We start from the raw sequence: 144,179 nt of genomic DNA on the forward strand, positions 1-144,179 counted from the left end.
AAAGGAAATAGAGGGCTAAGTTAGTTGTAGCAATTAGGGAGCTGGCCAAGAAACTAGAGTTATGGTTACTTAAGATACATTTCCATGGAAATCTGATCAAAGGAAGCCTTGATACTATTGAGCTGATAGAAGAGATATAGTTTATTAAGGAGTGAGTACGAAGTAGAGCATTTTACTGAAGCGTTGGCATTTTTCTATTAATTATGGATTCAGTACTATCAGGAGAAAATCAATCTCCAAATGCTAATCTGAAACAGAGTTTTTCTTTTTTTATTTTTCATTTTCAATGAATATTTTCTTTTTTATTTTCAGTGAATAAACTGGCAAAATATCCTTGGAATTTAATAGCCTTAGTTTACTCAATTTATCAGCTGTTTACTTGAAAGCCATCAAATATTCTAGAGTAAACAAAAGACTGCTTGAAACAGTGGAGGACTGTATTTGAGGATATTAAATTTTTGTTTCCCCTAACAAATATAAGGTGATTAAAAGTCATACTGAGAAACACGAAGTTATAGGAAAATGTTGGGGAAATTTTTCATTTTCTTGATAAGGTCAAAAAGATTCAATAAATTTTATAAAATAGAGAAGTTTGTCCTGAGAATAGAAAAATTGATGGCAATTTCAGAAATGTCAGCCTTTCAAAGAAGAGGAAAATTGGAAAGATTTGCAAAGCATAAACAAAAATCCTGGAGCAGAAAGATGTTGTTAACAAAGCTCAAGTTCTAAAATTGTATTCCTCAATTCTCAAAGACTGAATCATTTTTCTATCCCTTTTAAGTCAATGACAGCATCACCATGAAAGATTATCTAAAATTGTCAATTATTTCACTATTTTGAAGTAATGTCACATAAGTTTGTATATTTGCTTCTCTGTGTGTGTGTGTGTGTGTGTGCGCTCAGTCATATCTGACTCTTTGTGACCCCCTGGACTGTATAGCCTGCCAGGCTCCTCTGTCCATGGATTTCCAGGCAAGATTACTGGAGTGGGTTCCATTTCCTCCTCCAGGAAATCTTCCTGGCCCAAGGATCGAACCTGCGTCTCCTGCACTGCAGGCAGATTCTTAACCTTTAAGCCATCGGGAAAGCCCTGAAGTGAAAGTCGCTCAGTCTTGTCCGACCCTTTGCAACCCCATGGACTATACAGTCCATGGAATTCTCCAGGCCAGAATACTGGAGTGGGTAGCCTTTCCCTTCTCCAGGGGATCTTCCCAACCCAGGGGTTGAACCCAGGTCTCCTGCATTGCAAGGGATTCCTTACCAGCTGGGCTATCAGTGAAGCCCTGAGGAAGTCCTAGAGCATACTGAGAGAAAGTATTAAGGTATAACCCACTGTGGGTCTTACACACAAGAATTACAAGATAAAATATTTTTTACTTTCATACAATTGTGTGGTGTATATAATGAGATGTGTGTGGTCCAGAAGCTCTATGTTTCATACTCCTTACTTGGTTAATTAAGAGTCAAATAGTAAAGGATGTAACATATATACAGAAAACAGAGAAGAAAAAGCTAGAAATGCCTATAGGGGAGAAATGGTGTTTACGCTGTGACTAGTCAGCAACATATTCTGGTTATTGATACTGCTTATTGTAATATCATCCACATGTAGCCTGTGTACGTTACCAAAACTTGCCTGTTGTGCATAATGTTGAATTTCCTCAAAACTCTGCAAAGCAGGTGCAGATTATATTATTAATCTCACTGTTACAGAGGAATTTTTTTCCTCTCAGAATACTAAATGGCTTTCCCAAGGCTACCCAGCTAATACATGAGCCTCTCTGTCGCTCTCTATTTTTAACTTCTAGCTATTAGGACTCATTAGTTTTTGTCATGTACATAAAAAATAAATGTGCAAAGTTTTGGAAGAAAACTTAGGATGCTATCTTTACAGTGTGTGAGTAGGTAACATTTTTTAGATGGAGTATAAAATGCAATAAACATGTTAATAATCACCAAGAATAAATTAGACCACACGAAAATTAAAATCTTTGGCCCCATCAAAAGATAACTTTAGGAAAATAAATTGGCAAGTCACAGACTGAGAAATTATTCACAATATGCATATTTGAGAAAGGGCTTGTATCCACAATATATAAATAACTCTCACAATTTACAATAAAAAGACAGACAATCCACCAAAAGTAAAAAATACTTGAAGAGTCAGTTTATACTTAAATGAAGCAAATAGCCACAAAATACTTGAGAAGATGTTTCAACTTCATCAGTCAGCCAGGAAATGCAAATTAAAGCCACAACAAGGTACCACTACACACCCATTAGAAGGGGTAAACTTTAAAAAAGTAAAATAAAAAATAAACATAATACAAAGTAAAGATGTGGAGAAACTGGAACTTTCAGGCTGGAGGGAAAGCAAAATGATAAAATTTTGGATAATGGTTTGGTATTCTCTTTTAAAGTTAAACATGCATCAACCATATAAACCAGGGATTCCAATCCTAGGTATTTTACACAGATTAAAAAAATAAAATATACATCTATACAAAGACTGGTATATGAATCTCCATGACAGCTTCATTTATTTTAACCAAAACATGAAAATAACATCCATGTCCATAATGAAGGTGTATAAATAAAAGGATGGCATACACATTAATCAGATCGCCACTATATGTGCTTTGAATATCTTATCATTTGAAATGCCAAAACCAATACAGAATTGTAAAGTAAAAAAAAATAAATTATTAAAAAAAAAAGAAATGTCAATCACACTTCAATAAAGCTGGAAAGTAAATTGGGGTGTGCCCACACCATACGATTCTATTTGCCATAAATAAATGAGCTGCTGATAGATAAACAGTATGCATGAATCTCAAAAAGGTTATGTAGAGCAATGTCACTTACATAAAGTAGTGCGTATTCTATGATGATGTCTACATGAAAATCTAGAAAGTGAGACTCTGTTCTCAGGTGAGAGAATGTAAATCAGCATGGAGTTCAGGATGGCATAGTAATGGGCGTAAGACATGAGTGAAGTGAAAGTCACTCAGTAGTGTCCAACTCTTTGCGACCCCATGGACTGTATAGTCTATGGAATTCTCCAGGCCAGAATACTGGAGTGTATAGCCTTTCCCTTCTCCAGGGGATCTTCGCAACCCCGGGATCAAACTCAGGTCTCCTGCGTTGCAGGCGGATTCTTTACCAGCTGAGCCACAAGGGAAGCCCTGGTAATGGGTACAAGGCATGAGTGATGGGAATGTTCAGGATCTTGATCATGACGACAGTTACCCTGATGTAACCGTTGTCAAAACTCACTGAAACGTGCATTTAAAAAGTGTGTATTTTGTTGTACGTGAATTACACATCAATCAGGTGGATTCACTGAAATGCATAGCATTGCGCTATGACACCCTAATAAGAACAAAACTGGGCATTGTATATTAGATCACGCAGGCAGAAACTGTACTCAGTTCCAGAAAGGTAAATACGGTTTAGCTAGGCTTTCGGCAATCAGTGTAAGCAGAAGACAAACAAATTAAGGAAGATAAGAGTGGGCATTTCTCAGGAGAGCCTGAGCTCCATAACGTGTAGAGAAGGGAGACCCTGAAAGCTGCACAGGTGTACACGAGAGAGGGAAAACCATTGCAGAGTGAGCCTTGCATAGCACGCTCCTCCAAAAAGTACGGCCTGAAAAGGAGAGGCCAGTGATGAAGTTTGTTGTTTAGCCTCTGAGTTCTGTCCGACTCTTTGCAACCCTGTGAACTGTAGCCCACCAGGTTCCTCTGTCCTTGGGATTTCTCAGGCAAGAATGCTGGAGTGGGTTGCCATTTCCTTCTCCAGGGGAATCTTCCTGACTCTGGAATTGAACCTGGGTCTCCTGCATTGGGTGGATTCTTTACCTCTGAGCCATGAGTGAAGTCCAATGAGTAAGTTTAAGGGGGGCAAAACTGACAAACACTGCCTTGGTGTCCACAGTGGTCAAGGTTGACATCATCAGAAAGTTTTTAATTGAGCACAGATGTGTTAGTGGGAGTTGGATGTAAGGTTTAAGAAATATGTACATGAATAAAGAGGAATTTGGGGGGCAGACGTGGCATTCCCAGAGGTTCGAGAGTGAGGAAGGATCTATAGTTGCGAGCTGAGAGCAGGGCAGGGTGGAGGAGCAGAGGCAGTGGGAAACATCAGGATAGGTTTTAGGGCTGAGCAACCCATTACTCTGCCAACAAAGGTCCGTCCAGTCAAGGCTACGGTTTTTCCATAGCCATCTAAGTCATCTAAGAATGTGAGAGTTGGACTCTAAAGAAAGCTGAGTGCTGAAGAATTGATGCTTTTGAACTGTGGTGTTGGAGAACACTCTTGAGAGTCCCTTGGACTGCAAGGAGATCCAACCAGTCCATCCTAAAGGAAATCAGTCCTAAATATTCACTAGAAGGACTGATGTTGAAGCTGAAATCCAATACTTGGGCTACCTGATGAGAAGAACTGACTCATTGGAAAAGACCCTGATGTTGGGAAAGATTGAGGGCAGAAGGAGAAGGGGATGACAAAGGATGAGATTGTAGGATGGCATCACCGACTCAATGGATATGAGTTTGAGTAAACTCTAGGAGTTGGTGATGGACAGGGAGGCCTGGCATGTGCAGTCCATGGGGTCACAAAGTGTCGGACATGACTGAGTGACTGAACTGAACTGAGCTTAAAGCAGAGAGAGCAGCAAAAAAAGCACAGTTTAGTGGTCAAGGGGACTTCGTGATGGGGCATGCATCCTGAGATTTAAGCTCTTGATCGTGAAAATCACAGGTCCCCTATCTCCCTGTCAGAAGCAAACCTTATCACAGGAAGAGACACTTAATTTCCAAAGCATGGATTCACCAAGATGTTTATGACCATTGTGAGTGTAATTCTGCATTGTCACTAGGGAATTTTCCCAGAGATATTATGCTCCCCAGTGTCTTAAAGTTTCCTTGAAACTTCACCTTCTCAGACCCATCAACTTTGCAGTCTGAGATGAAAATTTCTGTCACGGGTACTGGCGCCTAGCATTCCCTCCAGCCACCGCTAGGCAGGAGCCTTGAATCCATCATGATTGTCAGTCTCAGGCAGCCTTTTTCAAAACCCCGATCTAGGCAGCCTCTTCTAAGAGATTCAAGGAACACTGAGAGATAATAAAGATGATGACAAGAAAAATAAGAGCAAAATATTGACAACAAAATGAATAACAACAATGGAGAGACTGTCTGGATATACACCCTGAGGCACTAAATGCATTATCTGATTTAACCCTCCCAAGACCCCTTAGGTTCATCTTGTCATTATCCCCAGTTTTCAAACATGACAACTGAGTGTCACAACAATTTTGATTCCTCAATATTAAACATTCAACAGTTTGGCAGAGTAGAGATGTGAGCTATTCTAACAGTCCATATTTATGCTCTAAAAGATGATAAACATTTGAATTTAATTTTAGATTTCCAGAAAAGTTATATGTTATGATCTCCTCTGATACCCCAAGGTTTTATATATGTCCACATATACACCATTTGTCCTACGGAACTCAGATCTTCCCACCTGAAAGATTTGACAGAGGGCCTACCACTGTGAAACTGCCGGCTACTTCTCCGTGTCAGGTTGCCATTTCTCTCCCCAGATTTTCATCCTGTGCTTTTTAACTTCCTGATGAACCTTAATACCAAGGTGTTCTATCAGCCACTCAACCACATAACTGAAGCTGAATTTATCTTGGTTGCCTCCTTAATCCCCTGCCTTGTTGAATTCATGGAGCTCTCACCACTTTTATTATTCAGGCTCTAATGTCTGTAGACTTCTTTCCACAACCAATCAATAAAATTTCTAATTCAGTTACTAATTTCCTGTACCTCTTAACTAATCTCCAAAATGCTCTCTGCTGCATTCACTTTCCCCTTTGATTAATTAAGCGCACAATCAGCTCACATCGATGATACCAGCAGTGTCGAGAGAAGACCTCGGGAGGAATTAATATCAGCATCAGTTCAGCCACAGACAAATTTTTGCCTTTAGTGGATTATTCAGATTCTAAAGACTTCAGTTCCTCTTTTAGCAAAAGGATAGCAGAACCAAACCGCTTATTTTTATTAACTTTTAAAGTTGGTCCTAGAACCAATCACCCTTGAATACTGAGGGAAGACTCTCTCTCCATAAGTATACGGCTTCCTGGTTTGCACTAGTGATAAAGAACTTGCCTGCCAATACAGGAGATATATGAGATGCGAATTCAATCCCTGGTCAGTAAGATCCCCTGGAGGAGGGCATGGCAACCCACTCCAGTATTCTTGCCTGGAGAATCCCATGGGCAGAGGAGCCTGATGGGCTACAGTCCATAGGGTCACGCAGAGTCAGACGTGACTGAAGCAACTAAGTATGTATATATATACATATATATATATATAAAATACATTATATATATAATATATACAAGTAATATATATATAATAATATATAATATATACAGATCTTGAGGAATACACGTTCCTGGCCTCCTCCAAACAGATTTGGTTCTGATGCCTCTAGTTCACAGAGATGTGAGTGGCAGATGGAAGGCAAATCCATTATTCTCTGATGGCAGCTGTAGGAGGACCCTGGCAGATGGCGGCCTTAGTTTCCCAGGAGCTCCCAGATGTGCTCCTGAGAGTCATCGTGAGGTGTCCAAGCAGCTGCCTTCACTGGGTCCTGCAGTCCACGAATTTCTTCATGGATGAAACAACGAGCCTAGCAGAGGCCTCATTGAACTCTAGCCCTCCAGCTCTTCTCACTATGTATGAAATATCTGACCTCTCAAAAAGCTGGAGCCAGTTGTATTTTTCATTCATCAAACCCAGACTTAGAAAAGTGTGGGTAATCCTATTTCAGCCACACGTCAGTGCGTCCTAAATTACAGACCCAGCTCAGTGGCACGAAGAGCCACTCCAATGTCAACAACGCCCATAGAGAAATTGATATGAGTCATGAGGGCCCCACATTGGCACTTGCTAAAGTAATGTGCATTGCATATTTTACTTGCTGTGTAAATTGTAAATGAACATTTCTAAGTTCTAATTTATTGTGAAAAGTTAATATTGGAAGCTGTGTAACTAGAGGGGGCACTGGTGCACCTTCTCCTCACGTGTGTTTGGGGTAAAGGGAGTTTTGATTCCAGGCTGTAGGTGACCTGGGTCAATAGTTCTCCCAGGGAGAAAGAGGGGTCGAGAGAAGGAAGTCTGTGCTCCTTTGCTCCACCTTCTCCTTGATTTTCCTCCTGGAGGAAGAATGACACCGACTAAGGGAAATTAACTCTTAGTGCTGATGTGTGGCCAGACCCAGGTGTCTCTAAGCTGTCGGTCATCTGTGCTTTTTCTCTCCCAAGGGCACCCTGTGTGCCTGTCCCCTCTCTCCATCTTGCTCTCTTCCTCTCTTGCCATGAAAACCAAGCTCCACCGGCCTGTTTGTCTTTTCAGAGGCTGGGACAGTGACTGACACATAGTGCTCAATACCTGTCTGAAAAATAAAGGGAAATTGGGGTAAATTTTTAGCTTATCAATTTATTAAAATTCAAAATAATGTGAGACCTCATAGAGTCCTCTTTGCAACTCCAGTTGTAGAAGCACTATGATAGAATACACCTTCAGGTCATTCTAAGGTGATAGGAAGGAAATGGGAAGAAAAGGAGCTCTTAGACAATGCTTAGATATTAGACACTGCTCACTTGATAGGGTGATGCTGATTGGAGAGCACTCTTGTTATCAGCACAGAATAACTATTGTCCCTGGGTCTCCCTCATCATAGGTGTCTGGAGGGAGCCCTTAGCCTTCCTCCAGGTTCTCAGCAAGGGTGCTCTATGTCACTGAAATTTCATAGAGAAAATTGTGTATTCCTCCACAGGTTAGCTCTAAGAAGGCAGGAAACTTTTCGGCTTGTCACAAGGAGTCTTGGTTACAACTTGTGCTCCGCAAAATAAACTTATAAAGTTCACTGATATGGATCCCAGCAGCACTTGTCATCAGCCATGCAAACTGTGCAAATTATGAATTTTCTGTACCTCATTTCTTCATTTTCTGCAACAATGTAGTGATCACATTTTCATCACAATATGAGACACAATGAAAATGGTAAGGACCATGTTGAGGGAATTCCTCTCCAGGTGACCTGGGACTGTGTTTCCCTCAGTCACTTCAGCCAAGCCATACTGCTAATGCTTCAATGGCACCAAGTTTTTTTGTTTTGTTTTGCTTTTAATTTTTAAAAAATTTATTTTATTAAAGCATATTTGACATACAATGTTGTGTTAATTTCTACTGTATAGCAAAGTAGTTTATTTATATATATACCTAGATAGCATATTCAAAAGCAGAGACATTAGTTTGCCAACAAAGGTCCATCTAGTCAAGGCTATGTTTTTTCCAGTGGTCATGTATGGATGTGAAAGTTAGACTGTGAAGAAAGCTGAGCACCAAAGAACTGATTCTTTTGAACTGTGGTATTGGAGAAGACTCTTGAGAGTCCCTTGGACTGCAGGTAGATGCAACCAGTCCATCCTAAAGGAGATCAGTCCTGAGTGTTCATTGGGAGGACTGATGCTGAAGCTGAAACTCCAGTACTTTGGACACCTCATGCGAAGAGGTGACTCGTTGGAAAAGACTCTGATGCTGGGAGGGATTGGGGGCAGGAGGAGAAGGGGACGACAGAGGATGAGATGGCTGGATGGCATCACTGACTTGATGGACGTGAGTCTGAGTGAACTCCAGGAGTTGGTGATGGACAGGGAGGCCTGGTGTGCTGCGATTCATGGGGTCGCAAAGAGTTGGACACGACTGAGCGACTGAAATGAACTGAACTGAGAGTTGACTAACATGTCATGTTAATTTCATGTGTACAGTGACATGATTCAGCTACACATATATATGCATCTATTCGTTTCCAAATTTTTAAGTTATTGTAGAGTATTGAGCAGAGTTCCCTGTGCTATACAGTAGGTGCTTGTAGGCTATCTATTTTTAATACAGCAGTGTGTGTATATGTTGATCCCAAACTCCCCAACTCTCCCTCCCTTTATCCTTCCCATCTGGAAACTATAATTTCCTTCTCTATATCTGTGAGTGTGTTTCTGTTTTGTAAATAAGTTTATGTCAGTTTTTTAGATTCTACACATAAGTGATATCAAATGATATTTCTTTTCCTCTGTCAGGCTTCTTTCACTTAGTGTGAGAATCTCCAGGCCTATCCCTGTTGCTGCAACTGGCATTATTCCATTCTTTTTAATGGCTGAGTAATATTCCACTGTGTGTATGTACCTCATCTTTATCCACTCATCTGCTGATGGACATTTAGGTTGCTTCCATGTCCTGGCTGCTGTAAAGAGTGCTGCAATGGACACTGTGTGTGTGTGGCCTGGGCGGGGTTGGGGGACTGGAGGGGGGAGGCATGCATCCTTTCCAGCCATGGTTTTCTCTGGATATATGCCAAGGACTGGAATTGCTGGGTCATATGGTAGCTCTATTTTTAGTTTTTTGAAGAAACCTCCATATTGTTCTCCATAACAGCTGTAGCAGTTTACATGCCCACCAGCAGTGTAGGAGGGCTCCCTTTCCTCCATGCCCTATCCAGCATTATTACTTGTAGACTTTTTGATGATGGGCATTCTGACTCATGAAGGCACTATCTCTTTCTAGTTTTGATTTTCTTTCTCTAATGATTTGCAATGTTGAGCATCTTTTGCTGTGCCTATTGGCCATCTGATGTTTTCTTAGGAGAAATGTCTATTTAGGCCTTCTGTCCACTTTTTCATTGGGTTGTTTATTTTTATTTATTTATTTATTTGATATTGAACTGCATGAGCTGTTTGTAAATTTTGGAGATTAATCCCTTGTCAGTCACATCGTTTGCAAACATTTTCTTCTATTCTGTGGGTTGTCTTTTCCTTTCATTTATGGTTTCCTTTATGTGCAAAAGCTTTGAGTTTGATTAGGTCTAATGGGAGCAGTTTTAAATACACAAGGATGGCTATGGTTGCAGTACTGGGGAAATCTGATACTTCCGTGCCAAACTGAGCATTTCAAAGAATCAAATATTTAATGTATAAGTCACAGTTTGTGAAAACCTTTTATAATAGATGAAGTTAAGCTTGTCTCTCAAGAGTGATGGAGTGATAATGAAGTTACCACGTGACCAGCTTCGCTGACTGTGGGTCTAGATTCATCGACCATTGGTTACTCTATAATCCTTGGATCTCTAGTGAGCCCTGCTTTGGTTTTAACTAAGTGTAAAATAAGGATAAATAATCCTCAACATTCAAAATTTTTAAAAAACTCAAATTCTAAAGCCTAAAGGCTTTGAAAAGGCATTTAAAACAGATTTGAATGGAAGAAATGAATCTCCTGCCTTGTGGCCTCCTGGCAAGGAAGATCATCCTTCAGCCAATTAGCAGAAGAAATGAGCCTGCACTTTAACCTACTTACTTTTGAAATTAATCATCCCAAGTCTACCTGTTTTAATTAAGTGTATTTAAGGTTCACACAAAGGGATTTAATTAGACTTAGATACAGTGCCAAGCTGGGAATCCCAGAAAGGGCACTTACGCCTTGAAAAACAGCACACCATCATTGAAGCAGGCTTGACCTCACGCCCTCTGAAATGCAAGCTCTGTGTTGTCCTTAAAGATGTGGAATTCTGGATCTTTTAAACCCAGACATGTTCTTTTGGTTGATTTTACCATTTAATCATTTTGAAAATGATGTATCTGAATAGATTTAGCCTCGCACTGTGGAGTGCTATAATGAGAAAGATCTTTCATTTTACCTGGTCCAGCTCCCTTGTTTTTCTTACTAATATAAAAATGCAGACATTTTAAGAGAGTAAATATCTTGCCCAAGCAGGAGAGAAATTGTGTAGAGACAGAGCTTGGAACAAAACCCAATTCTCTATACGCTAAGATCAATGCTTCTTTCACCACATAATGTTTCTGTATTTTGATTCTATGTGAGCATTCAACAATTTCCAGCTGTTAAAAATAATCTATTTATCATTATGTGTTAATCACTTATGCTTAATAATACAAACAACATTATTGTCAAAGGAGTTATCTTATTCAAAATAAATAGGGACTTCCCTCGTAGTCCAGAGGTTAAGAATCCTCCTTCCAAGGTAGGCGATGCAGGTTAGATCCCTGGTTGGGGAGCAAAGTCTAATATGCCATGGATATCTAAGACCTAATGCAGCCAAATAATAAATAAATGTTTAAAAAACAAGCAGAACAAAACCTGCCCAGTTTCATGAGTGTTTGGCTCTAACTCATTAAAGTCACTCTTGAGTCTTTTTTTTCACACTTCAAATCTGTGATGCTGCTTAGCTCCTGTTTTGGGGAATGATTTATAAGTAGAGCACCCACCTTCAACAAACAACATTGTTGTGGTTTAAGGCCAAAGCACACAAAGACCACAAAAGCCACTAAACTGGGAAAAGGCATGAAGGTCAAGCATTGTCAAATTTGAAGATTGCACGCAATTGGGGGTTAAAAATTGTTTCTCATAATTCCAGACACTCTTCTGGGTGTAGAAATATAGTACCCATGATACTGCTACTGCTAAGTCACTTCAGTCGTGTCCGACTCTGTGCGACCCCATAGACGGCAGCCCACCAGGCTCCCCTGTCCCTGGGATTCTCCAGGCAAGAACACTGGAGTGGGTTGCCATTTCCTTCTCCAATGCATGGAAGTGAAAAGTGAAAGTGAAGTAGCTCAGTCATGTCCGACTTAGCGACCCCATGGACTGCAGCCTACAAGGCTCCTCCAACCATGGGATTTTCCAGGCAAGAGTACTGGAGTGGATGCCACTGCCTTCTCCCATAGTACCCATGGACCTATAGAAATAACTCAAAGTCCAACTGGATTTCATATTCTAGTCAGGGAGCTTCTTGAAGCACAGTGTGGAAAAGGTTAAGATTATCTGAATGCATTTCCGAAGGAACCACCACAACCAGCTTGTGCAGCACAATAGAGGAGGTTTTCCTGGTCGTTGCTTTTACTATAGGCTAGAGGCTGATTTTGGTTTTTCTAAGGTGTTCATTACACTCATCATCAAATAAGAGTATGTCTTCAATTCACTCATTGATAGATCTAATATTTATTGAGCACATGCCATGCATCAAGCAGCTTTTTTTGTTGGGAGTGTACAGATATGAACAAGTATAACCCCTGCATATTGTAAAGCAAGAGTGAGATAATAATAATAATGATAGCACATGATCTAAGCTCAATAAGCAATCTGTGCCATGAAGAAATATAAAACAGGATAAAGAAGACAGAAAGTGACAAGTAATTATTTTCCTTGAGGAAAATCAAAGGATTCCTTTTGAAGTGCTGTCTGAACAGAGACCTGAATGAAGGCACAGAAGGTGACATGGAGACATCTGAGAAAAAAGATCCAGGCAGAAGGGGCCTCACATACAAAAGCTCTCAGAGGTTTCTGCTCGCTTGGCAAGATTGTACAATGACCATGTCAATAATACATATAAACATACCTTGAGTGGTGACTCTGAGCCAGACACTGAAGTAAGCGTATAATCACAGCAACCCAGTGACATGGTTATTGTCATTATTTTTCTTATTTAATAATAGCTGTTTAAACTGAAGCATAGAGAGTACTGATGATTTTCTCCAGGACAGGTAGAAAATATTTGTTCAGTAGATGAAAGTACAGTCAGAAGAAGCAATACCCAAGATACAATTTTACATAAACAAGGCTTGAATGATCTGAAATATAGAAAATGCAGGGTACAAATTGGAAGAGGATGAAGTTAGAAACAGAGAATCAATCTAAGGAGTCCTGGCAAGAAACAATATGGAATGAACCAAGGAAGTAGCTTTAGAAAATGAAAGGAGATGATGATTTTGAGAAATGCTTAGGAACTTGCAAGAATTGATGACTTGTTGGATATGAGTGATAAGGATTATGATAAAGGAGGAGTTCTTTAAAAGTCTTGGCAGACTAAAACAATGCAATGTCCTTTCCAATTCTTCTCAAACTGTGGAAGCACCAAGTCTGAAATGCTGGACATTTCAGTTAATGTTGAAGTCACTGGATTTTTTTTTTTTCTGTTCAGTTCAGTTCAGTCACTCAGTCGTGTCCGACTCTTTGCGACCCCATGAACCGCAGCACACCAGGCTTCCCTGTCCATCATCAACTCCCAGAGTCCACCCAAACCCATGTCCATTGAGTTGATGATGCCATCCAACCATCTCATCCTCCGTCGTCCCCTTCTCCTCCTGCCCCCAATCCCTCTCAGCCTCAGGGTCTTTTCAAATGAGTCAGCTCTTCACATCAGTTGGCCAAAGTACTGGAGTTTCAGCTTCAACATCAGTCCTTCCAGTGAACACCCAGGACTGATCTCCTTTAGGATGGACTGGTTGGATCTCCCTGCAGTCCAAGGGACTCTCAAGAGTCTTCTCCAACACCACAGTTCAAAAGCATCAATTCTTCAGTGCTCAGCCTTCTTCACAGTCCAACTCTCACATCCATACATGACCACAGGAAAAACCATAGCCTTGACTAGACAGACCTTTGTTGGCAAAGTAATGTCTCTGCTTTTGAATATGCTATCTAGGTTGGTCATAACTTTCCTTCCAAGGAGTAAGTGTCTTTTAATTTCATGGCTGCAGTCACCATCTGCAGTGATTTTGGAGCCCAAGAAAATAAAGTCAGCCACTATTTCCACTGTTTCCCCATCTATTTGCCATGAAGTAATGGGACCAGATGCTATGATCTTTGTTTTCTGAATGTTGAGCTTTAAGCCAACTTTTTCACTCTCCTCTTTCACTGTCATCAAGAGGCTCTTTAGTTCTTATTCATTTTCTGCTATAAGGGTGGTGTCATCTGCATATCTGAGGTTACTGATATTTCTCCCAGAAATCTTGATTCCAGCTTGTGCTTCATCCAGCCCAACATTTCTCATGATGTACCCTGCATATAAGTTAAATAAGCAGGGTGACAATACACAGCCTTGATGTACTCCTTTTCCTATTTGGAACCAGTCTGTTGTTCCATGTCCAGTTCTGTTGTTTCCTGACCTGCATATAGATTTCTCAAGAGGCAGGTCAGGTGGTCTGGTACTCCCATCTCTTTCAGAATTTTCCTCAGTTTATTGTGATCCACACAGTCAAAGGTTTTGGCATAGTCAATAAAGCAGAAATAGATGCTTTGCAGGAAGTCTCTTGCTTTTTCCATGATCCAGCAGATGTTGGCAATTTGATCTCTGGTTCCTCTGCCTTTTCTAAAACCAGCTTTTAGAAACCAGCTTTTTTTTTTTTTCTTTCTGGTTTTCAGCTCAAATTGGACTTTTATTAAAATGTACTGGAGAGAGATGTGTTTTATAATGTGAATTTCAGATTGTGCATGGATAACATAGAAAAGAGTCAAAGAACCACCATATACATGATGGAGAAAGCAGTTGTATTCTAAGAGGCATTATTCCTTACTTTTAATTTTAGAAGAAATAATGCCAATATTGTTCCTATATTTTTATTTAAAGATGAAGAGATAGAGACCCACTTAGGGAGAGCGATTGACCTGAAGTCGCTTAACAGATGAGGAAAGATTCAGTTCTGGAGCCTAGGCCTTCTTTCATGGCCCCTGCATTGTAAGGAAACCTGAGTTGTCGTGCATTCCTGATTTCTTCCTGATGTACGACACCAGATTTTTTTCCGACATCTTTTCCTTCCTTGGTGCTCTGACGTTCATTTGAAAGTCCTGATAAAGTAATACTGAGAAAATTCCTTCACTTATTCTACATGTGACAAGTGTCATGCTGGGTCCTTAGATCATCCCCTATGGCCCTAAATACTATTTTTCAATAAAAGTATAGTTGATTTCGATCTTCCCAGGTGGCGCAGTGGTAAAGAATCTGCCTGCCAATGTCGGAAATGCAAAGAGACACAAGTTCAAGTCCTGGGTGGGCAAGATGCCCTGGAGTAGGAAACGGCAGCTCGCTCCAGTATTCCTGCCTGGAAGATCCCATGGACAGAGGAGCCTGGTGGACTACAGTGCATGGGGTTATAGTCGGACACAGCTGAACAACCATACATGCACATAGTTGATTCCCAATGCTGTGTTAGTTTCAGGTGTCCTAATACTATTGATAAAATTTTCATTGAGTACCTACTGTGTACTAGGCACTGTTCAAATGCCTATCCTTGTAAGGAACATTTTAATATATGAATTCAAATTGAAATCAGTTCCATGCACAAATCCCTGTTCCTTTCACCAGGCAGAGATATTAGGCTGAACACTGTCTTCAGTTTCTTTGTTCAATAATTACTTGCTTCCATGTTTCTTCTGCCTCTTCCATATCTGATGGTTTATAGTTGGCGTTAGGTTATTCTCTACCACCCTTTGTTTCTTTACTTTCTATAAAAGCTGATTTTTTTAAAAATTCATATACCAGTGCAAATAATGAGTTCTTGGAAACACAGCTCCTGGTAGACACTCAAGGAGTGACTAGCATCACAAAATAAAGGCTGCCTTGTCTGTGAGTATCACTGAGGGAGTGATAAGGATGGTGTCTTGTCAGGATCACTACTATTTTTTTTATAGAGGAGAGCCGGCCACCTGACTCTCCACAGAACGGAGGGGTTTCTCAGCAGTTAAGCAGACTTTTGTGGAAATTTCTAGTCTTGTTGGAACTGAGGCATGCCTTCACTGAACAAGCACTCTCTCAGTCTCTCATTCATCACTACCTTTTGATGAGGTCATTTTCTTTTTAAAAAATATTTATATTGGAGTCTAGTTAACAATGTTGTGTTAGGTTCAGGTATCATATCCTTACCATCAATGCAAGCTAACCCTATGCAGGTTTTCCTGGGAAGGAGATAGGCGAAAAATTAAATGCTCCAATTTTCAATAAAGTCTATGCAAAAACCTTTAACTATTTTCATCAGTGGGATCCACAATTATTTTGGAATGGGCCTGTAATGAGGTTGCTAATGTCTATTTTTATAAGATTCTGCATCACCCTAACAACTTTCCCAGTAAACTTGTCAGATGTCAACAATATGGGTGCTGGAATCTAGTTCCCGGGTTTATTAACTGCTGTGCCCTGTGGCATTTTCTCAGAATGACTGTATAACATTGAGCCAGAAGCCGCTTTTACTTCTAACATAAATACAAGAACAACCTTAATAAAGCAGATGAATTACACTGCAGTGTAAATTAGACTGTTCTAATGGACTCTGCCAGTGAATGTAGTGAAATAGTAACCAACGTGATTAGGTTTACTAGGCTGAAGACACTGACTGTAAATCATGAAAGACTGCCAATTTTTATTTTATTTTATTGGTTTTCTCATTCGCATCTCTCACCTCTTGAGGGAGCAATTGATTTGCCCATGGACCACCACTCAGTCTTTCGCAGGCCTGGGTCAGCTTTTTCAGAGTCACAATATAAATACAGAGAAAGTCCATAAGATCCGAAGAGCACATGTGTTCCACAAAAAATCTAAGCTCAGATGGAACTGAATCTCATTTCTTCTGAGGCATCAGAAATAAGGTTTGTGCGTAGTTGATATGTTCCTTAGATTTTAGGAGTTGTCATGTAAACATATGTTTTGAAATTTCTTCTGGTTTTTTGTTAGTTTGTTATTTAGAAACAGGTCAAGCAAAAGGAATTAGAGTGAACCCTCTAAAACAGGGGGGTCAGAAAAGGACAGGAAAAGATGTTTAATGCAGCTAATTAGCAGAGAAATGCAAATTAAAACTACAATGAGGTATCACCTTACACTGGTTATAATGGCCATCATCAAAAAATCTACAAACAATAATTGTTGGAAAGGGTGTGAAAAAAGGGAAGCCCCTATACACTGTTGGTGGAAATGTAAATTAATACAGACACTTTGGAGAACACGTTTTTAGAGGGTTCACTCTAATTCCTTTTGCTTGACCTGTTTCTAAATAACAAACTAACAAAAAAAAACAGAAGAAATTTCAAAATATATGTTTACGTGACAACTCCTAAAATCTAAGGCTTCCCTGGTGGCTCAGAGGTTAAAGCGTCTGCCTCTAATGCGGAAGACCTGGGTTCAATCCCTGGGTGGGGAAGGTCCCCTGGAGAAGGAAATGGCAACCCACTCCAGTATTCTTGCCTGGAGACCTGATGGGCTACAGTCCATGGGGTCGCAAAGAGTCGGACACAACTGAGAGACTTAACTTTCACAGACACTTTGGAGCATGATATAGAGTTTCCTTAAAAACAACAACAACAAAAAAAAAACTAAAAATAGAGTTGTCGTATGACCCAGGAAAATCCCACTCCTGGGCATAGACCCTGAGAAAACCATAATTCAAAAGGATACATGCATCCCTATGGTCAAAGCAGCACTATTTATAATAGCCAGGACATAGAAGCAACTCAGACCCATTCAACAGATGAATAGATAAAGAAGATGTACATGTATACCATGAAATATTACTCTGCCATTTAAGAAAGTGAAATAACACCATTTGAAGCAACATGGATGGGCCTGGAGACTGTCATACTAAGTGAAGTAAGACAGGAAGGGATAAATACTGCAAGTTATGGCTTATATGTGTAATCTTAAAAAAAAAAATGGTGCAAATGAACTTACTTACAAAGCAGAAATAGTCACAGATGTAAAAAACAACCTTGTGGTTACCAGCAGGGGGAAGACATAAGGCGTAAATTGGGAGATTGGGATCAACATATACCCACTACTATATATAAAACAGATAACTGATAAGGACCTACTGTATGGTACAGGTAGCCCAATACTCTGTAATGATCCATATAGAAAAGGAATCTGATAAAGGGTAGATGAATATATGTGCATGACTGATTGACCTTGCTGTACAGAGGAAACTAACCCAACATTGTAAATCAACTCTACTCCAAAAAAATAAAAATAAAACCAAATAAAAATGAAGGGATCCAAGGTGTGTTTGCCCCAAAGGACACCTGTGGGAACCAAAGCAATCTCCTTCAGAAGCGGTGCAGGGGGTGAGGGGTTGACAGGGAGCACCAAGGAAAATCACTCTAGAAATATTATTTGCTTAGAAAATAATTTGTAAGGAGCAGAAAGGTGTGTCCAAAAGATCTGAACTAAGAGACAAAAGGGACAATCCTACTGTGAAGTGGAAGGACACAGGGCAAGAAGAAACTTCAGAGGGAAAGCTAAGTGTGTGCAAACATTCCTCACTGGGGCGGGGATAGGAAAAAGAATTCAACAATTGTTCTGTGAAAGCTGTGGGTCCACCCACGGAGATAGCTTACCCTGTGAGGAAGACTCAGAGGCCACTGCACTCTTGACTGAGTGCACAGCCTGAGGCACAGATGAAGGGATTTGAGCCTAGACCCTCTGGCCTTGTTATCCATTCTGCCTCTGGGGTATTGAAAAGAGAGAGGAGTAAGAATAAAAGTTGTTTTTCTCAAAATACTGTTAAAAAATAAATAAATAAAAATACTGTTCATGGCTTTGGTGACATTTCTTTCCCAACAAAACACAAAAACAAAAGAGGACCTTGGTTGTACCACATCAAGCTGCCAGAGAAATGGCATGTTTGTACGGGGAACATCCATGGAGATGACAATGGCCTATTAATATGGAAATCATCTGCATTTATACGTCTTTCTCCCGGCCGCCACTGGCCTGGATGCCTCTTGATGAAAGTCAAAGAGGAGAGTGAAAAGTTGGCTTAAAGCTCAACACTCAGAAATTAAGGTCATGGCATCTGGTCCCATCACTTCATGGCAAATAGATGGGGAAACAGTAGAAACAGTGTCAGACTTTATTTTTGGGGGCTCCAAAATCACTGCAGATGGTGACTGCAGCCATGAAATTAAAAGACGCTTACTCCTTTGAAGAAAAGTTATGACCAACCTAGATAGCATATTCAAAAGCAGAGACATTACTTTGCCAACAAAGGTTTGTCTCGTCAAGGCTATGGTTTTTCCAGTGGTCATGTATGGATGTGAGAGTTGGACTGTGAAGAAAGCTGAGTGCCGAAGAATTGATGCTTTTGAACTGTGGTGTTGGAGAAGACTCTTGAGAGTCCCTTGGACTGCAAGGAGATCCAACCAGTCCATTCTGAAGGAGATCAACCCTGGGATTTCTTTGGAAGGACTGATGCTAAAGCTGAAGCTCCAGTACTTTGGACACCTCATGCGAAGAGTTGACTCACTGGAAAAGACTGATGCTGGGAGGGATTGGGGGCAGGAGGAGAAGGGGACGACCGAGGATGAGATGGCTGGATGGCATCACGGACTCGATGGACGTGAGTCTGAGTGAACTCCAGGAGATGGTGATGGACAGGGAGGCCTGGTGTGCTGCGATTCATGGGGTCGCAAAGAGTCGGACACGACTGAGCGACTGAACTGAACTGAACTGATACATCTTTCTGGGCTTCCCAAGTGGCACCAGTGGTTAAAGACCCTGCCTGCCAATCCATGAGACATAAGAGACATGGGTTGGATCCCTGGGTTGAGAAGATGCCCTGGAGGAGGGCATGGCAACCCACTCCAGTATTTTGCCTGGAGAATCCCATGGACAAAGGAACCAACTGGGCTACAGTCCATGGAGTCACAAAGAGTCAGACGTGACTGAAGTAACTTCGCACACATGCACATACATCTATCTCATGAGACAACAAACTTCTTTGTTTGTTGAGGAGCCATGCCCAGTTCATCTCTGTATCATACAGAGCATGTGTTCAGGAAACAGGCACTGAGTCCTCTGCTGAGGGAGAGAGACCAGGAGCAGATGTGGATTTGTAAAGCAGCTCAAGCCTTGGCTTCCCAGGAAGTGTTAATTCGACATGCTGGGTACATTCAGAGCAGGACAGAAGGACAGAGGATTGCTTTTGCAGGTTGTCCTTTGCAAAAACGATGGTCTGGCATTTTGACCCGTGCAGCAAGACTGCACGTGTGTGTCTCAGTGGACCCCTGAGGCAGACAGTTTGAGGAGGGCGGCAGATGAGCTTGGAAGGCCTCGTGCTGTGGGCATCTGGCAGTGGGCTGCAGGGACTGAGGAAAGCCTGTGGACACTGAGGACTGTCACACAGAGGATGTTGGGCAGGAAAGGAGGGATGGCTGGGTTCTAGAGGAAATATGGAGTCAAAAGCGTTAGTTGTTCAGTCATATCCAACTCTGCAACCCCATTGTAGCTTGCCAGGCTTCTCTGCCCATGGGGTTTTGCAGGCAAGAATTCTGGAGCAGGTTGCTATTCCCTTCTTCAGGGGATCTTCCCGACCCAGGGATCGAACCCGAGTCTCCTGCACTGCAGATGGATTCTTTACCATCTGAGCTACCAGGGAAGCACAAGTTAGCCACTAAGCAGGATTGTCTGAACCCAAGCAAATAAGCTGCAAATATCTGTGTGATCATCACAGTCCAGCTATGGAAGGCAAAGCTGGTAACATCTGGGATGGTTTTCTTCCAATCTAGGTGGGAAAACTAAGCCAGAGGCCAGGGCTAGACAAAGTTCAGATTAGATCTGGAGTTGCAAATAGGGTTTTCTTTCTTTCTTTCTTTTTTTTTTTTTAGTGTCTACATGTATCAATTCTTTTTCAAATTCTTTCCCCATTTAGGTTGTTACAGAGTTGAGCAGTGTTCCCTGTGCTATATAGGAGGTCCTTTTTAGTTATCTACTTTAAATAAAGCATGTGTACATGTCCATCCCAAACTCGTACTTTATCTCTCCTCTCTGCCTTTCCCCCCTGTAACCATAAGTTGGTTCTCTAAGTCTATGAGTCTGTTTCTGTTTTGTAAATAAGTTTGCTTGTACTTTTTATACATTCCATCTATGTGATATGATATTTTTCTCATATAATTTTTCTCTACGTGACTTACTTGCTGTAATGTGACCTGGAGATTATCATTCTGATTATTTCTTAAAAAAAAAAAAAAAATAATTGGCTGTGCTGGGTCTTAGCTGTGGCCTGTGAAATCTAGTTCCCTAACCGGGGGTCGAACCTCAGGCCGTCTGCACTGGGACCACCAGGGAAGTCCCATCCTGATCATCAATCCATTCGATTCTTCATTTGTTTTTATTCTCATATGAAACTTGAGGGCTACCAAGTGAACTAAGAATGAAAGTCACAGGCTCCGCTGTCTGTCTTATGTTCTGTCAATTGTTCTTAAAGGAGAAAAGAATAAATTCTGCTCAAAATGACTCCTCTGATACATGTTGGTCAAGTTTCAACTTGGATTCAGGCTCTGTGCTTTGTGCCGGGACTACTACTGAGCGCAGCCCTCCCCACCCCCAGTCTACTGAGGGACAGACAACCTTGCTCACGGATTCAGTTAAAAGAGATGTGACATTGTTGTTTGGTTAAAAACACAGGGACAACACAGTTGAAAGGCAATGCTTATGCATAAGCCATCCAAATGGAATAAGAATGTGGAGGAGACTTTTTGGGTGTGCTGATAGAGTAAAAGCTCAAAGGAAGGGCAAAGGCGCTCTGTTTTGTTATTCTTGATGAGATCTTAACCTGCTCTGCAGTTACTTCCTGCTAAGCAGCCTGGTTGAAGGATTTCACCTTCAAGATCAAAAGACAATTGAAAAGTTAGGAGCAGGAATTGTGGGTACCAAGGACGAAGTTGCTGACAAAGACCAAAGTTTAAATAAAACATGTTCGGTGGAGATGAATCAATACTTTATTTGTTAAGGAGAAGTAAAAGTACAAAAAGGCTTGTACAACAGAGCATAAAAAAGTGAGAAATCAATTCTACTTAATTCAGAATGCTTGAAGAGTCACCTATGCCATTATATATGAATAATGCAGAAACAGAAATTTATTGCAGACACATATTGTTTGGTTTGGATTTACTGCTGGCCCTCATTTGACCTAAATCCTATAAAGAATGATATTCAACTAATTGAAATAACATTTTTCAAGTAAGACAATGCCTCCAGGGTATTCCTAATGTGAACTTGAAATAGAATGTAGAAGATGAAGTATCAGATAAAATTTATTTAAAGAGTGCGGTGTGAGAGCACGTTAACTAGGATGGCTGAGGACCCTCTTGTCTGCCGCTTGTCACCGTTGAGGAAGGAACCAGAGGCAAGGGGCCCTGAAAATGTAGACCGGTTTTCTTCCCGCTGGTGTCAGTCACACTTAGTCAAGTCTGTCATTATTTTCTGGTGGGTACTTGCTAATCCAGTGGACACTTGAAGACAGGACGAGTAACCCTAGGAAGGGTACAGTAAGTCAGTGACGAAAGGAGCGCCATTGCTCCCTAAATGGGTGTGAAACACAAGCGTGCTCGGTTCGCTGGCACAAAGTTACAACGGAGGAACAAGAGATTTGAGCGAAAACAATGAACTCAAAGTGTTTCAGCCAGCCAGTGTAGAGTCCAAACCCAGAGGTATGACCCTTCCTGAAGTGTTAGAGTTAGTCGCCCAGCTCTTAGCATTCCCACGGACTATAGCCCGCCAGGTTCCTCTGTCCATGGAATTCTGCAGGCAATTGGAGAATTGCTATGGAGTGGGTTGCTATGCCCTTCTCCAGGGGATCTTCCTGCCCTAGGGATTGAACCTGAGTCTCCCGCACTGCAGGAGATTCTTTTCTGTCTGATTCTTTTCTGTCTGAACCACCAGGAAAGCCCATGGCCTTCCTTCCTCAATGAGAATTCTCTCCCATCTACTGTTACTCTCCTGTTGTGGTGTGGTTGTTACTTCTCATGCTATTAACACTGTGCCAGGAGAAGGCAATGGCACCCCACTCCAGTACTCTTGCCTGGAAAATCCCATGGGCGGAGGAACCTGGTGGGCTGCAGTCCATGGGGTCGCTAAGAGTCGGACACGACTGAGCTACTTCACTTTCACTTTTCACTTTCATGCATTGGAGAAGGAAATGGCAACCCACTCCAGTGTTCTTGCCTGGGGAATCCCAGGGACGGGGGAGCCTGGTGGGCTGCCGTCTATGGGGTTGCACAGAGTCGGACACGACTGAAGCGACTTAACAGCAGCACCAGCAGTTTTCCTTACTCGCTCTCCCCTGTGAAATTTTAATACCACAGATATACTATATCTCAACCCATGCAGTATATGTAGGTCTGCTCTTTATATGTTAAAAGGGAGAGATTTTTGGCCCCCATCCCATGGCCAATATTTGCCTTTGTGGGGGTGTTACTGCTCTGGTTTAGAAGGTGCGATCACAGCATGTACTCCCTGGGTCTGCGGGGAGAGAAGAGGCTGCCCATTGGATCCAGTACCAGCGAGCTATCATGCTGGCCACTAATAGGGGATTCACTGCAGAGTAAGGCAGCCCTTTCCTTCTGGAAACCTGAATTTTATAAAGCTATTTCATTCCTGAAGTATTCAAAGAGAAGAGGGAATAGAGAGGATGCAATTTCTTCCTTGTCTGGATCGTGCAAGGAAGAGATGTCCATTCTACCTCATTCAATGGACATAGAGCCTGTTCTCCAGGAGATTTTTTGGTCACTGAAATCATGTCAGTTAGGATTGGCTGCCTCCACGTGTCTGTCTTCTGCAGTCTGAGTTGTGAAGAGGAGACACCTGTCACTGGCTGTTATTGTGTAACAGTGAGATCTGCTTGGTGACAAGGTTCACAAATATCACTTGGGTTTAGCGAAGGTCTTTCAGGGTAAAGCAGAGTCTGCAGGTGAGGTGGAGCTGCAGGTGGGATGGAGAAGGTCACATTCGAAGGCCAAGGGCACATCGTAGGGTTTAGAAGCTGTGTAACAGAAAGGACCCTGGGGCAAGAGGTCAGAATGGCTGTGAATATCTTTATCCTCAGACCCTGGGAAACCAGTGCAATGGTTAAATCAGCATGAGGATTTGTGACACAATTAAATTCTCTTGTCAGATCATGCAAAACATAAGGAAATAAGGCAAGGGTGAGTAGGAAGTTCAGTTCAGTTGAGTTCAATCACTCAGTCATGTTTGACTATTTGCAACCCCATGGACTGCAGCACATCAGGCTTCCTTGTCTATCACCAACTCCCAGAGCTTGCTCAAACTCCTGTCTATTGAGTTGATGATGCCATCCAACCATCTCATCCTCTGTCATCCCCTTCACCTCCTGCCTTCAAACTTTCCCAGCATCAGGGTCTTTTCCTTCTTTTTTTTTTTTTTTTTTCAGGGTCTTTTCCAGTGAGTTAGTTCTTCAAATCAGGTGGCCAAAGTATTGGAGTTTCAGCTTTAGCATCAGTCTTTCCAATGAACATTCAGGACTGATCTCCTTTAGGATGGACTGGTTTGATCTCCTTGCAGCCCAAGGGACTCTCAAGAGTCTACTCTAACACCACAGTTCAAAAGCATCAATTCTCCAGTGCTCAGCTTTCTTTATAGTCCAACTCTCACATCCATATATGACTACTGGAAAGACCATAGCTTTGACTAGATGGACCTTTGTCGGCAAAGGAATGTCTCTGCTTTTCAATATGAGGTCTAGGTTGATCATAGTTTTTCTTCCAAGAAGCAAGCATCTTTTAATTTCATGGCTGTAGCCACCATCTTCAGTGATTTTGGAGCCCCCCAAAATAAAGTTTCTCACTGTTTCCATTGTTTCCCCATCTATTTCATATGAAGTGATGGAACCAGATGCCATGATCTTAGTTTTTTGAATGTGGAGATTTAAGCCAGCTTTTTCACTCTCCTCTTTCACTTTCATCAAGAAGCTCTTTAGTTCTCCTTAGCTTTCTGCCAGCAGGGTGGTGTCATCTATGTTTCTGAGGTTACTGATATTTCTCCTGGCAATCTTGATTCTAGCTTGTGCTTCATCCAGCTTGGCATTTTGCATGACGTATTCTGCATATAAGTTAAATAAGCAGGATGACAATATGTAGCTTTGGCATACTCCTTTCCCAATTTGGAACCAGTCTGTTGTTCCATGTCCAGTTCTAACTGTTGCTTCCTGACTTGCATACAGATTTCTCAAGAGCAGATCAGGTGGTCTGGTATTCCCATCTCTTCAAGAATTTTCCACAGTTCGTTGTGATCCACACAGTCAAAGGCTTTGGCATCATCAATAAAGCAGAAGTAGATGTTTCCTATAATTCTCTTGCTTCTTCTATGATCCAATGGATGTTGGCAATTGGATCTCTGGTTCCTCTGCCTTTTCTAAAACCAGCCTGAGCATCTGGAAGTTCACAGTTCATGTACTGTTGAAGCCTGTCTTGAGGAATTTTGAGCGTTACTTTGTTAACGTGTGAGATAAGCGCAATTGGACAGTAGTTTGAACATTCTTTGGCATTGCCTTTCTTTGGGATTGGAAAGAAAACTGATCTTTTCCAGTCCTGTGGCCACTGCTGAGTTTTCCAAATTTGCTGGCATGTTGAGTGCAGCATGTTCACAGCATCTTCTTTTAGGATTTAAAATAGCATTTGAATGGCATTTAGAGAAGACCAATTAGGAGAAAATTTCAGGCATCCAGATAAGAGAAAATGATGACTTAGACCAGGGTGCATCCATGATGGAAAAAAATAATGGGATGGATTGAGGAGATAAACTGAACAAAACTCCTTGAGCGATTGGTTGAGAGATGAAAAGGGATGATGACATTGTGTCTGTTTGCCTGACTAGATGGATGGAGGTGGTGTCCTTCCTTAAATACGGAAGAAGGTCAAGTTTAGGAGCAAGGATGTTGAGTGTCCTCTTAAACATCTTGACTTTTAGATGACACTGATACAATTAACAGACATCATGAGGAAATTAGCGACACGTGTGGGAAGTGCAGGAAGGGAAACTTGGCTTGACTTAAAAATGAGACCTTTCCCTGTGGTACAGAAGCTAACTGATGTCACCTTGACAGGGTGGCTTGTAAATGAAAGTATAATTACACCAAACTCTTCTTTTAATGGAAACATATATCATTATCTTCTTTCTAAATTGTTCAGTGGCTTCCCAGGTGGCCTTAGTGGTAAAGAACCCACCTGCCAATGCAGGAAATATAAGAGACATGGGTTCGATCCCTGGGTTGGGAAGATCCCCCAGAGAAGGGCATAGCAACCACTCCAGTATTCTTGCCTGGAGAATCCCATGGACAGAGGAGCCTGGCGAGCTACAGTCCATGTGGTCCCAAAGAGTTGGACATGACTGAAGAGATTTAGCAGTGATCAATCTGCTGGAGCAAGGTGTTGAATTTATTACTTATGCAACAATTTTATAAAGCACTGTACCTTTCCTGGGGTACAGGGGGTCTTCTTAACTTTTCAAGGCTGTATCATGTGGTAGGAGATTGGTTTGGCTCCAGAAAAATCCAGGTTCAAATTTGATGCTATCACTCACTGTCTATACTGTTGTTGTTGTTGCTGCTGCTGCTGCTAAGTTGCTTCAGTCGTGTCTGACTCTGTGCAACCCCAGAGATGGCAGGCTACCAGGCTTCTCCAGTCCTGGGATTCTCCAGGCAAGAACACTGGAGTGGGTTGCCATTTCCTTCTCCAACGCATGAAAATGAAAATTGAAAGTGAAGTTTCTCAATTGTGTCCAACTCTTCATGACCCCATGGACTACAGCCCACCAGGCCCCTCTATCCATGGGATTTTTCCAGGCAAGAGTACTGGAGTGTGTTGCTACTGGAGTGGGTTTCCTTCTCCAGGGCATCTTCCTGCATTGGCAGGCAGATTCTTTTCCACTGAGTGACCAGGGAAGCCCCTATAATATTTGCCCATGATTATATGGGTCCATATAGTCATGACCATATAATCACAGGCAAATATTTAGCCTTTTAAAAAATGTAGATTTCCTTTTAATAAGAAAATTACATCATATATCTGGTGTGGCAGTCAAGGCTTTCCACTTAGATTGTGGCACACTGTAGGTGTTCATTAGAGATAAAGCCATACCAAAAGGTATTTGTTCCTGCTGCTGCAGCTAAGTCGCTTCAGTCGTGTCTGACTCTGTGGGACCCCATAGATGGCAGCCCACCAGGCTCCCCCATCCCTGGGATTCTCCAGGCAAGAACACTGGAGTGAGTTGCCATTTCCTTCTCCAGTGCATCAAAGTGAAAACTGAAAGTGAAGTCGTTCAGTTGCGTCCGACTCTTCTGGACCCCATGGACTGCAGTCCACCAGGCTCCTCCATCCATGGGATTTTCCAGGCAAGAATACTGGAGTGGGGTGCCATCGCCTTCTCTGGGTATTTGTTCCAGAGGCTTGTAATTGCCTGAATAGCTTCTATTCTAGCTTTTTTCTTACTGACAGATTCCTAGTTTTATCCAGGGCTGTAATACTCCTAATTAAAAACCACACTTTCCTACCTTGCTGTTGTGTCTTATGATATATATACGTGAACCACAATGTGGAGAACAACCTCGAAGCCTCCTAAAAGCCTCTGACCTAAGAGGGGATGAGCTCACACCTTTCTGCTCTCTTTTCTCCTTTCTGAAACATGGACTTGATGACTGGATTTCTAACAGTCATTTAGAAACACAAAATCATGCTCGAAAAGGAAAAATAACCTCCATTCTTGAAGACGGCAAAGCTTCCTAGATCCTAACTAAGGTTTATATGGGAGTTAAGTCCCATAATAAATTATTAGACTTTCTGACACAGAACCGAGAATATTACTCCATTTCCATCACTACACCAATCTAAACATGCTTGATTGCTCTGAATTTCTCAGTGTAAACTGAAAAAAATAATTCTTGTTTCCTATCTCTGTAACTTGGACAGGCTGTTTGTTTTTTTTTTTTTTTAAACTGGAGGATAATCACTTTACAATGTTGCATTAATTTCTGTTGTACAACAACATGAATCAGTCATATGTATACGTATATATTCTCGGTGCCAAAATATCCCTTCTTATCTTCTCTACTCTCCACAAAAAGGCAGATTCTTACTTTCAAAATAGAAATCATTGGTACCAACTTTTGGGAAACTCTCACACCCCACCAGAGTACAAGTCACACCCTTTTGGTCTCTCTGTATTTATAGGAGACTTTACTATAATTCAACATCATAAAAGTTAATTCACCTTTAAATGCATTCTAAGCTCAGTGAAAAAAAGTATGCGTGAATATATATTGAGTGTTCGTTCTATTGTGGGCCTTATGGTAAAGCTTACACAGGTACACACACACACATATACAGATATAAATATGCATATATGGTAAAACTACATAATTTGATTTGCATTTATGATCCCAGAGGTATAAGTGTGCATAAATAAAGTATTTATATGTATATGTGTGTATATATACATGCACATGTGTGAAATCTAATTCTTGAACAGAACAGGTGCTTGATTAACATTTGTTAAATAAATGAACACACAATTCTCCTAAGGATATGAAATTATGAAAATGAGAGTTACTATTTTTTCCATCCTCAGTTAGAGAATTTAATTCCAAAATCTATGTAGAGTGTCTGATGGTATAACGTGTAGCAACCATTAAATGACTCAGCTCGGTCCTTGCCTATAAAATACAGACTAGAGAAGTTAATCACCATGACAAGAACCTTGAAGGTACTGTTGTATAGATGCTACCTGTCTAGCAGTGAAAAAAGTATTTTCACATCTGGTGAATAATTGCATTGCTATAATCACCTTATAAAATAAATATGCTTGTCTTCTTTGACCAGAAGATGAAACTCAAGTTCCACGTTCAGTGCTCAGAACACACATGGACTCTGAGTCAGCATGAAGGCCCAGGTGACCTTCCATGACATCAAGATCCAGACCTCGGTGTTGGCTTAAAAGTGCCAACCTGGAGGTCCTTCCTGGCACTCAGGAAGAAGAACCTACACTCCAGAAGCTGCAAAATCTGACATGTTCATCCTCATCAAATCCAATGGTCATATGTCATGGTCCTAAAACCTGAGATGCCTATAAGAATAAGACCGGCCAAACTACGGCAACAGCCCGGTGAGTCTTGTGATAGCTGTGAGCCAGGGGGAGCTCGGGAAATTCACACAGGTGGTCAGTTCCAGCGCAGAGACACAGCCTGCTGATACTCAAAAAACTGCAGGCTTTATACACATCTCTGGGACTGTCCACTGCAAAGTATCCTAGTACACATGAGCATCTGGTTCACAGGGTTTGGAGTTTTCAGAACTTATCTCCTGAATATTATCATGACGACCCAGAGGTGGACCTAGTGCACAGCGGAGGAAAGGAGGAGAGTCCAGCTTCTGTTGATTTGACCTTAAGAGTGCACGTGGGGAAGGAGGGGGTGCTCTCGGGGAGCTTTTAGCAGGTAGCACTCTGCATTTAGGCTGCCGCATTTTCCCAGTAGGTCATCCCTAGGCATCCTTCTGCTGACTTCCTCTCGTACCTCTGAATTTGTCACTGCTTCCTGGATAGCACCTCTTGGGATGCACCCAAGTGCCCACCTTCTTCTATTCCTTAATCTTTCCCAGTGTATTATGGCTTCCCTAGTGGCCCAGACAGTAAAGAACCTGCCTGCAACGCAGGAGATGTGGATTTGATTCCCGGTTCAGGAAAGTCCCCTGGAGAAGGAAATGGCAACTCGCCCCAGTATTCTTGAGTGGAGAACCCCATGGACAGAGGAGCCTGGCAGGCTACAGTCCATGGGGTTACAAAGAGTCGGGCATGATTGAGTGACTAACACACAGTGCATTTGGCTAACTCATCCAGGGGAATCATTAGTGATACAGACCCTTTGAGGACTGATATTCCTTTCCTCTGTACTTCTAATCCACTGTGTTTGTTACTATTAGATAACACAGCAAAGCCTGTGGCTCGAGCATGAGTTCTAAAATCACTCTGATGGTTTTTTTATAATGCTTGGAGCACTATCAGCGCAATGAATAGTAGGCATGCCTGCTAACGCTTACCAAGGATAAACAGTCCTTTGGGAGGTTGACTGGTCTCTGTCACTGAAGGTTGGGTGAGATGATGTTTAGGTCAAAATCCAGCCTGGTTTTTTAAAGACACTTTTGTCTTTGTAGATCTCCAGTTGTTCTTTTATTTTGTGCAATGTGGTATTAATCAATGGTACAAACAGGTATTGAGTTTAGCAATATTTGAAAATGATGCTGTGTTTTTGTGTGCCATTCAACCAGCGAATTCAATGGCTTGGAAATTGCAGAGAATATGGTTTTACAATCCCTTGCACATCCATCTGGTTTAGGTAACATCATTATTCTCATTATTCTTCTTATTGTTATATCCATTTAAAATCGCTACCAGATGTGGGTGAGCACAATTTTGCTTTTCTGTCTCCTAGTAACAACTGTGGTGGAGGACATTTACCTCAGTCAAGGAAGATGGTTGGTGGTGTCTCATGCTTAACAGTGTGCCCTGCAATTCCGGCTCTTCTAACCACTGTAAATTTAGCCTGCATTTACCAACAAAGCCATCATGTAACATTCTCTCTTGAGTCCATGGTATTGTAAGAAAGAACCAGGAATCCTATCTTTAAGACTTTCTCCAGTTACCAGAGGATGTAGTTTTATGTCCTAAAATTAGATCCAGGATCCTATGGCAGAATTAGATAAAACAATTGATTGACTGAACAAGGTCGAGTTTACTGCAGCATTGAGTTAGGGGTACCTGGTTACTAGTTTCCCAGAAAGCAGAAGTATTTGGTAACCATATCTGGTAAACAGGTAACTAAAGCAAGTAACTTCCCATGGGGACAATTATTCGACATTTGCCAGACATGCCGAAGCATCTGTCTTTCAAACACTGCTCTGTTCAGAGGGTACAGAGATGAATAAAATAGAAACAAAAGATTCTATTTGTTCTAAAATGGAACAAAATAGAAACAAAGTAAGTATTTTTTCTCATGGACTTATTCTCTAGTGAGGATGGCAGACTGCATTCAAATAAATGGAAAATATATACAAGTAGGGATCCTTGTCATGTCCTTCTTTTCCCTGCATATTTTACGGTACACATGACCAATGCCTGGATTTGATTTTTCTGCAAACTGATCCTTTGAACAGTGCAATGGGTGAAACATACAAGGTGTTAATTGTATATTTTTGAGGACATGAATGCATGCTATTTCTAGATAGTACCTTAAAAACAGACTTCTCTGTACAGCTGAATAGCTACTTCCTTCCATTTGAGACAGAATCCAGCATCTTTTGTTTGTTTGCTTTTCCCTGAATGGACCATTTATTTAGCAAAACAATAATAGATGTTTTGCAAAATAACTAAACTCTATGCTAGGGAAAAAAAAAAAACAACAAGAAAATGTAAGTAAGTGGGGGCTGGGCCAGGGACACTGTTTATAGGGAGGTCACATGAGCATTCTGGGAGACAGTTTCATTGTACCTCTGCATGTACAGGTTGACTTGTTGGGGCCACGTTGCAGGTTGGTTTGGCAATATTGTTGTCAGTAAGAAACAAGTATTTATCAACTGAAATGGAATACAAAGAACTCAGAATGTCTATAAATTATGAGGAAGAACCAGGTGTAAATCACAGGAACAATTAAAAAACAATAAATACTGTGAATTCCTAACCGAACCAAAAAAGTATGTGATTAAAGACTAAAACTATATAAATATCAGTAAAATAATTCAGGTAGATTTTCATAAGGTTCTGTGTGTAAACTGTAAATATACTTAAGGAAGTTAGAGGCTTGCTCACAAAGGAGCCTTGGGATTTGACAGAAGCATCTGTCCAATCTGAGTGCATGCTAGGTTGCTTCCGTCCTGTCCAACTCTCTGTGACCCCATGAACCGTAGCCCACCAGGTTCCTCTGTCCATAGGCTCCTCCAGGCAAGAATATTGATGTGGGTTACCATGCCATCCTCCAGGGGATCTTCCCGATCCAGGGACTGAACCGCTGTCTCTTGGGTCTCCTGCATTGGCAGGTGGATTCTTTACCACTAGCACTACCTGGGAAGCCTGGAGTCGGACAGCCATTGCTTCTAATACAATTCTTAGTGTTACAACTTTTACCACTATTATTGAGCACTTCATACATGTTGGGTGGTTTTCCTATGTTAATGTATCTGAGAGTTTTCAGACTATCACCTATTTATTATTATTTCCAGTTGAGGGATAAGCAAAATGAGACTCACTACCATAGATGACAGATCAGAATGTGTTGGTCTTGCTTAGGGAGATGCTACCATGAGGGTACGGGTCTGCTTGATACCCTAGCTTATGTCCTTTTGACGAGTTCCATTGGTTTTCACAAGATTCCCGTGAGAGAGACAGATGGGAGGAGTGCGTTGTGGGTGAAGATATTGCAGAAAAAGAGGGGAGCTCTGGAGGGAAGTCATTACATGTGGCTTTTACTCTTTTCATGGAGCAGAAATGTAAATGAAGTCTATTATCTCTAGTCCTAAAGTCAAATTATGAAAAGGCGTAACTCTTATGTCATTCAAAATGCATTGTCTTCATCATGTTACCCCTCTGAGCAGATGTACTGTTTATGAAGAGCACACACACTAAGGTGAAAGGGATGGTAGAAAGGACACTGCTTTGGTAATGATTTCTACAGGTATTTTCTATAGCAGGGCCCGTGATGTAAACGTAGACATCTGGGCCTGTCAACACTAATTTTCAAATGCTGTGACATGGGGCTTTGAACTTTCCGCTTTCGTGAAACATCATTCTCCTCAAAGTCAATATTAGTTAACGGCAAGTTATTCTCTTTGCATTTTTGTTTTCTGGCAGGGCTACAATACATACTCTTAGACTGAAGTCCATGCCTAAACCTGTTTTTTCCTGAAAGCAACTGCACGTTTAATCATTGACAATATTGTTCTCTGTCTGAGTAGGGTATAGTTATTATGCTATTCTGCCTGATGGCTTTATTTAACACTCCATCATACTAGCTGTAAAAGGTAGTCAATGGAGCAGATCAATATTTATGATGTAACTTATAGGATAGATATACACACAGGGCAGAAAATCTTTAAGCTGAGGACTGGGTACTAGGTGCCCAAGAAGGATAGATTTTTACCAAGATGTACATTTGGAATTTGATCTTGTTCTCCAGAAGCAGCACTAAGGTCCCATACCCCTATGCAAATCTAGACCAATTTTCATCTAAATACAACCCTAGGAAATTTTGTATGTGTCTTAGAAATTTGTGGTCTCAAAACGTACAGTTTTTCTCCCTAATCACTCTAGAATTTGGCCTTAAGTTCATTTAATTCCAAAGTTTATGCTATTTCTACTTTATCCTACCATGGGCAGTGTGAAACTAGACATTGCTTACTATCCTATTGAATTTTAAAAGTTGGCTCATTCCTATACTCTTTCTAGGGATAGCTTTGGGCAAAAGTTAATTAACAGCATGCCCGACATCTATGGGCACAGTTCTCTAAAGGTAACCACCTAGGGGAAAGAAAGAAAAGGAAAATAAAGAAAGCTGTGCCAATAAAAGGTCACATTCATTTTTATATTTATTTTTTTCTGAACTATAGTCACAAGCACAGTATTTGGAGACCATGAATAGATTTTCTGGGAAGAAATTGCCACAGGTAAAATGCTTCCTAGAATCAGATAAAGGGGAGCGTTTTTGATTGGCTAGTGGGCCTGAAGAGTGAGTGTAATCTATAGACAAATTTAACAAGCCAAAGCTAATTTAGAGATAAGGAAATGACTGTTTATCAACTATATATATGTGTGTATATATATATGTATATGCTTTAGAAGGCAGAGATGCTTTTTGGAAACTAAAGAGCTACTTAGAAAATGTAGTTGATAAATGTTCAATGACCTTTCCAGTATCAGCAGGTGCTCATTCGAAGGGGTTGGAGAAGGCAGATAAATCCATTCTTTCTCTGCTACAATCTCTTTCCAATCAAAACATCTACCCTCGTGGGTTCAGTGAACACTGTTCACTGCAGCCTTATCAATAGATTTAGGAATACCTTCTTACTTGCCATCACACTTCTTCTAAAAAGATTTTTTAAAAATTAGATAACTTTCTGCAATGAATACAAAACGATCAACCTTTATAACTTAAGGTAAAATATCTGCCGTAAGTTGGCAAACTGCCCTTGAACCCATGGATGATCGAATCAATGCCCACCTCCATTTCCGTATATTGTCTCAAATATCTGTCAGGGGTTCCTCCTGAGATGTATCTGCTGTTTGGGGCTGTTGTGGGGAGAGGTGAAGATGAATGCTTGTGGGGTGCCTGCCATGTATTCAGAAGCAGACAGACAAAAATTTTGTTCTTGTTGTTTAGTTGCTAAGTCATATATGACTGTTCTGTGACCCCATGGACTGTAGCCAGCCAGGCACCTCTGTCCATGGAATTCTCCAGACAAGAATACTGGAGTGGATTCCCATTTCCCTCTCCAGGGGATCTTCCTGACCTCAGGACTGAAACTACGTCTCTTTCATCTCTGGCCTTGAGAGGTGGAATCTTTACCGCTGAGCCAGCAGGGAAGACCCAGCAGAAAGTCATATTACAGGAGCTGATGCCACAGAATTCACATCAGCCTTGAACTTCTCAAGATTGGTTTTTAGAATTGAATTAACAATTGTGTGAACTTGATTAACTTCCTTTTCTTTTTTGTTTTTAATGTTTATTTATTTGGATGTGTTGTGTCTTAGTGGTAGCCTATGAGATCTAGTTCCTTGACCAGGGATCAAACCCAGGTCCCCTGCACTGAGAGCACAGTCTTAGCCACTGAACCACCAGGGAAGTCCCCATTAATTTCTTTCAGCATCAGTTTTTCATCCCTCAGACAATTGTAAATGATACATAACTAATATTGTAGACATGACCACTAAACATATATATATATATATATGATGTCTACTTAGTATCTGTGTAATAGCAAATGCTTGGCATGATTTATTATTATCCTCTGGTATACTTAGCCCTCTAAAACACAGTCTATACCTGCAAAGTGGTGAATAAAAGTGCCTACCTTCAGGGTTCTTATAAGAATTAGGTGAGTATGAGTATGTGTACATTTCTGTCAGTAACTGATGGGCTATCCCTTTGGGAAATGACTGGAGAAAGAATTTCCATGCTGTCCTGGGGAAGACTGTCCGTAAGAATGCCTCAACCTCATTCAGATAGGCAGTTGACGAATGCCGTCTATGGGGTCGCGCAGAGTCGGACACGACTGAAGCGACTTAGCAGCAGCAGCAGCAGCAGAGGAGACGCCAGAGCAAAAGCTGACACCTAATTTAGGCTGTGTCCTTTACAGGTGGAGAGGCTGGGCTTTAGTGCTGAGCCTGTCACTCTGTAGCTACCCTGAGTCTGAATTCACCTTTTCTATAGGTTGCAGCTACTGCTGCTGCTAAGTTGCTTCAGTCGTGTCCGACTCTGTGCGACCCCTTAGATGGCAGCCCACCAGGCTCCCCTATCCCTGGGATTCTCCAGGCAAAATACTGGAGTGTTTCTATAGGTTAACAGCTATCATATCTGCAGTATCAACTGAATTTGTGGATTCAAATGATGATATACAACAACCACAAGGGTCAGTAAATGACAAGTACATTGCAAAGGACGATTTATTATTATTATCTATATTTCTGCCTTTTGTAAACCTTAATGAATTCAATGGCAACAGAGGGTCAGGTGCAGAAATGAACCTCTGGCCAAGCCTCAGACTTCAAAGACTAGTTTTCTAGTTCAGATTCTGCCACATGTGTCTTTATCTCCCTTGTCTTATTTGCTTCTCAAATACAATTTTCCTAATATTTAGAAGGAGTTATTTATTTCCCAAATCCCTTCAGGTTCTCCACTTTGATTTTCTATTGTGCTTAAAATAAGCATAATAGAATCTCATTGGATTATAAGGAATCAAATAGGGTCACATATGAGAAAATATGTTATAAATTGTAAAGGTTATGGGACTTTATCATGAATAATAACAACAGACAGGATGATGATATGATCCTTTAAAAGTTAAATCCCAGGCTTAGTTCAGCAGTAAACACAAATCACACTTTCACCTAAAGACATGATTCTCTCATGGTTTCTCCTGTCACCAACTGACTAGGATAACCATCTCTCTTAGTATTTATACACCAGCCTTTTTTCTCTTGTGTAGAATAGTTAACAGGGTGGGAGAGGATGGAGATTCCAGGCCCATCTCTTACATTGTCGGTGATAAGTATTCACATATAAGTGCATTATCTTTGAAGGTCTCTGTTTTCTATTTGTAAAATGAGAGATTTTTCAGGACTCTTTCCAGCTTTTATTTCATGATAGGATAGATTTAAGTTTTCTCAGGTGGAAAAAATGCATATGTTTATATAATAAAAGATAACTATGTCATCAATTTCACAGTTATTAAAAAAAATCCTGGATAATTCTACTGAAAATTCATATTGTTGCTAAAAGTGTCTGCTATTTATGGTTATTCTATTAACTTGCCTGGCCATATGCTATAGGATTTATATGATGTGAATTTCTTAGGGCTTCCTGCAACCTGCAGGGGTAGGTATGACTTTTTTCTCCCATGAATGGATGAATAATTCAGTTGCAGAAGAATCAACCAGTTTGACTAATTTTATGTAAGTTTGAAATTACAGAGCTAGAAGCTAAATCAAATATTCTAACTTACTAGGTTACTAATTTTCTAAGTCAACAAACTAAATATATATTCATTTGACAATTCAATTAAATTAGACAGAGTATTGTATTGGTCTACATGCATCCCAAGTTCAAATGTCTGCAGATGTCAGACAGGTGACCCACCTAAGTAAAGACTTCCCAGGAGGTCTACCCTTGGACAGGTCAAGGGCAACCGCTGTGCTCCTCACGAAATGGCTGCCAGAGGGGATTTAGGTCCACTTTCCCCGGATCTTCCAATTGTACTGAGAAATCAGAATACTGGATCATTTTAAAAACGAAATCTCCAACTTTAACATGCTGGGAACAATTTTAAAAAATAAACACTGTGTGTCTCCAGACAAAACACAGCCGGAGACCTCACACTGTCAGTTCGCAAACTCTGATGTAAAAATGTGTCCTCACTAATTCAGATGGGGTCACGTTTTCCTTTGTATGAAGCCATGTGGAACATACAAGAAACCATTAAGTGACACAAACACAAGCAGCGGGATACAGTAGTGGAATGACTTTATTATCTGTGGTTCCCAGGATTTCTGTACATGTGTCCAAGGGTGTAGTTTTTCCACTTGCCCCAGGGGACATTTAGGGCAGTTCTATGACTGCTTTATTCACTTTTTTATTAAAAACAAAACAAACTAACAAAAATTTATCCACAAATTTTTACACCCCCCCACCCAAACTCCTAGGTCATTTTAAGGTATACAATTCATAAACTGAATTATCTATGTAATACTCAGTACTCAGAATATATTTTACAATTGGAACTTTCCCTAATAAGTCCTTGCTGCCTCACAGCCCTGCCTCCAGCTGGAGGGAAGCCTGTATTGAGATGGTGAGTAAGTTAGCATCTTCTTATGTCCCTAATTCAGAGCTGCTTCTTCCTCCTTTTGGTAACCACAGCATTTGACCCTGTGGTCAGTAGAATCACAGTTCCTGAAAGATGTCTGCATCCTGATGCCCAGAGCCTGTGAATATATTAGGTGACCTGGGAAAGGAGAAGTAAGCTTGCTGAGCATCAGACCTTAAAGGAAGGAGATGATCTTGAGTAATCTGAGTGAGCCCAGTGTAATCACATGGGTCATTAAAAGTGGAAGAGGGTGGGAGGCAGAACCAGAGAGACAGGAGGCTAAGAAAGATGTGATTTGGCTTTGCTGGCTTTCTGATGGAGGAAGGGACTGAGATAAGGAATGTAGTAGCCTCTATCAGCAGGAAAAGATAAAATTGATTCTCCCCTGAAAGTTCTGAAAGGAGTGCAGCCCTGCCAACACCTGGTCTTACCCAGGGATGGGGATTTCAGACATGTGACCTCCAAAAGTGTAAGACGACAAAGTTGCATGGTTTTAAGCCACTGAGCCTGTGATAATTTGTTACAGAGGGAATACAATATTAACACAGACTCCTTCACAGTGAAAGTCTGGAAACAAAGGAGAGGTCAGGGGACCTGAATGTTTTTATTCAGTGGCTCTGCAGTGATCTAGAATTTGGCAAATGTTTAAGGTTGAACCAAGTGGGCTACCCTGGAGGCTCAGATGGTAAAGAATCTGCGTGCACTGCAGGAGACTTGGGTTCAATCCTTGGGTCAGGAAGATCCCCTGGAGAAGGAAATGGCAATCTACTCCAGTATTCTTGCCTGGAGAATTCCGTGGAGAGAGGAACCTGGTGGGGTACAGTCCATGGGGTCACAAAGAGTTGGACACGACTAAGCAACTCACTCCACCCCCTGCCCTAACACACACACACATGGTGGACAGAATCACGTGGCTGCCTTATTCCTGTGGTTTTCCTGATGTGAGGAAACCAGCCCAGTTCAGGTTGATTGTTTTTCACTTTCTCCACATCCCAAGGCATGCAGGCTCCTTTCTGGCTTCCCCTGCTCTGAGCTCTCCACTTTCTTTTGGGGGCGCTTCTACAAAAAAGCTTCTCTGGGGCAAGTTGTCCACATGGAAGTATAATTGTGATGCCTTTTAGCTTCAAAATCTTGATGGTAGACTTTCCTCCAAAACTGGCCCTACCTCACGCTGCTTCCCACCTGTCCCTTCTCTCCAGCAATATTCACACACCAGTGGTCCCAGACCCCAGCCTGCGGGAGTCACGCAGTGAGCTTTGTAACTTGACTTGGATGGAAGGGGGCTCTTCCCTCCATGGTGAGAGGGCAGCAGTTGTGTGACAGCTCTCTTCCAGAAAGGATTCTTCAAATTCCATCCCTCCCATCCAATTTCCATCACTCTGACAGTCTTGCTGTGGGAGGATCACTTAAGAGCACCTAACCAGTTCTCAAAAACATCATTCGAAAAAGAAAATTGCATTTGTCTCGTATCTCATTTGGGAATTTGCCTCAGATAGAATTTTCTCTTACTGAACATCATGTAACCAACCAAGGTTGGGATTTCTGCCTGTGAATTAGTTAACTGAGGAAAGAAGAAAAGCAAGAAAAGGGAAAAAAAAAGTTTTTTTTAAACCCTCTCACCTAAACACTATATAAATAGCATGTTTCCCATTATTTTTTCTGTGTAATTACTTCATTGCTGCAGTTTTTCTTGACAGCATGCTTATGATAATTGAGCACTGAAAATCTCTGCCAATATTCCCCCAAATGGGTTGATTGCACTTTCCTCTCACTTCCTATAATATTTTATTTGATGTTCACTGTAAGGAGAGTCTAAATGAAAGATTTTTTCAATGCCTAAATTTATAAATATGCATCTAACAAATCACTAGAAGTTAAAAAATTAAAATTTTCTAAGTCTAGATTGATGTGGAAAGCTACAACCAGTTTTAAAATTTTGTATACATGAGAAACACCTGTGGATCCAGTTAAGATGCAGATTTTTGAGTCTTGCCAACTACAGGGTCTGTTTTTTTAAGTTTAGAGCCTGGCTCAGGAAGCTTCATGGTACTCAGCATGTTCTTTCTTGTCTATTACGGCACAGCCAGAGTGATAACTTGTTATTGAAATCTCCGAAATTATCTAGTATTTTATCAATGTCTCTAAAGTTCCTGCTGTTGTATTCCCAGTGTTTACACGAAGGATAATGGCCATTGACAGGAGGGCTTTGGGAGTTACATTAGAGGTGGTGGGGCATTTACAAAAGAGTTCGTATGTTATGTCTCAGAACTCTTCAAGCCACTGACTTTCCATCATTGGCATTAAAGCTTTGGACTCTACTCTGCAATTAAAAGTCATTATCTCTGACATGCCTGGAAATTTTAGAGGAAGGCTGCTTTTAATTTTTATTTTCAGTTTTCATGTCGGCCTCTTTCTCAAGGATGCACAATTTGAGTCCACAATGACGTGCCGCCATGAGGCTGAGTGGCAGGATTTCCATTTCAGTTTAAAACGGACCCACAGTATACTTAGGGGCTTCCCAGGTGGCACTAGTGGTAAAGAGCCTGCCCAACAATGCGGGAGACATAAGGGGCACAGCTTCAATCCCTGGGTCGGGAAGATCCCCTGGAGGAGGGCATGGCAACCCACTCCAGTATTCATGCCTGGAGAATCCCTGTGGACAGAGGAGGCTGGTAGGCTACGGTCCATAGGGTCACAAAGAGTTGGACACGACTGAAGTGACTTAGCACGCACGTACATTGTATCAATTGACTCAAGATGAGTTGCTTCCCAAGGATTTTCTAATTCTGATCAACAGTTGCCCCTGGTGGTTTTGCTGTCTATATGATTTCAAACATTCCAAGCATGTTGGATTTTTATGGTGGTACACTCATTTTAAAGAGAGCTGTGGTTCCCACCTCTCCTGCATAAACCATGATTTTGTCACTGAAACTTACATTAGAAGAGGTAGAAATGACTTAAGAGATGCTTCCAGTCAAATTTGGCTTCCTTTATTTCCTCAGAATTGAGATGGCAAAATTAGAGTATAGACAGCATTTGATTCATGTCCAGACAGCAGGTGTCCACGGACATAAGGAAGTGATGCTGTGTGCTTATGAAAAGCTTGTCAATATGTGACTTCCACTACCACCTCCATCAGTCAGCCCTGAGGAGGCAGGAGCTTCGAAAAGCCTCCCCTTCACTACTTAGAAAAGGAAAGAAGGGAGAGGGCAGAGTGGCAGGAAGACCAGAAACATTGTTTATCATCACTCTGACACTTATTCAGAAGATGCTTTTTCTGTTGTAACAAAACCAAATATCTCTGTGTTCTTAGTCAAGACACACTCCCTCTACAGTTATTCATTTCCCTTAAGGAGAAGAGTGAGGACAGTTTTAACAAAGTCCTGTCAATGCCCTTCCCAGGATAACATTTCTCAGTTTGTTTTCTAAGAGTAACTATGACTTTGGAAGGAATAATGCTAAAGCTGAAACTCCAGTACTTTAGCCACCTCATGTGAAGAGTTGACTCATTGGAAAAGACTCTGATGCTGGGAGGGATTGAGGGCAGGAGGAAAAGGGGACGACAGAGGATGAGATGGCTGGATGGCATCACCGACTCGATGAACGTGAGTTTGAGTGAACTCCGGGAGTTGGTGATGGACAGGGAGGTCTGGCGTGCTGCAGTTCATGGGGTCGCAGAGTCGGACAGGACTTAGCGATTGAACTGAACTGAACCAATGACTATGTGTATTTTGAATATCATGGAGCAAACGTCAACTGCAAATCCTCTGACCTAGAAGGGATATAAGTATATCCCTTCCAAGACAACACAGATGCTGCTGGGACAGCCCACTCACATTGTCTGATCCTAAAGCAGCCACAGTGTTCTCTAACGGAGTCTCCCCAACTTTGGGAAAGGATTAAGCATCTTTGGAAGCTTCTTTTCTTAAAGGCCCATGTCTTATCTTCACCCAGGTGTGAGCCACAGGGAAAGCCCACGTGCATCCATGCTTTGGCTATGATTTTCCCCTTCTTCACACCCATAAGATATTAATCCTCCATGAATCTGCTTAGAAAAGTCCATGATCATTCTGCTAATTTCCAGATATTCTCAGGAAGGGCGAAAACGATTTGTGAAACTTGTGAACTCATCATACACTCTGTGTGGGGAGTCGCTAGTGACCAAGCCAGATCCAGACGTTCCCCTCATAAAGTTCACTGTGATGTGATGAAGGTAATGCTAAAGGGAAATGGGGAAACGCAGAACTGAGAGGCTAGGAGATGGGAACCGAAGCTCTTCACCTGACCCAGCCTTACAATCTGGATGAGGCCACTTCAGCCTTGGATACGGTAGAGGACTCACTGGACACCGAGCAGCCCAATGGATGGACATCTGCATACCTTTAGCAGGTCTCTTTGATGAGTCTATGTTCTGAACCAACAATGGAGATAGTTGGCCTAAGAAGCTGGAAGACAGATTTTTTTTAATTTTGAATTTTCTTGATAAATCTTGTCATGTATGATGGTTCCTACTTAATTGGGGGAAAACTTAAATTCTTAATCAGTATGTTAAAAATTAATAAACAGAAACCTCAATTCAATAGACTCGGAAGACCAGCAGGGGGAGCTCTCAGGACCTGCAAACCTGAGAGCACAGCCAGAAGAAGAATGAGTCCTCTTCCTTCCGGCAAGGACCCAGCCAATGAAAAGCCGCGGATTCTTCCTGAATCAGAGCCGGCCCAACTTCCTCTTCCCCTCTGTAAGAGCACTCTCCTCCCCTTGCTGTGGGGGCGACTGGCATATGGCTGGCTTACTGTGGTTGTGCTGTGCTGTGCTGAGTTGCTTTAGTTGTGTCTGACTCTTTACAACTCAATAGCCTATGGCCCACCAGGCACCTCTGTCCATGGGGATTCTCTGGGCAAGAATGTGGGAGTAGGTTGCCGTGGCCTCCTCTAGGGGATCTACCCAACCCAGGGATCGAACCCAGGTCTCCTGAATTGCAGGTGAATTCTTTACCATCGGAGACACCAGGGAAGCCTGAATTTCAATTCTCTGCTAATCCCAAATAAACTCGTCTTTGCCAGATAATATCTAGCAGTCTATCTGTTTCAGGTCAACAAGCACTAGTTTTCTTTTCTCTTAGGTTTGCAATTTCGTAAACACTGAGAATGACAAAAATTTCAAGTGTAAGTTATGTTTACTTTTTAAACTTTTTACTTCTTTTATTATAAGCTTTTGTGCAATGAAACTTTAATCGTGTGTGTATGTGAGTATATTTGTATGAATCTGTGTGCATGTGTGTGTGAGAATTTCTTCTTTGCTCATTTTGTTATTGTGATATTGCTTTTCTGATTTATTAAAATCCTTTAAAAATATCAACTCTATATCTTTCCTTGAAAATATATTTTTCATAATCTGTTGTTGGTTTTAAATATTTTATTATGTCCTTTACTATATACCAATTTTACAGCTTTACTGTATCCATCCTATGTATTTTTTCTTTATGATTTCTCCCCATGGCATTATTCTTAGAGAAGCATTTCCCATTCTGTGGTTAAGATTACTTATTTTCCTCATAGTGCTTTTAAATTTTTATTGATAATATTTTAAACTTGAAATTACATTAATAGCTACTTGAAATAAGTACCCAACATTTTCCAAATAATTTACCAGTGTCCCTAGCATTATTTTTTGATAAATCTGTCCCGTTTCTCAGATTTGACATACCAACCTTAATCATGCATCCATGCTAAGTCGCTTCTGTCCTGTTCGACTCTTTGCAACCCTATGGACTGTAACCACCCAGGCTCCTCTGTCCATGGGATTCTCCAGGCAAGAACACTGGAGTGGGTTACATGCCTTCTTCAGGGGACCTTCCCGACCCAGGGATAGAATCTGCATCTCTTATGTCTCCTGAATTTGCAGGTCTCCTGGCTTTGCCACTAGAGACAAGAAACCACTAAAAAAAACAGTAAACACACACACACACACACACACACACACACTTTGAGGTGTTTCTGCATTTCTGATTTTGTCCCTCTGTTGTACCCCATTGTGAAGCAAGTGTCCTATTCTTGCAGGTGGTTAGGTTTTTACTGTTTGTGAGAGCCTTTAAAGTTGTTTCTCTGGTGCTTATTTACTGATTGCTTTGTAAATTGGGTGACTTTGAAAGGTGACTTAAACAGTATGGGCCTGCTGAGGGAGATAAGCTTCTTTGAGTGGGGTTTTATATCTGCTTACTAAGTTTCCAGTTTCAAGGAAACTGGAATAAGTAGTTTGTGGAGGAGATCTCTCCAAGTGAGAAATAATGGAAAGTGATAACTGGTTCATGGAAACAAGGGGGAAGCTGCAAAACAAGGTGAGTTGGGGATTCTTCTGTCTCACAACACTGATCAAGTTGAAGAAGTGTATGGCAGGAAGGGGCTGGGGCAGAATGAACTGGGCAGCTTTCCCTTTGGACAGAACACCATGACATATAAATTAGTCCTAATGCCACTAAGCTGTCATTTTCTGGAATTATCATCACTATTAAAATCATAATGGTTTTAATGAAGGTGTCATCCATACCAACACTTAGAAAGTAAAGCATGATGATGACTGAATTGGACGCTTGGACTGACCTTAGAAAAATGCTCCAGGAAGCTTAAGGGACTCTCCATCAGCCACATGACTCATTGCATTCATTTGCTTAGCAACAAAGATATTTATTTGGATTGACACCATTCAGAGCTCCATGACTCCCAGACAACCCCACCTCAGCCCCAGAGCTCTGCTTCCTAGAGAAGCAAATAGACCAAAACTTCCATAAATCCAGTTACAGGTGTTTTCCAACTAACCACAAAGATAACAAATATAGACACCAGAAAACTGTAAGTATGATGTGATTTATCTGATTGAAAAAAAGAGTTTAAACTCATTTTTTTCCTCTACAATTCTTAGTAAGCAAACAAGCTGAGTGGTGTGTCTGGCAAAATTTCAGCCACTTTCTGATTTTCCTGTTACTGCCAACACTTGTAAAGAATAAACATCTATCAGGACAGTTGCATTCTTGGCTCAAATATGCAAAAGAGCTACCAGATTTCTAACTCAATTATTATGCAAAACAGACTCTTAAATAATCATGTTTCTCTTGCATGAGGGCTGCCTGAAATACTATAGAAGGTACCAACAAGGTCTTGTGTGCTTGGGTTCAAAATATGAAAGTTACATTCATTTTCTCCTGCGTGGTTAGGTTTTTGGAGCTGAGTATTTCACTCTCCCTTAGGTTTCCCTAGGGCTTCCCTGGTGGTTCAGATGCTAAAGAAACCAACTGCAATGCAGAAGACCCAGGTTCAATCCCTGGGTCAGGAAGATCCCCTGGAGGAGTAAATGGCAACCCAGTCCAGGATCCTTGCCTGGTAAATCCCATGTACAGAGGAGCCTGGTGGGCGACAGTCCATGGGGTTGCAAAGAGTCAGACACGACTGAACAACTAACACACTTAGGTTTTAGGAAAGGGAGCCGCAAACCTCCTGCACCAAGTGAGAGATGAGGCAGGTCTGAATAAGGACAACACTAAAATACCAAGGGAAAATCAGAGTGAATGAAACCAGAATCAGAAGCGATAGCCAATAATGCATGTAGGTGGATTTGATGTGGAAGGTAAAATAAGCCACCGGGAGGCAGTCTTGTACAGGAAAACAAGCATAGGCTTGGCTTTTGGACAGGTCCAGTGGGGACGCTGGCTCCACCAGCTCCTCGCTGGGTGACTCTGAGTAACTTGCTTACCCTTTCTCAGTCTCAGTGTCAGTCATATGAAACCCCAACCTTAAAGAGCTCTTGTGGGGAGCTGATTGCTTCATACCTAGCGTGCACTTAACAAATCTTAGTTCTGCACCTTTTTGTTCATTTCATTTCCTTGATTCCCATGGCAACTCAGCGGGTTTATATCACCACCTCCTCTCTTTGTTCTGAAATAACAAGCCAATCTTCTTCCCCCTTGCCTCTTATCTCAGATTCATTCTGCAAACCATATTTAGAATTACTATCTGAAGCTGCTAATTACTATTCCCATACACAATATCCTTGTGCAATAATTTGTGGTGGCTAATTACTTCTTATGGAATTAAATGCCTTCGCTGTTCATTATCGGGGACAGGGCACAGTGGCTCTGTAAAGATATTAGCTTGGGGTTTGAGCAGACGCACTTGGGTACCATAGCCCAAACCCGGAACTGACACCATCACACTTTCACTCCTGGACCGTCCAGAGAGATGACATGCACTGAGATTGGGAGGTAAAGCAGAGAAGCTATTTGACTGATCCCTAGGAAGAAGTCTTAACGAAGATACATCAACCTGAATGAGCTTTTACCACATGTGCTCAGATTTTATCCTTTTAATTCAGATAAAGGGAAAGGACATGACAAACACACGCACAGACCCATACACTTGCAGAAGTGAGCAAGTGAGCCCTCCGTGAAGATTGTTTGTCTCAGCACCTGACTGGGGTGGAGGTAGCACCCAGGTGGACTAGGGAACCTCTAGGTCAGATGACTCTCTAACATGTGAATCCCCACTTGGACATCATGACCTCTACTCCCAGGGCCCTGAGGACAACATCCTAGCATTTATTTCTGAACATCCTGTACTCAGTATTCCTCACCCAGGAAGCCTTCCCTGACTTCCTCTCCCCAAACAGCCAATTTCTTTTCCGTGATTGCAGTACTATGCCCTCGTATCTTATATTGTACTTAACATACTGGTTTTGAAATAACAATTCTTGAACTTATTGAGAAAAAATGGGGTTTCTTTGATTCTAGCATTTTCAGTGTTTATCACGGATCAGGTTGAGTGGTGGCCCTTTGAATGAATGTTTTTGGTGGGTGAGGCTGAGGTCAGAGAAAAATGACCTTCTGATGGTCTTAGAATTAGAGAAGGCTCAGACTGCCCCCCATTCCCTTTGTGTGCTCATTTCTTCTCTTCGCAGCGTGTACAGGCACGTGTCTCAGGCTTATGTCCATGTCCCCTAAGCCCTCTCTACTCCCTTTTTCGAGAGGTGCTATCCAGTGTGTGTCGGCTATAGACTGAATCTCTGTGTTCCCTCAAAATTCATCTGTTGAAATCTAGCCCTCAATGTGATGATATTTAAGATGGGGCCTTTGGGAGCTGATTAGGGCAGGAGGGTGTGGCCCTAATGAGTATATTAGAGTCCTTATGACAGAGACGTGTGTCCCCGCAGCCTGCTCCCAAGAGCTCCCTTGCCCCTTCCACTATCTAAAGACGCAGCTGGAAGAGGGCCATCTAAGGACCAGGGAGTGGGTCCTCATCAGACGTGGCATCTCAGACTTTCAGCTTCCAGAAGAGTGAGAGAAAGAAATTCTGTTGCGCAAGCCACCCAGGCTTTGGCGTTTTTGTTAGAGTAGCACAAGCACTATGGCAGAGTCTTTAAATACCTCGTGTGTGCTGTGGGCTACATCGGCCTTGAGCCCCAGCTTGCTACCCGCTCACACGTCCAGCAGCCTGGTCCACAGTTCTACAGTTCTACAGTTGAATGGAGGTTTCAGCCAGACATGGGCCACAGTGAAGTCTTTACACTCTTTACCTCAAACTGGCTTATTCCCACGTCCTTCACACCTCAGGCCCCCCATTCTGCTCTGCTCTGTGTTCACTGGAAGGACTGATGCTGAAGCTGAAGCTCCAATACTTTGGCCACCTGATGGGAAGAGCTGACTCATTTGAAAAGCCTGTGAAGCTGGGAAAGATGGAGGGCAGGAGGAGAAGGGGACGCCAGAGGATGAGATGGCTGGATGGCATCACCGGCTCGATGGACGTGGGTTTGGGTGGACTCTGGGAGTTAGGGATGGACACGGAGGCCTGGTGTGCTGCAATTCATGGGGTCGCAAAGAGTCGGACACGACTGAGTGAATGAACTGAACTGAACGGAACTGACTGTGCAGACTATTCTGTGTCTCTGTGTTGGACTATTTTAGATACTTCATACAGCAGTATTTGTCTTTCTGCCTTTTCTCTTTGTCAGACAATCTATGCTTTCTGATCTGATAGTTGTTTTCACACAATGCCCTATCTTTTTATAAATTCTTCTTGAACATTTGATTATCACTACACCCTTGTCATCACACGTGTATTGTTTAAATGTTACCTCTTAATTGAGACTTCTTTTATCAATCTACCCTCTCCTTCCACAACCAGTGACTGTGTCGCATGGCTATGTTGCACTTTTATTACAAATGTTAGTTTCCACCTTAAATCATTGATTAGATTAATTGACTGAAGACTGGTGTCTTTTCCTTGTCACTAGCTAGACTCTGGATGGGTGCCTAGAACAATGTATGTTCCAGTAGGAGAGATTCATCGAGCACCTTGTGGAATGGATAAGTGAATCTGAACAGGATCATACACATTCAGGCAGTCAAACTACCTCATCTTACAGATGGTCAAAGGGCCATCCTGAATATTCATCCTGAAAAGGATCTGGTGTTCCATCCCTGGGGCATTGCTCTTTTCTATTCCCACTATGTTCTGTCTTTATTATTATTATTCTGTATAATAACTTTTGCATAACTCTACACTTGGGAAATAGAGATAGCAGTACAGCCTATTTATTATGCCTGAGACTAACTTTTAGAGCTTTAAAATGTTATGTGCAAATTTTATAGGAAAATGAGAGAAGAACCCTTAGGTTTGGGTTGATGATGGTTCCCGGGGACCGGGTATCTGTGGTATCACTACTATAGGAATGCTCATCAATCTTCTTCTTTCTATTCTACCCACCAGTCCCCATATCTTACTGCTTTGCTTTCCCAGGCTGTTTTTTCTACTAAGCATTTTCTTTTGTTCTTTGAAACCAAATGTGTACACTCCATATGCTTTTCAGAGTGGAGGCAGCTGTCGCCCAAATTGTTTGTCTTTGTATCAATATTGCATTGTTATTAAAAATGCTCATTCATTTTCTAATCCTTAAATCAGTGATTTCTTTGGGAAACTCAAAGCAAATGTAAATATTTGGAAACAAGTTTAAATTTTTGGCATTGTTTCCATCTACCTTCTTCAAGATAGCATGAAAATATCACTCCACACACATTACAAATTGGAAATGAAATTGTGGTTATTTAGGGACTTTTTCTTAAAAAACCTAACCTAGGTTTTGTTCTGGTCCATTCAGTCTAATTAAGACTGTGTGTATGTACGTCTGTGTGTGGTATTATCTTGATTATTTTTTTTGCAAAAGATATGCAATTTCATGCCAAAAGTCAGTGAGTTACAATAAATTCAATTTTATTTTACATTTGATTTTTAAAAAAAAATATGTTGAATTTCTTGTACCCATAGTTACAACTGAATGTGGGCTTTGTGTGTCTGTTACAGTTGAAATAGAAGAGAGGAGGAAAAGGTGAAAAAAATATGATGATAAGTATATGGTTTTAAAAAGAATACTCTGAGCACGTTGGAATTTGTTATATTAAATTCTTACTTAAGTTCTAAACTGTGTATCATCTAAATACAGAGAAGCACCCAGTTCCTTTTCCTACTAATTTTTCTTCCTTTAAACTTCACCATAATCCCCACCATTGTAAATTGGCAAGAGAAATAGAAAGAAGAAAACATAACACGAATTATTACCAAAAAGTAATTAGCCTCCAATTAAATAAATTTAAATTAAAAAAATAAAATACAAAAATACAAAAAAAAGGGTAATGCTTTGCAAGCTATTGAGATTTTATTAACTTATACACTTAAAAATGAGGGTTTTCAATTTTTTTTTTTCCCTCAACTCTCAATTGCGTGCAGTTTCTGTGTTAGGCTCTGGAGGACTCAATGGAAAACTGGGCACAATCTCCCCTCTGAAGATGTCTGTGATTCCACAAGGGACCCAGACAATAAACAGGCAGAAGTCCAATGTGTACTACAGTATGGAGTGTGCAGGGCACTAACACATATTTAATGCAAGGTGGGGCTGTCGGTGAACAGACTTTCCTTGAAGGAAGGGACATGAAGCTGAGAATGGAAGAATGACTGGGATATAACTGAGCGGACGGCAGGGAGTAGAGTGATGTGGGAGGATCTGGGCAGAAGAAAACCTGTGTGCAAGTGTCTGAAGGACGTGGAGATGGTGCCACATGTGTGGGCTTCCCTGGTGGCTCAGATGGTAAAAGCATCTGCCTGCAATGTGGGGGACCTGGCTTCGATCCTTGGGCTGGGAAGATTCCCTGGAGGAGGGCATGGCACCTCACTCCAGTATTCTTGCCTGGAGAATCCCCATGGACAGAGGAGCCTGGCGGGCCACAGTCTATGCAGTCGCAAAGAGTTGGACACGACTGAGCGTCTAAACACAGCACAGCGAGGAGGTGAAAATAGCAGACCAACAAGGAGTGGCTGGACGTTCAACTGGGAAACAGGTTTCCAAAGAGCAAAAGGTCTCATGAGTCAGTTTAAATGGTCAGGATTCTATCATCTGCGAGCACTGGGAACCCCTGAGGGTTTTAAAGCAAGGGGTAAGAGCCATCATACAGAGTTCCTCTGCTGTTTCGTTCCTTTGTGTCTCCAATTCTAGGTCTTGATACTTAAAGTCATGGGTCCTGAAAAAACGACACAGAAGGCAATGGATAGAAAAGCACACACCTATTCCTGGTGCGGGAAGATATGATGCAGTTAAAGCACAGCCTCGTAGCCTGGTAGCCTGGGAACAAATCTTAGCAGGCGTCTATGGGTGAGTTGCTTTATCTCTATGCCCCAGTGTCTGCATTTGTCAAACAGGGTGTTTCATATTGCCTTCATTCATAAAGTTCCTGGACTTTCAAGTCATGCGGAAAGTTGCACAGCTCAAGGGGTTTCATTCATATCACAGACTGTAAGGCTGAGTCGACGTAGGAGTATGTGGGTTGGTATATGTAATGGGCTCAGGTCAGAGCCAGGCTCAAAGTGGGTGATAGGTGAGTGCCGGCTATCTTTATGACCAATGTCCTGGGCCTTTATCAGCATCACTTCATGACCATCGCCTTCAACCCACCCCTGATATTCACCAGGCTTGGACCAAGCATGCCAACTTTGACTTCTGATGCCATCCTATCTCAAGAGGAACCTTGGGGACACACTCATGAACAAGCTACTCCATCTACCCACCCCAAGCTCCATTCCACTCAAGCACTCCTGTGTTTGAAAGTGAACACCTTTTTCTATCCCTCAAGCTATGAGGGAGTCTTTTTTCTGAAGTAAAGAACTGTAGAGGGTGACCCATGCTGGCCTAGGAATGGCCATGTACCTATTAGGGATTTCAGAGACCTGAGTTTCAGGAAGGACTTCAAAAAGAGGAAGTGAAGGACTTCCCTGATGGTCCAGTGGTTAAGAACCCACGCTTTCATTGTTTGATCCCTGTCATGATGGCTTCTTGGGAGGAAAGCTATGACAAATCTAGGTAATGTGTTAAAAAGCAGAGACTCTGCTGACAAAGCTTCATACAGTTAAGGCCACGGTCTTCCCAGTGGTCACGTACAGTTTTGAGAGCTGGACCGTAAAGAAGGCAAAACACCAAAGAATTGATGCTTTCAAATTGTGATGCTGGAGAAGACTCCTGAAAGTCCCTTGGACTACAAGGAGATCAAGCCAGTCAATCTTAGGGGAAACCGAAACTGCATACTCATTGGAGGGACTGATGTTGAAGCTGAAGCTCCAGCATTTTCATCATCTGATGCAAATAGCCGACTCATCGGGAAGGTCCCTGATGTTGGGAAAGATTGAGGGCGGAAAGAAAGGAGGGCATCAGAGGGTGAGATGGTTGGATGGCATCGCCGATGCAATGGACATGAACTTGGGCAGACTTCAGGAGGGACAGGTAGGCCTGGCATGCGGCAGTCCATGGAGTTGCAAAGAGTCACACACAACTGGGCAAGTGGACAACAACACGAAACTAAGATCCCACAGGCTGCATGGACAAAAAAAATAGATAAATAAAATTAATTCAAAAGCGGGAAGTGAGTTCTCAGTTGATGTGACTTCATGGACCTCTTGCCCTCCGGGGTTGAGTACAGCTGCTGAAGGATGGAGGGGGCCACGAGGAGGAGTGCCAATTGCCAGGACAAAAAGCATCTTGACTAGCCATGCTTGATTATGACCTTTCTAATTCCTTCTAAGCTGTTACACACTCTTGGTCCTAAAAGAGAAGACAGGGACCAATTTAAATTTCACTGCCCCCATGGGCAAGAAGAAGAGCCCTGAGAGGTTGGGAGAACATTCTGTCACCTGGAACATGCCCTCCTTCCCTTGGTTAAGGACCCTCTGAAGGCTTGATAGCTCTATTTCACCACCTACACAGAGGCAAGGGGAGCCATGAAACATGCGATATCTAAATTTCATACCATAGCTCCTTCTAGGTTTGATAAACTCTAATGGAGTGTGCTGGAGAAGAAAAATGCAATCCACTCCAGTATTCTTGCCTAGGAAGTCCCATGGACAGAGGAGCCCGGTGGGCTGCAGTTCATGGGGTCACAAAAGAGTCGACCACGACTTAGCGACTAAACGACGACAGTGGAGTGTGCACAGGTAACCAGCTCACACAGATTTAGAACCGAATGGACTTTGGAGCCAGCTCAACCTCACTTTCAGTTTGTTCTGCTCCTTATTAACGGATGTGATTTTGCATCTGAGTCTCCTGATCTTCATCTGTGAAAAGTGAATATCACACGTCTTTCTTAGTATTTAGGAGAATACACACAGTCAGGAATCTCAAGCATCGATTACACTGTGAGGAGGTCATTAAAATTTTATTATTACCATTCCACATTTTCCTCATCAGTGGAAGAGAAAATAACTTAGGGCTGCACATTGTTTGGTCCAGAATGCAAACTCTTTACATGCAGATCAGATCTTATTGTCTGTGCAGGTTGGACTGCTCAGAATTCCTTAAATATCCCTGTGGTTTTTGCTCCTTACCCTTCAAGCATTCACTCTTGGATGCTCCCAAGGATCCAGTCCCTCTCCACGCTTACCCCTGCTCCTTCCCTACTGCTAGAACCCTCTTGTGTTCAGGCACCATGCTCTTCAGAGGAGATGTACCTGGCCCTGGTAGGAAATCTTCAAGTCAGTAATAGCAGCTCCATTTCCACTTCCTGTTTGATTTTAAAATTAGGAACATGACACGCATTCAACCATTAGGGGAGGGCTTCCAGCGAGGTCCCTTGATGTTTAAGGGCTTCCCTGGTAGCTCAGGTGATAAAGAATCTACCTGCACTGTGGGAGGCCTGGGTTTGATTCCTGGGTTAGGAAGACCCCCTGGAGAAGGGAATGGCTACCCACTCCAGTATTCTTGCCTGGAGAATTCCATGGACAGAGGAGCCTGGGAGTGGGGGTGTACAGCCCATGGGGTTGCAAAGAGTTGGACATGACTGAGCAACTAACATTTTCACTTTCACTTGATCCTTAAAGAGGACCCAAGGCTACTATGGTCTTACTCCCCAGACATTTAGATGCATTTGTGTTATGATTTGTGGTGAAGAACTCCTGTAGCATCCAACAAATGAGGGAGGAAGGGCAAAAGGCAAGACTTGTTGTTTTTAATCTAGATAGGAAGTGCTCAAACTCTAGATTTCTTGCTGAGTTTGAGAAAACCACGTAAAAGAAAACAACCTCTTCCCAATAAATCATCTGGGTTGCAATGAACACCTCTTAACCTTTGACCATGCTCTTGTTTCTTATTGAAAAGCCCCCTGCTTCTTTTCTATTTGTTGTGCTCAGATGCTCAAGTGTCCAACTCTTTGGGATCCCGCGGACTGCAGCCCATCAGGCTCCCCTGTCTACAGGATTTTTCAGGCAAAATACTGGAGTGAGTTGCCCTTTTCTCCTCTAGGAGATCTTCCTGACCCAGGGATTGAACCTGCATCTCTTACATCTCCTGCCTTGGTAGGTAGGTTCTTTATTACTGCGCCCTCTGGGAAGCCACCCTTCAGGGTCTAGTTAAGTGAAATTGTTGCAGTGATAATTGCTGAATAGTTTGGTTTTAGATGTTTAAAGACACTGTTCCATTTTTATTTTCCCACCAGTTTACTCAATATTTGAGATTTTTTTCAATGACTAAGTCCCTCTTCTACGTCCAGAGGTTACATAGAATAAAAGACTGGGAATTGGAAATTCATCAAGCAGAAACTGTAATTAAAATGTGTTTGCCACAACGGAGATATGTACAAGTTAATAATAGAGGCAGAGAGAAAGAATGTTGAACCTGAGCCTTTAAGCTATAAATAGATGGAATAAGGAAAGCAACGCATTTCCTTTTAAGCATTTAATATTACCTATGGGAAGCCTGCCTATTCAAATTGTTAATACCATGATCAAAGGAATGGAGACAAACAAGTTTCGTCCTGGGGTTAGTACCCCCCAAAGCATAAGCAACCCTAAAAAACTTTGTGAGAGCCCAAATATCTCAACCTGCTATGCTGCAGTTCATGGCGTCTTGAAGAGTCATATATGACTGGCGCCTGAACAACAACAACAACGTATCCCAAGAAGGGATAAAATAGTCTGAGATATACTTCCCTCTACCCAATGCCAATCTTATCGTGGCACTCAAATGTGAGATGTAAAAGCTTTGTAATTTCAATAGAAGACACCCACATAAAAGACCGTTTTGGCAAAGATTTTGGCGTTCCCTTTGATAAATGTTCAGTATCCGATTTCTCCTCCTTCTTTAAGGATGAAGTAATTAAGAGATTGTTCCTTCTTCATATAGTCTTTGCTGTTCTGAGTTCCTGCTTCAGCAAGAAATCCAAGAAGTTATTTGCATACTTCCTGCATAATCTACTTCTGGGAAATACTCTACTGATATTTTCTTTAAAACTGTTTGTTTTTTTCCTGCCCTCTTGCATATTCCCTGCAATGCATCAGAAGTCTGAATTGGAATTATCAAAGTGACAGCCCAGAATATAGGTACTACAAAGAAACGTTGTGTTCTACTTTCTACATTTTTTTTTTTTCTTTTGACAGTGAAGCACCTACATGAGTGACCTGCAATTCTGGTTACAAAAGAGGGTAAGTTCTCTCCATTCTCCAAGTAGTGTTCCTGGTGTCTCAAAATACACCTGAGTCAAATTCTTAGGCTCTTTAAACCCTGTCAGGAGAATACTATGTGGATTTCTAGGAGAAACGGTGTTGCAAAAAAAAAAAAAAAAATTAAGATAGTTTGTGATATGTGGTGGTTCGAGAATTAACAAAACATTTAACATTTTAAGTTTTATGGATTTCAAAATAAATAATATATTTTAGAATAAAAGAATAGGTACCACTGGCTTTTGCTGTAACCAAAGTACCCTTTAGATCAGTAGCACAACTTGTCCTAGGTTGGTGCGAACATAATTGCAGTTCCGTACTGTGAATTTTAAATCATTATCAGTCAGTCAGTCAGTTCAGTGGCTCAGTCGTGTCTGACTTTGCTACCCCATGAATCGCAGCACGCCAGGCCTCCCTGTTAATCACCAACTCCCGGAGTTCACTCAAACTCACGTCCATCGAGTCAGTGATGCCATCCAGCCATCTCATCCTCTGTCAGCCCCTTCTCTTCCTGCCTCCAATCCCTCCCAGCCTCAGAGTCTTTTCCAATGAGTCAACTCTTCTCATGAGGTGGCCAAAGCACTGGAGTTTCAGCTTCAGCATCATTCCCTCCAAAGAACACTCAGGGCTGATCTCCTTCAGAATGGACTGGTTGGATCTCCTTGCAGTCCAAGGGACTCTCAAGAGTCTTCTCCAACACTACAGTTCAAACGCATTAATTCTTCAGTGTTCAGCTTTTTTTATAGTCCAACTCTCACATCCATACATGACCACTGGAAAAACCATAGCCTTGACTAGATGGACCTTAGTTGACAAAGTAATGTCTCTGCTTTTGACTATGCTATCTAGGTTGGTCATAACTTTCCTTCCAAGGAGTAACCGTCTTTTAATTTCATGGCTGCAGTCACCATCTGTAGTGATTTTGGAGCCCCCCAAAATAAAGTCTGACACTGTTTCCAGTGTTTCCCCATCTGTTTCCCATGAAGTGATGGGATTATAACTAGGCTCAAACATGAATTTCTCTGGTGGTTCAGCTGGTAAAGAATCCACCTGCAATACAAGATATCCTGGTCCAATTCCTGGGTCAGGAAGATACCCTGGGATTTATGGGCTTTCCTCGTGGCTCAGATGGTCAAGAAATCCACCAGCAATGCAGGAGACCTGGATTTGATCCCTGCATCTGGAAGATCTTCTGGAGGAGGGCATGGTAACCCACTCCAGTATTCTTGCCTGGAGAATCCCATGGACAGAGGAGCCTGGAGGGCTATAGTCCATGGTACTGCAAAGAGTTGGACACAACTTAGTGACTAAGCACAGCACAGAGCACAGGCTCAAACAAATCTTTATTAATCAAAATGAAAACTATTGCAATGAACACATTTTTGCCAGTGAGAGGTAAACTGGTTTATTCCTGAAGCATAAAAATCCATGCTTCAGGATTCAGTGAACTCTTGGAAAGCATTTTCTACCTCCTGCTAGTTGTGGAAGTGTTTCCCCTGCAAAAAAAGGTGTCGAGATGCTTAAAGAAGTGGTAGTTTTTTGGTGAGAGGTCAGGTGAATGTGGTGGGTGAGGCACAACTTTGGAGCCCAATTTGTTCAACTTTTGAAGCATTGGTTGTGTGACATGCAGTCAGACATTGTTGTGGAGAAGAATTGGCCCTTTGTTGACCAATGTTTGTTGCAGGCATGGCAGTTTTTGATGCATCTCATCAATTTACTGAACATACTTCTCAGATGTCCTGGTTTCACTGGGATTCAGAAAGCTGTAGTGGATCAGACAGGCAGCAGACCACCAAATAGTCACCATGACATCTTTGGTGGCAAGCTTGGGCTTTGGGAAGTGCTTTGGAGCTTTTTCTCTGTCCAACCACTAGCTGGTCTTTGCCGGTTGTTGTATAACATCCACTTTTCATGGCACATCAAAATCTGATCCAGAAATGGTTCATTGCTATTACATAGAATAGAGAAGAGGACACTTCAAAATGAGGATTTTATTTTATTTTATTGTCATTCAGCTCATGAGGCACCCACTTATTGAGCTTTTTCACCTTTCCAATTTGCTTCAAATGCCAAACAATGACAGAATGGTTGACACTGAGTTCTTTGGCAACCCCTGTGCAGTTTTAAGAGGATCAGCTTAGATGATGGCCTTAACTGTCATTGTCAAATTTGGATGGCTGGCCACTATACTCCTCATCTTCAAGTCTCTTGTCTCCTTTGCAAAAAGTCTTTAATCACCCCTGCTCTGTATATTCGTCAGCCATTCTGGGGCCAAATGTGTTATTGATGTTGCAAATTGTCTCTACTGCTTTACAACACAGTTTGAGCTCAAATAAGAAAATTGTTCAAATTTGCCTTTTGTCTAACATCATTTCCATAGTCTAAAATAAATATAAGATACAGAGCAAGTAATAAATCATTAGCAAAAAAAAACCCATAAAACAATAAATGTGCATTAAAATAATGTATAACAGAACCACATTTACTTAACAATGTCTTCCAATATCAAAGGCAAAATTCAACAATGAAAACCCATAGTTATTTTTGTACCAACCAAATATATCAATGAGTATAAAGAGTTTTAATCTAAATCAAGATTTCAGCAAGTATGAACAGGATGTAAAAATTCTGACCACCTCCATGTCAGCATAAGTCAGCACAATTTTTTCTCTTTTATTATTCTCAGGCGGCTATTAGTGAAAACTATCGCCAAGTGAATGCCTCTAATGGTCAGTAAACATTTAATGAACATCCATTGTGAGAATTCCATACTAGTTATCAATAAACTGTGGCTACATACAGCTGTCCTAATGTTTGCAGAAGGCAAATCCTATCCTAAAATCTTTTGTGGCAACAAAATGCATTTGTCCAACCAAAAATATTTAGTATTTATTTATAAGAATTTTATTAGTCAAACAGTTTAAATTTGTCTCTTGAATCTGGCTGTATGGTTTACCTTAATATAAGTAGCTCTCAGTTATTTTTAATTCTCTGATGGAGACACTCAGTTTCCAATAACATGTATGCTTCACATTCTGTATTGGATGATTCTCTGTACTAGACACAGGGAGGGAAAATAAAATGATTAATGCTTTTGTGTGTGCATGTATTCAAGACAGGGATGAGTTGAGTTCTTACCTTGAACCAGATTCTGTTCTAAAAATTTCAGTTCCCCTTACACAGCAACCCCATGAATAAATACCATGCTTATTTTTTGCTGTTTTCTTTTGTTCTATAAACAGAAAATAAAGCCGAGTAAGGCTCAGTGATCTGCCCGAGGCTGCAAGGTGTAAGTGATGAAGCCAAGATGTGGAATTAGGCTGACTCCAGAGCCCACAAATAAAACTGAAAATTAAATGAATTTAGTGCTACCTACTATGCTCTAGTCAGGTAGAGTTGGGAAGGGAAAAAAGGGTCTGTATTTCTAGCACCATCTCTATTTCAGACACACATATTGTTACTAAATGCATACTAGGCTTTGTGTCCTGTGACTATGATACAGTGATCCGAGTCCTCAGGGATGGGGTGAGAGACACATAAACATACAGCTAAACCCACGTCCCTGATACATCTTGCCCAAGACCCTGAAACTGTCCTCTGACTTCCCCTGACCCACCTCCATCCTCCTCTTTTCCACCAGCTGCTTTCAAGGACAGTGATGGTGAGGAAGGGTCCTACTCTGAACGGTGCATTCGTTTTCTGCTTTATTTGCAATCTGAAGCACATCCCTTTAACTTTCTGCATCTGGTGCTCTCATCCGTAAAGCGGAAACAATCACACTGACCCTGCTTCCCAGGGCTGAGGTGAGACTCGGTTAGTTAATATTTGCAGATTGCTCTAGAAATGTTCAAGAGCCAGGGGTTTTAAGATGGCACCATACTGTCATAAAAAACCGTAAAACCAGAAATCAGAACAAACCATTCTTTGGAGCTCTTGCATGAATGGTTTGAGCCAGGAAGATGAAAACACAATGATAATGAAGAGAATAAAGTCTACACCAGGGCAAGAAATTACATTACCTTCAGGGTGAGTGAGGGAAGACTTCAGTGGTGTCAACTCCAAGAATGAGAGAAGGACATAAAGGGGAAGAGGAAGGATCGAAGAGGAAGGATCCACTGAGCCCAGCAGCAAACACCATGATGCAATGCCTTGTGGGATCAGCAAAAGTTCTCAAGCTACAGCTTAGCCCAGATCTTCCCCCTCCCTCTCCTGGAGGTGATGCCCAAGTTCTTTCCTAAATGCAGGTGTCCAATAAATGCTCGAGAGCAGAGTAGAAGGAAAAAGGGAATGAAGACAAGGGAGTGGAGAGGATTAGAATGCATTAGATCACAGGACACATCTCCTGACCCAAGAATTGTATGATCTTCTATTGGGAAAATTAAAAAAAAAAAGTAAAGCCCACCACTAATTTTGTATTATTTAATTTCCCCTGAACCTCTAAGAGAGGTATTGCTGTTAAAACCTTTTTGCATCTGAGTAATGTGAGCCTTAAAGAGGTAACTCATTCAGCCTCACACAAGCAAATAAATGGCCAGGTTAATTAGCCTTTGAGCTCAGGAGGTCTGAGTGTTGACAGAGGCGAGGCCATGATGCATCAAGGAGGACGGTCTCCCGCAAGGCAGCAGCGGGGTTCCCAAAGGAGATGCCATTTTATCGGGATCTTGAAAAAGAAATGTGATCTCACTATGCACAGAGAAGAAAGGGGGCATTCCAAGCAAAGGGAGGCATCCAAGCACAAGATCCATATTTCTTTACCTGTGGGTGAAACTCACACATGCCATTCATGTCTGAAGAATCTTCACCCGCAGTCCCTTTTCTGACTCGGCTGAGGACAAAATGTTGCCTGAAATAACTTCAGAAGAACTTGCCCGGGGAACGATGTCCTCTGTTCTGTAGTGTTTACCACATGTTCTAGGAAGGATGGAAGGAAGGGACAGAAAGGAGAGGGGCAGAAGAGCAGAGAGAGGAACAAGCATCAGGAAGAGCATCAGCCCATTAGGTTCTGCACAGCTCTGCCTCTGGCGATGGATGACTCCAGGTAAGTCAAGTCCAAACCCTGCACTTCTTCGTCCCATAAAACAAGAGCATCGAACCAAAGGTTTCCTTTCAGATTAGTAATGTGTGTCTAAGAAAGAGGGCATTACATTGCTAAGTGGTGCTGGATATTTTGGACAATCTTGAACCCTACGGTGGATATTGGAATAAATATCAAGATGTGTGTGTATGGTTTTTAATTTTATTTTTAATTTTAATTTTATTTTTCATTAACGTATACTTGTGCGTGTTTAGTATTTCCTCCCTCTGTTTCTCCATCCTGGCTTATTAGGCCACATGTTCAGGACAGAGTGGGCATTCTCATGATCTCTGTGGATCTCTGTATTTATCTGTGGCTGAGATTTGCAAACATCACAAGGCTATGGGAACAAACTCTTTCCCACTCTTCTCTGTCTCGGTGTGTTGCTCCCTGGCTGACCTTTGAAAGTGAAGTCGCTCAGTCGTGTCCGACTCTTTGCGACCCCATGGACTGTAGCCTACCAGGCTCCTCCCTCCATGGGATTCCCCAGGCAAGAGTACTGGAGTGGGTTGTCATTTCCTTCTCCAGGGGATCTTCCTGACCCAGGGATCGAACCCGGGTCTCCTGAATTCCAGGCAGATGCTTTAACCTCTGAGCCACCAGGGAAGCTCCCTTTGAGGCACACACTAAGTCTCTTCTTCAGTAAGATTTCTGTTGCCTTCGTTGGGAATCCCTGAGTTTAGCGTTCCTGTTCTGATTCTTCTAGCTCCTGAAGGAACTCCCAACAGTGACTTTCAAAGCTGTTACTGCAGAGCAATGTTTGTAGCAGCACAGAACTGTCTTGCAGGTGTGTTCATTCTTTGCAGAATATTCACTATTTCAGAGAGCAGTGTTTCTTCCACAATCTCCACACTAAATCAGGTACCCAGTCCATCTCCCAGAGTTTGCTCAAACTCAGGTCCATTGAGTCAGTGATGCCATCCTACAGTCTCATCCTCGGCCACTCCCTTCTCCTCCTGCCCTCACATCAGCTATTTCTCCTTGTGTGAGTTGTAGTATTAGTAGTATGGCTCTTTCAAAGAATTGGCCCATTTTGTCTAAAATATCAAGGTGTGGCTATGGCAATATTCCTTACAACATTGCCTACAATATTCCTTTTATTGTTCGTGGGAGCTGTGATGATGAATGCCTTTTCACACTTCTGAGATTAGCAATTGGTATTTTCTCTCTTTCTCTGTTTTTTCTTGGTTAAGCCTGGCTAGGTGTATCGATTTTTTCTATACCCAGGAATTCATTAAAATTACCATTTAAGATTTCCTGCAAGTTTCAGGTCCACTGACTTCTGCTCTGATTAAGTAAATCTCAGTTGTGAATCTGAATTCACTTATCTTTCTAGATTTCGTGGTGGTAATTTGCTCTGCAGCCTCAGTGGATACAAGATAAGTTTTTGATTTTCAGTTTCTTTAGGATTTTGCTGTTGTTGGGACAGGAGTGGTAACTGCCGAGCACCTTAGATGTCAGAGCTGGAACTGAAGTTTTACCTGCTTGAGTTGTTTTCAACAGATTTTGCTTTCTTATATTTTCACTTTGTTCAGTTAAAAATATTTTCTAATTTCCCATGTGACTTTTTGGACACATGTCTTATTTTTTAAGTATGTTGCTTAATTTCCAAGTTTAGGATTTTCTTCAACTCTCTCTCTGTCATTGACCTCTAGTTTCATGGCATTAAAGTCAGAGAACATACTTTATATTTCAAATATTTTAAATTTTCACAAGTTTGTTTCATGGCCCTTTATATGGTACTTCCCAATGGATGTCTCATGTGAAATAAAAGAATATATATTCTGCTATTGTTGGGTCAAATGTTCTATAAAAACACAATAGGCCAATTTAGCTGATCCTATTTCTCAGATTTCTCTTTTCTTACTGATTTGTATGAACATGTTCTACCAATTGCAGACATGAGTGTTAAAAGTGCCCACATATAATTCTGGACATTTGTCCTTTGCTCTTCCCTGTTCTATGCATCATGTTTAAGGAAACTCTGCTATTAGGTACATACATATATAGAATTATTTTTCTTTTTTTTAAATTTTTTTATCCATTTATCATTTTGTTATTATCATTAAGAATGTTTTTTCTTATTGTAGCAATAATACTGCTTCAGGATTATTACTAAAATAATAATTATTTTCATATTTGTATAATTGTTCTAGCTTTCTTTTGATTATTGCTTGCATGTTATATATTTTTACCATTTTATTTTAATGTGTGTTTCACTCAAGTAAAAAGTATTCTGTTTATCAGAAAACTTGAAGAAAGTGAAAGGATAGGGCACAAACTGGAATATAAGTATATAATATATACATATGTGTATATATCTTCAATATATCAGTTTTCCAGATGGGACTAGTGGTAAAGAATTTGCCTGCCAATACAGGAGACATAAGCAACGCAGGCTGGATCCCTAAGTTGGGAAGATCCCCTGGAGAAGGGAATGGCAACCCACTTCAAGTATTCTTTCTTGGAAAATCCCATGGACAGAGGAGCCTGAAGGGCTGCAGTCCATAGGGTCGCAAAGAGTCAGATACAATTGAAGTGACAGCATGCGTGTGCACACACACACATGTTTGTGTGGTGTATATTTATATATACACCATGGTATAGCTTTGGTTCTATCTGTAATAACTCTGCTTGAGTAACACATACTCTAGCATAAAATAGCAGTATTCTTTGAAGGTCTATTTATGATTTCTCCAAACTTTCAAATACTAATATAATAAAAAAATAATGTAATGGTGATAGTAATAATTATGATAATGTAAATTTTATTAAGTTCACTGAGTTTTAGTAATAAGTTCTTTAGCTATATAATATCATATAATCTTTGTAAGAATCCTCTGAGTTACATTCTTTGATTAACTCCATTTTATCACTTTTAGTGGGCCAATTCCAAAGATGCCCTTCCATCAAGAATCTATTTTTCTGATTACCCAATCAAACTGTAACTGAGGTACTGCTGTGAAGAGATTTTACATATATAATTCAGATAGTTCATCAGTTGACACTAAGATAGATGAATTTCCAGGCAGGCCTGACCTAATCTTATGAACCCTAAAATCACGAGATTTTCCCCTGGATGTGGTAGAAGAGGAAGTCGTCAAGGGAAATCAGAGAGATTGGAAACTTGAGAATGACTGGAAGGTGTCATGGCTGGTTTGAAGAAGGAGAGGATCCTGTAAGAAGGAATGTGAGTGGTCTTTTGGAGAAAAGAGGGACCTTCAGTTGACAGCCGGTAACCTCAGGAAATGGAGACTTCAATCCTACAACCACTAGGACCTGGATTCGGTCAATACTCTGGATGGGTTTGGAAGTGGATTGTTCCCTCTCACATCCAGATAACAGCTTAGCTTTTTAATACCGTGTTTTTGGATTTTCAAGAAATCTAAGCAGAGTCCAGTTAAACTTACCCCAACTTTTCACCTACAGAACTGAAATTTAATAAATGGATGTTGCTTTAAGCTGCTAAGCGTGTGATAATCTGTTACACATGGAGAGAAACCTGATGTGTGGTTAAAATAGAAAGATTGCATAACTTCTCAGTTCAGTCCGATTCAAAAACTGTTATATTCTACCACTATGCTAATGCAAAAAAAAAAAATACATCCGTTTTTGCCGTACATTTATTTTTTTTCTCTTGTCTGAATACCAAATTCCCTCTTTTATTCATCGTTAACAACCATTTATGGTTCTATGCATTCTCTGAAGCATCTAGCATCACAAAAGCCCATAGCTGGAATTCAAGAAAGGAACAAGTCTCATTAACTGATTTAAATTCTTAAATTTGATGCATTTCATATCCCCCTCAGATCTTCGCTGAAAAAGATTTTAATGAAGCTTGCATAAATCAGAGTGGCATTACATGGTCTAATAGTTAACTAATCCTTAATTGTGCAGTACTTTGAAATTTAATGACCATTATAGAGAATTCCATCAGGGTTAAAATGAACCAGGAAAGATTGTGATAGAAGAAGGAATTAAAAAAATGCAAACTGCTGATGCCAAAAGTGACATTTTTATTGCTACCTCCCTTTGAGAGAATTTGCAGTGAAATTAAAATAGGGTCTATTGTTCAATTGTTTTTAATATTTTATTTTCTTATTGTTTGCTGGCTTAAATTGTCATTTGTTGATGAATGGGACAATAGATATAAATCAATCAATATTTTTCTATATAAAAGGACAATAGATCTAGAAAACAAAGGTAAAGGAAGGGGCTATAACCTGATTTGGTCTCCTGACAAAAAATACATTTAAAACAGAGGGATCATGTAAAACAACACTCAATACCTAAGAGAGTTTAATCATTTTACTTCAAAATATACATTCTTTGAAAGTTCATAGAAATACTGCAAAATTTTAATCAGATTCATCAACCTTTTATTGAGTCCTTCTCATGGATCAAGTAAATGTGTTTCATGTACTATAATTTCCTTTTCAATTTTTCTACAGAGCAAGCAAAGCAGGTATTTTTTCCCAGTATACAAATAAGAAAATCGATACTCAAAATGTCCGGGAGAAGGCAGTGGCACCCCACTCCAGTACTCTTGTCTGGAAAACACCATGGATGGAGGAGCCTGGTGAGCTGCAGTCCATGGGGTCGCTAAGAGTGAGACATGACTGAGTGACTTCACTTTCACTTTTCACTTTCATGCATTGGAGAAGGACACGGCAACCCACTCCAGTGTTCTTGCCTGGAGAATCCCAGGGACGGCAGAGCCTGGTGGGCTGCCATCTATGGGGTCACACAGAGTCGGACCAAACTGAAGTGACTTAGCAGCAGCAGCAAAATGTCCAATTTTCTCAAATGCTAAAGACTTATTTGTAACATGTTATAGAACAGTATCATTACGCCAGAAGTCAGGTAACATTTCAGTGACTTTTATGATATCAATGTAGACATCATAAAACGTCAGAATTTTAAAAAAAATTCACTGCCCCGAACTAAGTTATCTTTACATGTTGAGTAGTCATAGTTATTACATTCAAAATATAACTATACAATAGGACAATGAGACAGAATATTTGAAATCCCAATGATCCAGAAAATACAAGAAATATAGATCATTAGATCTTCCCAACCCAGGGATTGAATCCAGGTCTCCTGCACTGCAGGTGGATTCTTTACCAACTGAGCCACCAGGGAAGCCCAGATACATAGGCATGGCTACTGTAGAAAACCCCATGGACAGAGGAGCCTGTCAGGCTGCATTCCTGGGGTGGCAAAGAGTTGGACACGAACTTAGCGATTAAACCACCACCACTACCGCTATGGGCTTCTTTACGAGTAGAGCCACTGGGGAGGCTTCCCTGATGGCTCAGATGGTAAAAAACTCACCTGCCAAAACAGGAGATGGAAGAGACATGGGTTCCATCCCTGGGTCAGGGAGATCCTCTGAAGAAGGAAATGGCAACCCACTCCAGTATTCTTGCCTGGAAAGTTGCATCGACAGAAGGACCTGATGGATTACAGTCCACGGGATCACAAAGAGTCGGACAAGACTGAGAAACTAACAGTTCTCATCTAGAATAAGGCAAAATTTAGAGCAAAAGAAAAAAATGAAATTAGAGAACATAAAAACTCTACCAGGCTGATCTGATTTATCCAAGAACAGAGTGAGACCTCCCAGGTCAAAGGCTGCCTTGGGCATGTCCTCTCAGATAAGGGCTGCTTCCCCTCACTTATAGCACCCTCTAGTCCATTAGAGAGATATGGGTGGGAAGGTTAAGAGGCCACATTGGGAAGGCAATGTGACAAGTGGGAAGGTTTAAAACTATTGTAATTTAGAATCTTAAAATGCTCATGAAAATAACTGTACCTGATCAGAAATAGAACATCCCTCCAATAGTACATGGTGGCTCAAGTGACTAAAGATTTGCTGAAATTGAGCAGGCACACGAGCTCTCTCCTTTTTCACTGGAACTTAAGATTCAAGGTCAGTGTGGCCAAGGGATGCTGTGGCCTGGAAGCTGTAACAATAGATTCCAAGGGAAAATCCCAGCATGTTCCAGTCTATTCTTATCTGTGGTGTGTTATAGATAAAGGTAGATACAGATACAGACATAGATATATAGATAGATATAGATGGCAGTGCTTTCATAATTTGAAAGGTGTTATACAGTGAACAAATGAATTAACAAGTAGATAGATGCTTAAGTGCATTATTAAATAAGATGGAGATTGGTATTTTGAAATAATAGAAAACACATACTCTTGGATTAGTGTCAGAATGAATTGTAGGGCATCCAGTTGGTGTGGCAGAGACTTGCTTGGTGTGGGGAATAGACCCACTTGCCTGCTATGAGAATGCGAGTGTGGTAGTAGCAGTAGAGTAAATAAAAGAATTAAGTTTTTTCTTTAAAAGCATGTGGAAATTCATCAGATGTGTTCACTGCAGGAAATCTCAGAGTCTCTTAGATGCATTCCTGAGTGCACATGTGCTCAGCTGCTCAGTTGTGTCTGATTCTTTGCAACCCCACGGACTGATTATAGCCCACCAGGCTCCTCTATCCATGGGATAAGCCCGGCAAGAATATTAGAGTGGGTTGCCATTTCCTTTTCCAGGGAATCTTCCCAACCCAGGGATAGAATCCATGTCTCCTGCATTATGGGTATTCAAACGAAGCTTAAAATACACGGGTCTTCAATGTGGTTGATCATTGCATCTCTTGATATGAATGTTGCATGGGACATACTGAGGAAACAGTGATGCAGGCACAAGAGTATACACGTAGGCCACAATCAGAACAGAGTTTATACTGAAACTAGGAGACAGCTTCTATAGCTTTGCCCCCGAAGACACTCATGTCTTAGATGATCCTTTTTTGAAATGTCAGTTTATTTAATTTTAGCAACAAGTAGCAAGTGTACATGATACATTTTCTCTCACCCTTTATAAAAATGTTCAAATTTTCCCTACCTTTCTCCATCCCTCAAACACAGTAATCACTCTTGCTTTCTTTCAATTAATATTTTCTCCCCCAGTCTACCAGCAAATCTCATTACTGAATGCTAATTTTTAAACCTGCAGATAAAATATTCTTTAATGAGAATGTCCTTATAATTATTTTCAGGATAATCTTTCATTTAAATATTAGCAAATTGTTGACCATCTCTTTGGCATACCAATGAACTATTCATTGACAGTTCTCTGCGGTTGTGTTCATGCAAGTTTTAAAGTAAATGATGCGGGCTTATGAGACGACAAACCTGCTGTTGAGATAACTTCCATTTTCTCTGCAAGCTGTCTTCTCTGAGAGGCAAGAGGCAATGACTTTCAGGAAGGGGGATAGACGGTGCCACCTATTCCATCAGAATATTGTATTTCTAAGCTTTAGTACAGCCAGTTGTTAGTTTACATATTATGTCATGGAACTTTTGATTAGAATTCTTCTTGTTATTCATTTTAACCTGAGGAGGTTTAAACTGTACTTCTGTTTCAATTTTTTAAAAGCTAAACACCAAAAAGTGATAGCAACTTCTATGTTTCTTCAAAGAGTTTCTGGAAAGAAAAACAGTTCTTAATTTTGAGTTCAAGGCATGCTCTAGTGAGCAAGCAACAAAAGAAAATCTCTAACTGTTGGCAAATAAAATATCACCCATTCACTTTGTTGTCAGTGAAATCTTTGAATATATCCTACATGTAAGTGACTGTGTTGTGTGTGTAGATACACGTCTGTGTGTATTCCCAACATAAAGTACAGCTTGTAGGTGATGCTTTGTCATGGGAAGTCATTTTCCCAACTCTTCCTGTGCTAAGATTTTGGGTAAAAAAGGTCACAGGAGCTGAGGTGGTAGTGGAGCAGAGGTCATCCAACATTGAATATGAGAGCAGAGACTCTGAATCATTAGCTCTACAAGACTCCAACTAGCAGCTGAACCAAGTAGATTAAGATGCCATCAGCCAATTCAGAGAAAAGCAAAGCTCTAGGACTGCATTGCTGCTAATGGGAACTGGGTACCTTTCTTCTTTTATATTGAGCGCAATAGTATTTTGATTGTCTTGACTATCGAAAGGCTCAGACAGTCTCCCACTGCAATGCGGGAGACCTGGGTTCAATCCCTGGGTTGAGAAGATCCCCTGGAGGAGGCCATGGCAACTCACTCTAATATTCTTGCCTGGAGAATACCCATGGGCAGAGGAACCTGGTGATCTACAATCCATGGGGTTGCAAAGAGTCAGACACAACTGAGCAAATAAGCACAGCACAACCATCAAAATGGATAGCATTTTTTAAAAGCAGACCTGCGCCAAGGACACGTTGCTAGAATTATCTTTCAGGTTGCATGCTCAAGGACTGTCTCTCCAGCAGCCCTGTGACCTACCCCCAAACACTGACCCTCATGTCTGTCCTAATTTGTCTCCTTGTTCTACTTGAATCCCAGGGCTTGTCATTCAAGTCAGTCTAACATGAGCTACTTCAACACATTTGCCCTTTTCTTCCTTCTTCACAAAATCCCAATTCTAGATAAAATAAACCTCTGTGTGCTTGTTCCAGGATGGCTGAACATCCCTGGGGAAAAATCACACAGCCTAGAAGAGTGGTTTTGTTTTCATTTTGTGGTTTCACTTTTAACAGGCTGTCTGAGTTGCCCTGAATACATATCACCCTACTCTCATCATTCTGGTCTCCTGTTCTCCAAGATGCATGTTTCACACCTTCTTTTTTCTCCTCAACTGCCCCACTGCAATTCCTCTTCACTCTCAGCAGCTGATTGAACTCTATGCCTTGAAAACCAAAGCGAAACACCTCATTTTTGGTGCAGCTGGAGAATGTCTTTAAGGCTAAGTTGCAGTGTTGCAATCATCCTAACTAGTTTATGGTATTTGCCCATCCCCTCTCTTATTTTACCTGGCCTCTGACAGCGTGGCTGTGCAGAGTTCTGCCAAGGACAACTTTGTTTATGTTAGGATGTGGCTCATAATCCTAATTAATTATGGGACGGCTGGCTGGTCCAATTATCAAGCCCCCCTCCCTTTTTTTTTTCCAGTTCTTATATTTTTGCATCTTGATCCTGGATTTAGGTGGAAGCTGATGAATCCTGGAGGAAGAAAGAAACACAAGAGAATGACACATGCCAGGGAACTCTGAAACTTTTAAAGCAGAAATTAAAGGAGCTGGAGTTCCACAGAGATGACTGGGGAGAGCCAAAGCAGTATTGTTCATTCAGTTCAGTTCAGTCACGTCCGACTCTTTGTGATACATGGACAGCAGCACGCCAGGTCTTCCTATCCATCACCAACTCCCAGAACTTGCTCAGACTCATGTCCATTGAGTCAGTGATGTCATCCAACCATCTCATCCTGTCTTCCCCTTCTCCTCCTGACTTCAGTCTTTCCCACCATCAGGGTCTTTTCCAACAAGTCAGTTCTTTGCATTAGGTGACCAAAGTATTGGAGTTTCAGCTTCAGCATCAGTCCCTCCAATGAATATTCAGGACTGAGTATTGTATAGTACTGCACAACAGTGTTATAGTGACACAAATTTCATTCCTTGAGTTTTACTTCTTAAACTAGAGGTGTTAAGTTTTAACACATAACAGAAATTATAAGTTTTAAGTCATAGGTACATATTTGCGATATGTATACTGGTCGTGAACATAAAAATTGTTTCTGCAGAGTGTTTCAGGAAGTTCTCTTGTTTACATTTAAGATATTTTATTAAGTATAGCCTTAGCTGATACTTAAGTTTTGTAATTTTTGTAGGACTAGTTTAAAGCAACTGAATTGCAAATGTTAAATTGTTTGTGAGGAAATTTATGGAACAATGATGTCCATCTTCCCTCCTAAACTCTGTCTCAATGAGAACAGACACAATTCATAGATTTATTCATTTTTACAAAAAGAAGTATTTATGAATCTTCTACATTATTTCTGTTTTTTTCTTTTTCTTATTCTAGGCTTTGCTATTTGAGATGCAATCAAAAGAGATACAGTCTTTCTCTTCAAATAGCTTACACTCTGTGAGAAGGGATATATAATAAACTTATCTCTGTATGTTGGTAGATGAATGCATATGTACATATTATGATAAATATTACGAAAAAAAGAAACAGGCTCAAGAAAATTTACTAAAAAGTGTTAGGGATAGGTTGCTTTCATATATAGAAATGTTACCGAAGGCTTCATCAAGTAGGTCACATTTGATCAGAGACCTAGAGGAAAGAAAAGAGCAAGCCCAGAAGATGCAACATTAAGGTCAAGGCCATGCAAGTGTAAAGACAGGAAGAAGGAAGCTGAGTGTGCTTGAGGCAAGCAAGCCTGGGTAGAGGTGTTCAGAGGGTGAGCCAAGGAGGTGACATCACAGAGAATTATAGGTGGCAAAGGAAATGGGGTAAAATAATAAGAGGTGCTGGCAGGAGATGGAAAGTTTGGAAACTGGTATGCAATTATTGGTAAGGATTTGGTCCAGAGTATTGATTGGGATGGTATTCAGTAAAGCAGGAGTTATACACAGGGATGCAGGCTTACTGACCTTATGGTTGCAAATGACTTCAGCAACAGTGAAGCACACTAGGACTCTGAGCATCAGTAGGAAAGTGAGTGTGGAGGTCCTGCAGGAGGACACAGAGCTCTGGAGGCCCCTTTCCAGAGCTGACAATGTTGGCTGCATGGAAACAGATGGAAGTCATGGATGGCTTTGGCTTATGTATCCCCAGTGCCTAATTCTAGAGTTTCTAACGTCTGAAATTCAGTTACCTGGCTCAGACCGTAAACAATCTGCCCGTAACACAGGAGACCAAGGGTTCAGTGCCTGGGTCAGGAAGATGCCCTGGAGAAGGGAATGAGTGCCCACTCCAGGATTCTTGCCTGGAGAATTCCAAGGACAGAGGAGCCTGGAGGTCTACAATCAGGCTAACATTACTACGCTACTAAATATATTAAATGAATGGGTGGATAAATGAAACAAGGAGTTAGACATTAAATAATCCATTGTCTAGTCACGTTTCTTTATATTCAGTCTTGGTTTTTAGAATCTAATATTATTTCTGACAACAATCTTTAATAAAGTACAAATATAAATCTCCTCATTCATGTATTTGCTTCATTCATGTTCATTCAATTTCATCTGAAGTTCTACTAAGTGGCTGCTGATTGGGCTTGAAAGAGCTCACAGGAGAAACGATTACGTGCCTTTGATACAGAACAGGTAGATTCTCCCTCTTTTGTATCGCTTTAGATGAATACACTCTAGGAGGGTGAAATGTGAGGTGTATAATCAACCCAGCAGGATCCCTTGATCTGGTTACCTTGGGAGCTTGTTTACACCTTCGAATTTCTCTCAATTCCAGAAAGAGAGGCAATGCCAAAGTAGAAAGCCAAGGGCAGGCATCCCAGTGTCCATTATCAAGAAAGCTTGACCACAGAATCAGTTCTGGTCTGGTCTGATCCTTGGTGGATCCCAGCATGGTAAGCAACACCATGTCCATGTCCCCCCCCCCCCCCCGCCCCCGCTAATTTAGGTGTGGAGCCTCCGTCACCATCAGCATTACAGCCATTCTCTTTGATATTTATTTATTTTGCTTCTCTGGCAAATAATTTTTTTGCAGGAGAAAAAAAAATTTGCAAGGGTTCTTTCTCTTGCCATGATTGTATCTACCGCCTTCAGTGGTTATGGGGCTCTAGGATGATATGGGAGAATGGCGTTGAAACATGTAAATTATCACATGTGAAAGGAATTGCCAGTCCAGGTTTGATGCATGATACAGGGTGCTTGGGGCTGGTCCACTGGGATGACCCAGAGGGATGGCATGGGGAGGGAGGTGGGAGGGGAGTTCAGGATGGGGAACACGTGTACACCCATGGCAGATTCATATCAATGTATGGCAAAACCAATACAATATTGTAAAGTTAAAAAATTAATTAATTAATGAAAAATTAAACACTGATAAATGTTTTAAAGTAGAAAAGGGAAGCTGTTAAAAGCTGACATGAAATGTTCTCTTGTTTCCTTAAAGCTTGTTTGCCAGGGAATGAAAAGCAACAATTACTTTAATGTGAGAGTGGGTTTTCACACCAAAGCTGAATACACAATTACTCTTGACTTGGGGAATGAGTTTGAAAAGGGAGACACAAAAAGGTTGTCTTTTGCAACAAAAGAAGAGTGATTCAGGAAGGGCTAGAGGGAAGAGGAAATGGCTACAGAAACTTATCTTCTACAGAATTCCCTCACTGCTGTTTAACCATTTATAGACCTTATGTCTAGGCCTTATTAAATAGTTCATCACTGTTCAAATGCTCAATCAATCTGCTTGCCCTAATGTTAGATTTCCATCATCTCAGGAACGTGACAGGGTTTGACTGGGTATAAACTGTGAAATTAGTTGCCTAGCCTATAGCCTGAAAATAAATACTAACTGTGGAGTCTCTTTAGGGGTGAGCAATAACAGAACCGATGTGACCTCAGGCATTACTTTCTGCTTTGAAAGGCCTCAGGTGTCTTTCCCGGAAAATTCAGAGATGCTCATCTCTAAAAGCATTGTGTGATAATTTGAAACGAAATGGAATAACATAAAGTAAAATAGCATCACATAACGTAAGTATTTTGAGGGTACCAGAATGGTGCTAATGGAAAGAGTTCCAGCTTTAACACAAGGCAGCGTAAGGCTTGAATGTACACTACTTACTGGCTCGTGTGCGGCTTTACACAAATTTCCCCTGATTGAACTTGCTGAGCAGGTTTCCCCTTATTCAATTAATAATTTTCATTTTGCAAAGTTTTCCTCAGCATTTGGGAAAAAGATAAAGTGTTTGGACAATGCATTCTGACTAGGGAGCTGCTTTCCCAAGCTTCTTGATGGTAAAAATCACTGGAAGCCTTTGTTAAAAATAGTAGTTTCTCTTGCCCTCCTTTACAAAGAGCCCGATGCAGCAGTTTAGGTTGGAATCTACAGGGTGGGAATGCTAGATAAGAAGGATTTGGGGAAGATTTCTTGAGAATGTGAGATTTCAACTGGTTTTTGAAAGCTGGTAGGACTCTCGTAGGCTTCCCTGGTGGCTCAGATGATAAAGAATCTGCCTGCAATGCAGGAGACCTGGGATAGATCCCTGGGTTGGGAAGATTTCCCGGAGAAGGGAATGGCTACCCACTCCAATAGAATTGCCTGGGGAATTCCATGGACAGAGGAGCCTGGCAGGCTACAGTCCATGGGGTTGACGGAGGAAAGGAACAGGCCATGCTGACTCCATCTTGAAAAAGAAGGAAACTCCATCTTGCACTTTCAGTGAGCTTTGGACCATGAGCCTGGTAGCCATGGGGATAATATACCCATGGCCGAACAGGCCTCCCAGCCTAATATACACCAGATTCAATACCAAGATTTCCCGTCGCCAAAAAGAATGTGATAATCCCCTATGCAGTCAGTCACCTTTGTAATCTTTATGCACCCATTGGTGTAGGCTACAGTGTATAACCAGCTGAACCTTCTGATTGTGAATCATGGCTGTAACCTGGTTGGATCTCCCTTTAACACTTTCCAGGCTAGGTTTAAGGAAATTGGGGAAGTGGGCTTGAGCAGTACACTTAAGGTACATAAGGTTTTCATAAAAGTCAGTCGGGGTCCTTGACTAAGAGGAGACTCTGCCTTGGGCCTGCCAGTGTAATAAACTGCACTCCACTATCTGCATTGCCCTTCTGAGTGAGTTTGTTTCCTGGAACGCGTGGCTATAACAGGGTCTAAAGAATTGAACATGACTAAATGACTTCTACTTTTCACAGGACTTCTGGTGGGCAAGTTATACAAAGGCTTTTTAAAGCAGAGGGGATGACAGGGCACAGTCAGAGATGGACGTCTGTAGGGCACACTGTGAAAGGCTGAAAGTCTGGAGTGGTTACAGTGTCAACTGCAAACAAGAAGAAACAGGCGTAAGAGTGGAATATAATGCACCTGGCTTAAAAATTTGAACAGATCCAGTCCTTATATGTGTGAAAACCAGAAAAGAGATAGCCTTCCGGGGGACTGCTGCATATGCTAAAATTTCCTACAATTCAGGTCATTTAGTCAGATAAGAGATCAACACATTTTATCACACAGGCAGTTTCATAGTTCTGTGGGCGCATGGATTCTCCATGATTTCTTAGTGGAAAACCCGTGAGACAAGGCAGTGATGCTATTAGTGGTTCGTGAAGAGGAATGTTTATTTTGGACTCACCAATACCACCACCAGCTACTCTCCTGAAAGTCTGACCCAGCAGACAACACAGCTCTAAAATGTTCATATTTATCTCTGAATATACTATACTTTTCTGCTCCCTGGAGCTTCAAAGTCAGCCTTCAGTAAATGGTACAAGAATCTATTTTGTTGGTGATTTACCTAGAGGGACCTGTCCCTGCTTTCTTATTTAACTTCCACATTGAATTTAAATGTTTTATACTTATTTTTACCAATAATCGTAAGCCCGAGGCCAATGAATGAATTTTGAGTAAAAAAATAAATGATCTGGACTCATTCCAGAACCTAATTCATTTCCTGTGAGCAAGTTGGGAGCCTAGGGAATTAACTGTTTCACATCAATAGGATATTTTATATTGCACAGATCTGCTTTCTGTTAAAATCAACTGGAGAACAAGAGTAATTATCAACACATTTTGTTGTTGTTGTGGGTCCCACTCCAGCATAGAAATGTTTCAGGAAGCATACTATAATAGGGTATTGGATTTTACCAAGAAACATGGCCAGCCACCAGCTGGTGGGTTTTAAGATCCCCTTACTGGTGTGGATCTGCTTCTGCCTTTAATTTGGACTCTCTCTCCTAATAGGCTTAGTTTTTAGTTTTTGGTTCACAGCAAGACTGAGCAGAAGGTATAGAAGTTACCCATATGCCCCTTGCCACTCACACTGGCACAACCTTCCTCCATATCAACATCCCCACCAGTTGGTACATTTATGACAACTGATCAACCTATATTGATGTGTCAAAATCACTCAAAGTCCATAGTTTACATGAGAGTCCATTCTTGGTTTGTCTCCACCATAATAATGCCACACAGAGGATCCTGAAACCCCTCTGTGCTCCACCTAGTCATCTTTCTCTCCCTTTTAACCCCAGGCAACCACCGATCTCTTTACTGTCTTCATGCTTTTGTCTTTTCCAAATATCATATAGTCGGAGTCATGCAGTATATATCTTTTTCAAATTGACTTCTCTCACTTATTAATTACACATTTTTGCTTCCTCTGTCTTTGCATGACTTGATAGCTCATTACTTTTTAACACTGAATAATATTCTATTAAATTGGTGTTTCTTAAACAATGAGTTTAGATAGATCTATTAACACAGTGTTAAATAAATATTGAATGATGCATGAATAAGTTATTTCTATTTTTAAGATGCATTTTAAACTATTTCTGATTATACCAAAGCAGAATCTTTAGCAAATAAGACTACAACTGGCTTTCACTTTCCCATAATGAAGCAAAGTTTCATGTTAACATAATACATGTATAAGCAAAAATGATGAGTTTATGGAAATTAACTGTATAAGTATGGTAAAGAGTAGTTTACATGCATTTAATAACACTGGAGGTTCATAAGATTACAGCAAAATTATAAAAGTAATAACTGTTTAGGAAGCTATGTAGCAAGAATGACTTTTAAAATCCAACTTTAATGATGCCACATTCTTCTTAAATCCTTTCATTGCAATTTCATTTTAGGATACATACCAGGGACTTCTATTTCTCTCATCTTTTCACTAAATTCACCAGCAAGTTCTACCTCTATACCATGTCTGACATCTGTCTGATTCTCTCAGTTTCTATTACCAGCCTAACCCATGTCACCATTATCTTTACCTAAATATTGGCAAGAGATTTCTAAACCTACTAGCTTCCTCTGTTCTTCTCATGCCTCCACCCTAATCCTTTTGAATTTTGATATCTCTGCTTTTGAATATGCTGTCTAGGTTTGTCATAGCTTTTCTTCCAAGGAGCAAGCATCCTGTAAATATGGAAAGAAGGCAGTCTAGAGGAGAAGAAGTGGAAGGTTAACATTTCAATGTTATCTCAGTCTTTCTAGGGAGGAGGGTAGACCCTTAACTTTTATTCTCCACTGAAAGGGCTCACTTTCAGATCACCAGTCATGTTGCTACTTGTAAAACCAATGATTGGCTCTCTGTTTTCCCATTTCTAGACCTCTCAACAGTGTTTAGTGAGCTGATCACTTTATCCTTCTTCAGACTCTATTTTATTCTTTTATTTTACTCTATCACTGCCTGGTTTTGTTTCACCATCTTGACAACTCCTTGGTATCTTATCCTGGATCTTCTTCTTTCCCCAAAGATCTAAATACTGAGATATCTCTGTGCTGTCTTCTCCACTTTTTCCACTTCTTTACTACATTGTGTCTCTAGGTGATTCTCTACACTTCCTTGGTTTAAAATACTATAAATAGGTTGAAGACTCAAATCTGTATCTTCATCTTAGAAGTCTCCCTTGAGCTCCAGAGGCATATACCCAAGTGCCTTCTCCAAACCTCTGCTTGGATTAATAACAAGAACCTCAAAATTTTAATTGAATTATATTGACCTACAATACTATATTAAAAACCTTAGGTTATAAGAATCTCAAACTCAATATGTTAAATTAAGCTATTGATTCTATTCTCTGCATATAATCTACTCCCTACAGCTTTTCTCACCTCAATATATGTCACCATCAAGCATGTAGTTTCCTTATGTTGTCTGCAACATACATTCTCTCAGCAGTTTACACAATTTCTGCCACTAACACCTACGTCCAGAGCACATTCATGTCTTAGCTGTAAGAATATAACTTCCAAACTCTTCTCTCTACTCCATGCTTGTCTTCTGCGCAAGCCTGAAAAGGACTTTTCAGGATGATAGCACCTATGAAAACACTTGCCTGAAATGGCATAAAAAAGACTCCAGCTTCTAGCTTCTGCCTGTTCCTCCACCCCAGCCCTTTCTACACTTTCTTTAAACATCATCAGCCTTTAGCTTTTGTCTCAGCATCAACCTTCCTACCTAAAGATGTTTGAACTTGCTATTATTTTGTCTCATGATAATTTTTTTAATCTTTGCAAGGACATCTCTTCTCATTATTTAAATCAAAGTCCTCCTCAGAGGGTCTTTTCCAGCTTTAGTAAACTAGTAACCCCTCCCTCCAAAATATGATTTATATCTCAGTGACTAAAATCATTTCCTTCCCTTCTGTTCTCTCTCTCTTTTCTTTTGCTTTTCATCTTACTTTCATTCCTCCTTCCCACTAAAGCTCCTGAGTCTCTTTTTGGATTCTATGTTAGTCCTGGGCACCCATAAAGCAACTGTTATGGCAGAACTACATGTGTCTATCTATTCGGGGGAATACTGTGGAAGGAAGTAGGGAGACAGCTAGAGAAGACCAGGAGACTCCCAGATGGTGATAAAAGCCTTATTCTCAGTGAGGAATATAGGAAAAGAGTTGAGTAGAAGCACCCTAGGCTTCCATCTTATCTTGAGAAGGTTCAGCAAAGCCATGGTGTCCCTGAGCCAAAGTCAACTCTCAAAGGGTTCCCCAGTCTCCCAGAAAGCACTCTGCTGTCCACACGTCACACATCCCAGGTGGGGTGCAGTTGTGAGAAGTGTGCCTGAGTGCAAACACAGTGACTGGTTTCCAAGCACAGCAGCAGGCACCCTCTGTCAATTACATCCCCTCAATATTTGCCAGGCACATTCTTTGTAGGTCATTGTAACTGCCTTTTACTCAAGGGCAAAGTCAGTTTTTGACACACAGCTGGTGTTCAATAAATGGCCTTATTTTTTCCACTGAGAGAATAGGTTAGGAGACTATAACTTAGTAATAAGCGAGGCCAAGCAGATCACCATCTAACAATAGAAATTGGCACTTAAAGCATTGCATTTAGAAAGAAGAATAGAGAAGGTTGACTCCACCTAGGAAGGGCATGAAAATGATCAATGGCAACCTAGAGAATCCAAAATATCAAGAAAGAGTATACACAGGAGTTCCACAGGTAGTTTTGCTCTGGCTGGAGGAGATGTGGTTGGGCAAGATAGGAGTAAGTGGTCTCCTAACAATATCTTTATTAGCCTAATGTATGCTAGTCTACACACCACTGACTCAATGGACATGAGTTTAAGCCAAATGAGGGAGATAGTGAAGGACAGGGAAGTCTGGAGTGCTGCAGTCCATGGGTTCTCATAACTTAGCAACTGAACAGCAACAATGGTAGTCTAAGGAGGCAATGCCTGTGTATTTTTTAATGAACCAAGATGCTAAAAAAGGATGTGTGCATGCTCAGTACTCAGTCATGTCCAACTCTTTGCAACCTCATGAACTATAGCTTACCAAGCTCCTCCATCCACAGAATTCTCTGGGCAAGAATACTGGAGTGGGTTGTTATTTCCTCCTTCAGGGAATCTTCCTGACCCAGGGATCAAACTCGTGTCTCTTGTGTCTCCTGTATTGCCAGGCAGTTCTTTTCCACTGAGCCACCATGGAAACCCCAGACAGAGATACCTGATGTATATTGAATATGTGAGCATATATAATTGTATGTATAGGAACAAGTCAGTTCTCCAATAGCTCTCACAAGTTTTTAAGAAAACATGGTAGATAAGATTCCATCAAGTATGTTAAGTATCTTTGTTTCCATGAACTAAAAGTCAAAGAACATTTGAACCCAAATTCAAAAAGCCCCAAGAGTAATGAAAATTAAAAATCAGTATTTTCTAGACAGCTAAAATGAATAGCAATAAGCTCAAAATTGTAAAACAATGAAGGAAGTCTTATTATCACATTTTAAGTAGAATTCCGAGCATAATATAAGGTAGCAAATAAAGCACTCAGAGCAAAGATGTTAAAAAAATGCAGTTGTTAGTCTGTTCACAGTACAGTGTCTTACTGGTAACTCTGTTTTCCTTAAGATGAGCAGGTGTATTTTCAGAACCAGTTCACTAAAATAGTACCTCCTCTTTCTGGGTTAGGGTTCCAGAGTCTCTCTCTATCCCTGGAGCCCTTTACCCAAAAGGGTGCTTGCCAGCCCATGGAGACCACGAGGACATTCTCAACTCTGCACAAACTTCTATGGATGAGCAGTGAACTCTTCCTTCGTTGTACCCATCATTACTGCAAATTAGTCACCTATGAGTGTACCTGACTATACCTGCCCAATAATAAATATCATTTAACTCCATATCCCCTTCCTTGTGGTTTTGTTAAGTGATTTAGTAGGAAAAAACACATGACATTTTAGTCTTTGGACTGGAGGCATTACGCAGCCCTGGGGAATGGTGGGCCACGTGGATTAATGCATGTTGGGTTCTCAGTCTGTTTACATCATGGATCACATGAAAACTAACTCAGATGGAAGCGGTCATAAAAATCAATCATTCCCAAAGGTTGAAAAACAGGAAGCTTAATAATTGCCTACACCATAATTCACAGAGTACACAAAAGTATGCTTCTGCATACATCAGTTCAGTTGTAGATGCCAGTTCTTGGAAAGAAAGAGAGAGATATATTTTAAGAAATGACAGTGCTTTTCTTAAATGAATACAGAATAGGAATTTGCAGAGTATTAGAAGAGACTGAGGTACAGTGCTAAGGTGTTTGTTCATTCAATAAATATTCCACTCTTCCTACCAAGTTCCAGGCACAAAGTACCCAAAAGGAAAGAGGACTAAGTGCCTCAGGAAACACTCTTGTACTTAAGGGGCCGTGTTCCAGAACACACTGTCAACAAAGGCTGAAAAGGAAGCCCTGGGATTGCAGTGACTCCTGCATTAATAAGTTAAAATTGTAGGAAGGCTTGTGATACTTGTAGGTACATCAAAGAATTATTTTGTTTGCTTTTGTAACCAACTCAATATAAGTGAATTTGAACAAACTCTGGAGATAGTAGAGGACAAAGGAGCCTGGCATTCTGCAGTCCATGGGGTCACAAGTTCAGTACAGTTCACTTCAGTCAATCAGTTGTGTCTGACTCTTTGTGACCCCATGAACTGCAGCACACCAGGCTTCCTTGTCCATCATCAACTCCTGCATTTTACTCAAACTCATGTCCATTGAGTCGGTGATGCCAACCAACCATCTCATCCTCTGTCATCCCCTTCTCCTACCCATTTCAATTTTTCCCAGCATCAGGGTCTTTTCCAATGAGTCGGTTCTTTGCCTCAGGTCACAAAAGTATTGGCGTTTCAGCTTCAACATCAGTCCCTCCAATGAATATTCAGGAATTATTTCCTTTAGGAAGGACTGGTTGGATCTCCTTGCTGTCCAAAAGACTCTCAAGAGTCTTCTCCAACACCACAGTCCAAAAGCATCAATTCTTTGATGCTTAGCTTTCTTTATAGTCCAACTCTCACATCCATACATGACCACTGGAAAAACTATAGCTTTGACTAGACAGACCTTTCCTGGCAAAATAATGTCTCTTCTTTTTAATGTGCTATCTAGGTTGGTCACAACTTTTCTTTTAAGGAGCAAGCATCTCTTAATTTCATGTCTACAGTCACCATCTGCAGTGATTTTGGAACTCCCAAAAATGAAGTCTGTCTCTGTTTTCATTGTTTCCCCATCTATTTACCATGAAGTGATGGGACCAGATGCCATAATCTTAGCTTTTTGAATGTTGAGCTTTAAGCCAACTTTTTCACTCTCCTCTTTCACTGTCATCAAGAGACTCTTCAGTTCTTCTTCACTTTCTGCCATAAGGGTGGTATCATCTGCATATCTGAGGTTATTGATATTTCTCCTGGCAATCTTGATTCCAGCTGTGCTTCACTCAGCCCAGTGTTTCTCATGATGTACTCTGCATATAAGTTAAATAAGAAGGGTGACAATATACAGCCTTGACATACTCCTTTTCTTATTTGGAACCAGTCTCTTGTTCCATGTCCAGTTCTAACTGTTGCTTCCTGACCTGCATACAGATTTCTCAAGAGGCAGGTCAGGTGGTTTGGTATTCCCATCTCTTTCAGAATTTTCCACAATTTGTTGTGATCCACACAGTCAAAGGCTTTGGCATAGTCAATAAAGCAGAAATAGATGCTTTGCAGGAAGTCTCTTGCTTTTTTGATGATCCAGCAGATGTTGGCAATTTGATATCTGGTTCCTCTGCCTTTTCTAAAACAAGCCTGGTAATCTGGAATTTCATGGTTCATGTACTGTTGAAGCCTGGTTTGGAGAATTTTGAGCATCATCTTGCTAGAGTGTGAGGTGATTGCAAATGTGCAATAGTTTGAACATTCTTTGGCATTGCCTTTCTTTGGGATTGGAATGAAAACTGACCTTTTCCAGTCTTTGTGACCACTGCTGAGATTTCCAGATTTGCTGGCATATTGAGTACAGCACTTTCACAGCATCATCTTTTAGGATTTGAAATAGCTCAACTGGAATGCCATCACCTCCACTAACTTTGTTGGTAATGATGCTTCCTAAGGCCCCCTTGATCTCACATTCCAGGATGTCTGGCTCTAGGTGAGTGATCATACCATTGTAATTTTCTGGGTCTTGAAGATTTTTTTTTTTTATAGTTCTTCTGTTATTTTTGTCACCTCTTTTTAATATCTTCTGCTTCTGTTAGGTCCCTACCACTTCTGTCCTTCATTGTGCTCATCTTTGCATGAAATGTTCCCTTGGTATCCCTAATTTTCTTGAAGAGATATACAAGAGTCTCTAGTCTTTCCCATTCTATTTTCCTCGATTTCTTTGCATTGATCTCTGAGGAAGGCTTTCTTATCTCTTCTTGCTATTCTTTGGAATGCTACATTCAGATGCTTATATCTTTCCTTTTCTCCTTTGCTTTTCACTTCTCTTCTTTTCACAGCTATTTGTAAGGCCTCCCCAGACAGTCATTTTGCTTTTTTGCATTTCTTTTCCATGGGGATGGTCTTGATCCCTGTCTCCTGTACAATGTCACAAACCTCCGTCATCAGGCACTCTATCTATCAGATCTAGTCCCTTAAATCTATTTCTCACTTTCACTGTATAATCATAAGGGATTTGATTTAGGTCATACCTGAATGGTCTAGTGGTTTTCCCTACTTTCTTCAGTTTAAGTCTGAATTTGGCAATAAGAAGCTCATGATCTCTTCAAGAAAATTAGAGATACCAAGGGAACATTTCATTCAAAGATGGGCTCAATAAAGGACAGAAATGGTATGGACCTAACAGAAGCAGATGATATTAAGAATAGGTGGCAAGAATACACAGAAGAACTATACAAAAAAGATCTTTACAACCAAGATAATCACAATGGTATGATCACTCACCTATAGCCAGACATCCTGGAATGTGAAGTCAAATGGGCCTTAGAAAGTATCACTAGGAACAAAGCTAGTGGAGGTGATGGAATTCCAGTTGAGCTGTTTCAAATCCTGAAAGATGATGCTGTGAAAGTGCTGCACTCAATATACCAGCAAATTTGGAAAACTCAGCAGTGCCCACAGGACTGGAAAAGGTCAGTTTTCATTCCAATCCCAAAGAAAGGCAATGCCAAAGAATGCTCAAACTACTACACAATTCTATTCATCTCACACACTAGTAAAGTAATGCTCAAAATTCTCCAAGCCAGGCTTCAGCAATACATAAACCGTGAACTTCCAGATGTTCAAGCTGGTTTTAGAAAAGGCAGAGCAACCAGAGATCAAATTGCCAACATCTGCTGGATCATTGAAAAAGCAAGAGAGTTCCAGAAAAAAATATCCATTTCTGCTTTATTGACTATGCCAAAGCCTTTGACTGTGTGGATCACAATAAACTGGAAAATTCTGAAAGAGATGGGAATACCAGGCCACCTGACCTGCCTCTTGAGAAATCTGTATGCAGGTCAGGAAGCAACAGTTAGAACTGGACATGGAACAAGAGACTGGTTCCAAATAAGAAAAGGAGTATGTCAAGGTGTATATTGTCACCCTACTTATTTAACTTATATGCAGAGTACATCATGAGAAATACTGGGCTGGAAAAAGCACAAGCTGGAATCAAGATTGCCGGGAGAAATATCAATAACCTCAGATATGCAGATGACACCACCCTTATGGCAGAATGTGAAGAGGAACTAAAAAGCCTCTTGATGACAGTGAAAGAAGAGAGTGAAAACGTTGGCTTAAAGCTCAACATTCAGAAAACTAAGATCATAGCATCCGGTCCCATCACTTCATGGGAAATAGATGGCAAAACAGTGGAAACAGTATCAGACTTTATTTTGGGGGACTCCAAAATCACTGCAGATGGTGATTGCAGTGATGAAATTAAAAGACACTTACTCCTTGGAAGGAAAGTTATGACCAACCTAGGTAGCATATTCAAAAGCATAGATATTACTTTGGCAACAAAAGTCCATCTAGTCAAGGCTATGGTTTTTCCAGTGGTCATGTATGGATGTGAGCGTGGGACTGTGAAGAAGGCTGAGCACTGAAGAATTGATGATTTTGAACTGTGGTGTTGGAGAAGACTCTTGAGAGTCCCTTGGACTGCAAGGAGATCCAACCCGTCCATTCTAAAGGAGATCAGCCCTGGGTTTTCTTTGGAAGGAATGATGCTAAAGCTGAAGCTCCAGTACTTTGGCCACCTCATGCAAAGAGTTGACTCATTGGAAAAGACTCTGATGCTGGGAGGGATTGGGGGCAGGAGGAAAGGGGGTCAACAGAGGACGAGATGGCTGGATGGCATCACTGACTCGATTGACGTGAGTGTGAGTGAACTCTGGGAGTTGGTGATGGACAGGGAGGCCTGGTGTACTGCGATTCATGGGGTCACAATGAGTTGGACACAACTGAGTGACTGAACTGAACTGAACTGAACTGAATGGTCTAGTGGTTTTCCCTACTTTCTTCAATTTTAGTCTGAATTTGGCAACAAGGAGTTCATGATCTGAGCCACAGTCAGTTCCAAGTTTTGTTTTTGCTGACTGTATAGAGCTTCTCTGTCTTTGGCTGCAAAGAATATAATCAGTCTGGTTTCTGTACTGACCATCTGGTGATGTCCATGCGTAGTCCTCTGTTGTGTTGTTGGAAGAGGGTGTTTGTTATGATCAGTGCGTTTTCTTGGCAAAACTCTATTAGCCTTTGCCTTGCTTCCTTTTACACTCCAAGGCAAATTTACCTGTTACTCCAAGAGATCTCTTCCTACTTTTGCATTCCAGTCCCCTATAATGAAAAGGAAATCTTTTTGGGGTGTTATTTCCAGAAGGCCTTGTAGGTCTTCATAGAGAGTTCAACCTCAGCTTCTTCAGCATTACTAGTCAGGGCATAGACTTGGATTACTGTGATATTGAAGGTTTTGCCTTCGAATCGAATAGAGATCATTGGGGTTACAAAGAGTCAGATATGCCTTAGCGACTGAACAACAACATTCTTGATTGCTTATTAAAATCACTTTTGTAATCACTAGTATTAATAACAATAATACACATAGATTCCTTTGATGTTCTCTATTTCATTACTACCATGGACATCCAAAAGGGTAGCTTTTCAAAAGAGAGTCAAAACTGAAGTTTGAACTGGTTTCTTGGTCAAATGAACTCATTCAATTGGTAATATTAGGAAAGGAACATGTACAGCATAAACAGAGATACTGATTCTTTAAAAATAAGACTAGCAATACTTAATACAAGAGGGAGACCAGTCATTATAGAAAAGCACCTTACATTTATGGGGACACTGCTCTTTGATTGCTTGTATGCTTTGTGTTTCTGTCTATAGTTTCAACAGTTTGAGGACAGCTTACCCGGGTGTAAAATCCTGGTTTTGTGTATTAGTTATGTATTGTTGTGTAATGAATGACACCAAATCCTGGTGATGTAAAACATCTGTCACAGACTTCTTGTGGGTGAGGAGAGAAGCCAGAAGTAGCAGTGAGATTTTTCCTTATATGTATTTTTATATGTTTTGAGTTTTGACTACATGATTTATTCAATATTTAAAATTAAATAAGCAATACTTTCCTTAAGCATGAGATCAATCACAGCCCCTTCTCCTCTCAGCCTCCCTGATTATACAGCTGATTTGAACAGCTAACATGTACAGTCCAGCAGAGATGCCAGTCTCAGCACTTCACATTAGCAAGTCATTTAATTTTCCTCTCATAGTGAGGTCAGTTCATATCATTGCTTTTCCTTTAAAAGGGAGACAAGTGAGGCACTGAGGAATCAAGTATGTAAATAATTTAGCCAAGGATAGACATTTATAAAATAACAAATGGATTTGAATCCTGGCTTTCTGGATCCAAATCTTGCACCCAGATCATTAGTCTAAACTTCCAAAGCAAATGATTGCTACAGATGTGAGCCCTTGTTAAGCTGCAAGGTTGAAAGGGCAGAATTCCCCATGGTTTAAACAGTGTCTGGCATTCAACCAAACATGGGGCCTCTCTGGATTCTCCTGGGTTACCTGGCTTTGCTTTGAGAAACTTTTTTTTTTTTAGTTTACAACCACCTGGTGAGATTTTCATGGGATAGAGGGAGGTACAAAGTGCAATAAAATTGACCGTTTCTCTTTTTTGATATTTATTTAAGGAGAATGCCATCCCTAAAAGGTGTTCATCTCAGTCCCTTGTCATTTACAATCAATTTATGATGCAGGGGGTGAGCTGTAGACTGTTAAATCAATGGCAATTATGACTGAGTGCCTACGTGGAGGTTCAATTGTCCAGAATGCTGTACCGTCCTCAATTTAGAGCCTTGTTGCTAGAGAAAATCTGAAATTCTCTTTCAACGCCGTCACCCTTAATTATAATCTTTCAGAGGCGTTAGAGATAATAGCACCCGTGTCTTTCACACTAAATTGTTGAGTACAAGACAACTCTGCTGGCTTTCACAGGCCCCAGGAAAATAAGCCCCTGGCAGCACACTCTCAAAGTGTCCACACTTGAGAGAGTGCTTGTTTAGACAAAGGATGAGCCCCGGATGCTGGGACATGGGTCATTGTGTGCTGGCTGATGGGAAAAGAAAGAGGAAGTACCCTCAGGCTCCACACCCCTCCCCCACTACACAGGCTGGTGGCCAGTGATGGAGGAGGAGATGCACCCAGATTTTTCATAAAAGCTATTTTAGTCATAAGTACCCCTGAATTTGGGGCTGGGGGGGGTAAGAACATTTTTTGGTGGTTCTATTATTATTCTTTAAGTTTTCCTAGGGATCCAGCACTAATTTAGCAAAAGATACCTTAAGGAAAAGTTTTGCTTCCTCTGGAAGATGATCTCTTGGGTCTAAAATGCACTGTCTTCCTCCCAACTCCTCCCTTGTCTGAAACCTTGCTGGATCAATTTCCACTGTTCTTTTAAGGAAAAATGTCATTGCGTCATCCACATAATCACCCGCCCCCTCCCAGGAAATCCTGTCATCTTGATTAACCTCTTCAGGGCACAGCTGAGCTTCATGTTTTCTTGCCCTTAAGAACTTCACCCAATCTGCCTATCAAGGTTTTAGAAAAAGCAAATAATTTCTCTAGGGGTTGTTTTTCAGTTGCTAAGTCGTGTCTGACTCTTTGTGACCCTGTGGCTTGAGACACAGTTTAAAAAAAAAAAAAAAAGCTTATCCCTCCAAGAGGGTAGAGTACAGGAGAAAAGAGGGATGAATGAGCAGAAAAAAGAGATCAAAGGAGAAGAAGCTAGTATTGGTTGTCTCTGAGCCAAATCAAAGATCATGGGTGGAAGAAGTATCAGGGGAATGATGGACTGAAAGGATTTATGAATTTAGGAATATGTTAAAATTTAATATAGGTTGTGACTTTGTTATCCTATTTCTTGTGCATTTATCAAATTACTTTGTTTTATAGTTCATATGGTCCCTCCCAATTTTTCAGCACCGTTCTGCAATAGACAGGAAGTCTGTGCTATGTTTTTTGGGGGAAACCCAGTGGAAGGCTGAGTTTGGTTCTGTCTTTGTTGTCAGGGACAAAGGCTGTGGAAGTAAACACCTGATCCCATCCCAGAGGATGTGAGAGGCCGCCATGGGGTTGTTATCCTTGAAACATCCAACAGTCTCAGGGAGGGCTTTGAAGGCTGAGACAGAGAAGATGAAATGTTACTGATGGATCAATGGCTTTGCAAATTTCAGATGATAATCAAATGATGGTGTAAAACCTAAACCTAAACCTGGCTTTGCAGTTAGTCTGACCAACACTTTATTTCCTTCAAAATATGTCAGTACCAATATCCACACATGGGCGTTTAAAATCTCACTCAGACCTCTTGTCAATAGTGGATTGCAAGATACATGTGGCTGGTAAATAATGGTCTCTCAGTGATATTTTTTTATTTGTCCAAGATGTGAAAGAAAGAAGACGTGTTTAGAGATCTATGAAGCTCTTTCCACATTCCAATATTCTATTGTTTTAAACATTATTTAAGGGTATGTTTTTTATTGCATGAATCATTTTCACCATATACCTAGCCCAGAATGAGGAGCCAAGGTTCTGAAATTATAAGTTCTTAATTTCTCTGTAGGGAGAGAAACCCATGCATAAATGATGGAGCAGAAGAAAGGGATTTGAATTGACTCTAATGTGGGGAAAAGTATAGTATCCCAGACACTGAAAGAACAAAAGGGGAGGAGAGTTACACACATAAAAGGAGCCATGAAAAAGATGGAATTCAAATTCTCTGTGAATTTTCATGCCCAAAGTTTATATATTTCAAATTCTCTGTGATTGTGTGACATGTGGTGCCTGGCATGACTCATCTTGTTCCATTAAGAAGCAGATATCTATCTATCTAGGGTTCCCTTGTGGCTCAGCTGGTAAAGAATCTGCCTGCAATAACACATAGACAAACTGTCCTTTTTAAATCTTGATTTCCACGTTTGTAAACTGAGTCAGTTGCACTAAAAGAGTTCCTTGGCATTCTCTAAATTCCATTATATGACATGATTTTTCAACATGCAAGCTTATTAAATTATTCATGGAAATTTATGGAGTAAATCTCACCGTTGAATGGTAATTTTGTTTTAAATTGCTTCACTGCCTTCTAGAGAAGCATCTGCTTAGGTACAACACATATAAATATGGAACTTACATAGATTCAAGAGTTTCTGTCAGCATGAGAACAAACATTTTGGAGTGATCCATCCCCAGAAAACCCTGATCTCTCCTCTTCAGAGCTGTGTGGTTTGGTGAGGTGACTTAATACTGCTGATCACATTTCTTCATCTATAAAGTGGTAACAATGAGACCTACCATTCCCAAATGTTGTGAGGGTCAAAGGAAATATTTTATATGATTATCTAACAGGATGCCTGCCCCCTGACAGGACTTCTTAAATAGGCTCCAGATTTTCTTTCTGTCGTCTCTAACAGCACCATCTGTCCTGGAGGAGTGTCTGGGGTAGAGTCATTCTTGGCGTGTATTTGTCAGGCTTTAGAGTTTATTCAATCCTTTAAGCTGATATTTACTATGAATTTACATGTTATAACACAGATACTGAGTATATCAAATGACTTTTTCATAGCATTCCCTCCAAAGAATTGAGAAAGACCAGAGGGTTCTAGAATCAATGCCACGGTATGATAAGGAAAAGAAGAGATTTGTTTAATAATCCAACTCTAAAACAATCACTTGAGTGAATTCACTTCTTTCACCAGCTTTGAAATTCTTTGCTTCCATAGGCACTAAACATTTTGCGGTAGACTGTTTTGTGATTTTAAATAAATGTTTTATAGCCCAGAAAGATATTGCTTGTTAACACTGTTGAGTGCTTATCTATGAACCAGAGTTTCAATTCATAAATTTTCAGCCCTAAAATTAAAGATGTCTCTTGAATGGACAAGAAGAGGGGAGAGAATTTAAATAGAATCTCTAATCCACGTGCTGAGTCATTAATTCTAATAGAAGATGTCTCTTTTGATTAGGCAAGTCATTCTTAGACAGCCCAGGCAGTGTCACCTGAAAGCTTTTACGATCCATCTGTAGAGAACTAGCATGTATTATGTTTTGCATATTTCTTTGGGGCTTGCAGTGACAGAGTTTAAAGTAATAGCACACTTTGATAAATGCATTTGCCATCTTGGTTGTGCAGCTGTTGATTTCATCTGTTTGATCATTTTCTCCATTCAAATATCAATTTTTCCTTCATCTTTTATAAGCTGTGTTCAAATATTATACTGAGTTTTTGGTTTAGAAAATGCGTAAGTACTCCAGAATCTTATAACAGCAATAAATACAAAATGAAAAAAGTGAGAGTTGTAACAACACATGAATCATGCCTGTTATGTGGATGAAATGAGAAGATTCACATATGAATTTGGCTCAGGTACAGCATCATCAAAGTTATAAAGAAAAGATGTGGAATATATTTAGGGCCACTTATTTTAAAAACAACAGAAATAGGAAATATATTTGATAATAATCCAATTAAGGAAAAAAAGTCTTTGGGGCTTTGGGGATAACAGAGATAAAGAGCTCACCATTTCTATTTTCCAGGGACTCACAACCCTGGGATTTGTCCACACGAGTGCCGAGGGTCTGCTTTGTCATGACCAACTTAAATCATGATATTTATTAGATATTTCCTATGTAACTAGTGTTATAAATAAATACTTTTGTTTCAGTTCAGTTCAGTTCAGTTGCTCAGTCATGTCCAACTCTTTGTGACCCCATGGAATGCAGCATGCCAGGCCTCCCTGTCTATCACCAAGTCCCAGAGTTTACTCAAACTCATGTCCATTGAGTTTGTGATGCCATCTAACCATCTCATCCTCTGTCTTCCCCTTCCACTCCTGCATTCAATCTTTCTCAGCATCAGGATCTTTTCAGATCAGTTGGTTCTTTGAATCAGGTTGTCCAAGTATTGGAGCTTCAGCTTCAGCATCAAGTCTTCCAATGAATATTCAGGACTGACTTATTTTAGGATAGACTGGTTGGATCTCCTTGCAGTCCAAGGGACTCTCAAGAGTCTTCTACAATACCAGAGTTCAAAAGCATTAATTCTTTGGTGCTTAGCTTTCTCTATAGTCCAACTCTCACATCCATACATGACTACTAGAAAAACCATAGCTTTGACTAGACAGACATTTGTTGGCAAAATAATGTCTCTGCTTTTTTATGTGCGGTCTAGGTTGGTCATAACTTTTCTTCCAAGGAGCAAGCATCTTTTAACCCCATGGTTGCAGTTACCATCTACAGTGATTTGGGAGCCCCCCCAAATGAAGTCTGTCACTGTTTCCATTGTTTCCCCATCCATTTGCCAAGAAGTGATGGGACCAGATGCCATGATCTTAGTTTTCTGAATGTTGAGCTTTAAGTCAACTTTTTCACTCTTTTCTTTCACTTTCATCAAGAGGCTCTTTAGTTCTTCTTTTCTTTGTGCCATTAGGTGGTGTCACCTGCATATCTAAGGTTATTTCTATTTCTCCTGGCAATCTTGATTCAATCTTGTGCTTCATCCAGCCCGGCATTTCACATGATATGTTCTGCATATAAGTTAAATAAGCAGGGTGACAGTATACAGCATTGATGTATTCCTTTTCCTATTTGAAACCAGTCTGCTGTTCCATGTCCAGTTCTAACTGTTGCTTCCTGACCTGCATACAGATTTCTCAAGAGGTAGGTCAGGTGGTCTGGTATTCCCATCTCTTTAAGAATTTTTAAGAAGCATTCTGTTTAGCCCTTCTTTTAAAAAATGTTCATTTATTATTTGACTGAGATGGATCTTAAGTGTGACTTGTGGGATCTTTAGCTTCAGCATATGAGGTCATGTTCCCTGCCCTGAGATTGAATCTGGGCCCCCTGCCTGAATTGGGAGAATGGAGTCTTGGCCACTGGATCACCAGGGAAGTCCTTAGTCCTTACTTTTTAACTGGCACTCAAACTCTCCACCAGATCTCTTAAAAAAAAAAAACAACTTTCTATTTCAGACACTTTTAGATTTACAAATAATTGCAGATCTAATTGCACTCATCACACACGCTAGTAAAGTGATGCTCAAAATTCTCCAAGCCAGGCTTCAGCAATACGTGAACCGTGAACTTCCAGATGTTCAAGCTGGTTTTAGAAAAGGCAAAAGAACCAGAGACCAAATTGCCAACATCTGCTGAGTCATCAAAAAAGCAAGATACTTCCAGGAAAACATCTATTTCTGCTTTATTGACTATGCCAAAACCTTTGACTGTGTGGATCACAATAAACTGAGGAAAATTCTGAAAGAGATGGGAATACCAGACCACCTGACCTGCCTCTTGAGAAACCTGTGTGCAGGTCAGGAAGCAACAGTTAGAACTGGACAGGGAACAAAAGACTGGTTCCAAATAGGAAAAGGATTACATCAAGGCTATATATTGTCACCCTGCTTATTTAACTTATATTGCACAGTACATCATGAGAAACACTGGGCTGGAAGAAGCACAAGCTGGAATCAAGATTGCCAGGAGAAATATCAATAACCTCAGATATGCAGACGACACCATGCTTATGGCAGAAAGTGAATAGGAGCTAAAGAACCCCTTGATGAAAGTGAAAGAGGAGAGTGAAAACTTTGGCTTAAAGTTCAACATTCAGAAAACTAAGATCATGACATCTGGTCCCATCACTTCATGGCAAATAGATGGGGAAACATTGGCTGACTCTATTTTGGGGGGCTCCAAAATCACTGCAGATGGTGATTGCAGCCATGAAATTAAAAGACACTTACTCCTTGGAAGGAAAGTTATGACCAACCTAGACAGCATATTAACAAGCAGAGACCGTCTAGTCAAGGCTGTTGTTTTTCCAGTGGTCATGTATGGATGTGAGAGTTGGACTCTAAAGAAACTGAGCATCAAAGAATTGATGCTTTTGAACTGTGGTGTTGGAGAAGACTCTTGAGAGTCCCTTGGACTGCAAGGAGATCCAACCAGTCCATTCTAAAGGAGATCAGTCCTGGGTGTTCTTTGGAAGGACTGATGTTGAAGCTCAAACTCCAATACTTTGGCCACCTGATGAGAAGAGCTGACTCATTTGAAAAGACCTTGATGCTGAGAAAGATTGAGGGCACGAGGAGAAGGGGATGACAGAGGATGAGATGGTCCGATGGCATCACTGACTCAATGGACATGGGTTTGGGTGGAATCTGGGAGTTGGTGATGGACAGGGAGGCCTGGAGTGCTGCGATTCATAGGGTTGCTAAGAGTTGGACATGACTAAGGGATTGAACTGAACTGAATTGAACTGCAGATCTAATACAAAAAGCTCCTGTATATTCTGCACACAATTTCCCCTAGTAATGTTAGTAATATAACATATTTCGTTAGAATGGTATATTTGTTGCTATTAATCAAAATTTGGGGGAACATTATTATTAATCCCAAGTTCATTGTTCTGTTTATTTTTTTGTTTTATTTTTCAGTTTTCCTTTGGCTTCCCTGATAGCTCAGTTGGTAAAGAATCTACCTGCAATGGGGGAGATCCCGGTTCAATTCCTGGGGTGGGAAGATTCCCTGCAGAAGGGTTAGGCTACCCACTCCAGTATTCTTGGGCTTCCCTTATGGCTCAGCTGGTAAAGAATCCATCTGCAATGCAGGAGACCTGGGTTCACTCCCTGGGTTGGGAAGATTCCCTGGAGAAGGAAAGGCTACCCACTCCTGTATTCTGGCCTGGAGAGTTCCACTGACTGTATAGTCCATGGGAGTGCAAAGAGTCAGACACCACTGAGCAACTTTCACTTTCAATGTTTATTTTCTGCTCAGCACTCCATCTATGATATTAAATTACATCTAGTCACATGTCTTCTTAGGCTCCTCTTGACTATAACTGCTTCTCAGACTTTTCCTCTTTGATGACCTCGATAGTTTTGAGGACTACTGGTCAGCTAGTACATAGATGATCCCTTAATTGAGATTGGCCTCATTCTTTTCTCATAATTAGTTATGGGTTTGGGGGAGGAAGACCACAGAGTCAAAATATCATTTTCATAATATTAAGTTAATGATGCATCTTATCAACATGGCTATCACTGTTGTCATTGACCTTGGTCCTTGGCTGTGGTATTTTTCATCAGGTCTCTCCACTGTGCTGTTACTCTTCATTTTTTCTTTCATGCTGCAGTCTTTAGGAGAAGGTCACGGTGCACAGCCCACATTTTAGATGTTGGAGTTATGCTCTAGCTCCTTGAGACTAATGTATCTGCATAGGTCATTCAGACTTTTGTCTGGGAGATTTTCCTCTTCTCCTCTATATATTAATTTATTGAATAATTAATTTATATCACTATGGACTCAAAGATATTGCTTTTAAACTCTGAGTTAATAGTATATTTTGTCTCTTGGTGAAATATATTTTATTTCAAACATTTCTTCAAATATTTAAATAATATATTTATTCAAAAAACATATATTTTTTCTCTTCATGCTGACATTGTTACATTTCTAATTCTTGGGAACGCTTTCATTCAGCTTCTGTGTAGCTTTCACAGGAATTATCATATATGTCAGTGAGAGTGTTGTTTTGCTTTCTGGCACTTATTTTTTGGCAAGATCCACCCCCTATGTATTTTTATCTTTTTTCCATAGATGTGAAAGTTGAGGCTAAGAGAGATTTACTGATATGACAGAATATCCCAGTTAGTGAATAATGTTTCTAATCCATGCTTTCTTGGCTCTAGAATCCCCAGTTTTAACATTATAACATTCTAGTCATGAAGGACCTTGGGAGACATTTTTCAGCTTTTGGTAAGAGGTCCCTTCCTGCCTTGCAGATGGCCACCTTCATGCTGTGTCCTTGCCTGTCCTTTCTTCTGTGCATATGTGGACAGAGAGAGCTCTCCAGTGTCTCTTCCTCTTTTTATAAGGACACTGATCTTGATTAATGCCCCACCCTTATGACCTCATTTAACCTTAATTACCACCCTAAATGGGCTTCCCAGGTGGCTCACAGTAAAGAATCTGCTGTAACATAGGAGGTGTGGGTTCAGTCTCTGGGCCAGGAAGATCTCCTGGAGAAGGAAATGGCAACCCACTCCAGTATTCTAGACTGGGAAATCCCATGGACAGAGGAAGCTGGTGGGCCACAGTCCATGGGGTCACAAAGAGTCAGACACAACTTGTTGACTGAAACAACAATGACAACTTCCCTAAAGGCCCTATCTCCCCAATGTAGTCACATTGGAGGATTAGGCTTCAACATATGAAATTTAGGTGGGGACACAATTCATTTCCTGAGAGACATTTCACTTTAGAAAACAGAATAAAACTTAGGGCCTGAATAACCAGACATCTCAGCTACATTAGAGTTCTGCAAAGAATCACAGAAGAGTGGATTAAAAATGAGTTGTCACCTGTTGGAGGTACAGTGGGTTGGCTAGAAAGTTTCTGGAGGAGCTGTGCCCACAGTCTCCTAGCAGGGCACAGAGCCGGAGGGTTCTGTTGTAGTGCATCAAAATTCCAAAACAAAACAGGAGCCCAAACAAATCAGGATGCTTCTACATCCTGCAGGGTGACAGATGATGCCCAAGGCACCGCATGCGTGGAACAAACTCTGGGAGAGAAAGAAAAGTGAGCACCAACATTTAATTACCCTTCCTTACACTTAATGCTGTAAATGTCCCCTGCTGTGTTGGTGCTGGTAATGGGCTATAAGACTTCTGTCCTCCTGGAAAGCAAGCTGAACATGGCCTTGATTTTTCAGAACAAAGACTGTGTCACAAAGATGGCATAATTGTCCTTGAACTGAGTCAATTTTCTACTTTCAGGCAAAAACTCAAAAAAAAAAAAAAATTAGATCAGGTAACAGCCTCTTCAAAAAATCTTTAATTTTTGCATGTCCCATGAGGAATGTCATGTGGTAGGATGAAAACAAGACAGCACTGGAAACACAAAACATTAAATAAAGTTCAGCATCTCCTCTTCTCTGGGATTTACTTAAGCTCATTGAGCCTCAATCCCCTCATCTGTAAAATGGGAATAGCAGTGTCTGGTTTACAAATCTGTGCTGGTAATACAACACGTTTGGGTGTGTGTTGTATGGGAGAATATTTGCATCTCCCCCTCCGATATCTCTTTGTCTTGTGAATTATTTGGAGCTGAAAACAATCAAGGTCCAAGAGACTCAGGAAGAAACTGTGACCTGTTCCCTAATTGCCTGGTGGCTCAGATGATGAAGAACTCGAGTGCCAGCGCAGGAGATGCAGCTCCCTGGGTGGGGAAGATCCCCTGGAGATGGGAATAGCAACCCACTCCAGCACTCTTGCCTGGGAAATCCCATGGGCAGAGGAGCCTGGAGGGCTACAGTCCATGGGGTCACAAAGAGTCGGACATGACTGAGTGACTAACACACACACACTAATTGCCTAAAATAATTTGGATAGAGGGTCTGTTCAGGAATAGAGCCATCATGGAGATATGGGCCTGCCAGGGATATGGGCTGCACGTGGTGGGGGACTAGTCAGAACAGACTAGTGGACCAGAGTCCACTCTGTGCCACTGTTTCGGCAGGCCCATTTGCTTCTTCATCTCCATGTGAACGGCCTGACTCCCCTTCAATGTCCCAAACCAGCACCCCCAACAGCCTCTCTTGTCTTTAGTTGAACATGGTATTTAACAAGAGAGTTTCAGCCATTTTGACATCTTACTCAGTTTTCCTGGGTCTCTCCCAAGTGTATATGATTAAAAGTGTACATGTACTTATGCTTGCTTTTCTCCTGTTAATCAGTCTCACATAAATTTAATTCTTAGACCAGCCAGGAGAACCTAGAAGTGAAAAGACTTTTTCTTCCTCCCAGAGAGAGTGCACCAAGTCTTAGCAAAGCTCTGTGTGTGCATGCATGCCCAGTCACTTCAGTCATGTTCGACTCTTTGCAGCCCCATGGACTGTAGCTTGCCAGGCTCCTCTGTCCATGGAATTCTCCAGGCAAGAACACTGGTGAAAGTGAAGTCGTTCAGTCGCATCTGACTCTTTGCAACCCATGGACTGTAGCCCACCAAGCTCCTCCATCCATGGGATTCTCCAGGCAAGAATACTGGAGTGGGTTGCCATTTCCTTCTCCAGGGGATCCTCCTGACCCAGGGATCAAACCCACATCTCTTGTGTCTCCTGCACTGGGAGCTAATTCTTAACCACTGCGTCACCTGGGAAGCCCCATATGTGTGGTTTAGCCAAGGTGTATTAGATCCTAAAACTTATGATAGATCTATACTCATTCCAGCTCTTGATATACTTTGCCCTGGGGCCAGGAATAAGAATAAACTTGAACTTACAGGTGAGGTCCCATTGATATGCACACTTAGGCCATCTAGGAAAGTTCTGTCTAAAACTGAAGCAGACAACTGAATTTTATTCATGAATATAGATTTGCATTCCTTGGGAGATGGCTTACATGCCATCCATGGCCAGGCAGCCAAGATAAAAGCTTCAAGCTCAAGAACAGGCCTCTGGCCAACACGGCACAGATTGCCAGGGATCCAGGGTAACCTGCATCAAGAGTGCCTGCCAGCTCTGACATATTGTCTGGCTGTGAAAGGCATTTAGTTCCAATCTACCACCAATCCAGCTGTAATTAAAACCCAGCACAGTTTATAAAAGGAATCATTTCATTTGATTGACCACAGAGATACAAGAAAAAGATTTATAGAGATTGAGAATCCATACGCTCTAAAGAAATACTTGTATTATATTTTCTAACAAAACCAACATAGTCATTGTTTTTTTCTCTATATTGCTGTTATTACTATCTAAAAATAGATTGAATAGATTGAATTCCATGGACTTACATTTATTGATTGAATGTATTAGTTATTTAAGTCCCTCTGAATCTTATTGGGAAATTTAGAATAACCTGTAAGAACAATGGGACATCAGGTTGACACAAGGGCAAAAGGCTCATTTAGGTCAACTCCAAGTCTCTTTATCAATTCCATACATTCCCTCAGGTGGGCCTTCTTGGAGGAGTCTGCTGAAAATAACCTCAAACATCCGAAAGTATGAGTGAACCTGTGGTGACTTTTCAAATAAACTACAGAATAGAGAGAAAGAGGGAGAGAAGAGCAGAGACAGACAGCAACAGAGAGGCTTCATCAAATTCCCATTTTGCAACAGAGTTTCAAATATCAGTGTTTCTCCCCAAATAAGTCATGGCTATGAGGCTTAGGGAACTTAAAAAAAAAAAAAAAAAGGCAAACAAAAAACCTATCACGGAGACCAAGACACCAAGGAAGAAAGGCCTAAGTCACAGACAGGGACACAGGTAGAATTTCATTTCAGAGGCTGAACCATATGTGATAGAGAGAAAGAGAGAGATGCATCTAATTCTGGAGTGTTACGTATGGGAGGAGGTGGGGGCCAAGTTGCTGAGCAGAGAGGAGCCTTCTGGAACACCGCTGTCATGAGGAGTCCCCAACTCCAGTCCTGAGCCTTGGAACATGTCCTTTGTAAATCTCATCTAACATTTGCTCTCGCCTATCAGGAAAAGGTCAGAAACCCAAGTGGGATGGTTCTCATAATGTAGAATATCTGCAGAGCTGCAGTTACTGGGAGTCTCCAGGAATCCAAGTTAGGGCTTGTTTCCTGTTATGCCTGATTCCTCATCATTTTCCCAAAAAGGCACTAATCAGGCAAATCAGGCACTATCACCCCCCCCTGTACCTTTTCACACACTGTCATTTCTACTGGGGAGGCTTTTTCTGCCCTTCCCAGGGTAAGACTTCCTTCTTTTCATCTCTAATACTAACTCCTCTCCTCTAGCCTGCCTGTGCCTTCACAGTTCCAGGCAGAATGAATAGCCTTCTGTTGCTGGCGTCCTTGGTACCTTGTATCTTCTATGACTGCTGTAGTTGGCCTGTGGTGTTCTCACTACTTGTTGACTTCAGTTTTCTGAATCAGTCCCTGAGCTGAACAAAGGCATCTAGCACAGCTACATTGTATGTATATAATAAGCCATCAAAATAGATGTGCTTTTTTATTGCACTGTAGGAAAATCTGTCATCTATTAACTGAACTTGAAATTGTTTGAAAGTTCAAAAATTTAGTAGCATGCATAGAAGCATCTCTCAGTGGGAGACGGGATCTTATGCTGCTGCTAGTCATGAGGAAAATACCTTATTTAATGATTTAAAAGAAGATATTCTATTTAATAATTTTTGCCTGACTTGTTGGGAAAATGATGAGGAATCAGACATAACAGGAAACAAGCCCTAACTTGGATTCATGGAGACTCTATCAGTAACTGAAGCTCTGCAGATACTCTACATTGTGAGAACCATCCCACTTGGGCTTCTAATCTTTTCCTGATAGATGAGAGCAACTGTAAGATGAGATTTATAATGGACATACTCCAAGACTCAGGACTAGCATTGGGGACTTATTAGAACAAGACCCAGTTTTCCCCTCAGTCAGTCTCGCCCATCAGGAAGCTTCCATAAACCTCTTATCCTTATCCATCAGAGGGTAGATAGACTGAGAACCACAGTCACAGAAAACTAATCAAACTGATCAAATGGACCACAGTCTTGTCTAACTCAATGAAACAATGAGCAATGCCATGTAGGGCCACTCAAGATGGATGGGTCATAGTGGAGAGTTCTGACAAAAAAAGCACCACCGGAGAAGGGAATGGCAAACCACTTCAGTATTCTTGCCTTGAGAACCCCATGAACAGCATGTAAAGCCAAAAAGATAGGAAACTGAACGAGGAACTCCCCAGGTCAGGAGGTGCCTGATATGCTACTGGAGATCAGAGAAATAACTCCAGAAAGAATGAAGAGGCGGAGCCAAAGCAAAAATAATGCCAAGTTGTGGATGTGACTGGTGATGGAAGTAAAGTCTGATGCTGTAAAGAACAATACTGTGTAGGAACCTGGAATGTTAGGTCCGTGAATCAAGGTAAATTGGAAGTGGTCAACAGGAGATGGCAACAGTGAAGATAGACATTTCAGGAATCAGTGAACTAAAATGGACTGGAATGGGTGAATTTAACTCAGATGACCATTGTATCTACTACTGTGTGCAAGAATCCCTTAGAAGAAATGGAGTAGCCATCATAGTCAACAAGAGTCCGAAATGCAGTACTTGGATGCAATCTCAAAAACGACAGAATGATCTCTATTCATTTCCAAGGCAAACCATTCAATATCACAGTAATCCAAGCCTATGCCACAACCAGTAATGCTGAAGAAACTGAAGTTGAACGGTTCTATGAATACCTACAAGGCCTTTTAGAACTAACACCCGAAAAAGATGTCCTTTTCATTATAGGGGACTGGAATGCAGAAGTAAGAAGTCAAGAAACACCTGGAATAACGGGCAAATTTGGCCTTGGAGTAAAAATGAAGCAGGGCAAAGGCTAACAGAGTTTTGCCAAGAGAACACACTGGTCATAGCAAACATTCTCTTCCAACAAAACAAGAGAAGACTCTACACGTGGATATCACTAGATGGTCAATACCAATATAAGATTGATTATATTCTTTGCAGCCAAAGATGGAGAAGCTCTATGCAGTCAGCCAAAACAAGACCAAGAGTTGACTGTGGCTCAGATCATGAACTCCTTGTTGCAAAATTCAGACTCAAAGAAAGTAGGGAAAACCACTAGACCATTCAGGTATGACCTAAATCAAATCCCTTATGATTATACAGTGGAAGTGACAAACAGATTCAAGGGATTAGATCTGATAGACCGAGTGCCTTAAGAAATATGGACAGAAGTTCGTGACATTGTACAGGAGACAGTGATCAAGACCATCCCCAAGAAAAAGAAATGCAAAAAGGCAAAATAGTTGTCTGATGAGGCTTTACAAATGGCTGAGAAAAGAAGAGAAACTAAAGACAAAGGAGAAAAGGAAAGATATACCCATTTGAATGCAGAGTTCCAAAGAATAGCAAGGAGAGATAAGAAAACCTTCCTCGGTGATCAATGCAAAGAAATAGAGGAAAACAATAGAATGAGAAAGACAAGAGATCTCTTCAAGAAAATTAGAGATGCCAAGGGAACATTTCATGCAAAGATGGGCTTGATAAAGGACAGAAATGGTATGGACAGAACAGAAGCAGAAGATATTAGAAAGAGGCGGCAACAATACACAGAAGAACTGTACAAAAAAGATCTTCATGGCCCAGATAATCACGATGCTGTTATCTCTCACCTAGAGCCAGGCATCCTGGAATGTGAGGTCAAGTGGGCCTTAGGAAGCATCACTACAAACAAAGCTAGTGGAGGCGATGGAATTCCCAAAGAAAGGCAATGCCAAAGAATGTTCAAATTATTGCACATTTGCAATCATCTCGCATGCTAGCAAAATAATGCTCAAAATTCTTCAAGCCAGGCTTCAACAGTACATGAACCGTGAACTTCCAGATGTTCAAGCTGGTTTTAAAAAAGGCAGAGGAACCAGAGATCAAATTGCCAACATCCACTGCATCATTGAAAAAGCAAGAGAGTTCCAGAAAAACATCTATTTCTGCTTTATTGACTATGCCAAAGCCTTTGACTGTGTGGATCACGACAAACTATGGAAAATTCTTCAAGAGATGGGAATACCAGACCACCTTACCAGCCTCCTGAGAAATCTGTATGTAGGGTAAGAAGCAACAGTTAGAACTGGACATGGAACAACAGACTGGTTCCAAATAGGAAAGGAACACATCAAGGTTGTATATTGTCACCCTGTTTATTTAGCTTATATGCAGACTACATCATGCAAAATGCCAGGCTGGATGAAGCACAAGCTGGAATCAAGTTTTCCAGGAGAAATATCATAACCTCTGATATGCAGATAACACCAACATTATGGCAGAAAGGGAAGAACTAAAGAGCCTCTTAATGACAGTGAAAGTGGAGAGTGAAAAAGTTGGCTTAAAGCTCAACATTCAGAAAACTAAGATCATGACATCTGGTCCCATCATTTCACGGCACGGCAAATAGATGGGAAAACAGCAAAACAGTGAAAGTCTTTATTTTCTTGAGCTCCAAAATCACTGCAGATGGTGACTGCAGTCATGAAATTAAAAGACACTTTGCTCCTTGGAAGAAAAGCTATGATCAACCTAGACAGCATATTAAAAAGCAGAGATATTACTTCGCCAACAAAGATCTGTCTAATCAAAGCTATGGTTTTTCCAGTAGTCATGTATGGATGTGAGAGTTGGACCATAAAGAAATCTGGGCACTGAAGAATTGATGCTTTTGAACTGTGGTGTTGGAGAAGACTCTTGAGAGTCCTTTGGACTGCAAGGAGATCTGAACAGTCCATCCTAAAGGAAGTCAGTCCTGAATATGCATTGGAATGACTGATGCTAAAGCTGAAACTCCAATCCTTTGGCCACATGATGTGAAGAACTGACTCATTTGAAAAGATCCTGATGCTGGGAAAGATTGAAGGTGGGAGGAATAGGGAATGACAGAGGATGAAATAGTTGTGTTAGGTAGGTAGAATAGGGAAAAGGAGTCCAAAATGGTGGTGGCTAAAAAACAAGGAAGGTCAAAGGAAGGTCCAAGGACCAGAGTGAAGACTTCAGGTAGAACAAACAGCGCTCCTGGCTAAGCCCAATTTGCATAGGGCAGGTAGAGGAAAAAACATATAAAAGGAGGAGCCAAGGCACTTTCTCTCTCTCTCTCCCCCACGTGCCTGCGGTCTTTCTCTCTCCCTCCCTCTCTCTCTCCCCCTCCCTCACGTGCTCCTCCACTCTCTTCCCTTCAAGTCTTTGGGTTGGCATGCCCTCATGCTTTGAGGATGGATTCTCCTGCTATCTTCTAAATAAAATAGAGCTGTAACATTGATTTGCCTAAGAGCTATAACACGGTTTGTCCAAGACCCGAGAGCTGTGACACGCCTAAGGCTTTAATGTCAGTCACTCCAAATCTTTGTTGTGACGAGACAAAGAACCGAGGAACATACACTCACCGGTCAGATATTTAGCAAATTTTCCCGCGGTCTATGAAGGGGATTCCTTGGCATGTTTTTCCCACTGCTTTTTCCTCCTGTCCTTCAGCTCTCTCCCTGGACTCAAGCTCGGCCAAAACTAATGAAACTCAGGCCCTGATGTCTCACTGCAAAAATTCATTGAGAGACAAAGCGATAAGAGGTGGATTTGTTAGGATCCAGAGAGAAGCTGCTCTTCAGGGTGTGAACAATTGCCAAGGACAAGGTCTGGTTAGGTTTTGTGAGGGGGTGGAATTCATATGCTAATGAGTTGGGGAACCACCCACTCCTGCCTCTTTTGGAGCTGTCCTGCCACCTCTGGGTGTGTCTGTTGGTTTATAGATTGGGGATTAAGTACTTGAATTTGCCTTGTCATCTTGGACCCAACTGATTTTAATTGGTTTACATTATACCCTTGTGCTGTGTCATTCTTTCAAATGTTGTGCCCTGCCCCCTTCCCTCCTGTTTCATGCTCTTTGCCTGAGCCCCATCCAGACCCACAAGGTTGCCTCTACAATCTTCTGGAGAGACAACCAGATAATAGCTGGCCTTGGGAGGGAAATACTCTATAATATCCAGCCCCCTAATCCTACCCAGTACTGGTCACACTGGAGACCTTGGGGATGCCCAACTCCAGTCCCAGGGTCCCAGGAGGTCATCATGCCTTGACCTGCCTAGGGATCTGGTCCTAGAAAGGTTGTCATGCCTCAACCGGCTCAGGGATCTGCTAGTCCCTGGGGTCCCAGGAGGTCGTCACGTGTTGACCTGCCCAGGGATTTGATCTCTAGGAGGCTGTCACGCCTCAGCCTGCCTGGGGATCTGCACCCTGACCCGGGGATGCCTGGCTTTCAGGTTGCAACAGTACTAGGTAGGATGAGCTTACATCATGTCTATTCCTGTCCATGGTGGGCAAACTAGCAATGAGTTACAAACCCCTAAATTCTACCCAGCACTGGTCACACTGGAGACATTGGGGATGCCCAAACTCCAGTCCGGGGGTCCCAGGAGGTCATCACACCTTGACCTGCCTAGGGATCTGGTCTTCAAAATGTTGTCACACCTCAACCTGCTTGGGAATCCGCTAGTCCTAGTGGTCCCAGGATGTCGTCACGCCTCGACCTACCCAGGGACCCAATTCTCGGGAGGCCAACACGCCTCGGCTTGCCTGGGGATTCGATCTCTAGGAGGCTGTCACGCCTCAGCCTGCCTGGGGATCTGCACCCTGACCCAGGGACGCCTGGCTCTCAGGTTGCAACAGTTCTGGGTAGGATAAGCTTCAGAAAGACTCACCCCCTAAGGAAGTCCACCCATGGAAACAGAAGGAAGCCTATTACTTGTGGGACTGTGCCCAGTCTCAGCAATAACTCAGGAGCCCAATGAAAACCCCATTGCCTTTCTGGAAAGGCTAAAAGAGGCACTCCAAAAGTTTACCAATCTGGACTTAGACTCTTATGAGGGACAGGTGATTTTAAAGGACAAATTCCTATCCCAATGTGCATCAGATATCAGAATTAAGTTACAACAGCTACAACAGCAGGACTCCATTGCCTCTTTAGATGAGATGGTCCAGACAGCCACCAATACCTTTTATAACAGAGAACAGGAGAAGAAGACCAAGGCCCAGGAGAAGGAGAGAAAGAAAGAGCCAAGGCATGCCTAGATGCTGGCCGCCCTCCAGAGAAGCCCTATGGCAAACCTCGAGTCCTTGAAGGACAAGGCACGAGAAAAATGCCTGATCTGTAGACAGGCGGGGCATTGGGCCAAAGAGTATACAAACCAGACAAGTCTCCTAGAATGGCTTGCCACAAATGCCATCAACTGGGACATTGGGCGGCACTCTGCCCTCAGGACCCAAGAGCCTCAAGGTCAAGCGCCAAGCCTACCCTCAGGATGGTTCAAGAGGACTGAAGTGGCCCACTCCAGCCAGCCCGCCTGTCACAGATAACTATCACAGGGCTGGAGCCAAGGGTGCAACTGGATGTGGCAGGTAGGTCTGAAAATTTCTTGGTTGACACAGGGGTTACCTACTCTGTCTTGATCTCCTACTCCAGACCCTTCTCCTCCCAAACCTGTACCATTTTGGGTGCTACAGGAAAAGAAACTACTAAAAGATTCACCTGAGCATTTCTTTGTTGCTGGGATGGACAAATATTTTCCCACCAGTTTCTGGTGGTCCCTGAGTGTCCTACTCCCTTATTGGGAAGAGATATACTCACTAAACTGGGGACCACAATTGTGATGGGAAGTTTTTCAGTCCCTAGAGCTCTATAGCTCCTGGTTACTACTGAAGAACACATTACACCTTCAATAGAGAGGAACCAAAAGTTATGGGAAGACAAAATTAACCCCCCGGTGTGGGACTACCAGGGGATTCCTGGAAGAGTCCACCAAGCTGAACCGGCAAGAAGGGGAGGCCCAATACCCCTCGCCATCCCAGTTCAGCAGGAAGTAGCCAGAAAGACCTTGACGCCCCTATTCCCAAAGAATTGGGCCTCCCATCTCTTGAGGGGGGAATGTTAGGTAGGTAGAATAGGGAAAAGGAGTCCAAAATGGCAGTGGCTAAAAAACGAGGAAGGTCAAAGGAAGGTCCAAGGACCAGAGTGAAGACTTCAGTTTAGTCGCTCAGTCATGTCCAACTCTTTGCGACCCCATGAATCGCAGCACGCCAGGCCTCCCTGTCCATGACCATCTCCTGGAGTTCACTCAGACTCACGTCCATCAAGTCCGTGATGCCATCCAGCCATCTCATCCTCGGTCGTCCCCTTCTCCTCCTGCCCCCAATCTCTCCCAGCATCAGAGTCTTTTCCAATGAGTCAACTCTTCGCATGAAGTGTTCAACATACTGGAGCTTCAGCTTTAGCATCATTCCTTCCAAAGAAATCCCACGGTTGATTTCCTTCAGAATGGACTGGTTGGGTCTCCTTGCAGTCCAAGGGACCCTCAAGAGTCTTCTCCAACACCACAGTTCAAACGCATCAATTCTTCGGTGCTCAGCCTTCTTCACAGTCCAACTCTCACATCCATACATGACCACTGGAAAAAACATAGCCTTGACTAGGCCGACCTTAGTCGGCAAAGTAATGTCTCTGCTTTTGAATATACTATCTAGGTGGGTCATAACTTTTCTTCCAAGGAGTAAGCGTGTTTTAATTTCATGGCTGCAGTCACCATCCGCAGTGATTTTGGAGGCCCCCCAAAATAAAGTCTGACACTGTTTCTACACTTTCCCCATCTATTTCCCATGAAGTGATGGGACCAGATGCCATGATCTTCGTTTTCTGAATGTTGAGCTTTAAGCCAACTTTTTCACTCTCCACTTTCACTTTCATCAAGAGGCTTTTTAGCTCCTCTTCACTTTCTGCCATAAGGGTGGTGTCATCTGCATCTGCGGTTATTGATATTTCTCCCGGCAATCTTGATTCCAGCTTGTGTTTCTTCCAGTCCAGTGTTTCTCATGATGTACTCTGCATTGAAGTTAAATCAGCAGGGTGACAATATACAGCCTTGACATACTCCTTTTCTTATTTGGAACCAGTCTGTTGTTCCATGTCCAGTTCTAACTGTTGCTTCCTGACCTGCATACAGATTTCTCAAGAGGCAGGTCAGGTGGTCTGGTATTCCCATCTCTTTCAGAATTTTCCACAGTTTATTGTGATCCACACAGTCAAAGGCTTTGGCATAGTCAAGAAAGCAGAAATAGATGTTTTTTTGGAACTCTCTTGCTTTTTCCATGATCCAGCGGATGTTGGCAATTTGATCTCTGGTTCCTCTACCTTTTCTAAAACCAGCTTGCACATCAGGGAGTTCACGGTTCACATATTGCTGAAGCCTGGCTTAGAGAATTTTGAGCATTACTTTACTAGCATGTGAGATGAGTGCAATTGTGCGGTAGTTTGAGCATTCTTTGGCATTGCCTTTCTTTGGGATTAGAATGAAAACTGACCTTTTCCAGTCCTGTGGCCACTGCTGAGATTTCCAAATTTGCTGGCATATTGAGTGCAGCACTTTCACAGCATCATCTTTCAGGATTTGAAACAGCTCAACTGGAATTCCATCACCTCCACTAGCTTTGTTCATAGTGATGCTTTCTAAGGCCCACTTGACTTCACATTCCAAGATGTCTGGCTCTAGATGAGTGATCACATCATCATGATTATCTGGGTCGTGAAGATCTTTTTTTGTACAGTTCTTCTGTGTATTCTTGCCACCTCTTCTTAATATCTTCTGCTTCTGTTAGGTCCAGACCATTTCTGTCCTTTATCGAGCCCATCTTTGCATGAAATGTTCCCTCGGTATCTCTAATTTTCTTGAAGAGATCTCTGTTGTTTTCCTCTATTTCTTTGCATTGATCACTGAAGAAGGCTTTCTTATCTCTCCTTGCTATTCTTTGGAACTCTGCATTCAGATGCTTACATCTTTCCTTTTCTCCTTTGCTTTTCACCTCTCTTCTTTTCACAGCTATTTGTAAGGCCGCCCCAGACAGCCATTTTGCTTTTTTGCATTTCTTTTCCATGGGGATGGTCTTGATCCCTGTCTCCTGTACAATGTCACGAACCTCATTCCATAGTTCATCAGGCACTCTATCTATCAGATCTAGTCCCTTAAATCTATTTCTCACTTCCACTGTATAATCATAAGGGATTTGATTTAGGTCATACCTGAATGGTCTAGTGGTTTTCCCTACTTTCCTCAATTTAAGTCTGAATTTGGCAATAAGGAGTTCATGATCTGAGCCATAGTCAGCTCCTGGTCTTGTTTTTGTTGACTGTATAGAGCTTCTCCATCTTTGGCTGCATAGAATATAATCACTCTGATTTCAGTGTTGACCATCTGGTGATGTCCATGTGTAGAGTCTTCTCTTGTGTTGTTGGAAGAGGGTGTTTGCTATGGCCAGTGCATTTTCTTGGCAAAACTCTATTAGTCTTTGCCCTGCTTCATTCCACATTCCAAGGCCAAATTTGCCTGTTACTCCAGGTGTTTCTTGACTTCCTACTTTTGCATTCCTGTCCCCTATAATGAAAAGGACATCTTTTTTGGGTGTTAGTTCTAAAAGATCTTGTAGGTCTTCATAAAACCATTCAACTTCAGTTTCTTCAGTGTTACTGGTTGGGGCATTGACTTGGATAACTGTGATATTGAATGGTTTGCTTTGGAGACGAACAGAGATCATTCTATCATTTTTGAGATTGCATCCAAGTACTGCATTTTGGACTCTTTTTTGGACCATGATAGCTACTCCATTTCTTCTGAGGGATTCCTGCCCGCAGTAGTAGATGTAATGGTCATCTGAATTAAATTCACCCATTCCAGTCCATTCCAGTCACTGATTCCTAGAATGTCGACGTTCACCCTTGCCATCTCTTGTTTGACCACTTCCAATTTGCCTTGATTCATGGACCCGACATTCCAGGTTCCTATGCATTATTGCTCTTTACAGCATCGGATCTTGCTTCTATCACCAGTCACATCCACAACTGGGTATTGTTTTTGCTTTGGCTCCATCCCTTCATTCTTTCTGGAGCTATTTCTCCACTGATCTCCAGTAGCATATTGGGCACCTAATGACCTGGGGAGTTTCTCTTTTGGTATCCTATCATTTTGCCTTTTCATACTGTTCATGGGATTCTCAAGGCAAGAATACTGAAGTGGCTTACCATTCCCTTCTCCAGTGGACCACATTCTGTCAGGCCTCTCCACCATGACCTGCCCGTCTTGGGTTGCCCCGCAGGCATGGCTTGGTTTCATTGAGTTAGACAAGGTGTGGTCCTAGTGTGATTAGATTGACTAGTTTTCTGTGAGTATGGTTTCAGTGTGTCTACCCTCTGTTGCCCTCTTGCAACACCTACCATCTTACTTGGATTTCTCTTACCTTGGCGTGAGGTATCTCTTCACTGCTGCTCCAGCAAAGCACAGCCGCTGTTCCTTACCTTGGAGGAGGGGTATCTCCTTACCACCACCGTTCCTGACCTTCAACGTGGGATGGCTCCTCTAGGCCCTCCTGTGCCTGCGCAGCCACCACTCCTCGGGTTGCTCCTCCGGGCTGCAGGCCCTGGCTTCGGGTTCGGGGTGGCTCTTCAAGGTCACCGCCCCTGGCCTCGGGCGCGACGTGGCTTCTCCTGGCTGCCCCTGACCTTGGACGCGGGGTGTCTCCTCCCAGCCACCGCTGGCCTCGGACGCGGGGTAGCTCCTCTTGGCCGCCTAGAGGAGCTACCCCACGTCTGAGGTCGGGGCAGCAGCCTAGAGTGCCAGGCTGCGACAGCGCAGGAACAGCCGAGAGGAGCTACCCTGCATCCGAGGTCAGGGGCGGCGGCTGAGAGGAGCTACCCCGTGTCTGAGGTGAAGACTTCAGGTAGAACAAACAGCGCTCCTGGCTAAGCCCAATTTGCATAGGGCAGGTGGAGGAGAAAACATATGAAAGGAGGAGCCAAGGCACTTTCTCTCTCTCTCCCTCCCCCACGCACTCCTCCACTCTCTTCCCTTCAAATCTTTGGGTTGGCATGCCCTCACGCTTTGAGGATGGATTCTCCTGCTATCTTCTAAATAAAATAGAGCTGTAACACTGATTTGCCTAGGAGCTATAACACGGTTTGTCCAAGACCCGAAAGCTGTGACGCACCAAGGGCTTTAATGTCCGTCACTCCAAATCTTTGTTGTGACAAGACAAAGAACCAAGGAACATACACTCGCGTGACAGTTGGATGGCATCATGGACTCAACGGAGATGAGTTTGAGTAAACTCCAGGAGTTGGTGATGGACAGGGAGGCCTGGCATGCTGCAGTCCATGGGGTCGCAAACAGTTGGACAGGACTGAGGGACTGAACTGAACTGCACAATTTTACTGTTTTTCTAGGGCTTCCCGGGTTGTGCTTGTAGTAAGGATCCCAACTGCCAGTGTAGGAGACAAAGAGATGCTAGTTTGCTCCCTAGGTAGGGAATGACCCCTGGAGGAGGGCATGGCAACCCACTCCAGTATTCCAGCCTGGAGAATCTCCTGGACAGAGGAGCCTGGTAGGCTACAGTCCATAGGGTCACAAAGAGTCGGATAGGACTGAAACAGCTTAGCTCGCATGCACACACACTGCTTTTCTATGTACGGAAACATGCAAGAATTGGGGTTCATCAAATTTTCTCCTGCAAATATGAAGGCCTGTTCTGCCAGTTTCTTCCAGAGCACAGCATGCCTCATTCCTGATCTCTGCCCTGAATTCCTTTCAGGCTGTGCTGAAGGTCACAACTGCAGTGGCTAATGACTTGGTTTTTGTAGAACCAGATGGAGAGCCACAGTCTTTACTTGGCACAGGTGGCCTAATTCATTGCCTTTTCTGCCAAAGCCTCTGAAAAGAATTCAGCGTGAGCAGAGTTAACAGGGTCCTGATTATAAAACCCTGAAACCTGCCTGGATGGCTGGATGCTAACCACAGATGGTGAGAGAGGCTGGGGTCTGAATCAGGTCTTTTGCCCCATTTCCTCAAACTCGTCAATGAGATTGGAATCTAGCACTTTCAGAAAGTAACTCCTTTTTATTGAAAGGAGAGGAAAAGAGAGAGGGAAAGGGAAGGTAGGAGAATGAGAGAGTCAATTAGAAGTTGGCAGCTCCTCTTTCTTGCAAACGCCAGTAGCTTTTAGCTTTCTTGGTGGAATAATCATTGGAGTGTCCAGTTAGGTGAGTGGAGAGCTGCCCTTTCATTCTTGCCTGAGGGGAAATTGGATTTCCTACACAAGCATATTTTGCAGGCTTAAAAATTAAAGAAAAAGGAAAGAAACTCTGAAATATGGCTCCCTGTCAACAGGAGTGAGAAGACCCGGGCCCTTGAAATTGATTTTGCTGTATGATTGAGCATTTCCTCCCACTCTGGAAATGGGAAATGTTTTCCTGGAGACGTTTTCCTCCTGCTCCTCCTGTCCTCCTCGAAAGTCCTGCTATTCCCAGTGTCACTTTGAGCTCCTTGGCAGGCCACCCCCTGATCCTTTGGGTGTTTGGGTTCAATTTTCTGGGCTTGAGTGAAACAGGTAAGGAGTGCAGTCATGAGGATTTCTGCTGGAGGACAGGGGGCTAGAAGTGATGTGGGTCAAAAGGCACACTGACCTGCTGGAGATATTGCGGTTGTTCAGTCACTCAGTCATGTCCGACTCTTCGAGACCCCATGGACAGCAGCACGCCAGGCTTCCCTGTCCCTCACCATCTCCCGGAGCTTGCCCATTGATTGAATCAATGGACCTCAACTTGGGCACTGACCTGAAGAGGTATTAAGCTGCTGAATCAAACACTGAAGTGTGTATCGTGTTCAAAAAGGGAAAACTGAAGTCAGACCTAAAGAAGACCCCTTCCTGGAATTCTAATGTCACGTGTGGAGTGTAAGAGGTGACATAGCGTCAGGGTCTGTTCAGGCAGAAGATGGTTGCATCACCAGCTGCCATGAGCTGGACCACAGCCCCAGGACAACCCAGCCAGCAATTTAAATAGATGGATGTTACATCAGCCTAGATGTTACATCTGCAGGTTATACTGGAAACACCCTGAAGTGGAAATCAAAAGCTCATTGTGGAGGCTCTGTCTTGGCATGTACATAACCCTGAGACATCAGCACAAATATCTCTGCCCATGGAGCCGAACATTAATTCGGGGTGAATGAATTCTGTGCACGTTCGGCAATTATTTTGACAATACATCACATACTCTTTATTCTAAAAGCACAACAGGCTATGGATATGTATGTGAAGGTCAGACAACAGGCTGTCAGTCTGTGTGTGTGTGTGTGTGTGAGTATGTGTGAAAGAGTGTGTATGCTTGAGTGCGTACGCCTTCTAATGCTTTCAGTGTGTGAGCTCTCCAATGTTTGATGCATTAATTTCCACCTTGATTGGAAGCTAAAGTGGGTTACTTAAATAAATAGTGGGAAACAAAGCATGCATTTGTCTTTTAAGCATTCATTAATCACTCCTCGTGGCTTTCTAAGAGATGTCAGTTAGGCATAGAATAAGAGATTTATTGAAACATGGATCAGTTAATCGGGCTTTTCCCTTAACTAACCATAGATGGTCATGCTTGAGAGTTGAATCATTACACACACAAACACACACGTGCACGCACACAGCTATATTCACACATTAACATATCTGAATATACATAAAGTTATGTCTATTTATCAAATAGTCATTGAGCAGTTGTCTTGCAGGAAGCATTATGGTAGCTTATTTATAGATGTACATGTACAGAAACTGACAGATTATAAATGGCAAATTTTAAACATAAGGCAATGTACATCAAATATTCGATGGTTTAACTGTTTTATAATACACATATGAAAACATGCACTAACATTACAGAACCAAGCATAGGAATCATTCCAAACCAAGTGTGAATGATTTGGGCGTCATCTGCATTTATATAATTAAAGCCACTCAGATTATTTGTTATTGTGCTTCTTGATTGTCTACCACCTCACCAGCACGGGGCACACATGTGTGAACACCCACAGGAGGACTCACAATCTACAGAGGAACATTTAAGCCTTAATGTCATCCTCATCTATGCATAATAATCTGTGTGATAAGTCATGTCAGTCATGTCAGACTCTTTACAACCCCATGGACTGTAGCCCACCAGGCTCCTCTGTCCATGGGATTCTCCAGGCAAGAATATTGGCGTGGTTACCACGCCCTCCTCCAGGGGATCTTCCCAACTCAGGAATGGAACCCATGTCTCTTATGTCTCCTGCATTGGCGAGGGGGCCCTGTATCACTAGGGCCACCTGGGAAGCTCATGATGATCTATAAGGTAGACTAGAAAAGTTGAAGACACCTGAGGGACTCCTGACAATAGGATTATTCTTAAATGCTCCACTTAGCTTCAGCAAAGGGGTCTTAGTTGTTGAGTATGAAGCTGCTACCTCACCCTGGTCCTCCGTGGACATGCGTTTACAGACAGCGCCATTTCAGGGACAGCAGGTTCTTTCAGAGTCAGGATAACCTGCAGTTTAGGGTTGAGCCATTTGCAGGAACAAAGAGAAGGGCGCTTTTCTGGGCTGGGGTGCTTTTAGGTGCACGCAGTAAAATACCTCCTTGTCTGGCTCACGGGAGTGCCTGCACATATATGGCACCCCAGATTTTACTTGAGCAAATATCCCTTCTCCTCCCAAACCAAAAAGTCTGACGGCAGATGGATACTGCTAGAGATCCTGTGATTTAACAAAACCAGGGTCTTTTATCTGGTACTGTTTGGGGCTTTCTGCCAGGGACATCAGTTGGGCTGCATGTCTCAGCCATAAGGTTTATGTAAAAAGAGACGAGTTGATTTAGCCTCCAGACAATCCCACAGTGAATTTCTACTTATGTCTCTGTCCCCTAATTTATACCACTTGTTACCCTTATCTGGGGATGGGGGATGTATCTACCGCCACCTCTACAGTGGAAGCAAGAGAGGGAAACGGGCCCGGAAGAGGCACTGGAGGTACAGACACCAGTCCTGGGTACAGTGTCCTCCTTCAGCCAGGATCCTGGGTAGGTCTTGAGGGCTGAGGTAGGTCTAGTCTCACTTGCAAAGGACTTGTGGGAGGATGAGAAAAAAATCAGCCAAAAAAAAGAGACAGAGAAGAAGGAATAAGAGGAGAAGGAAGTGGAGAGAGGCTTCCTGCATTTGTTGCCAGCAGCCAGGCTAAAGCATCAGCGTTTGCTAACAGTAAAAAATCATGCAACTTAACACACTTCATTGTCCACATCGACCCTTCTCTGGGCCTGTTTCCAGTGCTTGTTTTCCCTGTTTAGCTGAGATTACTCTGTGCTATCTCACCCCCTCATACACCTATATTGTTTTTCTACAGAGAATTACCAGCAACCCTTTCTTAGATAAATGCCACTGAAAATTTCGAGGGCATCTCATTATTGGGAATCTATTAAGATTTGGTATAGAAAAATCTACAATATACAAAGGAGGGGAAGAGGAAGAAATGAAGGAAAGAGGGAGGGAGGGAAAGAAAGTAGCAATAACAACAATAAACCGACTGATCAAAGCACTTGCAGACGATCCGATGACGAAGGCAACACTTTCTGTATGCAGACAGAGCACCGTTTCTGAGTTGTCCTTCAGGGCTGCAATTAGATGGGAAAAAACGCAGTTTGTGATGTAATCACACGTGGCAGGGGAAATAAAGATGCCCAGGGGATACTGATAGTTCGGAAAGAAAACTAAATTGAGTGTGGGAAGAATGTCGAGAAGTGTTATGAACCCTTCTTTCTCTTCTCTAGTGAGGTGGTAGTGGGAAGCATAGGTAATCCTGCCAGGAATGAAGATAAAGAATTTATAGCTTTGTTTAAGCCTGTCCTCTATGGTCTGTATGTTTTGGTTATTAGTTAAACATCGAAGTAGGCAGCGGTTGTGACAGTGAGTCCTATGGACACGCTGGTATTTCCACCGGGTCTGGCTGCCCCTGGAATCTCCTCTGCAGCTCGAGGACCTGGCGGGTAATGCATAGGCCTGACCATCAGAGGCTCTGGCTTAGCGCTCTGGCTTTCTCTGTGTGTTTATAGGGGATTGCTTTCTCTGTGCCTCGGTTTTCTCATCTGAAAAATGAGGACTCAGATAAGACATCCTTTGGAGTTGTAGTCTCTCTTGACTGTAATGGAACATTGAGCCTCTGGGGCTCTGATCGCTGACCCTTGTCCAGTCAGTTAATCCCTTCAGGGCTAAGTCAGTGGCAGAAGACCCTCTGGATGCTGTGATCCTCAGCCGACTAGGAGACAAGGATTTAGAGGCCAAGGGAAAGAATGCAGTTCAGGCAAGGGGAGTAGGAGGAGGAATGTACATCAGAATTCAGACTGTCCTGGAGAGATCACGAGTGTTGGTCGTTCTCATCCCAGGGAGAGGGTGAGCTGAGAAAAAGCACGTCTCCATGTGAGAAGACCCAGGCTTGAGTTCTTCTTGCTTCACCTGTGATATGTGTAAAATCCCCATTTCTTGAGGCTCCACAGATGGAAACGATAAACAGCTAAAACAGAATGTGGGACACACGTACAATAATATTATTTGGTCTTAAAAAGGAAGGCCATAAGATCTCTGTTGCAACTTCTCAGCTCTACAGTTGCAAGTCAGCCACAGATAATACATAAATGAGTAACTGTGACTGTGTTCCAGTAAAACTGTATTCGTGGACACCAAAATTAACATTTCAGATAGTTTTCACAGGTTATGAAATACACTTTTCTAATGCATTCTTCAACCATTTTTAAACGTAAAGGCCATCTTTTGTTTGCAGATTATACAAAAACAGGCAGTGGGCCAAATCTGGTCCATGGGCCAAAGGAGTAGAGAATTTGAAGTCATTAGAAACTGGGTTCAAATTCTGGTTGTTTTGCACATATAGCTCGTGACCTCAATAAAAGGACTTTATTTCCCAACTTCAAGGTCTTTTCTTAGCAAATACAGAGGCTGAGCTGATTAGGGAATTAAAATTTACCAAAGGACCTAGAAGTGAGAGTGGCCTGTTATTTTCAGATAGAAAATGACTATTTCCCTTCCTTCTTCTGCTTTTCCCCCACCTTTGTGATGTATAAAATTGGGATAAGAATATTAACTTATTTAAAGTTTGCCTTAAGGATTAAACAAAATTCCTTTGAAAGTTCTAAAACACAATGCAAAATATAAACTTTTTTTTAAAAAAAAATCAATATTTACTTAATGATTAGATATGGCTTAGAAACTGCTATTTAGTCTACTGTGCTAAGTACACTGAACTAAGATATCAACCTGCCCAAATTCACTGTCTCCTCACACCATCTCTACTAAGTAAGACTAACACATCCATTTGATTGACTGAAAACTGAGATCTAAGGTGTCAGGGGGACTTGTCAAGGCTAAGAGTTGGTAAGCACTGCACTCAGGTTTCAGAACCAGGAAATCTGACTTCAGAACAGTTGCCTTCATTCACTTTGCTTTTTTATTTTCTGAACTTACACAGATATGGATTTGAATTCAGGGTCTACTGGAAAATGGTATGTAAACTTACATGACTGATCTCTAAGAGCCTCCTTTCCAACATGCAAACCGGAAACAATTATTGATGGCATCTGTTGCATAGGATCAGACCCGAGTCAAATACAGTTATAACAGGCTGCACTTCCCGCTCTGACCAGGCTAATGCTTTATGCAGCTCATCTGTCAGTATGTACTGCTCCAAGCCAGCCTGGTGAGGGAGAGGGAGAGTTAACAAATATATGCCGTGTAGAAATGTAACTCAATCAATACCTCTTATAGCTCCCGGAGCTGCACTTTTCTTAGCAGAACCCACCATTGAATGTATTTAGATCCAGCAACCAATTGATAAGAACACAAATGGTCACAGATTCATTACTTGAAGAAATTTGAAAATGCTATGCATTGCTATTTATGGACATGGAACACATATATTCAAGAGGAAGCAGGGTGAATTCACAGATAGATAAAGCAAATGACTGCATGAGAAACAGCCAGCTAATCACATATTCAGTCTTTTATTTCTGAAATCACACCATTTAGCCACTTCACTTGAGGACATCTGTAAATTTGGTTCTTTTAAGCCTCAGGGCTGGTTTACATAAGTACTAGGATAAAGCTAAAATGGCTTCCATTCACACGATGAGCCTCCAAAAATAATTGGCTTCTTTAAGAGGACAATTTCATTTCCCCTTTTGTTTATAACTGATATCTCCAGGAGGATACAACTGATACTCAGCTGGCTTTAGTTTCAATGCTGTTTTCTTGCAGGTTAACGGGGTGAGAGATTGTTGAGGCTTAGTGGCCATGAGTGCAACTGGATTTAATGAAAAAAAATACAGTGTCCTTTTTATTCCTATACACATATCTTATATTTCTTTAATTTTAACGCATACTCTGTTCCACAATGGATCTGCATAAATCTACCATTTACTCCAGTCATGCAAGATGACATCATAATTATAAATAAAAGGTGAATTAATTGATGGGTCACAGTATACTCTGCAAGAGAACAAGGATACCTGATTTCACTCTAGATTATTGTAATGTCATTGTTATCATTCTTTCAGAAACCAAATTTCTCCTACTTCTAACTATTGCAAGTCCATCAATGACTGTTCTATAAGCAACCAAGTGACATGTCTGATCTAGAATCTGAATATACTGGTTGATAAACTCTCTGTGTCTACATATATACGTATATAATTTTTTGAAAGATGAAAACAATGATTTCTCTTCATCTGAGACCTCCTGTATTATGAGACTGTCTTTGGCTGTTCAGCAGTGGGTTTTCAAGCCTTAATTATAGGCACATTCATTCTATTGTTTCCATGAGGTACAGGACAGGGTAACACAATTAGTCGTGTATTGTAATTAACCTTCGTGGTCTGCATGCTTTTCTAGATCTGAAGGACTAGCTGGAGACCATAAAACCCTTTGTATTACAGTGAGTGAGTCCTGGGATTCATGGGCATGAATAATCATGGTAATTTATTCTGACAAGGAAAGTGCATTGCTTTCCACATGACCCAGATAGGGAGGAATTTAACAATGAAATGTCAACTATGGATAAATGATATTTATTTATTAATCCACTTCCTTCCTTCTTTATTCACATCTTTCCTCCTTTATCCTTTGTTTCTCTTTCTATATTCTGTCTTTGCTCCCTCCCTCACTTCTTTCCTGCAATCAAGCTTTGTAACAGACACCAGAATATCAAGATAACTTAAACTTGATAGTTGCTGGATTTATTTATTCAAACTATCAAAGTGACTCATTCTTGTAGCAACAAATAACAGAGTGACATGGCAAATTATCTCCTCTTTCACAAAATTTATCTTAAAAACATTTTTTACTTGTAGAGAGTTGTGTTAATTGCTGAGAATACAAGTTGTGCAAAACACAAAAATGTAAGCCACTATAGAGATAGAGGAAATGCCACCTAAAGCTTTGTCCACCTGATGCAAAAGGCCGACTCACTGGAAAAGACCCTTGTGCCAGGAAAGACTGAAGGCAAAAGAAGAAGAGGGCAGCAGAGAATGAGATGGTAGGATAGCATCACTGATTCAATGGACATGAACTTGGGCAAACTCCGGGAGATAGTGAGGGACAGGGAGGCCTGGCGTGCTGCAGTTCATGGGGTTGCAAAGAGTCGGACATGACTTAGCGACTGAACAATGACAGCAATGGAGATAGAGTGATAGACCATAGCTGAAATTCTGATCTCACCAGGTCGTAAGTGTAAGAATATGTACACTGTACATAAATGTATGAGTGTTTATACTGGAAGACACTAAGCTAAGGCTTTGTTTTTTCAGTTGTAAAAATGAGGTTATAAACCCATCTTATGGGGTTTAACTAAATGCTGATTAAATAAATCAGCTAAAGCATAGTGGGAATTTTAAAGTTATTTTTGTTATGCTCATTTTTAAATTTCCTGATCCCATTCTTGGGCTAAGAACTCAGAGTTTAATTGCTATCCAGGAAAACAAGAGAAGTTAATCATGAAACTCAGTAGTAAGACATAGACACCATATTCAAACTCATGGATTTTAGTCAAGGTTTTTATAAATATTTGCTATTGAACAAAATAATGTATTGTTGACTTAATAATGAATTATAGCCATTTGTGCTATAATGAGACATGTGTATCTCAAAAGCACCACACTATTCAAAGCTGTGCAATAAACCCCCTAGAACTTATAGAGAACACGTGTTTGGAGGTACAGGACTTGAAAACTTCATCACAAAAATAATAAAGAGTGACATAAAATAATAAGAACATAGGGATCTAATAAAAATGCTGTTATACACACGTTAAATGGTTGACTTGACTTAGTGACTGAACAACAACATCAAATGGTTAAGAAAGCCACAAATATTACCAAAAAAATGGCATTCTACTTTGAAAAAGACTGAAAATTGCTTAACGTTTGGGGCTTCAAAAGGGTTCTAGTTTATGAGCTATTGTGAAGTGGTGGGAGGAAGGTTACCTGAAATCAGACAGAAAATTCTAGCTCCAATAATTTGGGATGAAAGTGAAAGTGGCAGTCACTTAGTCGTATCCGACTCTTTGCAACCCCATGGGCTGTAGCCCACCAGGCTTCTCTGTCCATGGGATTCTCTGGGCAAGAACACTGGAGAGGATTGCTGTTTCCTTCCCCAGAGGAACCTCCTGACCCAGAGACTGAACCTGGGTCTCCCACATTGCAGGCAGATTCTTTACTGTCTGAGCTGCAAGATGGGTGTGGTTTATAACCTAGGTGGTAAAATGATCCTGGACAGTTGAAATGTGTACATTTTCTGTATTTCTGTGGGGCCTGGTTCAGCTGAAATTTCTTTATAAATTGCATTTAATCAATGATGACATTACTGTTATGCTTAAATTGTTTCCTATGATAACAGTAGTGTTGGAACAATTTTTAGTTTGCACAGCAACTGTCATAGCTGAGCTGACTGTAAACGGGTCTCATATGAAATATTAGTAATAAAGTTATGTGTTTGGGGCTACAAAAAGAGTCATATTGTTAGAATAACTTTGTGATTTATTTTCCAAACTATAAATTGAAGGGTTATTATTAATAACAATGAGATAGCAGTATAAACTAGAACTATCCTTGACAAACTAGAACTTATGGTAACATAGCCCACTGGTATAAGAAGAGAGATATTTTCCTAAATGCAAACCACTTCTTTGAAAAAATACTTGCAAAAAGACTTATTCTATAACTCTCAGCATATTGCCCTATATGTTGGAAGTTTTGGGAAATATCTCCCCCAAATAATATTATTTATAATACACTATACATCTCTATGATATTCTCCTCCATTAAAACAAAAATTCCATGACAGCAGGAAATTTGACATTTTTGTTCAAGGACGTAAAACTTACAACAGAGCCTGGAATTGTTTAGACAAACAATAATAACCATTGAATGATGAATGAATTAATCAATCTATCCATTGATAATTAAAGTAGAATATACCGAGATATACCCACTTGGCTTGAGTTACACAATCAAGCTGAGAGAGAAGCATCACTATTGAGACCATCTGGAATAAGCTACTCAGATTGTTTTATCAAGGGTAGCCTCTAAGAAATACTAAGCAAGGCTATTCTATGGGAGACATAAGGCAACATTCAATGGCTTCAGCAAGACCTCTCTACAAACATTTTGAAAAAAAAAATTAGAGCCAGAATAGCTAGTGTAATATTAAATGAGAAGAACAAAGTTCATGAACCAACATTGTTCTACTTCAAGACGTATTATAAAACTACAATAATTGAGAAGATAGTGTGGTACTGGTGAAAGAATAGACAAATAGATTCATGAGACAAAAATAAAATCAACAAACAGAACAACATAGATGCATCAACTGATTGCTGACAAAGGAGCGAAAGCAACACAATGGAGCAGAGATAGTTTTTCAACAAATGGTGCAGGAACAACTGGACATTCACATGCGAAAAAATGAACCTAGACTTATATCTTACATCCTTCAGAAAAATTATCTTGAAACAGATCACAGACTTGAATGCAAAATGTGAAACTACAAAATTCCTAAGAGATAACATAATATGACTTTGGGTACAATGATGACTTTTTAGATACAACACCATGAAAGAAATAATGGATAAAGTGGACCTCATTAAAATAAAATATATATTTATATTTTTTACAAAGAACAATGTCAAGAAAATGAAAATACAACCACAGAATGAGAGGAAATAATTGCAAAAGACACATTGAGAAGATTTTTTAAGGCAATTGTAATTAGAGACATAAGTAAAGTGTTGTCACGGAGACTGCAGTAAGGTAAGCATGATTCGGGAGAATTCAGGGAGCCAGGCAACTTGCCTCCTGTGTCCGCTCCTGCTCACGCTGTTGTTCGTTGTCTACTACTGGGCTCTTTGCTGCCACCACAAAATATTAAGTCTTCTTTTTCTCCTTTTCCTGGAGTTCCCTTCCTCCATGTAACTGCAAGACTCACTCCTCAGAAAAGCTGGGTCTCAGATCAGACACCCCCTGTCTAGAGGATTTCCCTGACACGTGTCCCCCACTTAAGGTCATGTCCATACTCTGTATTTAGCTCTGTCAACTTTCACATTTCATTTTCCTTCAAAATACATAATTTTAACATTATTATTCAATTTGTATATATATCAACTAACAGCTTATCCATGTGCAATCCATTGCTTCTGAGGAAAAAAATCTGAGGTCAGAAATTTAAAGTTAGAGACTGGATTATGGGTTCCTGTAACTATGTGGAGTCTGTACCTCCCTGTGGAAAACTTACCAGAAAAAAAGTCATCTCAGGGCTTCCTAGGTGGCTGAGATGATAAAGAATCTGCCTGCAAGGCAGGAGACCTGGGTTCTATCCCTGGGTGGGGAAGATCCCCTGGAGAAGGGAATGGCAACCCACTCCACTATTCTTGCCTGGGAAATTCCGTGGACAGAGAAGCCTGGCAGGCTACAGTCCATGGGGTCCCAAAGAGCCGGACACAACTGAGCGACTAACACTTCCACTTTGTTTTTTCTACAAAGGCATCCACCCACCCACATGCCTCACTCTGAAAATGTCAACAATCCCACTTCCACGCACTGTGTTCCAAATAAGAGTGCCACTTGTGTCTGTACCTTCATGGGAAGGCAGTGGGAGTGGTTGGAGCAAATCATACCTGGGGGAACATTTGGGCTGGGGAGGCTTGCAAACGCATTCACACTCCCATTCCTGTAGGACAGCCCTTCAGGCTCCCCACACATTGCTACATAGATAAGGAACACTCAGAAGTGATCAGCGTAAGTCTAAGAAAGCCAGAATTCAAACCCCGATCTGTGTGATTCCAGAATCTATAAACAGGTCAATGGTTCATTATAAAAGGGCATGTGTGTCATTAAAACTCAGGTCAAGAAGCAGACTATCACCAGCAACTGTAAAACATTCCATTTCCAAGTTTATCTCCTTCTGCTCTCTTCAGAGGTAACTGACATTTATGATAAGCTTTTCATTCATTTTCTATAGAGTTATGTCACCATAGCATGTAACCCCAAACAGTATGACTTTGATTTTCCTGCTTCAGGAACTTTATATGGAATTACTACATATGAGTACTTCTATGTATGGTTTCTTTTGTTCCAAGCTGCACTTTGAAATTTAGCCATAAATATATGAGATGGCTGAATTCATTCCTCAGAGTTGCCACTGAAAGACGTAAATTTTCTCACTGGAAGAAACACATATTATTGACACATATTTACCTTCTCTGCCTGCAATGTTCCTTCCATGACCACAACCTACTGACTTACTAAAAGCCACAAGTGTGCCTCCTAATAAATGTATATAATAATGTTAGTCATTTTAAATCAGCTATTAATTAAGGATTATTTTGTATGGTTATTCTTTCTTTACATTGGAAATTACTGAGGTCTAAAAACAAACAGGGTAAATAAAAATATAACTATGAGTGAGCTGTGTGTATCTAAAAGTTGCAGATTATTTTCTGTGATCATGGGACTTTCTAAGACTGAAGCTCATTATGAAGAGATTTTGTTCAGAGAATGATATTAAGGCAACGGTAACCAAACAAACATCATGATGTTGAAGGAACCAAAAAAAAAACACAAAGATTTTGGAATTTTCTTTTAGATTCTGATCGGCAGCACCAGGTAGTTTTATTTGGACAAGAGAAATGAGAAGGGTTTATCTTCCTAAACTTAGAATCTATGGCTCAAACCCTTTAATAAACCACCACAGAACAATTTCCACTGGATATAGACCCCTCCCCCACTCCTTAAACCTGCAGGATGGGAGAGGTGACCATATTAAAGTCAGAGTTCCCTCTGTTTCATCACTTTGGCATCTTTCTCCATTGTCATGGGCCTATTTACAGTAATTACCATAAAATTTCAAGCTTTTCTTTAAAAACCATTTCTGTAGTGCTTATCTCACACAAAAAAAGTACCTCATATAAATTTGTAATCTTTCATTACATTAGCCTATAAATTATTAATGTATGTAACTAAGATTCTCAAAATGTAATTATAACTTTTACATTTTTTAAACCAAAAACAAATTGGTAATTTTCCTTGTATAGATTTAATTAACGTGCTAAAGCTTTTAACCTGTACTGAACACAACTTGTCATATGTCTAGGATCTATGAAGATTTCCAGTTAGGAACAGTAAGAGGGTGCGTGTCCAGGTGTTAGGAAAGGGGACCACTATGTATTAGGCATCAAATAATTACCCTCATTTATATGAAGCATTTCACATAGGAAGTGAGTTAAATCCCTATCACCTCACAAAATATGAGCAATTTTTTCACAGTTTGCAGATGAAGATCCTGGACCTAGGAAACATTTAATTTCATCTAAAGCACAAAGTTTATATACAACAAGTGCTGTGAGAACTTGCATTGCTTTATGTTTAGGCTTATCTTCCTAAACTCAGAATCTATGGCTCAGACCCTTTAATAAGTCAGAATAGCTCCATTTCCCCTGGATACAGTCCCCTCTCCCACCCCTTAAATCTGTAGGGTGGGAGAGATGGCCATATTCAAGTAAGAGCACCCTCTGTTCCACCAGTTTGGCGTCTTCCTGAATTGTCACAGGCCAGTACTAGAAGTGCTATGGGCCCACACGTTGCTTTTTGTTGTTGATTTTATGAAAGTGCAAGTGCAAGTTAGTCACTTAGTCAGGTCCAACTCTTTGTGACCCCGTAGACTGTAGCCCACCAGGCTTGTCCATGGAATTCTCCAGGCAGGAATACTGGAGTGAATTGCCGTTTCCTTCTCCAGGGGATCTTCCCTACCCAGGGATCGAGCCCAGGTCTCCTGCACCGTAGGCAGACTCTTCATAGACTGAACCACCAGGGAAGCTAATTTTATACCCCCAGTATATTTAACAGTGTCTTAAATATGGCCCAGGGATTTTTAAAAAATAATTGTGGAATGAATTTCTGGAAAATAAAGAAATGTAAAAACACACCTGTCATTATGCCTTGCTATTTTTCTGAAAAGGCTTCTTTGATAAATGAAATTAATAGTAAGTTTGAAAGCCTGGCTTTTAGAAAAATTTTTAAACTTGTTTCAAAACTAAGATTTTTTTATTGAGAAAGAATCTTGCCTCACTATTACTCTACACCTCAGTATTAGAATATCTAGGTCAATGGCATGGGCTTCCCTGATAGCACAGTCGGTAAAGAATTTACCTGTGATGCAGGAGACCCTGGTTTAATTCCTGGGTTAGGAAGATCCTCTGGAGAAAGGTTAATCTACTCACTCCAGTATTCTTCAGGTTCCCTGGTAGCTCAGCTGGTAAAGAATCTGCCTGCAATGTGGGAGACCTGGGTTTGATCCCTGGGTTGGGAAGACGACTTGGAGAAGGGAAAGGCTACCCACTCCAGTATTCTGGCCTAGAGAATTGCATGGACTGTATAGTCCATGGGCTTGCAAAGAATCAGGCACAACTAAGTGACTTTCATTTTCATATGTCAACAGCCTGATTGGATTCCTATTTATTGGATCATACTCATTTCCTAGTCATGGTAGTGAAGCTCTATTTTCATAGAGTCTCAAGGATGCTCAGAATCTGACAGGCAGTTTAAAAAGAAGGAGAGGAAAGGAAAATCTTGTCATGCTTGGAATAGAAACTTTCAGGCTGTTTAGAGGTACTCTTTTCCTGAATTCGTACGTTTGAACACATTTTCTTGTCATATGAATTCCTGAATAGGCATTTTTAATTTGGTCGTTTGCGATGGTTTAAAGTAGGAGCTGACAAATGACCATCATCTTTTTATGGAAGGGCGTTTTTATGGAAATGCTGCTTTTTCTTTATTTATGGATTGTCTATGGTTGTTTTTGAGCCCCAACAGCAGACTGGAGTAGTTCCAGCAGAGACTTTATGGCCATAAAACCTAGAATATTTACAATTTGATCCTTTAGAGTAAAAGTCTGCCAACTTCTGATTTCAAATGCAGTGCATGCATGCTCAGTCACTCAGTCGTGTCTGATTCTTTGTGATTCCATGGATTGTATCCCACCAGGCTCCGTTGTCCTTGGAATTTTCCAGGCAAGATTACTACAGTGGGTTACCATTTCCTATTCCGATTTAAAGTGTTGAGGCATTCTCAGAAGGGATAGAGAACCAACTGGCTGAGACTACCCAAAGTATGCCAGTAATTTAAATTTCTATAAACAGATGAATGGAAAATAAGAATATGTAAAACTCTATACAGTGGAACACGGCATGGCTAATAATTTCAATGACCTCTGTTCGTTTCGAATGCAAACCATTCAATATCACAGTAATCCAAACCTATGCCCCAACCAGTAATGCTGAAGAAGTTGAAGTGGAACGGTTCTATGAAGACCTACAAGACTTTCTAGAACTAACATCCCCCAAAAGATGTCCTCTTCATTATAGGGGACTGGAATGCAAAAGTAGGAAGTGAAGAGCTACCTGGAGTCACAGGCAAATTTGACCTTGAAGTACAAAACGAAGCAGGTCAAAGGCTAACAGAGTTTTGCCAAGAGAATGTGCTGGTCATAGCAAACACCCTCTTCCAACAGCACAAGAGAAGACTCTACACATGGACATCACTAGATGGTCAATACCAAAATCAGATTGATTATATTATTTGCAGCCAAAGTTGGAGAAGCTCTATATGGTCAGCAAAAACAAGACTGGGAGCTGACTGTGGCTCAGATCATGAACTCCTTGTTGCCAAATTCAGACTGAAATTGAAGAAAGTAGGGAAAACCACTAGACTATTCAAGTATGACCTAAATCAAATCCCTTACAATTATACAGTGAAAGTGACAAATAGATTTAAGGGATTAGATCTGATAGGCAGAGTGCCTGACAAACTATAGAAGGAGGTTTGTGACATTGTACAGGAGGCAGTAATCAAGACCATCTCCAAGAAAAAGAAATCCAAAAAGGCAAAATGGTTGTCTGAGGAAGCCTTACAAATAGCTGAGAAAAGAAGAGAAGCTAAAGGCAAAGGGAAAAAGGAAAGATATACCCACTTGAATGCAGAGATTCAAAGACTAGCAAGGAGAGATAAGAAAGCATTCCTCAGTGATCAATGCAAAGAAATAAGGAAAAACAATAGAATGGGAAAAACTAGAGATCTGTTCAAGAAAATTAGAGATACCAAGGGATCATTTCATGCAAAGATGAACACAATAAAGGAGAGAAATTGTAGAAACCTAACAGAAGCAGAAGATATTAAGAAGAGGTGACAACAATACACAGAAGAACTATACAAAAAAGATTTTCATGACCCAGGTAATCACAATGGTGTGATCACTCACCTAGAGTCAGACATCCTGAAATGTGAAGTCAAGTGGGCCTTAAGAAGCATCACTGGGAACAATGCTAGTGGAGGTGATGGAATTCCAGTTGAGCTATTTTAAACCCTAAAAGATGATGCTATGAAAGTGTTGCACTTGATATGCCAGCAAATCCGGAAATTCCAGCAGTGGCCACAGGACAGGAAAAGGTCAGTTTTCATTCCAATCCCAAAGAAAGGCAATGCCAAAGAATGCTCAAATACCACCCAATTGTACTCATCTCATGCTCACAAAGTAATGCTCAAAATTCTCCAAGCCATGCTTCAACAGTACATGAACTATGAAATTCCAGATGTTCAAGCTGAATTTAGAAAAGACAGGAACCAGAGATCAACTTGCCAACATCTTTTGGATCATCCAAAAAGCAAGAGAGTTCCAGAAAAACATCTATTTTAGCTTTATTGACTACTCCAAATCCTTTGCATGTATCACAACAACATGTGGAAAACTCTTAAAGAGATGGGAATACCAGATCACCTGACCTAGATCCTGAGAAATCTCTATGCAGGTCAAGAAGCAACAGTTAGAACTGGACATGGAACAACAGACTGGTTCTAAATAGGGAAAGAAGACATCAAGACTGTGTATTGTCAGCCTGCTTATTTAACTTATAGGCAGAGTACATCATGCAAAATTCCGGCTGGATGAAGCATAAGCTGGAATCAAGATTGCCGGGAGAAATATCAATAACCTGAAATATGCAGATGACACCACCCTTGTGGCACAAAGCGGAGAAGAACTAAAGAGCCGCTTAATGAAAGTGATAGAGGATACTGAAAACGTTGGCTTAAAACTCAACATTCAGAAAACTAAAATTATAGCATCTAGTCCCATCATTTCATGAGAATAGATGGGGAAACAATGAAAACAGTGACAGACTTTGTTTTTTGGGGCTCCAAATTCACTGCAGATGGTGACTGCAGTGGTGAAATTAAAAGACGCTTGCTCCTTGGAAGAAAAGGTATGACCAACCTAGACAGTATATTAAAAAGCATAGTCATTACTTTGCAAAGCTATGGTTTTTTCCAGTGGTCATGTATGGATGTGAGAGTTGGACTATAAAGAAAGCTGAGTCAAAGAATTGATGCTTTTGAACTGTTGTGTTGGAGAAGACTCTTGAGAGTCCTTTGGACTGCAAGGAGATCAAACCAGTAAATCCTAAAAGAAATCAGTCCTGAATATTCATTGGAAGGACTGATGCTGAAGCTGAAGCTCAAATACTTTGGTCGCCTGATGCGAAGAACTGACTAATTTCCCTGATGCTGGGAAAGATTGCAGGCAGGAGGAGAAGGGGACGACAGAGGATGAGATGATTGGATGGCATCACCGACTCGATGGACATGGGTTTGAGTGAACTCCAGGAGTAGGTGATGGACAGGGAGGCCTGGCGTGCTGCAGTCCATGGGGTCACAAGGAGTAGGATATGACTGAGCAACTGAACTGAGACTGATAGAGTGGAACATTATTCAACTGTAAAAGTGAATATGGATATAATACATATTATGTGGATGAACCATGAAAACATGCTAAATGAAAGAGATATGACACAAAAAGTTATCAATACATAGTTTATGATTTCATTTATATAAGATAATCAGAATAATTAAATCTGTAGAGAGCAAAAGAAGATTAGGGGGCCAAGGAAGAGGTGAATGGAGAGTTACTCTTAATGAATGGGGAGGGTCTACTTTTGAGGTGATAGAAATGTGTTGGAACTGTATTTATTGTTTAAATAATATTGTTAATGTAGCTAATGTTAATGAACAATAGATTCTGGAATGGCTGACTAATGTTATGCAAGTTTCACCTCAACAAAAATAAATTGATAACTACTTTCTTTCAATTAAAAAGAAAAGATTCTTCCCACCACTCGGTGTTGGTCACATTATGAAAGAACATATGGGATTGGAAAGATTGTGGCCGCCATCCTTGGAAAATATAGTTTGTTGCAAAAATAATTCTCTGTATTCATCACTTTTATGCATACTTTCCAAGAACAGCCTGTACAATTGTGTCCACTTTCTTTATGGTTGTTCAGATTACATTTATTAAAATGCATTTTTAAGTCTGTGGACTCTAATAATAAATCATTAAAGGTTGTATTTTGCAAAAAAAAAAAAAAGGGGGAGTCTTAAAGTCTTTGGTCATAATGGGTTCGAAACAGAAATTTTTTACACTGAGTTCTTGCATCATACACATTTTATATCTAAATGCAATAAATATTGAGAAACTAAGGTTATCATAAGATCCTGTTTACACAAGACTGTTCCAGCATAGTAATTATGGACGACATCACCCTTACAGTCTATAAATCATTCTTATCTGACCATACTATATGATTAGCCTACCATTGATAAATAAGGCTGAAAATGTTTTCCAAGGTATTTTGGAGTATTTTCATACAGTTTGCCTACCAATGCAGGAGATGGACTGTAACCCACCAGACTCCTCTATCCATGGAATTCTCCAAGCAAGAATATTGGAATGCGTTGCCATTCCCTTCTCCAGGGGATCTTCCCAACCCAGGGATTGAACTTGTGCCTCCTGCCTTGCAAGCAGATTCTTTGCCACTGAGCCATCAGTGAAGCCCAGTGCTGCACAAGCCTAGGGTCTTCTCTTCCCTGGTGAAACAACCCCAGTTACTTCCACACTTTCTTCTGCTACTCATTTCCTATCTTATCCTACTTAATTACCCCAGGCTGACCACAGCTCAGTTTTTATATCCTTCCATAAGCCTTGGGAGCAATTCAGTGTGCTATAATGCAAACAGGAGTGGGTTAGGGCATGGGGATCCGATTCCTCCAGCTCTGCCAGTACATTTATGGGAAACACTAGCCTTGCAGTTCAATATCATCCTGTTTCTTTCTGTAATAGACTTTTAGATAAGTTTATGGACTTGTTGGAAAGTATCCTAATCATACTTCTAGTACACCCAGCTACATGGCTTAGGCATTAACTTCTCAGTCCTAAAGATCGGTGTTCTCACCGTGGAACAAGTGGCATAGTTTCAGTGATGACCATTTAGGTAGTGACCAACCATCCCGTCCTTCCCAAAGCAAAATATCAGTTGCCACTGATTTTTAAATTTTCTTCCCTATTCGGTTCTATGTATGAGAACTCAAGGGTCTGAGAACAGGGAAGGCCGAATGTGTTTGAAGTGAATTCAGGCCCTCCTCTATGTCTCTGAGATACATGAGAAAATATATTCCAAGAAGAAATATAGACATTTTCATTTTCATTCTCTGAGCTTTGCTGATATTTCCAATCTCAGGCAGTTTCTCTTGGCACCCCTTTCCTTTGGGCCTTTTCTTGATCACAAAGACAAAATAAAATACCAAGGCAGTGAGCACAGGCATGGATGTGTCTTCCCAAAGCCTCTTGCGTGTGTGCGTGCGCTAAGTCGCTTCAGTTGTGCCTGACCCTTTGTGACCCCATGGACTGTAGCCCCCTAGGCCTCTCTGTCCGTGGGATTCTCCAGGCAAGGATACTGGAGTGGGTTGCCATGCCCTCTTCCAGGGGATCTTACTGACCCAGGGATTGAACCCATGTCTCTTATTTCTCCAGCATTGGCAGTCAGGTTCTTTACCACAAGCGCCATGTGAGAAGTCTCCCAAAGCCTCTTACTAGATGGTTAACTGTGAATGAGTCATAGAACTTTCCTGAGACTGTTCTGCAATCTAATTATGAGCTTTTCTGCAATCCAAAAAAAAAAAAAAAGTGTAATGCATAAATAGGCGGAAATCTCAGCTGAGAAATGAAAACTATAAAAAAGAACCAAATGGAAATGGCAACAAAAAATAGTGATAATAAACTACTCTGTTCTTACAGGCTTATTTTGAGGGTTATTTGAGAAAATGGGTTTGATGGAGTGTTTTAAACTATAGAGAGCTACATAAATAATAATAATAACAATATAGTAACCATGAAGTGGTGTTTCGTTGTGTAAGAGGTGCTGAGACTCTGAAGGCAAGCCTTCCCCAGTGGCAAGCAGGGGAATGAATACGGACACCCGACTTTGAATTTGACCAGGAGTGCCGTGTCACCTAGCACCTGCATTATCCTGGAAGGCACGATCTGTGGAAACCAACGGGCCTGTCAGACCTCGTACCAGCGGCATCGCAGAGGCTTTCCACCTCATTGAGGCTCGTCTGGTGACCGCCTCACCGAAGGCAGTTGGAAATATCAAAACAGTCATTATTGTTGTAATGAGCTTTCATGTTTAATAGCTCCAAGCATGAAGGATAGCTGGCTTTTCAGAGAGCCATCCATCCAACAGCCTGGTTCACCACCCATAGGTAACTGCAAGCCCGCAGGCTCTATTGCAGCCACGGCCTCAGACCACACTGGGCGCCATCGGTGGGGGCGTTTTCAATCAGAATGGACAGTCTCACCAAACCACCACCTAACGAACGGCGACTTATCCGCAGTACCCAGAGTCCTTCACCAAGGGCATCGGAAGTCACTGGGCTTAGTAGGAATAAAAACAGTAATCATAATAAATCATAATGGTACCAATGATTGTAAGGAAAGCAAAAAGCATGTCTGTGTCTCAGGCACTTTGCTAGGTTTTTTCACATTTATTATTTTTAATCCTTAGAGCAAAACTGTAGCTTCATTATGCTTAGGTTTTGCATTAAGGAAAAAAATGTTAAAATTTATGGTTTGCCAAGCAGATTCCTATAGTTTAAATCACTGTATTTTTGTTTTTCTAAAACAACAAAAATAAAGAGTGCTTGATAGAGTAACCTCTATGTCCTCTAAGTAAGCAAATAAGGCAATAAGCCCAGAGAGTGGAGGTCAGAGGATGTAGACAGTCGGGAGAGACACAGGCAGAAACTTGAGTTTCTCTAGTGACAGCAGTCTTTGTTCTTTAAAGTTCCTCATCATTTTTTTATATATATATAAAGCATATTTTCTTTTTAAATGATACATTTGGAACCCCTGCTTGAGTTAATGCTTGAAGAATTTTCCCTAAGGAGGAAGGCTGCCCCTGTACCCCAGATCTGCCCGTAGAGGTGTCTGCTCTCCCATATTCTAGCTTCCCAAGATGCACTCAGCTGTCTTCACTCTCTCTTCTGACGACCAGGACCTCCCGAGAAAGCCAGGATCAATTGGGGCTCCTTTCTCCCTTCTTAAAAAAATAAAAAGTACCCTGGCAGGCTTTTGTTTTGTTTCTTTCCTCAAGGATTTGACTGCTTCCACAGCCTGACAGAAGCTTAGAAACATAATAAGCTGAGAAAGGTGAGCAGAGTCCCAGACACATGTGGATTCCCTCATTGCTCTTTTCTGGGTTTTGTTCTCAATTCTTAAGGCCACAGAGCTCAGGCTCTGCTCTATAACCCAAGAAAGGAAGTGAAAGTGAAAGTAAAAGTGTTAGTTGCTCAGTCGTGTCTGACTCTTTGTGACCCCATGGACTGTAGCCCGCCAGGCCCCTCTCTCCGTGGAATTCTCCAGGCAAGACTACTGGAGTGAGTTTTCCCTTCTCCAGGGGTTCCTTCCCACCCAGGGATCAAACCTGTGTCTCCTGCACTGCAGGTGGATTCTTTACTGTCTGAGCCGACAGGGAAGCCCCAGGCCCAAGAAGCGTTCGTCAACATCCTTCCTCCCACCCCAGAGTGGGAGACACACTGTTTCTTCCAACCTTTAAAACATATTTTTTCTCCAATTAAGATTGTAAGGATAATTTATCTCAAATCAGCTCAATGCAAGCTTATTTATCAAACACTACCTCTGAGGGATGACACATGAATAGTCATTAATAACTCATATGGTGTCACAACTCCCCTGGCAGGAGGGGGTGGCTTTCACTAGAACTGCCGTGACTAAACACCATAACAGTGCCAGCAATGAGAGATTTGGAGGGAGTTACAGAAACAAAAGTCATCTTTGCTGCAGGTGGGGAGCCTTCATCACTGGGGTCTCCAAACGGGCTCTCCACCCAAACGGGAATCTTCCATGAGCCATTCAGCAAATGCACCCTGTAAACAGGCTTATTCTGAAGCTGTTAGAAACAGCTTGGTGTCAAGAGACTTGAAGCGGCATCAGTGTCGCAAGTCCTCCACTATACTTCCCAGGAACATGTGTGCATGAGCTCTGGGAAACAAGGGGAGACAGGGAGACATCACAGGAGTAGAGAGACTGGCTCTTGGAATGCGTGGACTCCGCTTGCTCTCTGTGCAGAAATGCCTTATCTAACTCCCTTATAACCTGTAATCGGGGTAATTAATCTTTTTCTCTTCTCAGCACAGGATCCCATTTGCCCATTTTAGCAGCATTTTAATAATTGAAGTGTTTTCATAATTATCAGGAGTTAATCACTACATTTTAGTCAAAACATCTCATATCAGACATCATTTGGAGCTGGGAAGAACTTAAATGTATGAGGAGATAACGGCAGGAAAGTGTAGTGCTCAGTAGGTAAGTAGCTAAGGAACTGCCATGTTGATGAGCATCAGGCATTCACTCATCTCCCCCAAAGGCCTACTCTAGTAATTAACACATATTGAGGTCAGAGAAGCTTAAGGCTGAAATATTTCAATATTTGCACAGCAGTAACCTCCTTCTCCTGTTTATTTCCAGCCAAGAACATTGTGTTATCTTAAGGTAGAATAGTCTCAAGGTCAAGAATCAGCAAAAACACTTCCTAACAGAGTCTCCTATTTCCTACCTGTTTCAAAATAAATTTGCAGAAAATCTCCCTGTATTTCCTTTATCTTATGACTCTCCAATAGAACCTCCCATCTTCCTGGCTTACACATATTGGTGATCTGTGATCTTCCAAAATTAAATGCTTGCCTAAATTCTAGAAAGTTAAGGGAATTACGGATCATCTAAAACAAGGGAGGTGGCACCACAAAAAACACAAAGGATGTCAGAAAGTAAAGTTCTAAAAAGACAAACATCAACAGTCTCATCACTGATCTGCATTTTGAAGAAGGGGTGATCCACTTTTGAAAGTTCATTTTCTAATCTGGTTCATTCTGTGGAATCCACCAGCTTCCTAAAAATAATAGGCTATTTTAATGCAATTGATATTTGTGATTGCTGTCCCAGGGCCAGAAGATGACTGTAGCTGCTGGAGAAAGACCCTGAATCCAGGAAAAGTGAGCACCTTCTGCATGGCACACGGTGCCTGACAGTCCATGTGACAATCATTCACTCCCGTGCTGCTCACAGCACACCCTCAGGCAACTCTGTTCTCATATCTGACTGGATCCTGGAGGATCTGAACAAGTCACTTTTATGCTGGTTGCAGGCGGCCAAAACGCCGAAGCCCAATCTTCTAAATTCAGACCCTGGTGCCTTGACCTTGACTGTCTCTAAATCCAGTATCTCATCTAGGAGACAGTTGATTAATGGTAAATGCTCTGATAAGACACCTCATGATCTTTCAAACAAGTGTGAACTAGCAGCCCTTTTTTATGGCTTCCTCTAATACACTTGTGGGAAAGACTCTGAAGATGGGAAAGACTGAGGGCAGGAGGAGAAGGGGGCGACAGAGGATGAGATGGTTGGACGGCATCACCGACTCAATGGACATGAGTTTGAGCAAGCTCCAGGAGATAGTGAAGGACAGGGGAGGCTGGAGTGCTGCCATCCATGGGGTTGCAAAGAGTCAGACATGACTTAGTGACTGAACAACACTACACTTTTCTCATAAAACCTACCAGATCATCATCATTCCTAGCTTAATTGTACATCTTCCTTGAAAAGATGTAACATCCCTATGGACAGGGACTAAGGCTTCCTGGTCACCCTAGAGCTTACAGCCTATTTGGGGCAAATGCTCAAACAAAATAAATAATATAAAATGGTGATAAGGGCTAAGGAGAGAATAAAGTGGGGAAGGGGAGAGGGAGGTAGAGATTTTTAAATGGATGGGTTGACGGACGCCTCACTGAGGATGTGGCACTTGGGTCAAAGCCCAGAGAAGGTGAGGGAGCAAGAGGCTCTGAAGCGGGCACTGGGAGGATGTGAGCCCAGGGCAGTTGGAACACACCGGGAGGAGACAGGGGGCCCTGGGGCAGACACAGATGTGGATGGACCACATGTGGATCGGGAGAACAATATAACCTAATGTAATGGCTAATTTTACGTGTCAAACCAACCTGGCCACAGGGTGCCCAGATATTCGCTTACATGTTTTTTTGGGTGTGCCTCTGAGGGTGTATCTGGATGATATCAGCACCTGAGTCGGCAGAATGAGGAAAGCAGACCGCCCACCCAATGTTCTCGGGCATCTCCCTATCTGCATAGGAGGGCCTGAATAGAAAATAGAGGAAGGGAGGATTTGCTCCCTGCCTCCTTGAGCTGAGATACCTGTCTTCTCTTGTACTCTTGCACTGTGGTCCTGCTTCTCAGGCTTCTGGACTCCCATGAGACCAGCTTTCTGGGGTCTCCAGCCTACAGATTCCACATCATGGGACTTCTCACCCTCTAGAATCCTCTGAGCCAATTCCTCTCTGTATGTTAGTTCTGCTTCTCTGCTTACCCCTACTAATTCACTTGCTTACTATGTAGGAGGATATTTCTGACTTTTCCATTGAGAACAGATGTGAACTATATGTCTGTTAAAACATGCGATCCTTCAGAAAAATGCCTTGAATATGATTAAGAAGATCAGTTAATACTTTTTGAACTAATCTGATAAACTACTTTAAGCTGGTAAAATCTTATCCCCCGACTCCCACCCTTTCCTCACTAGAAGACACTGTCACTTGAAAAATGTCACAAGACTTGAGTAACAGATCGGAGGAATCTGATGGGAGGGTGGGCTTTCCCAGTAACTTCTAAATATTGCCACATAAAAATTATACTTATCATATTTCTATTAATTTTACAATGAATATGTTTTAAATGAAATTTTGCATGGATTATTCTTAAGGCAGTTCATGTTTACTTTTATCTATAACTTTTGCCTGTGTCCTAGAGAAATTGTTCCAAATATTTTGATTTGTAACCTAGGACTACAAAGGCCAGAATTCTTCAGAGGGTTAGATGAGATGAAGTAACAACAACAGAAAAAAGCCAACACAAATTTTAGTTTCGTCTGTTTGTTTACCTTAAGTAGGATTCAAAACATATCCTGATGAAGCTAAATCAAAGTCTGGGCTCAAACAAAAACGCCAGCTTCCTATACATTAAAATATTAGATTTCAAATATCTTCAATCTTCTGTCACCTTCATCACTGGAAACTGAGTTTAAAAGAACTCAAAGTAAACACACAACTTTAAAAAAAGCTCACAATATCCGCAAAGAAGATGAGATGTAAAATGTCACCTCTGTGGGCCAAGGGAAAGGCAACCAATATAAACATGAGAAATATGTTATTACTGGATTTCTTTTTCAAAAGTTGTATCTGAACTGATGGCCACTTTCACCCTGAACAAGATATATTTTTTTTAATTTACATTTTGGAAGCAGTGTGGATTTTTCTCTTTGCCTGAGTTGAAATATAAGCAACAAAGGCAGAAACAAATGAACAGTGTCAATATTTCATCTATAAAAATTTGGGGTATTATGTCAGCTTTTCTTATTCCTCTTTTGAAATTTTGAGGTTATTTAGCTATGTGACATTTTATAACCTTTTTCCTCCTTTTATTGTATACAGTGAATAATATCTTTCAAGATGTAGCTCAACTGCCACCTCTGTGATTCACACAACGACAGAATTACAAAAATAGAGTGTCTGCAAGGTTTACTACCTACGCAGTCATTTTCTTCCCAGGTTTGTGCTGCCGTTTGGAGGCAGATTTATATCTGAAATTATGATGGTGTTTGTTTTGTCTTTAGGTTTCTCTCTGCTACTGTTGTCCTTTCACAGGCACCTTGGAGCACCCTCTGAGAAGAAGCAGTTACAGAGAGACACTGTTTCTTGATTCCTAATCCAATTATATTGATCCAACGATTAGAAAATCTTGAGAGGAGAGAGGGGAAGAGAAAAAGGAGGGCTAAGAGAAAAAAGGAAAACATGAAGGGAGAAGAGACCTCTAAGGGGAAAAGAAGATGGAAGAAGGAGAAGGGTAAGGACTTCACCAAGCTCTTTTCTTTTGCTCTTTTCAAAAATATTTATTTATTTATTTATTTGACTGTGCCAGGTTTTAGTTGCAGCATGTGGGATCTAGTTCCCTGACCAAGGATCGAACCCAGGCCTCCTGCATAGGGAGTATGACGGAGTTTTAGCCATTGGCTCCTGGGGATAGTCACTCCACCAAGCTCTTTTGCAGTGTAAACTGCCCTCAGTGCCAATGATCCAAACTGTGGATGACACAGAGTCTAGAGTCCCGGGCACTTGGCAGCCCTGTGAAAAGCATCTGAGAATGTGGACATCTTCTATGACAATGGGAACACTCAGGGATAACTCAAACACTTGACTAGGGCTGAATTGTGAGAGGTATCTGGGAATTAGTCTTCCCTATGCTTGACGTCTTTAAACAGTGGACCAATGACTAGTATTTTTAGTTTGTTTGTTTTAAGTTATTGCAACTTCTTTTCTACAATGAAACAAATATGCATTTAATTTAGGAAGTTCAATAAATAAATTTAAAACAAAAATATAAATATATAAGCTCATAAACTTTGTCCATATGTCTCAAGATTGAATACTATAAGTTATACAATATTATTATCCTTATTAAAATTGTTTTAGCCACTCTAGATATTTGGAATTATCACATACATATTTGGAGATTGCTCAGTGGTGGCTGAGTGGTGAAGAATCTACCTGCCAATATAGGAAACACAAGGGATGCAGGTTGAATCCCTGGGTTGGAAAGATCCCCCTGGAGGAGGTGATGGCAACCCACTCCAGTATTCTTGCCTGGAGAATCCCATGGACAGAGGAGCCTGGTGGGCTACAGTCCATGGGGTCACAAAGATTTGGACACAACTGAGCACTCAAGCAAGCAAGCAAGCAAGCAGTATACATATTAGATAAGCTTGTCTTTTCACAAAGAAGGATTCTAGTGTTTTGACTGGGATTGCATTGAATAGCTAAATGAAAGCAAACTGGCATCTTACAGTTTTGGGTCTCCAATCCATAAACATTGTATTAATACATATCTTCATTGTAATATTTAATTTTTATTTTCTCTCGTGTAGTATTTCTCTCAGCCATTTTCAGAGTACAGATTCCACACATATATATTTTAAAATTTACCCTTAAGTATTTCATTTTTTTTCAGATGCAAGTAGAACTGGTAACACATTAAATTTCATGTTTAAATTGCTTGTTATACACACACACACACACACACACACATATATACATACACACACAATTGCTTTGTATATTGAACTTGCATGTCACAACCTCGTGAAATTCACCTGTTAGTTCTAGGAGCTTTTCTATAATTTCCTTAGGACTTCCTTCATACACTATGTGAAAGTGAAAGTGAAGTCACTCAGTCATGTCGGACTCTTAGTGACCCCATGGACTGTAGCCTACCAGGCTGCTCTGTCCATGAGATTCTCCAGGCAAGAGTACTGGAGTGGGTTGCCATTTCCTTCCCCAGGGAATCTTCCCGACCCAGGGATCGAACCCGGGTCTCCCACATTGGAGGCAGACGCTTTAACCTCTGAGCCACCAGGGAAGCCCTACACTATACACTATAACATGTAGCAAACATAGAATCAATTTTACATCCTTCTTCTTTCAAATATCCCTAACTTTTATTGAATGTTCTTGCCTATTGAAATACCTAGAACCTCCAATACAATATTAAATCTTTGTAGAAGTCTTTGTCTTATTCCTGGTTCTAAGGAAAACTATTATTTTCATCATTAAATATGATGTTGCTCATAGGTTTTCATTCCCCTATTTCAAGGTTTCTTAAACTGAGCACAATTGGCATCTTGACTCAGGCAAATTCACTGTGGTGCTGAAGGCGCTCAGTTGTGTTTGACTCTTTGCAACCTCATGGACTGTAGCCCACCAGGCTCCTCCATCCATGGAATTCTCCAGGCAAGAATACTGGAGTGGATTGCCATGCCTTCCTCCAGTGAATGTTTCTGACCCAGTGATCGAATCTGCGTCTCCCGCGTCTCTCGCGTCTCCCGTGTCCCCTGTGTCTCCCGCGTCCCCCGCGTCTCCCGCGTTGGCAGGAAGATTCTTTGCCACTAGTGCCACGTAGGAAGCCCCACTTTCCTGTGAGGAAGTGCCCTATTCATTGCAGAGTCTTTAGCGGCCCTTTACTGTCTATGCGCTAATAACATCCCCCCAACCCAATGCAGAAAACCAACCTGATGGTGGTCGGTCAGTTCAGTTGCTCAGTCGTGTCTGACTCTTTGCGACCCCATGAATCGTAGCACGCCAGGCCTCCCTGTCCATCACCAACTCCCGGAGTTCACTCAGACTCACGTCCATCGAGTCGGTGATGCCATCCAACCATCTCATCCTCGGTCGTCCCCGTCTCCTCCTGCCCCAATCCCTCCCAGCATCAGGGTCTTTTCCAATGAGTCAACTCTTCTCATGAGATGGCCAAAGTACTGGAGTTTCAGCTTTAGCATCATTCCTTCCAAAGAAATCCCAGGGCTGATCTCCTTCAGAATGGACTGGTTGGATCTCCTTGCAGTCCAAGGGACTCTCAAGAGTCTTCTCCAACACCACAGTTCAAAAGCATCAATTCTTTGATGCTCAGCTTGTTACAACCTCACCAGAGCCATGACAGGCTCAGAGAGGTGCTCTAGGCCAAAAGTAATCCCTGAGTCCTGCTTCTGGGGCTTCAGAGAGATGATAACTCTGGCCAATCAGAGAGATGATAAGTGGCCAATCAGTAAATACCAGGAAACCCCTGCAGCCAATCAAACCTTGCCAACTCCCTGTCTTTGTTCTAAACTTATAAATACTGGTGAAAATCTGGGCTCCGGGCTCTGGCCAAGACTCCACTGCACTGGGTGAGACAGGAGCCCTGGCTCCAGCTAGAAATAAAACCCCTTTATGCTTTTGCATTGCTGTGGACGTCTTATTCTCTCAGTTTTGGGGACACGGACTCTGGGCATAACAAGCTTTTTTCACAGTCCAACTCTCACATCCATACATGACTACTGGAAAAACCATAGCCTTGACTAGACAGACCTTAGTCGGCATAGTAATGTCTCTGCTTTTGAATATGCTATCTAGGTTGGTCATAGCTTTTCTTCCAAGGAATAAGCATCTTTTAATTTCATGGCTGCAAGGGGGCAAAATTGTCCTTGGTAGAGAAACGCTGCATTAAGCCCTTAAGATAAAGGTTCAAGTTAGTCTCATCAGGGGTTGCATTGGGTTTGGGGATTGTGATGTGGGTAGACTCAATGCATCATCGCCTTTGCGTTTATCCAGCAATTCCTTGATTGTTGGGTGGGGACTTTGCTTTAAGACTCTGTTCACTGGGGGAGGCAGAGAAGAGCCATCTCATGAGGCCTCTGGGTCCCTCCCTCTGTAGCTGCTTCTCCTTTTCCCACCTGTATGAAGCAGTGTTTCTCAGAGTGTGTGGCAATGTTTGCAGTGGATGCCCCTGGAAATCTTTGGAGAAAAACTGAAAATGAGCTCAAACTCCCTATCTATTTCTGGACCCAGAACTTCTGCACTCTCTTACCAGCTACACCCAGCCTTCACCTGAATTCTTTCTTTTGCTTTTAAATTGAAGAATGACACAATGTGATGTCTTACTCTTTCCATGGGAAGACTTATGAGAAAGCTCTACCAAGTAGAACTTTGTGGTATCAGCATAAGCATAGATTCTCCAATGGGAGAACTGAGAATTTATTTCACTCTTACAGCACATGTGATTTATGACAAAGACAGTGTTACAGAAGATTGGGAAAGGAAAGATTTTTCAATACATGTTATAGAGACAACTGGATGTAGATGCTAAGAATTTTACAACAGACGTCGCCTCATGACAAAATATCAGAACGTTTAGCCTGATTCTAGATCTAAATGTGAAATCAAAACTAGCATATCTTTTTGATAATAGCATCAGGAAATATTCCTTAAACAGGAGAGAAAATTATTTATCAAGGAAAATTATTATTACAATGAAATTATTAATATAAGGAAAACAATGAACAGGCTCTGCTAAAATTAAGAATGTGTCTTCATCAAAATATTTTATTAAGGAAGTGAAAAGTGAAGCTACAAAGTGGAGGAAGATGTACACAAACACCTACAGTTTTCTTCCCTTTGGGGCTTCGCTGATGGCTCAGATGGTAAAGAGTCTGCCTTCAATGTAGAAGACCAGGGTTTGATCCCTGGATCAGGAAGATCCCCTGGAGAAGGGATGGCAACCCACTCCAGTGTTCTTCCCTGGAGAATCCCATGGATAGAGGAGTCTGGTGGGCTACAGTCCATGGGGTCATAAAGAGCCAGACATGACTAGGCAACTAAGCACACACACACACACACACACACACAACAAACAAAAGTCTCATAACTAGAATATGCATCAAGAACATCAACAAATAAGAAAAAGACCTATAACCCAATTAAAAATAGAAAGTGGATGAAGACATAAATTTCATCAAAAGAGGATTTCCACAGAGACATTGATAGCACATCTTCAAGGAAATGTAAATTAAAAGCACAAATAGTTGCTACAAAACAGTGACAAAGTAGTACAAATCATTGCTAGAAAACACAATCAGTGAATTGCTAGTTTAAAAAAATGACAACACTAAAAGGTGTGCAATTCTATTTATGTAATTTTTTAAAAAATAGCAATGCTAATTTTGGCAATAAGATTTAAGACGATGGTTATCTTCTGGGGAGAGAAAGATTAGTGACAGGGAAAAGCACAAGACAATTTCTGGAGTGTTGGTATTGCTCTCTTTCTAAACTGGATGTTAGTGGCCAGGTGTGTTCACGTTGCAATTCTGATTTAAACTCTATATTTTAACTTCTTTTTGTTTTCTCTGTGTCTATTTTAATAAAACTTTACTAAAACCTATCTGAAATTTAAAAAGGAGACTATTATTTAGAGTTGAAATTTAAGCCAATAAAAAGGTCCATGAAAACATCATGAAAATATATTTGATAATGCAAATGGAATAAAATTTTTTCAAAAAATCAGAAATTTGACTCAAGAAAAAAATTGAAATCCTGAATTAACAAATGACTTGTTAAAAAAAGTGAATTTTTAGACATGACAAACTAACATAATTCAGATCGTATCCTTCATCGTGATATACTTATTCTCTTGATAGACATTTATTAAGTATGGTCCTATAGTCACTCATTTAAATTAATCTTAATTAATATTCATTGTGCCTGTAGCTATTTAACAGACAGTCTAGCAAATGACAGCATCTAGTAGGAGGGTCCTGCTTCCTCAAGACCCTCCAGGTTTTAATCTCAAATTTTTCACAGGTCAGTTCATTCGAGCCACACATCTGACTACACATTTGGTCTGAGTGTCTTCCAATCACCCTCCCTATCAAATAACAAAACATCGATGGAGAAGTGTATGTATAATGCTGTAAAAAGAATATGAGCTTGAGAATGAGACTGACCTGGGTTCAAATCCTAGCTCTGATACATTTTAACTATGACGCCTTTGGCAAGTTCTGTAACAGCAACAGACATTAGCGCACTTACTAAGCACCACGACTCTCCCAAGAAATGGCACAAACCTACTCATTTTATGCTTGTAGCACTTTGGTGAGTCATGCCCCATTTTTATTGAGATTTGATGGGTGAGATAACTGGAGCCCTGGATGTTAAGATCTTGCCTACAGTAATAGAGATAAGTTTTGGAGCTGAAGTTTTAATGTTTGCCTTTTATTTGCAGAGGATATATTAATTACTAAGTCATATTGCTTTTTGTCCAGTTTTACAACCTAAGATTTAGTCTTCTAACTGTAGCATGAGGGATAATTTTGTTTATATAATAAGTAAAATGTGTCTTGTGTGGACAATATTGAATAAGTAATGCATGGCATGTGCACTCAACACATTTTTACTGAACTGAAATGAATCATGCTAAATAAAATAAACCATTTACTTTCCAGTTTAAGGAGAAAACTTTAGAGGACTTCAAACTGAGGAGATATCATGTTTCCAGTATTTTTTTTTTTAATGTTCTCTACTCCTTGCAATCATTATGCTGAGTTATAGCTTTCTGGTTACTGTTGGCCAACTTATTTTGGCCAATTTCCCTGTGACTGCCATGATCCCAAGCAATTTTACACATATTAAATTCTACAAACTTCAAACAGTAGATATTATTATCCTCATTTTACAGATAGGAAAACAGAGGTAGACAATGATCAAATAGTTTTGTAGCTGTAATTAGCAGCTGCTAATGGAGGATTGGCCTGTGAACCTTTATTCTTTGGCAAGAACTCAACTGTTTAACTACCATATGCCATGTACTGATTGGACCATGGATTTCTTCATAGCAGAAGTTTTATTTGTTTTTTAAACTCATGCAGTGACATAGTTTGTGGGTCATCATACATAGATAAAATGTTGAAATGTTAGATCTATGCCTTAAGATGTATAGAGGATGAATTGTTTAGTAGAGATATCTCTTTATTCTGTACCAGAGTGTCAGATTTTTCATTAATAACAGAAAGAATGAATGGCTGGACAAACTAGGTACAAGTTTGGACATGTCAGAAGGTATCTAAGTGTTTGTAAACATGAACAGGGTTTCCAGGGCAGAGTCAGACTTACTGACTTGCTGAAAGATTTGTGACTCAAAGCAGTGGACCTCTGTGTTCACAAGTCTGACATCAGTTCGGAGTCTTGATCAATCTGGGGCCCGGATATGATCCTCCCTCCTAGTGACCCAGGGCTCGTGGTGATGAGCCTTCAGAGTGGAGGTAAAACTTCCCGCAGAGGCTTGCTCTCACCAGGCTGGAAACTTAGGCTGATGATACAAGCCTGGTGTTGCATAGTTCCCCACCTTGTCTAGTGGTCATAAATAGGGTGCAGCACGCAACTGTTAGTTTCTGACTATACATATGTGCTGTGATTATCCCAGCTGAGAAGTGAAACTAATAAGTGGAGAAAGAAACACAAGTGTCTCTGGGCCGACCGAGAATGTCTCTATGTGGACGACCTGATAGGCTTTGAAAGTAAAAGTGAAAGTCGCTCAGTTGTGTCTGACTTTGCGATCCCACGGTCTGTAGCCCGCCAGGCTCCTCTGTCCATGGATTCTTTAGGCAAGAATACTGTTCTGTTGTTGCTTGTTCAGTCACTCAGTCGTGTCCAACTCTTTTCGACCCCATGGACTGCAGCACAGAAGGCTTCCATGTCCTTCACTATTTCCTGGAGTTTGCTCAAACTCATGTCCATTGAGTCAGTGATGCCATCCAACCATCTCATCCTCTGTCGTCCCCTTCTCCTCCTGCCTCAATCTTTCCCAGCATCAGGGTCTTTTCCAATGAAGCAGCTCTGTATGATTCCCCAGTCCCTGAGCTGGAGTGAACTCTGCTGCTGCTGCTGCTGCTGCTGCTGCTAAGTCGCTTCAGTCGTGTCCAACTCTGTGTGACCCCATAGACAGCAGCCCACCAGGCTCCCCCATCCCTGGGATTCTCCAGGCAAAAATACTGGAGTGGGTTGCCATGTCTTTCTCCAATGCATGAAAGTGAAAAGTGAAAGTGAAGTTGATCAGTCGTGTCCGACTCTGGAATGAACTCTAGCCTCAGCTATTGCAAGTCTTGTACTCTCGCTCCTCCCATCCTTCCAAGATTCCATAAGCACTTAATTCTTTGTATTAATTCACATTTTGTTTAAAATACTTAGAGTGGTTTGTTTCCTGCAATAAGCCCAAACTGCTGGAGTCAGTTTCTCTCTGAGACCTCAACTAATTTATCTCTGTAGTGAGACTAATGAAATGATTAAATGCAGGGACCTGGAACAAATTGTTCCTTGAGTTTCATATTATTTTTGTTTAAAAGCCAGGTTGGAAGAATCAAAATCTATAGATAAATTATTCCTCAGTATGCATTCCAAATACTGTCAAATTAGAAGTGAAATGTATCATAAAAATATTCAATTAAATACTATCTATTTTTTTAACGTCTACTATATTCCAAGCAATGCACTGGGTGGTGAATATATAATAATGAGCCAGACAAGTCCATTGCCTTCTAGGAGGTCACTTTTAATCAGGAGAGAGAGACGCCCAAGCAGGCAGTTTCAGCACCGTGTCACTGGGGGTGCGGTGAGGACAGCGACAGGGAATGATGAAACAAAGATGAGTGACACTCGTCCCACTTGGGGAAGGGGATTTCTCAAGGGGTTTGAGGGCAAGGGGGCAATGTCTTTTAGAGCTCTAAGAGAATGCATGAGTGAAAGTTGCTCAGTCCTGTCTGACTCTTTCGTGACCCTACAGATTGTAGCCTGCCAGGCTCCTCTGTCCATGGAATTTTCCAGGCAAGAATCCTGGGAATGGGTTGCCATTTCCTTCTCCAGGGGATCTTCCTGCCCCAGGGATCAAATCCGGGTCTCCTGCATTGCAGGCAGAATCTTTACCATCTGAGTCACCAGGGAAGCCGCGTAGCATCCTGAGAGACGAGACAAAGCTTAGGAATATGCTAGTTGGCCTTGTTGACTGACTGCTCATCAGTTTCCCTGTTCTGCCACAGTCACGGATCTTACCTCCCACTGCAGGATTGAAACACCATGTGTCTGCATCAACAGCCTCTCTTGCAGCTAGTTTATGGGCCTATGACCCAGTTCTGGCCCAGGATTATTGCTGTTGTTTTCAGTAAGCCAGGCACGGAAGGAGAATCTATCTGTTCTATCCATGTTTCAGGCTCCCCTGATAGCTCAGTTGGTAAAGAATCCACCTGCAATGCAGGAAGGAGACCCCTGTTCGATTCCTGGGTTGGGAAGATCCCCTAGAGAAGGCTACCCACTCCAGTATTCTGGCCTGGAGAATTCAGTCCATGGAGTCCCAAAGAGTTGGACACAACTGAGCGGCTTTCACTTTCACTTTTTTATGCATGTTTCACTAGGCAGAAGTATTCCATATCCACAAAAAAACCCCAAGAGAGCTTGGCAATGATAGTCGAGCTGTGTGCTCAGGGGGGAGGAAAAATGGAATTGGTAAACAATGAGCCCATCTGTCCATATACAATCTGTGATCATCTATGATATCCTTCTTGTTGTTCAGTCACTCAGTCGTGTCCGACTGTTTGTGACTCCGTGGACTGCAGCACACTAGGTTTCCCTGTCCTTTACCATCTCCCTGAGTTTGCTCAAACTCATGTCCATTCAGTTGGTGATGCCACCCAACCATCTCATCCTCTGTTACCCCCTTCTCCTCCTGCCCTCAATCTCAAAAGACTCAGCATCATTGTGTTTTCCAATGAGTTGGCTCTCTGCATCAGGTGGCCAAAGTATTGAAGCTACAGCTTCAGCCTCAGTCCTTCCAGTGAATATTCAGGGTTGATTTCCTTTAGGATTGACTGGTTTGATCTCCTTGTAATACTTTTATGCAAAGACAAGTGATGCCCTAGTAATGGCCAAGCTGAGATGGGGGTCTGTGGGCTATGTAAGTGGACATGTCCATGAGGTAAGTGTTCAGTGGTGCAGAATTCAATCTTGTGAGGGAGTTCTGGTTGGACCTACAGATACAGACACCAGTGACTCATGGCTAATCATGAAGACATTAGGCGTATGAGTTGACTGCCTCAAAAGCCATCTGAGGAAGGGGTGCTGGGGCTTTGGCCAGCCCAGGGCCTCTGATGCATCTTCGTGGTTCTGAGGATGGGAGACTCCTCACTCTTCAGAAGAGTGCT

Source organism: Oryx dammah, unplaced genomic scaffold (genome assembly GCF_014754425.2).
Source record: "Oryx dammah isolate SB20612 unplaced genomic scaffold, SCBI_Odam_1.1 HiC_scaffold_19, whole genome shotgun sequence".
Lineage (NCBI taxonomy): Eukaryota > Metazoa > Chordata > Mammalia > Artiodactyla > Bovidae > Oryx > Oryx dammah.